Source organism: Dermacentor silvarum, chromosome 2 (assembly GCF_013339745.2).
Source record: "Dermacentor silvarum isolate Dsil-2018 chromosome 2, BIME_Dsil_1.4, whole genome shotgun sequence".
In the NCBI taxonomy this organism is placed as follows: Eukaryota; Metazoa; Arthropoda; class Arachnida; order Ixodida; family Ixodidae; genus Dermacentor; species Dermacentor silvarum.
Window position 1 is genome coordinate 247,377,122 of NC_051155.1, and position 112,463 is coordinate 247,489,584.

Here is a 112,463-nt window from a genome sequence, read left to right on the forward strand (position 1 = left end):
GGTCTCGCTAATTTCAACTAGTTTTGAACTAGCCTAAAACTATGCGAAACCTAAGGTCAGACCGCACGCATGCTTGCCAGCATGCCTTCACTCCTGGTTTGACGCCGTGGCAGACATTGCTTCATATTGACCTATTGATCGCGCTTCAAAATGTGCAAGTTGGATGTGGCTGCTATCCGTCGGTGAAGCTGCTGGAGGACAAAGCCAGTCCATACCACGTAGCACATCCAGACAGGAGCATGAGTGCGAGCTCTAGCCCTGTCGCGCACAAAGCGCTGCATTTGCATGTAACTGCGGTCTGCTACGTAGTGTAGATACCGCGGCCGCCGCGGGGTGCCACGACGAGTCCACTGGCTGAGCGCACTGCAGCTTGCCAAGGACAACCCTGTTTGGTGTCTCATAGGTGCCAAAATTGGAAATAGTGGCGTCTACATGAACATCCAAAATAAAATTTGAATTGTGCACCACAGTGACGTTAATTAGGCAGAGCGATGTGGGCACACCCCGCTCCACCGTAGCCTTCGCAGTGTAAATCATTAAAGGGGCTGAAGCACCGCGAACGGTATGTTTGATTGCCAATAACTTTGCTTCTGCTGAACGCATTGAATTTCTTGCAGCAACGTACTTCTGAAAGTCTAATTTAAGTTCAAATGCATTTCTTGACTTCGATAAAAAGTGCTTCAGGGCCCCTTGAAGCATTGCATCGCCCACACACATTATTTCCCTAGGCTATCATCACCTATTAAAGAAATCACATTGCCGCCACAGAGGCTGTGCTGATATGTCTATTGCGTATAGCCAGAGTTCATCAGGACATTTTACATACATCTTGGTGTGCCAGGAAAAAATTTTAATTCGTAGATAGTTTAAGCCAAGACCCTTGAATAGTGTGCAAACTGCACGGTCGCAATAGTTTAGCAAAAGACAAAACGGCATACGACAGGCATTAGGACATTTTCTACTTGCCCCAGAAGAACATAAGCTTATGGTGCTGCAATGTACTTGAGGTCAAACGCTTGCATTATCACATTTCATTTGTTGAGGATTACAGATGCCCACAAAAGTCTTTAGAGTATGGGGGGAAAAGTACATGTAAGCATTAACACTTAAGCAGCAGTCTGGAGTTAAATGCACGGACAAGCGCAGTCAAAGGGCACTCAGAAGTAGGCAAGTTCTTGCCATTTTTGTGTCGTGAAGACTCGGGGGCAGGTGTGCACCTACTGTGGCATAATGTCAAACTTTTTGGACTGTTTATGCAGCACATAAATAATCGCGAGTCGTACTGACATTCACGTTGCACCATCTGCTGCTCCTATACATTTCTCTGAAGTAAAATGGTCAAGTAATGGCAAAAAGATTACTAGCTCATCAGCCAACCACATTGCATGTGTTGACTATCACTTCAAATATAGTTACAAGGGAGAATTGGCCACAGCCAGTATGCAAGAGGAATCATCCTAACACTGTGTCGCATGTAAAGGCATGCAAGCCAGTGCAGACTGGCTGTATTCCCACTCTTAGGGCAATTTTGCAACACATATGGCATAATGCAAGCGTTGTGATGCATGACATCATTCGTGCCGCGCATGGTGCTATACTACCCACTACGGCGCCAACTGCTACAAGCGTGTTGGACGATGCCATCTCTCATGTTTCAGGGATAAAATGGCAATGCTGAGGCTGCAGTTGGGAACTCCATACAACATCAGTTGCTCCAAGAACTATGCAGCTTCACTACAGTGCATCGAATCTCGACCCTCCTGCCTCTCGTTGTCATCTTTCGTCACACACTTTTACAGAGAAGCTGTTTCTGTGGACCCTGTGCCATCGTCAGTTCGCTAAAACCCACGCGACCTAGCGGGAGAGGTGAGGAAAAGAAAAGCTCAACCCTGTGAGAATGCTGTGAGAGGGTGCAGATTAAAAGGAGAACGGGGAGGGGGTGACGCTTTCCCCCTCGTGTTGGAGGGGAGAGCGTGAGGCTCTCCAACCAATGGCAGTGTATGAAAAAAGGTCAATGGAGATGTGGGGTGCGAGAGGAGCTCACGTTAGCGTTGGTTGTATATACCCAACTTGGGTCAAGGACTCTTGCCTAGAAAAGTCGTAAAAAAGTGTGAGGAACGCGCTAGGAATGCCGTCGCCTGAAGACGCCGACGCGTCTCATCCCCCGCAAGTAGCGCTGTTCACAGTTCGCTGTTCGACCATCTTCATGGAGTGGAAGGGGCGCGGTGATTTTTTACAGCGAAGCTGTATACCTCTACCAGCCAAGGAAATTTTCGTGTCGCTGGCGTAAGCAAAAAACGCCAGGCTAAAAATTTCATACAAACAGCATATCTCCTGTGAAATCAGGCATACAGCTCCCAGCACTCGTTTTCAAAAGAAAAACCACAAAAAAAGCATCATAACCACATGATGAATGATAAGGCACGTGTGAACAATGGGAACACCCTCCGACGTGTAAAGATTAGAGGTTTGCAGCTGCTCCGAAAGGGGTTGACGTCATTCGAAACCCTCGGGTGAAGTGCAAACCATATAATGTATGATAATGACGTCTGCGAATGATGCAAAGCACGTTCCTTCTCCTGCATGTGTTTCCCGGTGAAGATTACGGTTGCGTAAGCTACTCCGAGTGAAAAAGTACCCAACAGCATAGAAATCATGTAGTGACGTCATCACGGTCTAGCAACTCATTCAGTTCATTGATGATGTGTGGTGTTTTATGGCGCAAGGGCCAGTTATGGCCAAAGAGCGCCATGCCAGTGTTTGTGAGTGTGCAGTGGAGCGATGAATTCTGAGAAGTTGATGAAGTGTGGCTGTAAAGGGGCCTAAAAATAATCGCTGTAAAGTGCGTAAAATATACAGGTACTAAGATCATGCAAATGACTAATGAGGTGTACTATGAAATGAAGAATGCATTTAGAAAGAGTGACACGATATTTAAAATATTTAAAATGTAGTAATTGGACAGAAGCACTACTGCCTAAACAGAGCCCTTGAACCACAAGGGCATGGAGGCATGTGCTTATACAAAACTACTATCACAGCAGCATCCTCTGGAGGGAGGATGTGCTATGAATTTATTGGGCTTATAACATGCAGTACCACGTCGTTTAAGAAAGCGAGGACTGCTTTGGTGCTAAACAGCGGTTCCTCACCAAGAAACATACTGGGATGCAGAGGGACATGATAGCGGTAAGCTAAAGGGAAATGTTTTTTTTCTATCTGCTTCGGCATCCCGACACTCCAGGAGAACATGGAGGACGGTTAGCCTCTCACCACATCTACCACAGGTTGGTGGTTCATCCCCGGTCAACAAAAAACTATGGGTGCCAAATGTATGACCTATTCTGAGACGACAGAACAGGACATCAGTTCGCCGTGTTCTCGTTGCGGAGGGCCACAAACCTAACTGTGGCTTAATCAAGTGAAGCTTATTATTTGTTTCTTCATCCCACAGGCGTTGCCAATGGCTTCGCAATTTCTTACGCAAGAAATGTTTCAAATCTGTTGCAGAAACAGTAGCTGTAGGATTGGTAGCGTGCGATGTTATTGACGTAGCCATTCGGTCAGCTAGCACATTACCCTCAATGCTTCTATGGCCAGGCACCCAGCATATAATGATATGCTGGTTAGATACATACGCTCTACACAGTACAGAATAGAGCTCAATGAGTATAGGATTTTTCTGTTTACAGGGTGACTTTAAAGCGTTTACGACACTTAGAGAGTCTGTAAATATGATTGATTTTTGAAGTTTAGATTTCCTTATATGCCTCACAGCTGACAATAGTGCATAAGCCTCAGCCGTAAAGATACTTGCTTCCGGGTGGAGTACACCGGATTCCGAGAAGGATGGGCTGACGGCTGCATACGACACCCCGTCACGTGACTTAGAAGCGTCTGTATAAAACTCTGTGCATGTGTACTTGGACTGGAGTTCAAGGAAATACATTTTGATATGTGCCCCCGGTGCGTGCTTAGTGACCTCTACGAATGATGTGTCACACTCTATGAGCTGCCACTGCCACGGCGGCAACAGCTTCGCTGGAGCCATAAGACAGTGTTCAAGCAACGGAACACCCATTTCCTCACTAAGATTCCTCACACGCAAAGAGAACGGTTTTCTCGATGCCGGTCGATTTTCGAAGAGTGTGGCAGTGGTCATGTCGTTTATGGTTGAATAAGAGGGATGTTCAATGTTCGCGTGTACTCTAAAAAAATATGTAAAACTACTATATGAACGCTGCAGATGAAGTGACCACTGATTCGACTCCACGTAGAGGCTCTGGATCGGACTTGTTCGGAAAGCACCGGTCGCGAGGCGGATGCCCAGATGGTGAACGGGGTCTAGAATTTTTAATGCACTTGACGTTGCAGAATTATAAATTATAGCTCCGTAATCAAGGCGTGAGCGGACAAGACTGTTGTACAAGTTAAGGAGGAATTTTCGGTCACTACCCCATGTTGTGCGCGACATTTTTAAAAGGTTCATCGTCTTCAGACACCTTGCCTTCAAATATTTAAGATGGGGGATAAAGGAAAGCTTCGAGTCTAGAATTAGTCCCAGGAATTTATGCTCACTGCTCACGGATAGTTCCTCTTGATTAATCGTGAGATTTGGCACTGGTGTCATGCCTCTTTTGTTTGAGAAAAGTATGCACGTACTTTTCTTTGCATTTATTTTAAATCCATTTACATCAGCCCATTTAGACAGTTTGTTTAATCCAAGCTGTACCTGTCGTTCGCAGATAGCAATGTTGCATGATTTGAAACCTATCTGTACATCATCAACATACACAGAATAAAACATGCTGCGTGGAATAACTGTATACAGGGAGTTCATTTTTACAATAAAGAGTGTGCAACTAAGCACGCCCCCTTGTGGCACACCAGCCTCCTGGGTGAATGTTCTAGATAAAACATTGCCCACTCTTACGCGAAACGTGCGGTTAGACAAGTAGCTTTCGACTGTGTTTAACATATTACCGCGGACCCCCATCGCACAAAGATCTCGCAGAATTCCGAAGCGCCATGCCGTATCGTACGCTTTCTCTAAATCTATAAATACAGAAAGTAAAAACTGTTTATGAATAAACGCATCTCTGATGTTTGCCTCGATGCGAACGAGGTGGTCTATTGTTGACCTACCTTCTCGGAAGCCACACTGGAAGGGGTCTAGTGTTTCGTTATTTTCTAGGAAACTGATTAAACGCCGGTTTATCATTTTCTCATACAGCTTGCACAGGCAGCTTGTTAGAGCTATTGGCCTGTAGCTGCTGGCTAAGGACGGGTCTTTGCCTTGTTTAAGTATCGGGATGACTATGGCTTCTTTCCATGAGGACGGGATACACCCAGCCGCCCACATGGCATTAAAAAGAGACAGGAGTGTTTTCAGTGTTTCAGGGTGTAGGTATCTAACCATTTCATACATAATACGATCGCCACCTGGCGCCGAATTGTTGCAACATGTGAGAGATGCTTTAAGTTCGGCTAAGGTAAATGGTCGATTGTAAGCCTCACTCGAAGAACCTTTGCGGTTAAGGGGCTGCCGTTCTTCGCGTTCTTTGAACTTCAGGAAAGTTTCTGTATAGTGCGATTCACTTGATACATATTCAAAGTGTTCACCTAGACAATCCGCCTGGTCTTCCAGGCTATCACCTTGGCTACTTACTAAGGGTAGGGGATGTGACTCCCGGCCTATTAGTTTATTTACCCTATTCCAGACTTTCGTTTCATCGGTGTACGAATTTATGCTGGAGATGTACTTTTCCCAACTCTCTCTTTTAGCATGTCTGCGCGTTCTCCTGCCCTGCGACTTTGCTTGCTTAAAATTTATCAGGTTTTCAGCTGTTGGGGAGTTGCGAAGCAATCCCCTGACTTTGTTTTGCTTTTTACGTGCTTTTTGGCATTCCTCGTTCCACCATGGCAGGCGACGCTTATTAGCCAGTCCATTAGATTGTTGTATGCACCTTTCAGCAGCGTCAATGATAAAACCTGTTATATACGCCACAGCATCGTCTATGTTAAAAGAGGCAATGTCATCCCGGCCTAAATATGTTATTTGTCAAAAAAGTTCCCAGTTAGCCGAGTCAAGCTTCCATCGGGGAACGTGTGGCGAGCATCTATCTTGTTCTGTTAAGCCTAGCATAATTGGGAAGTGGTCACTCCCAAAGGGGTTCTTGAGAACGGACCACTCCAGGTATGGCATTAGTGTACTCGATGCTATACTTAGGTCAATGGATGAATATGTGTTATGTGTAACGCTGTAATACGTAGGCTCTTTCTTGTTAAGTAATGATGCGCCTGAAGAGAACAAAAAATTTTCAATTAGGCGACCTCTCGCATCGCAACGTGAGTCTCCCCACAAAGTGTTATGTGCGTTGAAATCTCCGACAACTATATATGGCTCCGGAAGTTCATTAATGTAGTTTTGGAATTCAGTTTTATGTAGCTGATAATTGGGAGGGATGTATATAGAGCTGATAGTGATCAGCTTGTCAAACAACACCCCTCGGACAGCAACTGCCTCTAGGGGCGTATGAAGTTTTAATTCCCGGCAGGCAATACCTCTATCGACTACAATAGCCACACCACCGGAAGACACGACTGTGTCATTGCGGTCTTTACGAAAAATGGCGTATTGCCGGAGAAAGTTTGATTGTGTAGGTTTAAGGTGTGTCTCTTGTACACACAGCACCTTAGGATTAAACCTGTGTAGGATTTCTTTGACGTCATCGAGGTTGTGTAGGAGTCCTCTGACGTTCCATTGTATTATTTGTGTATTCATGTTGGAAGTGTTTTTTTGTGCTGTGTGTTTAAAAAAGAGACTAATTTAACTTACAGAGCCCTTGTCGGGCCCTGTGATGCGGGCTTTTTCTTTTTTGGAGCGATCGCGAGATTCTCGCGGCTCCTTTGGCGCTTGCGGCGCTGTCTGGCAGATTGTTGTGTCCATCGCCTCTTGCGAGGCGCTGGACACGCGCTCTTGCGAGCGGTTGTTTTGACGGGAAGGCCTCGTTTCGAGGGACGAGGCCCTTGAGGCCACCAGCCCGGAGGTTGATGGCCCCTTCTTGTGAGTTGGCGGAGCAGCGTTAGCTGCAGCCGCCGGGGGGGCGGATGGCGTCACTGCCGGCTCACTGTGTGCGGGCCGGACAGCCGCCGGAAGCCGTTGCGACGCTGCCCCCTGACGCGCCACTTCGGCAAAGGTGTTCTTTGGCAGGTAGGATACCCGCCTGCGTGCCTCCTTGAACGTTAGATTTTCCTTCACTTTAATCGTTACAATTTCTTTTTCTTTTTTCCAGGACGGGCACGACCGCGAGTATGCGGCGTGCTCGCCATCACAGTTCACACAGTGGAGAGAGTTTTCGCATGTTTCAGGGGCATGGTCACCGGAACTACATTTAGCACATGTCTGTCGGCCTCGGCAGTTCTGGGAACTGTGGCCGAAACGCTGGCACTTGAAGCAACGAAGAGGATTTGGTACATAGGGTCTGACCCGTAGCTTTACATAGCCTGCCTCGATTGTCTCGGGCAGGATGCTTGAGCCAAAAGTAAGTACTATATGTTTGGTTTTGATCTCTTTGCCGTCCCGTCTTAGCATGATTCGTTTAACAGTGATCACGTTTTGCTCGCTCCAGCCTTCCAACAGTTCAGCTTCTGTCAGTTCCATGAGGTCATCGTCGGAGACAACACCACGGCTGGTGTTCATAGTTCGGTGCGGGGATATTGTCACTGGGATCTCCCCGAATGACACTAGGTTAGGAAGCTTTTCGTGCTGTTTCGCATCGCGGAGCTCCAAAAGGAGGTCGCCGCTAGCCATTTTCGATGCTTTGTAGCCTGCTCCAAGAGCTTTCGTCAGACTTTTCGAAACAAGAAAGGGTGAGATCATTCTCACCGTCTTTTCGGGTTTATCAGAATGGATCACATGAAATCGGGGGAAGATTTGCAATCTGTTGCCATGGAATTCAAAAATATCTTCGGTGCGCCCTCGTTTGTGAGAGCGATCAGGGAGTCGGGGGAATGAAGAAAAAGCCATAAGCTAACAATGATTTCGGTAACTATGCCAGCCGCCCACCACCGAGCCCAACAAGGGGACGCTACAAGACCCGAAGGAGATGCAGACGCCAGCTGTACATAGTCACTATAACCTAATATAATAGACCCAAGGATGGATAAACTACACCAGGTTAACCCTTGCTGCCTGGAAAATAGGAAGTAAAACGAAGTGAAGAGAAGACAGGAGAGATGGAAAGTAAGAGAGAAAGACGAAGGTTGGAGGGAGAGAGAGAGAGACAGGAAAAGGCAACTACCGATTTCCCCCGGGTGGGTCAGCCCAGGGGTGCCGTCTACGTGAAGCAGAGGCCAAAGAGGTGTGTTGCCTCCGCCGAGGGGCCATAAAGGTCCAAACACCCGGCATCGGCTCAACCCCCAGGATCCCCTTTTCCCCGGACACGGCTAAGCCACGCACGGCCACACGCGGGAGAGTCCAACCCTCGTGTGCTCGGGTACGTGGTGGCGCAACTCACCAAACGCCTGCTGACGCAGACGCCCCTGCGGGGCATTCAGTTCATTCCAGGCTACCATGGGTAGACCACGGAAAGTAAAGACGCTATAAGAACAGCTTGAATATAATGTCGTTGTGAAGTAATAAAGCGTGTGGTTAAGTACATTTCACTTGTCTCTGGTTTCACTCTTTGTAGAGCCACGTTTGTGAATTCAAGTGACGTCACAATGGGTAATCGTTGTGAGTGTCGTTTACAGCTTCGCTGTCCAGCCACCTTCACAGCATGGATTGGAGCCAGTTTTTTTCGCTTAGCTCGCTGGCTCCTTTAATGAGACATTGTTTCTATCTGAAGCTCGCTTACCTTCCAGTCATCCTACTGCTATTGCCATTGTGCTCTGTGAACGTAGACAGCTTCTATTATCTGGCTGCCTTCTGGGTCTTATACTCAAAGTGATGAAATTCAATGCTAAAATTGTTTTTGTTATGCACGTCCTCTACCTCAATGCCCAGTGCCGACAACTGGCTTCTGTGCCTCAGTTAACCCTGCTGCCACTGGCAAACAATACTTCCTTCGGTACACATTCATTCGCTAGCGACACTAAAAAATTCAAGGGTTTTACGTGACAAAACCACAATCTAATTATGAGGCACGCCATAGTGGGGGCTAAGCGTGGACAGCTGGGCTAGTTGGTTGTGATTAGCATTATGAAACATCGTTCCAGCGCACAAATAAACACGGATGAGAAGAGATAAACAACAAGAACGCCGGACTCTGGATTAATTTTGACCACTTGGGGATGTTTAACATGCACCCAATGCATGGCACACAGACGTTATCGCATTTTGCCCTTATCGAAATGCAGCTGCGGTGGCAAGGATTTCATCTCGCGACATTGTGCTTAGCAGCGAAATGCCATAGCCGCTAAGCCATTATGGCGGGTTAGAAAAACTTCCCTGTTACAGTATTTGTACTACACTGTAACTATGGGCTTCTACATCATAGTTTATATGGGTTCTGCATGCATTTGAATGGAACCTTTGGCATGGTTCCGATACGACGTATGAATGCAGTAGTGGTAACAGGTGCGCAATGCAAGCCGGAGCGCAGAGCATGTGCTCCAATGATGCGGCCTAGTAAACAATGTTGTCAATGTTGTTCACACAATACAGAAAGAACTGAGACAGTTGCTAGCTTTGTACAGCAGGTACTCTTTTCACTGCACTTTTTTGAAATTGCTTTTGTCTGTATTGCCACAACCAACTAGCCCAGGATCAAGCACGAACATGTCAACTAAACATAGCTTGGCATCAGTATTAGAAACATCTAGTGAATCCCAAATTTATGTACATCTACCAACACAGTCACTTGCACTATGCTCTCCAGGCAATATACTTTTAAGCTCCCAATGCAAGATTAGCGGACATAACATAACATACATGGGACTACTATGAGCAAGTGTGCTAAAGCTCACCTTTCAGGAAGTTGCATAACTGCGCTGGCCTACACGTAATATCCAGATGGTAAAAATGACAAGACGAGATTGGCATAATGTCAATAAATTTTTTTTAAACAATTGGTACTCTCTTACAAACATTCCTTTGAAGTAAGGCTCATTTTCTTGCTTAAACAAGGCACACATCATCGATGGTCTGAAAGATGTCATCAGCGTCATCTGAAAGTACATCAAACAAACAAAAAAAACAGGAAATATGCATTAGTCATCATGCACTGTATCACTCCCTGATTGCCTGAAAAGGTTGACTGAGAAGTAACTTTAATTGTAACCACCTTAAGCCATAAAATTTAACTTTTACTCAACCTTTTTTTATTTTCATACTTGCTCGGCAAAAGTGCTGTCTGCCTTTTCACAATGTATTAGATCTTCCATTCCAAGGGAATAGAGTCGCCGCCAAATTTTTTGGACCTCCTTGACTATTTGGACTTTGCCGTGGAATTGCGACCTAGTCTGTGGATCCACAACGGCGACTAAAGTTTCAAACGCAACATGAACCTTTCAGACCAGATCTCTCAATCTCGGTGCTTAAGCAACGACAAAAATTAAGATAAAAAGTTGACTAGCCATGCTTTGTCCGAGCTTATCTGAAATGAACCTACTGTAAAAATGACAAGTTACAACACAGGATGCTGTCACAGATTCTCCTCAGATTCATCCGGTTTAATGCTGTAGCAGTTGCACATTCAGCAAAGTGGCGCTATAGTTAAGAAAATATTACAAAGTGGCAGAAAATGAGGAAGGCAACTTGTCAAGTAGCCAGTCCAGTGTTTTTATCTTTTCATGACTGGTAACATAACTACTGTAGACGCCCTTTGGGCCAACCTTTTATAGATATACTTGAGTTTACATCGCCGCCGGAGCCGGGCGCGACTTGCTCCTACGGAGTGTGAGGGCGCTGCGGTCGATGCTTGCGCGTTGCCGCCGGTTCCTGTGAGCGTCCTTAGAGTGTCTCTGTGTTGGCAGTGGCCACGTTTTCCTTGATCGCACTGTGGTTTTGCTTTGTTTTCTTCACCCTTTGTGTTTGTGAACTGCGTTTGCGCTTCGTGACTTTTTTTAAGAGTCGATATTCCCTTCAGTGACTGACTGCTGATATATTTGTACGCTACAACGAACAGGCAACAAGTCGTCGGCTTTCACGGCTGACTGCTACGGCCAGCCGCTCTCCGCCACGAAGTGCTGCATTCCTCGGCATGTTTTGGGTTTCACATGCAAAATGCGTTGATATTCAGCCAATATGCCGACATGTTTCGTGCTTGGCTGTACGAGAGGGTACAGAAGCAACCCAGAGAAGCAGCACTTTTTTGCGCCACCATCGAACCCCAAGTTTCTTGAAAGGTGGGCAAGAGCTATTCCCCGCGCCGAAATGTTGCTCGGCAAGACATGCAAAGTGTGCAACATTCACTTCCAGTCGTAAGACATAATCGAAACATACAAGCATGTTATCAATGACGAGGTTGTAGAGGTTAAACGGGGTACATGAATGCTGAGATGTGGTGGCATTCCGACGCAATTCCCAAACTTGCCCAGTTATCTGTCTTCTGCATCTAAAAGGCGGCGGTCACCGAAAAAGAGAGCAAGTGCTTATAGGCTTGCAGAGCCTGTTGCTTGCCAGCCACCTTACGAAGAGCCCCAAGAGCTTCCGAGTGATTGCGAGAGCATTGACCTCGCGAACCTAATCGAGAACAGTGCTTCACTGTGGGTCCCTCGAAATTGGCAATTGTCAGTTGTGGAAGAGGAGCCAGAGGACAGTCGGCAAGCCGTTTTCTATGAAGCAGGGATGAATGCAGGTATTTTCTCTATTCTGAAGAGCGTTGAACTCGAATGCATTTCTTTGCACGAAAAAAAGTGTCAAGAGAATGAATGTGCAGTAAAAGCACGAAGAGAAAGAAAGAAAGCAAAACTTGTTTAAAGTTGCCCAATATAGTTGCTTCCGGAAGTATGTAAATAAAGTTCATTACATTTGCAATTTTATTACCCAATTGTCTCGTGTCCTTTATCCTAGTTTCGTGCGTGCATTATATTATTGTTGTCTAATGTAGAAAACTCCCAGTAAGAATACCAGCGATGAATATATACAAAGCATGGGAATAAATGCTAGTGAGGACCGTGAAACAGAAGTGGGTTTCGGCCAGAACATCTGATTGGCGGCGAAAACATTCCACTTCCTCCTATCAAGGTCACGCGGGCACTTGCTGTCAACCCAAACGAGGACTATGTATGCAGGATGCACAATGTTAGCATCAGATTATTGGCGCACGTTTTCAAGTAAAGTATAACATAATACAGCAGCGCGTTGCGACTAGTATTTTAATCATCAGCCACAAACAAAGAGCGGAACACTGAAGACATAGAAGCTGCATCGGGCATGGTGAACTCCGTCGGTTTACTAAGCATCACGCAAATTAAGACCTCAGGAGAGGAAAATGCACATCGCAGCACACACATATATAAATGCGCACCAGTAATGAACACTGCCTTGTCAAATGCACCAAACTCAACCTTCTACTTTGATGCTGGTACGCGTGAACATACTAACTCCTTCCAACGAAGTCAACAACAATGTTCAAACTTTAACTTGCATGATAAACTCACAGCGAATTTTGAAAAACGAAAGGTAGCTGCTGAAGAACAGGTATTTTAGGAGATCGCTACGCAAGTGCAATATTGGAGCTAGCAGACGACGTTTGCATCGATAGCTCAACCCTTGACTGCAGCGCCGCGGTGGCAGAAACCGCAGTGGGCCGGCTGCTCTCAATGGGCGCGGCGGATAGTTGCGAAACTAAAGTATATCTATAAACGTTGCTTTGGGCGAATCATCATCCTCATCAAACAAATAAACAGAAATAAATAGAAAAATAAATGAAGAAATGAAAGAAAGTAAGCTTTCACTGACACCCCAATTTGACAGCTTCTGGAAGCAGGATCCAACAAGCTGTTTTAAGGGTTTGCATGCCAAACATGAGACTAATATGACAAAATGGCAGGCATTTGCAGGTCAAAGAAAAGTGTCAAGCTGTGCAAACCATTATGCTAAAAAATAAAGGAAAGAGAAAAAAAGAAGGAAACAAGAAATGCCTGCATTATGATCACACATACCTTCCAGCCACTGAAGTTCTTCCATACTTGTGTCATTATCATTTGGGAGCAACAAATTTGAGGCACCAGCTGTGGCATTCACTGATGTACTAGTTCCATTATTTACTACACACTTGGTTGGAGTTGTATTGTTCAAAGCAGACTGTGATGTAACCTGTGACTTGCTTGCAGCGGAAGACTTCAGCAAGCTGATAACAGATGACATGTCACATGATGGTTTGGGACCAGAGCTTGCTGCTGAGGGCCTTACTGGTGGCTTGTATGCTGGAACTTTTGGGGGGCACGGTGAGGTCAGTGGACCATCAAGGTTGCTTACATCCTCCTTTAACCATACATTGGGCCTCTTTGTTCCTCCTCCCTGAGCTACCACAAGTCTTGCACTTGTTGTGGGGCTGTGTGACGTGCGAGCTGCACCTCTCGCTGCAATCCATGTTCGCCCCGAACCTGCACCAACATTCCTGGGTTGCAATGGAGCACCAGCATTTCCTTTGTTAGAAAAGAGACCCGGACTTGCGCTGTCCCTGCCCTGAGTCCACTGTGCTCTCCCATTCTTTGCACCATGAGGTACCGGTGAAAAATTCTTGGCACGGGAGTCTAGGTATGGGGATCCACAACCCCGACTCTCATGTTTGGCAGCATCTTCGAGAGCTTCACGTTCCAGCTGAGCACAGATGCCTTCCAAGTCTTGCAATGTCATGGGATTGACATCGATTCTAATGACATCAGAGGCGCCATCTTCAGCACAGCTGTAGATTTGTACAATGTTCTGCTTTGTGAGGACAAGGCAGTGCTGGCCGTGGTCGTTGACATAAACACTTGCCTAGGGAAAAGAAGGAATGAGCTGCATTAGAATTTTGAACTGTTTTGCTGCACTAGAATACTGAACTGTTGTGGTATGCAGAATTTGGGTATGACCAGTGCTAATGTTAATTTAAGTCTTGGGGTACAAATAAAATTCACATGCAATGCTTTCTGTGACATCCACATGAAAAAAAGCAGTTCATGCATAAAGGTCTACTAGTTTGGACTATGCTTTCTTGAAATAATAAGACACAAAGTGTGCTTTGTGGCGTTGCTACAAGACTGAAAGTGAAAGAAAAAAAAGAAAGGAGAAAGAGAAGGGGTAGCCTGGTATCAAATTAATTTCATAGGTCTGTGGCTGCACCATTATAACTTCCTTCACATTTTTTTTATACTTCTTAAGCACTGTTTACAATTAGGCAAACCCCTAAAGAACAAACCAAAGATATTTATTTCATTGCTTGGCTGTTTTAGTATAGCACTTGCATGCTTGGCGACTACCATATCAGGCGACAAAACAGATGCATGGTCTCACCTTCACAAGAATAAAGGCTGCACCTGCTTTCAGGCAGGGTTTGTAATCTTGACAGCTTTTGTCAATAGTTGCCAGAATCTCACCTAGTGATAAAGGATTTCACAAAAATAAGTTGAAAATGGCAAGAACAGTAGGTGAAACTAGAATGTAGTCATGGACTTACTTTTAAGAAAGAAAAGTATAAAGGCTACTTACAATAACAATAAAGTGGTTTTTTTGCACGTTTTACCATTTTTACAAGTTTCTCTAAAAATTTAACTTTGCTTTGTATTCAATTATGCCTTTGTTACATTAAAAAGATACGAAAATAGACTAGCACATAATAGCAGCAGTAATATTAACTGCTGTTTTATAATTGACAAGCCATTTCAGTTTTTCTCTGCAATGTTAGGATTTTAGCCTTGGAGGGTCAGCTTACTGGTTAAAGTAGTATTTTTTGATGAAAATCCTGTCAAATGTTTTCTACAATTTCACAGATGAACGATTTCTCAGCTGCAGTGCCAGTGTAATAAGTGGCTTTTGATATAACACTGGACTGTTGTGGCTTTACCTCCAATCAATTATGCATTCTACATTTATGTGCTTTTTCCTTTGCCTGAAGTGTTCATTGCCAGCACCACTTCAGGTGTGTCTTCTAGTTATTATTCAAATAGTAATTCACCTAACATGGAAACTGTGGCATTTAAAATAAAATAAATAAATTTGTCATTGTCTGTGTATGCAGAACACCTATACGACTAATGCAAGCATCAATTGCTGTACCTCTATAACAAAACATAGCAACAAGCTGTGCATTTAGTTCAGCACTCTGTCATTTTTCATGGACTAAACACACCACTGAGGATTAAAGCATAGCTGATTCTCCTCAGCACAGAAACATGACACAGCACCACGCCACCACTGACCACAAGATCTAAACTTTCGTACACAAAAAGCTGTCGCGTGAAAACATGTCCAAAAGAGCTAGTAGGCGTTGGCAGGAGAAAAGTATGCATGCGATTGAGGCCAAATACTCCACTGATCAGGAAATCGGGAGAAAGTCAAATAAATATTTTCGGTTTACTATAGAAATGATGCACTTGAAGGCGCACTTTATTTGCAGTGAAGATAATTAGGCAGCGCTTGTTTCATTGCCTAATTTCGTAGAGAACTGACCCGGTGAGCGGCACATCAGTACGGCAGTATAGATAGCTATATGTATATGCTGACTTGTTATATGTGTGCTGTGTTGAGCTATTCAACAAGTAAGCAGCAGCCACGGTCAGCTAAGTCTGGGAGGGCTTGCAAAGAAAGGTTTCATAAAAAACAAACAACCCCCCCCCCCCCAAAAAAAAAAAAAAAAAAAAAAAACATACTGCAACTTAACATGTGTCATCTAGGTTTCCAAGGAGGAAAACAAAACGAGACTGCTGTGCTACCGCTTGACAAGGGGATCTAGCTTAGTCTTGACTACCCGGGAACGACTCTCTGTGCTATCATGAACAAAAACCTAAAGAACAGCACAAAAGGCAATAGGTGGTATTAATATGTTTATTCTTTCTTTTAAGGATACGATTACCTCTTCACTGAAGTCATATGGGAAAAAGGGAAAGAGGCGCTGGATAAAGTAAAAAAATTTCGGCAGAACCCATCTCACAATGAATGTCTATGTTAATGCCATTGTGATCGGGATTGAAGGCGAAAACAGACTCGGCTGATGGTGTGACGGATCATCTCGTGGTATTCGAGGGCTCAGTGAATTCGGCTACGTGTTTGACGTTGTCGATCACGAGCTCTTCGACTTTGGCGTTGATTTCAGCGAGGCCATGGTCTAAGTCATCGAGTTTGTACATGAGCACTTGCAAGTCGGTATGCGTCGGTTCAGTTTCTTGCAAGGCTTCGGCTGTGGCGGCGATGACATGGGTAGCGGCGCTTCGAATGACGTCACGCTGACGGCATAGTCTGTCCATGGTCAATTGTGTGAACGGCAGTCTCCTCAGGTTTCGCGGCACCATATTGTGAGCAATCAAGCGACTGCATGTCCGCTGGTTACGTTTGTTCGGTGCGACTGCTGTAATGAGCCCCGTTTCCCTGGCCCGTGCGTGCGGTTATAGCGCGATTCTTCTTCCTCTGTTCACAATAATGCAATTAGCATTGAAGCAATGATGCGACACATGGTATTGCCACTACCAAAACGTGTTGTGTAGGAGGCTTGTATGCAGCTGGGTTACTTTCTTGTGCTTCCCGCTAGACATACTGTGCCATCTAGGCAGCCACCATGAAGTTTGTGCATGGTGCCAGTGCCAATATACATTGACAAGATTGCCTCAATATATATGTCATGGGATCGATTAGGCTTAGCCCCGAAGAAATTTGAACGGATTTTTTTTTTTAATTGAAAAGCGAGACACACCAAGTGGCACATACCCAGTGAACCAAGTTGGTTTCGAACCCTGTTCTATCAGTACAGCAGCTCGATGCTGTAACTATTAGACCACTGACTACCCAGTGACCCAAGTTGGCAGGAAAATGTTTAGAGACCCAGACAAACAGATAGGCAGAAAGATATTCCCCCAGAAGTGTGTGGAATTTCCAAAGAATGCTGATCACATTAATAAAGAGTGCAAGGTTGCTCTCGTGGATGTAAAACGAGAGGCTCTATAAGTGCATGCCATCGGAGCCCTGCTTTGGGAGTAACTACCAAATCTTAGCAAGACCGTGAATATGCTCTCCTGATCTGGTCTGCATTGCTATAGTTGGGACACATTTTAGTCCTGGCTAGACCCTGACCTATATATTCCATGTCAGTGCCAATGTTAGCATGCACAACTATCCACCATCTTGCCAGCAAAGGGTTGAAATGTTTCAACTTTTCAGAAATGGGTCAACACCCCCCTCAGTCAATGATCATACAGTTGAAAGCTCACTGTCACCACCTACTTGTGAAAGTGCAGTTGTGTACGACTGTACAAGTGTCACAAGTATTTCACATGCTGCACAGGGCACCATGCAATGCAATTGCAAAGAGAGAGGAAAGGCAAAGAACCAAATGTGCTGGTAAGGTGTAAAAGGTGTTGTGGGTCCTTTTAAATGATGTGGTGTTTCCAGACAATGAAGTTTATTTTAATCCAATGTTAATACCAGTGTCAAAGAGGAAAGAAAGAGAAAAATTTTAATATAGGTTTTTCAGCAGCCAACACAGTCAACATACCTGTAAACACTTGATTTTCTTACCTGTTCCATCACGAAGTGTGAGAATATTCTTTGCAACATTTTTGATAGATGTGCAGAGAACTGGCACTTTACCACGAGGAAGCTGCTGTAGTCGTTTCTGTAATAAAGAAATGCATAAATGTTTGGCTCAAAGGAGGCACATGAAAGAATCACACAATTTTTTCGAGAAAGATAATGAGGTTTGCAAGTACTACTATTCACAGCTATGGTTGTGTCTTACAGATGGCTAGAGAGTTGGGGTAGTGCAATGAGAAGCAAGCACTTGAGCCTTATGCATATTGAAATGCAAAGACAAGATAGCAGTTTGCGGCTTCTAGCTGTACCTTTATGTACTTTGATGGCATAATAGTTGTTAAGAATAATAGCTAAGTTCATAAACCAACAGCTCTCATCATGTCTTTATGGAACCAGGAATGTGGCTATTTAGGAGCTAAATTTGCTAACTTTTCACACCCTTCATATGGAATATGTGAGCAGATTACTAATATGGTTACCATACCATCTTAAGGACCCAGGCAATGGAGTACTCATTGAGGTTACTATCTTTCAAATCTTCGATTCCCAGGTCCTGTCTTAAATGTTGCCAAGGAGAGAGTGGATTGTCTGCTTCAGCACTCCATGGAGTGCAGAGTAAATCCTGCAAGAGTACAACAAATAATGGGCAAAGGGGCATGATAAGCAAGACTCGCAGACTGCAACCCAAAATATGTGACCTATATTGTACAGTAGCAGCTCTTCTTTTTTTTCAACATAATCAGTGTTCATTTACATACACATCATTGTCTAGTTGAAAATATAACCACATTGTGACTGAAATTATATGTTAGTGTTGCATACCTGAACAAATGAAGTAACTTTAACCATATTACTGCTTGCACAGAACATGTACTAACTTGCATAAGGCGTATAAAAACAAGCAAAGTTAGAACTGTCCATATAGTCTATAAAACTAACATTTTCACCTTGTCCAACAGGACTGCACTGCAGTCGCACAACAGTGAAGTGTATAGCATGCACGTTCGAAAAAGGTCATTGAGTGCACGGCTAAAACGTGCACTACTGCAGCTCTACTATAGATGGCTTGAAATGACGGCATTGTAGCCGTCATGTTGGCGCACCGACACGATGATAAGTTGGGTCCGTAACGTCACATGAAAGCTTTCAATAAGACGGCTTGCACTGAAGTGCTCGTAGTCACCATGTTAGTGCACCGACACGGTGATAAGGTGGGTGCGTGATGTCACATGAAAGCTATCAATAACTATGTGAAAGATTTCACATATCTACTGAAGATCACATGCTATAGCGTTACCTACAAAGCATAATACTATTTATTTATTGATATACTGGCAGGATTACAGTTATGTCCAATGTTTTTTGGTTGCTTAGGCAATATGGGAAATTACAAAAGCTCTTATACATTTTTTTTTTCAAACGAAACTTACATCAGGTGGTTCTGGCTTCCTGGAGTTTGCTTCACCGGTGGTCATTCCAGAACCAGAAAACGACAATGAAGAGCGCTACAACCAGGGCAAAAACAAATCATTAGACAACTACAAAAAGGCACATTGTAAGGTGCTGCTACGTTACTCATTTATCGCTTAGCATAGTAGTTTCCAAGGAAGAGGACATTTTCCAAAGCCACACATCAACTGTGCATGAAACAAACGTGCGAGCATGACTTACTACAAAGTCGCACGGCATACTCACAGACTTGGGAAGTATACCAGCGGGACCTGGGAACTTCCGCTTTCTTGGCACAACCTCAGGTTCTTCTGCGAGCCAACCAACTGAATCATCATCAAACATATCCGATGGAATCTCCGGTAGTATGTTGGCGCCAGGGTCGGAACACGAGCGCCGATTTCTTTCCTCTTTTTTGGGCTCACTTTGGTTGGCACACTCATCAAAATCGTCGTCGAAGCAGTTCTGAAGGTCCTCAGCGCACAGGCCCGTGGCAACAAACAAGTTATCGTCGGTTCTGTTTTCGGACCCTGCAGTCGTCTTCTTACTATCATCGGCGGTTGCTTTGTTGTACTTTGTATGCGTCTCGGGTATTGCAAGAGCGCCGCCCCTGTTCGAGGTGCTGCTGGCTCCATTCGTGTCACTAAATGTTGTGCTGTCGTCGTTGAACTCATCCCAAAAGTTCTGCAAAATTCGAGACCATGCAAGTAATGAAACATGAAGCCAGCTGTTGGCAGCGAAAACTAAGGTCGCAAGGATCGAATGTTGTTCAGTGTACTTACGTCGTCAATTATATTAAATTCATTAGCATCCTTAGGAAGTGACATGACGACTGCCTTCAGTGACAGTGAAAAGTATCACACGAAAGTTGTGAAAATACTTTGCGTACTCTACGATTCTGCGCTCTTCGCGCGCTTAAACACTGCGCCATACAGCGCCATCGGGCAACTGCCTGTAAGATGCGAGCACATGTATTCGTATTTTGAGGTATTTTCGAAAAAAAAAACTGCTTATTTAAAATGTTTCTATAAGTAGTTCGTAAATGCAGTCCAACTTATTATTTCATTTTTAAAGAGTACTAACTACTCTCTAAAAAAATCACTACGGACACTATCGCAACTTTCGCATCTGTCATGGCGGGAATGTTGCATTTCAAAGTTTAATTTTGCTCAACCTTTTCCGCGACATTTCACCGTAATGTGCTCCCTGTCGTCGTTCCCTCGACCGCCAACGGGAGGTTTAATCACCCTCTACGAGAAGGATGGTGACTTGCACGAAGGAAACGAAAGTGAATGGAGAGAACTCGCAGAAAGAGTGAGTGGTCCGAGCACTGATGCTACTTGGTTTCATACCAGAGTCAGTTATGGATGTGCTTTCAATCGCCACGTGCTAGTCAAATACTTGGCCAAGCTGAGAGGAGAAAGCGCAAACTTTTCTTTTGCAGACATCAAGAAGTCGTGTGTTTTTTGTTTTATTTTAGCGAAGCAGTTTACATTATTAGTGAGTCAGTAAGATGACAGAAATGCGGTTGCAATCTTGCGGTACAAAACTGGTATTTTTATGGGTGAATTTAGGATCTCAACGATTTAGTGCTGCAGCCACCGTTTGTCGTGTTATGGTACCAAACGAAGATTGTTCTAGTGTATCGGATTCGGCTCGCATGGTATTTCATACAGTTGGCTTTCCAACGTATTTAATTCATGCTCGCTGTGCAAAGAACCCTAAGTCCCACTTAACCTTGTGACACGACAGGAACGTTTTCTTGATGCAATCAGCAGTATGATACCTGGTGGCGTTCTTGGCGAAGTTGCCTAAATTAATCTACTTTCTTCTTAATGTGAGTTTAGGTTATACTGGAAAGCATAACCCAAAACCAAGTTTTCAATTGTGTACAAATACCATCACGACGCTGTAATGGACACAATAAAGAACTAAGTTGCCACTTCATGGCGAGCTATCAAGGCAAACACGAACAAGACCACACGAAAAAGAAAAAAAAAAAAAGAAAACCAGGCGTGATTGTCTCATAGAAAGCAGTAAATAACGTTAACAACAAACATGTGATAGCTAGAGCGTTTTGTTCAATAACAAAGAGGTCTAATAAGGATACAAAGGAAGACCATTCACCAATACAACTACCCTTAAAATTCAACTGTCCATACACGGCCCCTATTAATAACCACCGGTGTTGCTTAATTGATTAACAACCTCAAGATATTGACTTGTTCTGGCATTAATGGCATAATATCAAAAATGTTAACATATAAAGCAATGCCCTCTAGTACAGCACTTTGTACTAAGTGCTGTACTAGAAATGTACTAGAGGTTTCCAAGTGATTAGCTACATTTGAAAAGGTTATGTGCTCTAGCAGCTTACTGGAAACACTTGTTATTGATATTGGGTGTTAACTGTTAACAGCATTCTTACCAGAGAAGGTAGTTGGTATTGAGTAAATACCAACTACCTTCTCTCGTCCTTTATAAATGACACTAACCATTTTCTGACGTCAGTACACCCTAAATGCTTTTTTTTAACCCTTGATGTTCATTCTCGATACACAAATATCCCTCACGCTGATGGGATAAGAGCGGTGCTGTCAGCATATGAAGACTCACCATTCGATAAGCCTGTTGACTGCTACACGATATAGGTACTTATTGAGTTGATTATTGAACTGAACAATTTTGAGTATAATGGGGTCCATTATGTGCAAGCAAGCAGAATGTCAATGGGAACAAGAATCGGTCCTAGCTACACCAATATTTTTATGGCCGTACTAGAAGATGTATTTTTAGCTTCTCACAGCTTAAAGCAACTCTGCTGTGAAAATTTTATTGATGACAACTTCAAGATTTGGCCTCATGGCAAAACAGATCTCTTAAAATTTATAGCTGATTTCAATTGTGCTCATCCCACTGTTTCCCTTTCTCACCACTCCTCGCCGGGCAGTGTTAACTTTATGGATGTAACCATCTCATTGTCTAGGAGCTGATTAATTACGAAACTTTACAGGAATCCAACGGACACCCACCAGTATTTACATATCTATCGTAATCATGTCAGGCACTGTAAGGTGGCATTGTGTACAGCCAAGCAAACCACTTTGAGCGTATATGTTCCAACTAAGAACTTTTCAATGCTAATTGTGCTGAAATGAAAGACGTCCTTCTTAGGCAAAAAATACCTAGGAGCAGATAATTGATGATGCTGTAACTCGAACTGGCAAGCTTAATCGGGGAAATATACAAAGGTAAATCACCTATTAGTGAACAATACGCGAATCTCATCCTTACTCATTCTGCTTTAGTGCCAAAGGCTTCAGACATTCTTTGAAAGCACCATAAGAGCTTTGCTCAATTTGATCGCCTTAGGTGCATATTTGTAGAATCGCCCCATGTCATGTATAGGAAAAATAAAAATTTGTGGGATATTTTGATCAGGTCAACCCTAAACCCTAGCCGCGGCACTGGCACTGGCTGTATGCCTTGCAGAAGATCACGTTGCCAAGTCTGTCCTCGAATGAGAATTACACAGAAAGCATTCAGCACTGCATCCAAGTTCTCCATCCAAATTGAACAAAACTTTACCTGTGACACTGGCAATGTGGTCTACCATCTTGAATGTACTGCCTGTAATCAACAGTATATTGGTCAGACAGAGACACCTTTCAGGATACACTTTATTAACTACAGGTCACACGCAAGAATTCTTTTGAACTTTCCCCTATCCAAACATGTCAACCTTCCTGGTCACTCTTTCAATGACTTAAAAGTGACAATATTGGAATCAGGCTTTCACTCACACCACAACCAAGAAGTTCGTGAGTCCTACCTTATTTATAAGTTCAATACTGCCACCTTGGGTAGTAATAAAAGCACCAGGAAACTCATGTACCTGCCTTCTGATTAGAACAATGTTGTTATAAGTCGAAAGGAAATCCCTTGTAATTTGACTACGACACTTCTGTCCTTGCTTTGTGTTGACACACCCTCTTTTTCCTTTTTCACTGCTTTGAGCCACTATTATGTCACATGCCCTTCACATGGCAAGTTTGTAGCAGAGTGGCTTCTCCTTAGCTTAAACGATGACAATCCCTCATGACTAGGGAGAGCGCTGCCTTAGGCATGGCTCACCGCAGCCACCCACGTTTTTCCCCTTCTGTCACCGTAGAAAGGACATTTTCCCTTTTTCTTTGTACTTTTTTCCCCTATTTTTTTTCGCCCGCTTCTTCGACAGTGAGAACAATACTGCCTTGTCTGCGACTCGCTGCAGCCACCCATATGCTGTGTTCTGTCCACATTTTAGTTCCCCATATTGAAAAATCTTTTCTTTCAATTATTTAGTTTTTTTTTTTTTGCTAACACTTTGTTTGGAGCCACATGTCCTTCCCACATGTTTCTTCCCTTTCTGGTGTTTTGTAAATAAACTTGTTTTGTTGTCCCGTTCACTCTGATGAAGGTCGGGCCACCGGCCAAAATGTTTGTAAAATATTAGTATTTTTTGTTGTTAAACATGCGAATATATATATAAGAAAGCTTTGAACTGAGGTCTTCTCAACAAAAGTTGGTCTGTTTAGTTTTCAGCATATCCTCGTGTATCCATAGTTCGTGAGACCACAAGACACCCTGCTTTTCCAGAAAGTGCTGCTGGTGCTTTTCTTCAGCAACCGGAATCCATTTGGAAACAAGCATTTGTGTCATGGTAAGGCTCAGTGCCACTTCTTGCTTCGATGACATGTCTGTTGCAGTGTATTATCCCTGTTATGTGTATTTCAGGCAAGAGAAGGGATTCGTTGGCTTCTTGGAACAATTATCAACATACAATGAGTCATCCATTGGTGAGTCTACAGCAAATGAATTCATTACTTGCTTCTGCAATGTGAAACTTTATTCTCCTACAGCAGAGGTCACCTCTGGTAATAGAAGTTGCATTTCATTAAATTTAATACTTGCTCTATTTTCCAGTTCTGTCTATAGCACGATTCGCTGCAAAAAGTATTCTCTTAGGCACAAGGTGGTTCTACAAGCAGGGGCTGTTCTTCCCACATCTGTTGGTGAGTGCCTGTTTTACCTGTAGTCATTATTAATTAATTATTTTTTGTTTCCTTCAAGTGTGAAGTATGTCACTTCTACTGTGGATAGCATGGTCACATTGTATAGTTTTACTTTTGCATGTATCAGTGTTGCACTTCTACTGCAGAATTGCACATCTCCGCAGCTTAGGAATGGACAACATATGAGATTATGAAAATGCTTGCTTACATCTAATCTGCAAACCAAAATGGCTAAGCTGCAAATTATGTTCCAAGAGTATGAAAGGCAGGTTTGTGGCTGCCCACATGCATCTTGGTTATGATGTGATGAATGCCCTGGTCAATTGGGGCACTTTCAATGGCGATTGAGCCTGATGACGATCAAATTTCTCAATTGCAATTGGCTCCCTTCCACAGCTTGCACAAAGGAACCAATTGGGATCAAATAATTCCATCCCATTTGCACTCAATTGAGATGAAAAGTTCCCATGTGACACTAGTATAAGCTAAACTTTATTATAAATTTCACTTTTGTAGTGTAAAAACAGCCCCTTTTATTTTTAGGGAAGGTTTGATTTGGCTGCTTCCAGCACAAGTGGTGTCACCGCCCCAATTCTTTTCAGTCCGTAATTTGGGCTGTTATTCAACTCAAACTGGCCCATTTTCACAGCCTGAATATAACTTGTTTCAGCTGTCCAGTGAAGATATGTGCAAGGAGTTTTCGTTGGCCTTGGACTGGTGAGCATTTTGTTCTTTTTCACAGCCATTTATAGCAATGAAACTTTATTTGAATTGCAGATTTGGCACTAAGCTTTGCTGTAGTCATGCTTGTTTGTTGGATGGTGTGCAGGACCCTGTTAATGACTTACAATCATGCCATAGGCCTTGTATTAAATGTATGTGATAGTATTTTTACCAATATTTGCTGCTGTGGCTGCCTGGTTGCACAGGCAGCATCATACATGTGTGAAAAGCATACAAAAGCATTGCTGTGCATCCGTCAGTTAAAGGCCCTTGCGAAAGCCTGCGACACTTCGTTTTTCTTTCATTATTTTTTTCTCGCACAATTCTGTAGTACCTCTTCTATCGCTTCACATTATATTTTTCAACCATCCCTTCTCTTATTGCAAGGTAACAAATTGCTAGATTTGCACCAGGCTTCTTCATTTCTCTATGTGCACAACTATACAGTTATCTGAATCTACCACTAGGCATAGGCTGGAATTTGGACACACAAGTGCAGCATTCTGAATTGCACTGAACTCGATATGCCACTAGGCCTGACAAATCACAGATGCACCTACAATTTGCACGTTCTGTCACAGGTCGAGGGGCCATGTAAGAGCCTTTGCCTGGCACCCCCAGTGCCCCAAGTTTGCTGTGGCGTCACATGGTGACATGGTTCGTGTGTATGCCCCCAACATGAGCATTACGCCCATGCTGAAGCACAGGTCCCAGCGGAACATCACTGACATGGCTTGGAAGTACGGTTTTCTTCTGTTTCTCGTGTGCATCTCAGTTGTCTTTGCAGTGTGATATAACTGAGGTGTGTGGTTTTGCTTACTGACAATGTTTTGTGATGCTTGAGATTGTTGTGGCTACAGCAAGAGCGAATTATAAAGTGTGTATTGCACTTGACAGAGGTAGTGAACAAAGCCCTTTAGAGGAAAAAGAGAGTAATAGCAAATGGGGAGAAAGAGAAGCTGGGAAGACCTCAGTAGCAGATGGCACAGTATGTGAAGCTTATCGATGTATTATTTGGAAATATGCAGCACATTGTGTCTTTCTCAGGTGCCTGTAATCCACACCTGACCACTTGAATTTCTTTGGTGTGCATGTAATCCGCTCTGTGGCTATGCACCCATGACACTTTTATTGACTGAAAAACAGGATTTTAGTTCTCACCATTGCAGCTGCACTCCCATGGAGAAGGAACACTAAAATGCCTGTGTGCTGAAATTTCAATCAGTTTTTAAGAAACCCAGGTGGTTTAAGCAATTTTCATCCTCTTGAATGATTCTCACAGTCCGTGCGTATCCTTCGGAGGTAAAATGCCATCCAGTTTGTTATTGTTACTCTTGCCATTCCTGCTTATTCATATTTTTATTTGTGCATACTGCAGCCCTAGAAAGGGGGTTATTGCAGGAGTGTTGTAAAAACAAACATTGCAAAATACTCATTCGACATAAAGACATTGTCAGCAGTTGTCAATAGCAGCTACAAATTCCTTCAGTTACAAGGACCTGACATCACCCGAGCAACATATTCTAATATTCAATTTCACTATGACTTTTATTAAAATAATAAAGCATGGTAGCAAAATTGAACATGGTTCTACTTCCAGCTTGCTTCCTTGCTGTCCTATAAGAAATGTTTTCAGCACCTACAGTTCCGCTCTAAGGAGCTTCCGGTTACAGCTTCAGTAACTTGGCAGCTTATTCTAGCTAGTAAAACTGATTGCAGTAAGTCTAGAATTACATTTCTAGATTTATGCTGTATTGTGTGGTCCCCCTGACATCAAATACATGTACAGCTTGATTCACTTTTAAAGGGGTCAGAGAGAAAGAAAAATACATATATATATTTTTTAAATGTCAGTAGCAATAGCACATCACGAAAATGAAAGTGTGTCAGTAGGAACCTTTTTTTTTTTCTTCTTTTTTTTAAAGTTCTGCAAGAGTACACCATAATTTCTGCACAATAAGGCCTGTGATGGCTTGTTAATATGTTTATAAAGGGAGATGCCGAAGATGCTATTCAGTTTCCAGGATTGTACCACTATTTCCAGGCCCTACAGCTCTGCTGTTCTGGCTGTTGCTTGCCAGGAGGGAGTCCTTCTTTGGCAAGTGGAACCAACATCTCTTATTGCCAGGTAAGTCCCTTCTTCATCATACTGTGATGCGTCATATATTAATCAACCCTGAATGCTGAGGTTTTACTCTGAGGTGTGGGTAGGTTGTTCTAGAACAGTAAAAAAGATACACAGAGCGTTGCTGCAGGTACGGTCAACTCTTGTTAAATATACTTTTCGCTTAATTTGAATATACTGGAAGGTCTAGGTGAGAAACCATACATTGCTCTGAAATAAAAACTTGTTTAGCTTTAATGCAAAAGCATACCTCTTAGGTTAATTCAACCCTCGCCGGCATTCCTTCATTTGCGCAGCGATTACTAAAGCCTGAAAACACAAGAAATACAGCAGACGGTGCTACTGTTTCCCTAGGCATGAAGCTGCATTATTTTACTTATTCTGCCAGTCCGACTTTGATGCAGCGTTTAAACATGTTGGCGCTCATCATCACATGCCGGTTGAGTCGGGCTTCAAGAGCAAGAAGCAGAAAGACATAATAGGCTACTTCAAGCAGTAAAAAAAATATTTGAATTGGCTCATTTTCCAGCCATTTGTTAATTTGACCAAATCTTGTGGTCCCTCAAGGGTTGAATTAATGGGTGTCGACTCTATTCATACCCTATGTTTCTCATAAACGTGTTGACATTATTGATCCGTTTCATTTTACATTCTTTTTCTATCATCTGGTGTGCCTGCCAAGTGGCAAATCAAAGTAATGTTGTTGGCAGAGCAGTGCCCAAGCCAATGATAAAGGTTGGAAAGAACGGAAAAATGAGATGAACTGGTAGAAAGTACATCCCCAGGGTCACATATTCAGAAAGGTTATTCCAGTGTGTGCTTGTTCTGGAACGTAAAGGTTAAAATTAAATTGATGTTACGAAGTGCTACAGCCCTGAATAAATTAATTTTGCAGGTTGAAGTATAAGTAAACTGGCATCCTGATGGGAGCAGAATATGCTTGTTTACCAAGCTTTAGGTGCATGTTAAAAAATGTCATGTTATCAAAATAAACACGGAGCTCATCACTACAGTGTTCCTCGTAACCCTTGGGTCGTTTTGGGACATTATACCTTATCAGTTGGTTTGTTGATCAGGGTGTGTTGGGTTGTTTCAGGCTGGGTTCAAAGATGCCCTGTTATAAAGGCACAAGTGATATGACAAGATAAAAGGCTGATGATAGATTGGTGCAAATAATGTACCTAGGTATATTGCTTTTCTTTGTTCTTTGCTGACAGGCCATCCTCAGCATATGCATCACTTCTTTCTCACGAGGGGCACAATCCAGTCAGCAGCATTGCATGGCATCCTAAGGGAACACTCTTGGCTTCTGCTTCTGCAGCTGACTGCTCACTTCTTGTGAGTACTCAGTTCTTGTAACTTTTTCATGATTCCTAGTTTCTGTGGATGTTCAGTGCGTTAGGTAGCATATTGTCAAGCGCGACATCATTTGGTTGCCTTCCTAGCTTGTAGCAGCTGCGTCCAGCTGACCTGATCCATCTGCATTCAGATGGAGACAGTGCAACAATTCTCGTGTAGTTAGATTAAGTGCATGATAACGCCCTGATGGGGTTAAAGCTAACTTGTGGCCCTTCACTGTAGTGTCACTCATAAGCAATGTGTAGCTTTTAGGTATTGCACTCATATAATATTGTTATTACCATTTAGTTGCCTTCAGGCTATATAAGTTCTGTTAGAGCCTACATAAAAGATGAAAATGACAAGCTCAGACTCTTTGCTTCCTTAAAGGGGTATTGACATGATATTTTAGAGTGTTATTTTGCTTTAATTGAAGGCCTAGCACTTCTAAATCTCAGAAAAATATAGTGTAAAGTCCCTCAGCATCTTGAATAATATAATAGCCTTTCTACAGCCAGTCGTGGCTGCTTTGTTTCTTCTCTGTTGTGACGTCATGACGCAGTATGTGGTCACATGGGAGCAGGACATTGCGACGTTTTGACAGTTGCTCTAGCTCGCTCAGTCATCCGCTAGGCTGCTACAACGAGCCTCACAACAAGCAGCAGCACACGAGGTTACCAAGCGAGCTGAAGCGATTGTCAAAGTGTTGCAGTGTCCTGCTCCTACGTGAGCACATACTGTGTCTGGCAAATGAAACTGAAACTGGCTGTAGAAAATATATGTTACATTATTTACTGTGCTCTCGTGCTTGTCACAATTTTTTCTATGGTTTAGAAGTCTAGCACCTTCATTTAAAGCAATAAGATGATTAGTCAAAAGTGTATTGTCAGTACCCCTTCAAGTCATTTACGACAAGTGGTTAACTTGAAGATACTTTTCGTGGCTCCACTTCTCATACTGCTTCTTCATGGGCTTCATTTTCATCCTGGCGTTTGTTGAACAGTCTGACTAGGTCCCCTATCGATTCTCGTGTAACTTCTGTATGAGCTTTGTCTTCACTCAACCTTCAGTTATACTTCATCTTGGGCAATTACAGTCGAATCTCGTTAATTCGAACTTGAAGTGGCCCATAAATTTGTTTGAATTAAACGGAGTTGAAATTAAAGGAAGCTCATGGAATGAAGCTTATTCAACTTGAGGCCAGACCACACATACGCTTGTCAACGCGTGCAAGCTCGCATCTGCGCGCCCGTGCATGCACAGGTGGTGCGGCACAGCTCGTGCGCATCGAAAACGGCGCAAGTGCAAAGACCCGCTCCTCTCTGATATCGGCTCCTCTCTGATATCGGCTCCTCTCTGATATCGGCTCCTCTCTGATATCGGCACTTGGGCTGCTTCGCGTCTCCACGCTCCTGGTTACACAGCTATGGCGTGGTACTCTATTCTCTATGAAGCTGATTTATGCCATGCGAGAATGTGCTTTTTTTTTTTCCTTTTTGCACTGACTTAACAACTCTAAAAATAAAACAAATACATGTGAAAAATTTAAGTATCTTTAATTTTTAAATAATTAATTAATTTATTGTAGCCATATGGTTTACACATTAAAAAGGGGAGTTCCAAAAAACAAAAATATGTGAAGGAAAAATCACCGCCTGAGCACTCCGTACAGATGGTTAACCAGCGAAGCTGAAACGTGCGGCCCCGGTGTTTAGCAGTGTGGATAATCCCAACGCTGTATTGAAGCGTTTCTCAATTACTGGTTACATGTTTGTGTTTCTAGTGGAACGCAAGCGCCAATGGCAGGCGGATGCTGCTAACCACTACGCCGAGCTAACTCCAGATATTGAACACATGTGACAATGGCGAGCCGAGGAGGCGGCATTGCGGGCAGAGCAGCGTCAACGTGGCAATGGCAGGAATGCGTTCGCCGGGGCGTTGAGCGTGCTTGGGTGCGATGCAGAGAACGACGTCACTAACGGCGCTGCCAATGGCGCGCGTGCTTGGGTGTGACGTAGAGAACGACGTAACTGACGGCGCAGCCAATGGAGACCTTTATCGAAACATGTGGGGAACGGTTTTTCGTTTCGCCTAGCCGTATACAGCGAAAGCTGTGAAAAGTAAACAATATGTAAAACTTACAGAAGAGCATAAGTTAGTAAGGCAATACATGTTATGCAATACAAAATCACCAAGCAGTCAAGCACTGTCGTACATACCGAATAAAAAAGATTTGAAGAGGAATTTATCCGCAAAGGGAAGTGACTGTCTGTGGGATGTCATTCCATGTTATGTAGGTTTTCGGGTAGAAAGTACATGAGTATGCCACTTTATTCTAGTGGTAAGCACTCTCAAAAACCTTGATGAAACAGTGTCTGCCGAGGTGTCTATGAGTGAGCCAAGTGAGTGTGTGTGCTGGCACGCATCACTTCTAGATGCAAACCACCATTCTTTTCGAGGCGCGGCAGCTGCAAGCGCGTCAATGCAAGCTCATGCGCATTGGCAAGCATACATGTGGTCTGGCCTTGAGGTGGCGCAGGTATACTGAGCTAACATGAGTGAGGTCTTCCAGAAGTGTGTCCTCACGGACAGTGCAGCATGTGCTGCCGTGAAGCTACACTTCTAGGCAAAATTTACATATAACCCCCACCTTGGCTTTACTGTTTTAGTTTTTTTTAACTTTAGGTGTGGGTTATACACGCCAAAATATGGTGCTTGCAACAAGAGACGGGTGCTGCAGGCAGCGCATGGCCAGTTGGAGGTGCCACCGCTGAGTTGGTGCGCTTCTGTGGGCATGGTTGGAGGCATGGCATGTTAGACTTAATCGTCGCAAATGTTTCACGTTCGAATTACTGGACATTTTCACACATTCGTATAGCACATAATTTTGACAGGACCACTGTGTCATTTGTGGAATAAAGCAGAAATTTGAATTAAGTGGTTTCAATTAATGAGATTCCACCGTATTACACCAATTAAGATTGTCTTGCATCCTTGAACAATTGCTATTCTTATCTTCAGATCTTTACCTCTCTTCATTCCATATCTTACATGCTTGTCTCTTCCTGTTTGTGCATGATGGCCACTCAGTGTTGGCAAAATTAGCTGGATGATGTGTTACATGTGTTACTTACAAAGATGGTTTCCTAGGACTGCTTACCACATAATAATAGCTGCCGGTGATTTATTGTCACTGCCAGCTGCAAGAACCATACCATCTTTGTTGATAAATTCAAGTGCAGCATTTTCATGTCAGTCTCCCACATGAAAATGCCTGTGATGCTGGTAGAGCTCAGCCTCATTGATTCTTCACTTGATAAAGTTGATTTTTGCACACTAATGTCATTACCATAAGTATGAAAACTAGCCTCTGCTGGATGATCTCACTTGACGCATATAGCTGTCATTATTTAACTTCTGCCCATCAAGTTCACTTGTGCAGTCTGCATTTGCAAATACTGTGTCATTTCTTTCCTGTCCAGATCTGGAATGTCGCTATGGAAGAGTGCTTTCCACTGACACGTCTAGCTGGCGGAGGAGTCTCCCTTATTCGATGGTCACCTGACGGTTCTAGACTTTTTGCAGCATCACCACAGAGTCTTTTCAGGTGAGAGTTTTGTTCCTTGCATAGACAAGCAAATGACTCAAGCTTTTTTTTTTTTTAGTCATTTTATTTATGTGCTGCAAATCAAAACAGGATTTCAGTCGAGTTTGTCTGGTACAGTTGTGATACGCCACCCACAGTGGCTCAGTGGCTTTGGCATTGTGCTGCTGGCCACAAGTTTGAGGGTTTTATTCCTGTCTGTCGCAGCTGCATTCCATTGGGGGTGGAATGCAAAAATACGTTGGTGCATTGAGCATTGGATGCTCTCTAAAAAACCCGAAGTGGTCGAAATCAGTGATGTTTGCCTCATGATTCCTGTGTTGCTTTGGAACTTCAAACCTCACGAATCAGTCAGTTTATTTATTTCACGTACTTTCAACGCCTTGAATGTATTACGGAAAAGGATGGCAAACAAAAAAAAAGTGCAGTAAGCACATTAACAAACTGCATAGTGTACAGCGGTTCTGAAGTGACGGAAAGGCTATTCCAGTCCATACTTTTCCCTGGGATTAAGGTATCAATGAAGGAATAAATCAACTTCCTTGAGATGTACAAATGAAATGTCACTTTCGTTTGCTACGCTTTGGTTCACTCTCGTGTTAGCAGTGTCGTGTGGCACGACACTGATGTGGCATTCGGAAGTCAACGCAGTGGCAGCTCTTCATGAAAGAGCTCTTGAAATGTTCACATACTGTTTCGATCATCAGCAAAAAAATGACTGTTTCATAAATGAAAACAGCCTTTTGAAACTTCCTGCACCTTTTTGTCGTTTTGCAGTTTTCTTGCACAAGTTGTAACCATTCAAGATCATGACCAGTTTATGAAATGCTTAACTAACATACTTTTTTGTTTAATAAGATGCCTTTTTATTTGTATTGTTTATAACCGACTTCCGTCTGTAATGTCTATTTCAAATAACTCTGAGGGTACTTGTAATTAAATAAAGAAGAGCAGCATTAAATCAGGCTGTAATGAAGGATATAAATAGCTAAGTAAGTAAGCATTGGTAGTCATTACCACTATTTTAGGAATAGTTATGACTTGCTGTTGTCTAATAATGTCAAGGAGAAAAAGGTGGGAGGAGCGGCTAGATTTATGTGATGTTAGGTGTAGGAGGTCAATTTAATAGGCGACACACGTGTTTTTTTTTACTGCCACTAATCTTAATGAAACTTGTATGTTCTTCTGGGCACTTTTGACATCTGTGAGAAAGCTGAAAGTTGTCTTGTTTTCCTGCCGATTAATTTTAAAGACTGAATGTGCACTCCCAATTAGGGCCCTCAAATGGGTGGTTTCTACTGACTGCCTTGTGGCTGCTCACAGATGATGGTTGAAAACATAGCTGCCAGATGCTCGAGTAGTCAATAAATGATGATAGCATTTGTCACAGTATAAAATCAATAAAGCAAAGAAATGGGAAAACCGTTACGGTAGCCCAGTGGGTATGGAATTGCGCTGCTGAACTTGAGCCCGAAGTTATGGTATCGAATCCCGGCCGTGGCGGCCATATTTCAATGGGGGTGGAATGCAAAAACACTCATGTACCGTGCATTGGGTGTACGTTAAAGAACCCCAGGTGGTCACAATTAATCCGGAGCCCTCCACTACAGTGGGCCTCATAATCAGTTGTGGTTTTGGCATGTGAAACCCCAGATTTTAATTTGTTTTAAGAAATGAGGAATGGAACTGTTGGTATCACTGTTTTGCTTCACTGTCTTGCTTCACTTTCTTTATTCAGTGTTGTTTGCGAGGACTTGTTTTCTTTGTTCACTTTGTATGCGTTCCGTGTGAGCTTCCGTGTAGAGCCTTTGTTGGCTGGTGACCATGTTCTCGCAGAAGTTCATGCTGCTTCAGTAATACTGCATTGCTTCGTGATGCTGCAGGGTATGGGATACAAAGCAGTGGCAGTTTGACCGGTGGTCAACTCAGCAGGGCCGCTGCCAGACAGCCTGCTGGAGCCCCGATGGCCGGTGGCTGCTGTGCAGCTTTGCTGGTAGACCCGCCCTCTATGCGCTGAGCTTTCCACCTCCGCCAGCAGCCTCTGTGGATGAGGATGAAGGCGAGACAACAGCTTGGTCCCCGCACCCGGATACTGCCTTTGGGACGGGCTTACCTGTGGCTGACCTCAGTGAGGTGGACCTACCGCTGCACTCCGATGCTGGTGATGGAATCAGGTGCACAGTTTATGCTGCAATCGCTCTACCTTGGCAGCACTTCAGAAAAATTCTAATGGTCGAGCAAGTTGAACATTGCATCTCTGATGTCTGTTGTCTTTAAGGTTGTGCATTTTTCTCTTTTGATATACTACAATGGTTTGGCTTAGTTAACTCACTTTAAAGCATTTCAAAACGCTGTACTGACTGGAATAATTAGGTTTGTAAAAATTGGTGCTATGCCTCATTTGCCATTGCATTAGATATTTTAGTCATGTCATAACTTTCTTTCATAAATGTGAGTGCTATCAACAGAGCAGTGCCAGGATTTTTGTGTTGTAGGGGCAAAGCATCATTTCCAATTTTTGTTAGGGATTCAGGAGGGCACTCAATCACTTGGCACTCCATTTTGCTAAGAGCGATGGTTGGGCAGGAGGAAATATTAAGGAGTTGACCACCTACGTCGTCCCCCTTCAGAGCTGTATTCAAAGTGTTATTGCCCTAGGTATTTCATGTATTTTAGGTATTTCAGTATTTTTCATGTTTTAAGTCCATATGTAAAGCTTATCAGTTATTATAGCACAACCTACCAGAGATAACATTTTTTTTACAAAGCAGAAATCATTGGATTTCAAGAGTGTCTGATGAGTCTAGTGGTTTTTGTTTACCGAAAGTGATCACTAAAATGAAGTGCCTCTTCGTGTACTTGCACATTTGCCGTGCAAATTCAACTTTTATTTTAATGGAGGTTTTGTGCTCTCACCAGGCCTGTAGCCAGGGGGGGGGCTAGAAATTTTGACCTTTCCGTGCTTTGCCGACAATAATTACTGAAAAATAGGTGCTTTCCCCAAATAGTCAAGGCCTTCAGCAAGTGCCCCCCCCCCCCCCAAAAAAAATATATTCCTGCATACGGGCCTGGCTCTGACCGTAACATTTGCTTGAACTTGCTTTCCACAGGGTCGGAGGTCTTGTGCAGAACATGGCCTGGGACAAGCATGGAGAGCGCTTGGCCATTTCTTTCAGAGGTAAAGTTTTTTTGTCCTTTGATATGTCTATTTCTGCTTAGCAGCAAGTTTAATGATTAGAGTAGAACCCCAATGATAAGTTTTTTTCAAGAACTGCAGCAAAAGAAACAAAACTAACAGCCGGGAAAACGCAACAGTGAGGAAGGCCCCAAATTGCCTCAGCAACATCACAAACAGCTCTCCATGCTGCCAGTACAGTCATTGGACGTCTCGGCGCTTGTACTGCGACATGCATGCATGCATGTACTTAATTATTAAGGTACACAAACTATGTTCTGTAACAATATTTTGTTTGTGTTTCACTGCATAACAAGCGTGTATTGCGGCAGAGGTGACCTTAAGGGACCGACAAGTACAACAACCGCGTCGAGACTCGCTAATTGGGACTGACAATCTCGTACTTATGGCATTTCGAAGCTGGTCCATGGCAACAGGCTTAACCACGTGTATACATTTATCGTCTTCGCAGCAACGTGCAAGAGCGAATTTGCATCTGTACCTCTAAATTTATGTGACTGTCACATTCAAATGCAACGTAAGATGCGGGAACTTACAGAATGGCAATGTATCAAATGGGAGCATAATACATAGGAGTCAATGAGTAGATTGCGACTGTGAAAACGCAACGTTGTAGTCGAGACAACGCAACAGCGAGGAACATATAAACAAGGTTCCACACTATTAGTGCTTGTAAAGGGGTCATTGATGCTTTTTCACTGTGGGAAACACACCTCAACTGGGACTCACAGAAACTCCTCGGGTATCAACACTACAGTGTAGCTGAAGAAATTTATAATTTACTGTAATAGTACATTCTGAAAAAGGATGATTGCATGTCAGACGCAAAATGGTGGCTGTTAAAAGCTAGCAGTTATTTAAGCTAGCTGTCATTTAAGAACAGACACAGTTAGGGTCATATATTTGTGTAAAAATGCTACTATAACTCAGTTTTTTGCTGTCCTTGTTTGATTTTCCACTTGTTGTAATTGAGGCTGTACAGGTCAAGGAAGCTGGACAAAGGGAAGCAAGTTTGCCGAACGCATTCACCATTGAGTGCACTCTGCAACAAGTTGTCACTCCACTTTTTCGTGTGACAATCTGCAAATGACAATAAGGCGAAGCGACATTGCCCAAATTGATACAATGGTACCTTTGACTGGTCACTTTAGAGCACTTTATAGTGCTCTGGTGGCGTGCTTTACATTTGGCTTTTCAAAATCTAGTGCTTGGAACACATTTGGCATATTCAGAGCATTGTGCTCCAACTCAAAGTGTTCTGAGGCTCACAATTAGAAGATAAGGACCTTCGACCTGGAAGTGCAACCAAAATATAGCAGAATTTGGTCATGTGGCTCCTCCAATTTGCTCTGGGAGCAGCGGAGCAATCGGCTCAGCCTTTTTCTGGTTTCAGTTCTGAGGGTGCTCTGTATCGCTGCAAACTGAGTCAGAGCACAATCGGAACCAGTCAACTGCACCATAAATATGCCCATCTGACAGAGTGGTGAATTAGGTTAAAAATAAAAGAAATACCTCAACTTGTATAAGGCAACTCCAAACAACATGGCCACAGTTTTACCCAAACAGACTGCACTTGTTGTACTAGCACTTCAGCCCTAGCACTTCACTACAAGAATCACTACACCACAGTAATCATTGACGAATGAGGTTTTATATCTCCACATTGGCCTTGAAGCAGACACGATTGCAATGCAGACCATTAAGTGCCCGACCGTCTCAATGTGTATTCATACTTTGTTTCAGTAGTTCTGTGCAGCAGAGCCAAGGCTACGCAACCTGCGAGCTCAGATTCTTGCACAGCAAGACGTAGTGCCACAGTTCGGAACCCGTTGGAGGACTAAATGGCATTGGCGAGTGGTCTTGTAGGCAGGTGTTCACTTGAAAGCTTCTCTACAAGTCGCTAGGTTGTTTATTGCGCAATTTTGCTTTGTTCTTTAATAAAATATTTAATGATGCTCAATTATACTGAAGTTCTCCACTTGTTTGAATGAAAACGTGTAGAAAAAAAATTAATTCAATGCTGCTGTACAGACGTTAATTTGCATTTAAAATGTACAAACAAATAGTTGATTTGACAATGGCTAAATTCATACGTGTTGTCGGCACAGCCACAACACTGCGGAGGACTCTCTCCTGGGTAGTGCTTTGTCCTTTACAAAAATGGTGTCCGCAGACTTGCTTGTGTGGTATCGTTCCAAGCTGCTCTTTTACGTGAAGGGAACGAATAAGTTGGCGTTGAACATGCTTGGAACAGTATGGAAGGAGTGCGGTAAGTGTGCGAAAAGTACAACTGCACTTATAAATTTCAGCGAGTACACTGTGTGCAAGTGGATGTTACAAGAGGGGATCAAGAGATGGCGCCACCATCTCGTGTGACACGCTAAATGTGGGCTCCTTCTGACCCCTCCACTTCCGCCGTCTCTGCAGCCCTCCTTCCCCTCTGTGTCTCGAACAGTGTGATCTCTGCCGCCTGCGCTGCAGAGCTCACCGCTAGCAGACGACAGAGTGGGGAAGGGCACCTTTAAGATGTGTATGCCCCCCCCCTCCCCTGATTAGTTAAAGCATGTAGCTTCCACAGTGCTGCACGGAATTTCTGCAACAAAGTTTAGCTGTAATTTACTTTATGTGTGGACTTTTGACATTTGCTGGATAGTAACCCCTGTTTCTGTGACTTCTTGTTCTGCAGATCACAGCGAGTATGTTGCTCTCTTTAGGACCAAGACCTCGCCTGTCTTTCAAATGTTTCCATGGTGAGTCGAGACTACAATCTTCTTGTGTAATGTTCCAGTAAAATTGTTAACTATGCAAGTTGTTACACGTGTTCAATGCTACATAATGGGAAAAATAATCATTTGTCAATGTATGCTTGTCTTACGGAGGTACCGAACTTCCATGTTGGATTCTGCCTTAAATCAACTTTTCTCATTTTCCAGTATATTGGACTGCATCTACCTGTATGGCAATTTCAAAGTGCATATACAGGATAAATGTCAATTGTTCTGAAAGCTTACTCTTCCTTAATTGAAAAATGCGGCTAAAGTTACCCTAGCAATAGATATTATTAAAGACAGTCCTGGGTTGCTTTGTCATCTTAATTGAATGCAACAGTATTTCTGTTCCACCTTTTTAGGCAGCATTGAATAAGGTAAACTATTAGGGCTGAAGCAATGTGTATGAAAATAGAAGAGCTTTTGTCAACATAGTTCATTATTCCAAGTAACATAAAAAAAGAAGTAGATGGTAAACAGATTGCCAAGGAATGCAGGGTGCTTTCGTTTGTAACAGTGAGCAGCCAAGGCTCAGGTAATGCTTCTGTTTTTCACACAGTGGCTTTATATCTGGTCCCCCTGGTGAGTCAGCTCAGCTGATAAGCTTCTGTAATAGCTTCGAAGGTGGCTCACTGCTTACTGTGGTAAGTGCTGTATTTGCACGGTTATTATATTCGTATGTGTAAACATATGCAGCTCTCTTTGTTACTGTACTGAATGCTCGTGGATAGTTTGCAACATTTTTACTGGTGTTCATTGTCGGATAGGGTTTCTTCTGAGCAAGTAAAGTGAAACTGAGATTTGGTTACGTGGTCATGCACTATCGAGAGAAAACAGAAGCTGAGATGAAAGGGTGTTTGTCCCCCTATGTTGGCTGATGTGAACCATGTGCCTTATTCACCCGATTCTAACACGCAATCACTTTTCAGGGGTTTAAAGTAAGAAAGTAAAAGTGCACCTGAATGTAACGCGCCCCCTATTTACAAAAGAAAAATATAGCATACCTCCCATGCTTGTGATCAGAAAAACGAGACGTGCAGAATTTACCTTCACAGAGTGAAAATTTCTTTTAATAAGCTTTCATAATGAAAACGGTGCGTTGTCGTCATCATTTGTGCTTCATTGGCCACAGATACCAAGCACACAGGGGTGGTATTCTTGAGCGATCACTTTTAGAGATGCTGCTATCACTTTTGCAAGATTTTACATGACTCTGCACCGCGCTTGTCAAAGTATGCGGCCGACAGCGTTCCTGGCACTGTGCGCAGATTTCGAGCTTGGCACAGCAGCAGAAATGCTGGCGGCTGCGTCCAGGTCGTGCGCAATCTGGTGAAAGTGATAGTATCTTCGAAAAAGAATGACCGAGAATAGCACTCCAGGTTGTAGTCGAGCAGAAAAGGAACCTAAAGAGTTGGTTGTAGGTGTTCTGTGCCCACAGCAACCTTCACGAAAACATGCTTTGTCACTATCTTGTGATGGCGATGACGCTGCCTCTAATGCTAGGCTGTTGCCAACGCCGCACATGCGGTTTCTTTTTTGTATTTGTATTCGCACAGGAAAATTTCAAACCAATTTTCACGAAAAAAATGTATGCGTTAGGTTCCGGCAAATATGGCAAATATTCCTTTATTAAGCTAGTCAGTTTAGAGCCAATGCCTTGTTTTGCGTCATGGTTTTTGTGTGACTTGTTTCAAGCTGCGAGTTTCAGTCAGAATTCATAACAACTGACTTAGCTTGACCTTGTGTAGGTGGTGTAAATATTCCTGCATGAGGTCACGGGTTTAATTCTTGGCTGCGGTGACCACATTCAGATTGGGGTTCAATACAAAAATGCTCGTGTGAATGTTAAAAAAAAAAAAAAAAAAAAACCCCGGGCCATCAAAATTAATCTGGAGCCCTCCATTACGGTGTCCCTCATAATCCATTGTACAGTTTTTGCGCATCATACCCTATACAATAATTTTTTTTTCTTGCACGTATACACCATGTCACACATGTGTACAGTACATTTCTGTTAATTCGACCCCGGTAGATTTGATCCCGACTGGAGGTCCCAGCCGGCGGCCATGCATTTCTATGGGCCCAAACTTTTGTTAATTCGATCTTAGAATTGGCCTTTGCTACATAATTCGAACTTGACGAGTCAGCTCGCACACATCTGACCCCTATGGTGACCTCAGTAGCAACCCTTCTAGTACCAGCATCTGTCTCGGCGGAGCTTGGGGGACAGTGAATGCGTTGAACACGCATCACCTCCCATCGAAAATGCCTTTTTTCGGCCTGCCCTAGGAACATTTTCAAGCAATAACCGTAGCTCACAATGTCTGATTACGGTACTTACTCGATTCTAACACGTGCCTTTTCTTTTTCAAGAAAATTGGCTACGCAGTGCAATCAGATACACAAGCAAAACCACCATCGTGGTGTTTGTGTGCTTTACCGCATAACACAAAATGTATTGCTGCAAAGCTAACATTAAAACCCTCTGGCGAAGCTGAGATTGGGAAGCCGGCCTCCATTGTACAACGCGTATTAGGCCCTTGCCCATTTTTCTTTTACTAAAATGTCGAGTCCGCTGTGAGGTTTCCGCTTTGTTCTACATTAGTTTTATACTTTGGTCATATAGAAAGTGGGAGTGTATTTGACTCGGGGGCATGTTAAGATCGGGCAAATACTGTGAAATGAAACAGCGGTGTGTTATGGCATTTTTTCTGCATCGTGTATTATTCGCCCCACTGGATAATTTGATCAATTTAGTCAGTCCCGTCAGGGTCAAATTACCTTAACGGTGGTCGACTGTATACATGTGCCATTGGGTAACTTGCTATTGCAGAGTGTTTCAGTTGAAGTTGTATGCAAAGAGCCATTAGTTTTTAGTGGCACGAGCATCGAGTGACACTCTTGTTTCTTGCGCAGCACTTCTGGTTCACTTCCTGAGATGACCGGGGACGAAATTTAAAATAAATAAGAAAAAATGAAAAAAAAAAATGGTACAGTACAAAATTAATGGGTTTCATTATATATATATATGATATCAGAGCATAAGTTTAGTTACAAGTTGAACTACTGAAGTGTCTGGAATAATTGGAATTAATTAGAAATCGCTGATTACCACACACCAAAGCACAGAATCGTGAGCTAAGAGACACCAAATAAAGATTAGGGTCACCGGGCCAAGCACAGCCTACCCACAAGAAGAAGGCCTACAGACGATGGTTCTCTGTGTCTGTCGTTCTTTCAAAACATACACACACAAAGTTAACCTAAAGAACACCAACGCTGAGGTGCGAGTGCCACTAACAGGCACCCAAGTCAAAGATTAGGGTTGCCTACTGTTTTTTGTTCTTGCTCATCAATTGTCACTTTAGATGAATATTGACTAGCTTGCGCTAGCATAGTGAAGCATCTGTCTGCTGCTGTGCTATATCGTGGCATTATTTAACATGTGCTTGGTAAATGGCAATTGGCGCCTCCGAGATTTGAGTGTGCACCTTAGCATTTGTTTAATGTGCTTAAACATGACATACAGAAGCCTAAGACGAGATGATGATGTGTACAGATTTTGCATGTAAAGCCCCATAATTTAATATGAATTTCATTAGTGCAAGGAGGTTGATGGAGCAGTTTAACAGGCAGAATCAAAGCAAAGCACCAGCGCCAAAGTCAGCACCCATGTTTGTTTTCCACTGATTTTTTCCCCCATGTTCGTATAATTTTCTGGCCTTTCTTTGTTGTCCTCTCAACTATGAAGCAATCAGCCCGAGATAGAACTAATTGACAAGTTGTGCTCATTATTTTTATTGCCGTCGGATGTTTGCTAATTTCAGTGCTGGAGCAATGGACTTGTGAGTCATGTGCCACTCTCTTACTGCCCCATCTCGCCTTGCGACTCGTCGGAAACGGCAGCCGACCTTTCCTTTACACCACTCAGACCACCACATTTGTACAGCTCATGAGAAGGGAGGAGGTGAGCAGCATTACCCCTACCGTGTAGCTTTACATTCCTGTCGCATCTGTCAGCCTGCCGCATCTGTCACAGGGCCACAAGTGAGGCCTTGTGAAAAATAATGTATATCAAAGCAGGCAGGCTTACATGGCATTTTGCAATGTCAAAACAGGCCTATACTTTCAACAGTGGCTCCATTCATTGCCTGAGAGCTTCACTCCAGCACCACTGAGGGGTGCCCTTTCTGCTGCTGAGCAGGAGATCATGGGTTTGATTTCCAGCTTTCTGATGAGAGCAAAATGCAAGGACGCCTATGTGCTGCATTTTGGGTGCATTGTAAAAAACACTGGGTGGCCAAAATTAATCCTGAGGCCTCCTCTACGGCTTCTGCATTAGCCCTTATGTTGCTTTATGATTTTAAACCCTGTCAATACATCAGCCCCGCCGAAAGTGGACTGATGGTTGACCCACCATGGGTCATTATCAGAAACTTGGGGAGAAAGTCGCTAAATTGACTTAAATAGCCAGTGAGTTGCCCTGGTAAAATTCCTCTAAACACTTTGGCTAAGTTCAGTACCTCGCTGGCCACTTTATCTCAAGGTGGATAGTTGTGATTTGTCAGCACTTCTAAGACATACCAAAGAGCTTATTAGTGAGCCATCTAATGCATCAAAGCCACATTTCTAGGCAAAGAACAATCTTGAGATTTGATACTGTCTTAGAGCATTGGGAGTTGTTTTCCCTTTTCACACTCAGATTGTTGACTATCCACTGCAAGAAGTAATTTAAAGACATATAGTTTACAAAACAAGGAAGATTCTCGAAACCATGAACACACAAATACAAATTTCCTAGCAAGTCATTATCATCATCATCACTTCGCGACTTTTTGCTAAGACTCAAGTGTTTTGTGGTGAGACCTGCTACTTTCTCCAAAAACATTACTAATGCTGCTGTATGCAGACTGGCAGCTGAGCCACAGTGATTTGCGTCCTGCTGCCACCACTTTCAGGCAAGGAAGCCACAATGGCACTGCGAACACCTGAGCTTTTACAAGATGAAAAGAACAGTTATCAAGAGCAAGAATACTGGCACAAAACTTGTACTGTTGGTTTTTGCCTCAAGAAAATCAACAAATGCTGTACTGAGTTCCCCAGCAGGTCTGCTGGACCACATTAGCAGAGTGGCTGCTTGAAGTCACCTTCTCACTTTCAAGCATCAAAAAAAAATTTTTTTTTTTTTTGCCTTACGTGGCCTTTTGACAATTGCATAAGTCTGTATCACTTGAAATTTTCAGAATTTGCTGGTATGACTTCTAGCCAGTCAATACCACCATATGCCAGCCCCCTTCTGGTGGTGAGCTGTGAAATGGTCCCTGCTGTAATTTACGACAGTTTATGCTTTTCAAGGCATATCATGCCTGGTAAATAATAAGGTTTTGGCCTGAGCTTTTAACTTTGATCCACATTTACTCCTTTCTGTTGAAAATTAAGAAAGTTTCCAAATGACTAACTACAGTTGGGATGCTGTGCTACATGAGTAATCAATGCAAATACTACATAGGGTGAATGAGTAGGCTTTGTTTTGGTGACATCTTTCATTGTGTGCTATGTGCATATGTGCTCACGCTACCTTTAGAATAGTGGATTGCTCATTATCCTTCTGTTTTTGCAGGTGGTGCCGGTGGCCTAATGATGAATACAATATGCTTTATTCATTCTGGGCTAACTATTCTTTCATTGAAAAATTGCTTAGGTTTTGTATATTTTAATGTAATAAGTAATTTCTGCATTTTGAAGAAATAATCTCATTTTACTATTGTTGCATTAATGATAGAATATGCTTTTACGTAATAAGAAAAAAATTTATTACAAGGAGAACAATACCTGAGCAAAAAATAAAAATAAACAGGCCTTTTGTGTATAAATAAATCTCGAAGGAGAGCAGTGTCAAGAAAAACATTATGAAAAGAGTCAATAAAATAATTTCATAGGATTCATTTCAATGGTTTTTGTAGATCATGGGAATGGCAGTGTTGTGATGACACACATATGTTATGCAGTAGTAGTTCATGCTTTTCTTGGCGATCCAGTTACAGCCATGAAGGCAGCCAATAGAAAAGCGAGCCTTATAGTGCACAAAGAATTGCAGATGTGTATCAAGACATGTGTCTTGTCATGGTGTCATAATCTGGTGCGCATGTTTGTGGCAGCAAAGGGCTACAACAATAAAAAGTGATACAATTTTCTTGAGAAGAGGGTGGCGCAGGCTAGTTTGTCAATATTTCCTTTGCCAGGAAAAGCCACTCAGCGCCGACAAACATAGGACAGACTCTTCTTGACACTTGGGAAGCATCTGTTCTGTGCCATTGCCCATCGTCTGCTCTTCTATTCTCGAACTTGATTTTCTCTTGAAGATGATCATTTGGCTAGTGTAAGTACTTCAATGAGTTCTCTTTTTAAAGTTATTCACTGCTGCCTTCGCCTCACCAGCTTTGTTGTTGGTTAAATATCAATCTTACGACGTTAGGTCACCATATATTAGTTTTTTTCAGGGAGATGTTTTGTTTTACATGTTAGAATCCATGAGATTTCGGCCCCTAGTCTGCGTTTCATCACACAAGAAGCCATGGTGTTTGCAGAGAAAAGTACATTGGTTTGTTGTGTCAGCACTCAAGACAATATTTATGCAAGAAGTATCAGTTGGTGCAGTTTCATATCTTACAAGCAAAATAATACAGTTAAACCTCGACAAAGGAAACTCCAATATAACTAAATTCTTGATATGACAAAATGTTTAACATTTTATAACTTCTTGTCCATAGAGCGTAACACCATGTATTTTGAACCTTGAACTCTTTCTGTACCGTGCCCATTGGGCATCATTAGCGCTCTATCGATGGTTTGAAACGCCGCTTTCAAGACCTTCCGCGCCTCTCACGGACACACTGCGCCATCGGACGTGAAAGAGGAGAAACTATATTTTTGTTTCCTAAGTAGTTCGCTTTTTTCCCGCCAGGCGGTGATTTTTAAACGCGCTCCGAAGTTTCGCGATCGTCAAAACAGAATGCAAAATGTCCGATTCTGGAAACAGCGCGTGTGCTTTGGGAAATCCTAGATATCCCGATTATGCTGCCTCTGTGGCTGATCTTATCGATACATCGAATGGCAACGAGTCAGAGGACGCTGACTTTTCTTCGGCCTTTGAGTCTGAAAGTAACGACGCCACAAACCAGCCCGGAACATCGGCGGCCGCAGCCCAACTGTAGTGCTTACAGTTAAATTTTTGTAGCAGTTTGAATGAAAAATTTTGAGATAGTGCCTAATAGACGGCAATATTTTGTATTTCTCATAATTTTCGTAACATTTTTTTCTTAGTAGATACCAAGCGTGTCTTTACAAACTTTGTTCAATTTCATCGCACAATCTTGATTTCAACAATTTATATCTTTTTTATGACTTGCATCTTGTTAATAAAACATTTATGCATGAAAAGTGCATTCATTTTGTTTTCTGTTTATGTATTCCATTAAATATTGTGTGCAGTAGTTCCTTCAGAAAAAAAAAAATCTGCCGTAACATACAAAAAACACCTATTTGCCCCATGGTAGGGAAAGAGTTAATATGTATAACGAAGTCTGTTTATAGACAATTTCGATGCAACGAAATTTCACTGCCGCGCAAAGCAATACTGAGACAATGAAAACTACTGCTGAAAACTACACTGACAATGAAAACTACACTGTTGAATTTCGGGCTCACCGCATGCCTGGTCGCCGCCGTGAAGCATGTCTCGTGCGGCACTCCACTTTCCTCCTCATGCTTCCGCTGCACCCTCCTCCTCCGCTAATATGTACCAACTCGCCCAACAACAAGTTCTTCTAATCCGCTTTCCTCCTCGCGCTGTCTTCGCTATCGCTGTGTTTCATTCCCCGCTGCGCTCTGCATTCGCTCTTTGATCCTTCGCTGTGCTCGTTTGCTCAGTTACGCTGAGAGACGCGGACGCTCAACACAGGAACGGGCTCCTAAGAGCTGCTCTCTTAAAGAAAATGTTTGAGGGTGAGCAGAAAAGGATGGTGGCAAGGTCCACGCGGAGCAATAGGGGGGTGGGGGGAGTGTGTGGCAGGGGAGAGCCCAGCTGAGACTGTGAATGACTGTCAGCACGTCTGAGCGCATACACGGCCCGCGCACCCTATCTTGGAGGTAACCTGCGGTGGGAGAAAATGCTGGGCGATCCGAGATGGCCTCGGCTTCATGTCCACTGCCTTCCCACATGTTTAGTGCTGAAAGTCATGTAATCTCGAGTTTTGGAGATGCGTTGAAGCGAGAGGCAGACGAAGCCTGCACTTTTCATGATAGCGTCGTCTCACTGCAGGCGACACTATCAGCCGTGGGGGCAGAGTGGACGCGAAAGCATCGCATGCTTTGTATCAGGCCGCAGATGTGAAGGTATCGTCGAAATGGCATGAAACCATATATTTGGTTGCCGGCTCTCAAATTGAACAAAATTTTAATTTCTTTCTCGTTGAAATTAGCTTTTCTTTTTTTTTTCAGTTGCCGAATATCTTGGAAACATTTGCGGCTCCTGATGTGTATGAAAAATTCGACAGTGACTGTAGTTAATTGCATAAAAGGTTGAAATTTTTATTTAACGAAGTGGCAATATTACCTATTTCGTTATACCTTGGTTTAACTGTATTTTTCTTTTATATATGTATGAAGAGAGTACGGCATACATTGCATTTGTACTGTATATTTTGCTAACGTTTCGGCTGGTGGACCAGCCTTCGAAGGTCAAATATATACATATGCACATTCTGCATTGTTTATAAAGAAGCCAGGGACTTGGCTGGATGATTGACTGGTTTCATGGGTGTCTACAAAATACACATTGTGTTTATAAGCATGAATTCACATATTTTGCAGTATGGGTACCTTGTTGAATTTTCTGTGCTAAGACATGCCTGCTATTGGCTCTTGCCATAAGGTCTCTCAGTTTCTGCATGTGAAGTTGTACACAGTGTACATGAACAACTGCCAGCTTTGCACAAAGTTCAAGGAATCTTTTAGAATCCTGGTACCAGCACCTTTAAATCTGTTGTCTGTTGTGGATAAAATATTTTCATATACTTGCCACACAGTTAATTAAATGCCATTCTGAAGTTCTGGTTGGCTGGCCAGGCTTCCAGCAGTGCTGGCTCTTTTCACCTTACTGGGACTGATGTTGAATTTAAAGGAAGCTGCTTTAGCGAGCATTGAAATAGCAGTGCATTCACTGAATTGTGTGTTTCTTGCCGTGATAGTATTGTCGAAATGTTGATAAGTGTGGCAGTCATCAAGGTTTTTGTTTTTATAATTTCTGAATTATTGACAAAAACACCTTTCTCAAACCTTCAGCAATGACACCAGAAGTAGAAAGTGTAGAAAGCAACACTGTAATGCTATTGAATATATGTGCCATGCAGTCAGGAATGACGGAGTATATACCACACACTTTGAAATTTTCTTTAATGTACTATGAATGGTTACACACACTGAAAGGCATGCACAGTAACATAAATCTAGATTTTTATAAACATAGCACATTGTAAGGTCAAAAAAGAGGTGTATAGAGCCTACTTGTCTCACAGCAATTTTATGTAAGAGGTATGAATGGTGTCAGCACTTAGCAACTGCACTTCATAAAATATATATGCTCTGAAAGCTGGCTAACTTTGGTATGGGGAAAAATTGTACCAAGCATTCAGAAAATGTTGGCGTAATTTGAATAATATGGAATTCACTCTAATACACAGCGAGCTTGTATGTTAAAAAGCAAATCCTGCATCATACCACAGTTTCCTCCAGTTGCTGTGCATACAGCTTGAAGTTCACTTTGGCTCGAGAAAATTGGCACAAGAAAGAAAAAGCACCTGAGCTAAGAACCTTGTTCATCAGTTCAAGCTACAGTAGCTGTACAAATCACAGCTGTAATTCATGACTGAGGTGCAAGGCAGTGCCACATAATTTGCGTCACAGGGTTTTGGTTTCCACTAATATATCTGTTCCAGAGTTATTGTGTTTCACATAAAAGGTGCGAATAAATACAGGAAAAGTGATGCATCATCAGGTAATAAGTTACTAACGAAAGTTGACTAACAGTGGTTGTACAAGAGAAGCCACAGCCTGGAGTCCACATTTAATGTTTCAACTTTCAACAGAAACAAGTCCCCTTGTCAAAACGTTGACTCTGGTCTGAGTCTTACCTTGTTCACCAACTGTTATTCATGTCTCCCTGTGACCTCTTTTTAAAGAAAGCCATGTATGATGAAGCAAGAATGCCTCACTGTTGCTTGGAAGATGCTGAGAACATGTTTCTCATTTTGTACTTTAATCTGTGCTCATGACAGCATCGCCAGACCCCTTGGGGACTGATCATTGCAACAAACATGTTTAGTTTGACTAAGCCTTGTAATGCACAGACAGACTGCTGAAAGGAAAGATATTGCTGTCAAAGGTGTTCTTCGGGGTCATCTGTCATCATGTAGCCTGATTCATTCTTCATCATAGACGTACAGTCCTAAAGAATGGTTCACTTGAGATTCCATATTACATCTCGCCAATCTCATATAGTGATTGGTTTTATTATTTCATAACTGGTGCTCAAGCTGTGCCGTGCCACTTGATGGTTGTTGCACGATTGCATGACCTGCCATTTGTTTAACCATGCGCTAATAATTTGGGCCTGTAAGAAATCGCTGTTTCATCACTTCTTTTTCTTAATCTGAACAAGAGTATCGGCTATACCCACATTTGACCCCTAATCTATAATGCCAGCAGGGGCTCAGCCAGGGCAGTGGGGGCACACCGGGCACATGCACTCTCACTGTGAAAATTGTGTGTGCCAGTGGTAGCTGGTATCAAGTGACATGCAACAACACCCGCCTGCCCTGCCCAAATTAAGTGCCCCCCCCTCCTCTCAAAAATAAAGGAACAGAAACATGGCTACGCCATTGACTGCCATTTTTCTGTCTCTTATCGTTATGCCTTTCCTTTTCCATTCTGTCACTCATGTGCCATCCTTAGCTTCATAAGTTTCCTTGTTATCTTCCAAGCTTTAGTCCTGTAGGATACAGTTGGTAGAATGCATTGATTGCGTACTTTTCAAGAATGTTGATAAGCTTGCCATTCATGACATGAATGTGTACCATGTATTTTAGCAAGAAAATTATTGGACTAGAAAGGAAGTGGTTGAATGCTATATCTAAACATGGCCGTATTGCATAGCTAGGACACCTGAGTGAATAAGGAGCGACATTCTCTTTGATGGCTCAAACTTCAGGCGTTTGGAACTTAATTTGGTGGGGTGACCAGCTTATATAAAAATATGTGCATATGTTGGCAGAGCTTATTTGTGTTCATGGTAAAGGTAAACTGTATTCATTTTGTGCATGATTTTAGTCTTTTTGCTGTTCACTTATTCAATGTCTATGAAAAAAATCGCGGGGCATTTGCGGGGGACATCCCTATCACTTAACAATGACCATATTCAGACCGAATCAGATATTGTACAGCCGCCATGATAGCCTAGTGGCTATGACGTTGCACTGCTGAGCTCGTGGTTGCAGTTTCGATTCTGGTCGTGGCTGGCTCATTTTGATGGGGAGGTGCACGTTAAAGAACCACAGGTGGTCATAAACCGGAATCCCCCACTACAGCATGCCTCATGGTCAGATTGTCATTATGGCATCCATCAGCCCAGTATGTAAGTTAATCGGGTATAGTATATTGCGGTTTTAGAAATGTTATATGGACATGTGAAAAACGGTGCTCTGTCAGTCTTGGTTGTGTGGGTCCACATGTGAAGCTATAGGCTCGAACTATCTAGCTTAAACAAAGTAAAGGTCTCTCTTTGCACTAACTGTGGCATGGCAGCGTGTACATCACGTACAAAAATCTTTGTTTGCCTTTTGTCATGTTCACAGTTCCAAATGGTTTCCACGATGACAAAATGAAAATACGAGACAATATACTACATGTTGGGCAGTGTGATGAGTGGCGAAAAGTCGGTTGTGCTCACTAGGGTAGGTGACGCAGTCTAGGCGTATTTCTCCTTGATGGCGTACTCTAGCCGGATGTCGAGGTAACGCCCAATGAAGCCGCCGATGAGGGCTCCCGCCCAGTAGACTGTGAAGTGCTCGGTAGTCGTGCTTCCGGCACAGCCGAGCATTAGCGCCGACGCCATGATGGGATTGAAGTAGCCGCCCGTTGTTGTCAGGGCTGCATGGATAGGTGACACCACGTTAGATATTTACAAACGTTGCCGTGACCTGCGTTTTGCTAACAACATTGATGGAATATTTTACACTTGTTGCTGCCTTGTTATCGCTCGGTTTCTCAACGAGATCTTTTTCTTATTTTGTTGCATAGTTTAGTAATACACCTGTCCTCCTTGTGTGCTCGGTTTACCTTGGAAAAGAAAATACTGGGGTAATCGCATCTTGCCTTCGGAGAAGCGAATTGCATGGTCTTAAAGGTGACAGAAAAGGGCTCACTGGCTCACAGTAATTAATCCGTGGGTCACGTGGTGCATTTTCAATTGAGGTCGAATTTGTCGATTGCGATTGACTTAGTGCAAGCTGCAGAAGGGAGCCAATCCTGTCGAGAAATTCGATCTCAATCGTGCCTGATCGTGATTGACAATGTACTATGTGACCCCTGTATAGGAAATGAACAAGTGATCACACATCTGGTATGGGTAAGGTCACAAATGCACCCCTCATCCGACACTTTCTATACCAGGGACTTGGGAAATAACTCCAGATTTGAATTCTAATGTGCTTGCGGATCGGATACATCACCATTTCTACTGATTGCAGCGAAGGAATGGTGCTGCCATAAAGCACATAGACAAGCTTCAAACAACACTTATACCCCTCTACTGCAAAAACTTTCAGAGCACAGTATTCGCGAAGGGAAAAAAAAAAATATCCTTCTGCAGATAACCTATCCTCCCTGGAAGTGAAAAGGACAATGCCCTATGCAGTCGTCAAACTGCACCACCTACTTGCAGGTTCACTGCGAAAAATGTGACAAGATTTGGCTTTCTCTCAAGTTTCATGAGTGAGACAACTTTAATGAATATCCTGCAAATTGATGGCCTGGATCAAGGCCGCGCCGGTGGCAGCAGAGAGACCCTGTCTCTCGGTAGTTTCCCAGGCTTGCTGGATGGCCCAAGGTTGGTCCTGGAGATCTGAGCTAGTCAGTGCGGCTCTCCACCACGCCCTTAGTTCATCCGGGGGGACTGCAATTCTCCTCTGAACTATTTCACAATCCCAGAGTATATGCTCTAGGGTGGCTCCTCTATCATCACATAATTTACATTTGTCCTCAGGGTAAGTCCGGAAACATTTAAGATGTACCGGGTTCGTGTAAGTTCTGGTTTGTAGTTGCCTCCAGTCAACCGCCTGAGACCTGTCCAATTTTGTGCTAGGAGGTGGATATATACACCTCGACTTTCTATAGTATTGGGTAATGTCACTGAATGAGAAAAGTCTAGCCCTTTCCATTCGTTCCATCTTCTCCTCGGCCAGAGCCCCCCCTAATCGGGTGCAGTTAATGAGTCCTCGTGCAACACGATGGGCAGACTCGTTAAGGTTACGGGTGGTGGTGGTGGCACTCTGTATGGGCTGGGAACCAGATGATTTCCTTGTAACATTTCTCCGATGATATGAGTTTGGTTTTACTGCTTAGGATTCTTGCAGCTTCAACTGATATCCGTCCTCTGGCATAATTTTGTATTGCTGATTGAGAGTCTCTAATAATGTATCTATATTTGGGAGAAGCGATAGCCAGAGTGATGGCAACCTCCTCCGCAACCTCAGAGACACTGGTTTTGATTGAGCACGTGCGTACGCTTTCTTGCTTTGTATTAATTTCTACTGCTGTAAACGCTTGGTGATTTGAATATTCTGTGGCGTCCACGAATAGCGCTTCCTCATCATTGACATAGGCTTTGAGTAGAGTTTTAGCTCTGTTTGTTCTCCTGCCCTGATTGAATTCCGGGTGCATATTTTGGATAAATTGGGGATTTCAATCCTTCTCTTGATCTCTCTGGCCAATGTAACTCTGTATGGGCTGGGAACCAGATTTCAGCAAGGCAATGGTCCTTACTGGTTATGTTGATTTATTTGTAATTTATCGAGTATGCTTCTGCCAGTCCGGGTGCTGGTGAGTCTTTCCAGCTGAGCTGTCTGCTGAGCTTTAATCAGTTCTTCTAAGGTGTTATGCATGCCCAGCTGCATTAATCTCTCTGTAGTGGTGCTGTCGGGCAAGCCTAGGGCCAGCTTAAAAGCTTTCCTTATCAGCATATTGATTTTGTCCTTTTCTGCCTTGTACCAGCTAAGGTATGCAGCTACATAAATGATGTGGCTTATAGCAAAAGATTGAATGAGCCTAACAATGCAAGCCTCCTTCATTCCCTGATACTTGTTTGTGACTCTCCTGATCAGCGTTAGTGACCTTAGTCACGAGCTTTCTAAGAGGTTCACCATTAGTTCCCTTCGACTCAGTGTTGAGTCCCAGGACCCTAATTTGTTCAACAAGTGGGGATGGCCCCCCCCCCCATTCGTACGAATCGTGTATCTTCTCATAATCTCTCTCCTTGATGTACCCCTTGGGCAGCCTGCCCTTAAGGGTGGGTCTGTAAAGGAGAAGCTCTAATTTCTCTGGGGAGTATTTAAGCCTCGTGCCTGTAAGGTACTCCTCCACGTTACCTACCGCTTCCTGTATTTTCTGTTCTATCTCTCCATTACTGCCTTGCGAGATGCATATGGTGATGTCATCCGCGTACAAGGAGTAATTGATTCCTTTGATGTCTTTGAGCTTTTCCTGCAATCTTATCATAATGAGGTTAAAGAGCATAGGCGATGTCACGGAGCCCTGAGACGTACCCGAACTGCCCATGTCCCTCACCTCAGACTTGAGTTCCCCCATGGTGAGGGTAGCCTCCCTATTCGTTAGGAAGTATGGGATATAATTTTACGCCCTTTCTCCTATGTTTAGGTTGCTGACCCGACTGAGTATCACTGAATGTGCTGCTTTGTCGAATGCTTTCTTGAGATTCAACCTTAATATAGCTCTGGTGGACCTCGTTTTACTGTCTAGTACTTGCTGCTTGATTTGCAGCATAACGTCCTGAGTAGAGAGTCTCATGCTCCAAAAACTTTTGCGGCTGGCTGTAAAGTGCGCTTTCTCCTTCGGTATACGTTTATGTGCACAGTGTACAAAGTGTATATGCAACTACACATGCACGCAGAGCGCACCGTTTTTTTCACGCAGCCTGAAATTACGGTAACGCACACGAGGGCACTACAACCCACCTTGTTGGTCTCTCCTAGTTGGCAGCACATGCTATCTGCATAGCCGCTCGGAATCTTCTATGGTAAACAATCTCGTATTAAGCTCTGAACTCTACTTTACTGGTCGCCATTTACGGTGTGCATTGTTCAGCTCAAGGAAGGAGACATCCTAACTTACACAATCCAGCCGGTGTTATTGAGATTTCCAAGTTTGGGAACTGCTGTACCAGAAATGCTTAGTGTCAGTAACGACTTTTCTTATTGGCGCGCATGAGGTGGCTTGAGCCTGTCAGGACGGGAGGCTCAAGCGCCTGTAGGCATGAGATAAACAGAGGACAGACAGAAGCAAAGGATAGTTTACCATTCAATAAGAACTTTTTTGTCAGGCGCGATAACTTCAGAGCAATTCTCAGAGGCATGGCATCAGAGCGACGTGCACACCACATGAAACGCATAAGCTGCCGCGCATAGACGCGATGCCATGTGCCAGAGATGTTCGCGCACATATTTTGCGTCTGTCCCACATACACTCGGGAGTGACAGGCTTTGGCAATCGGTCAACCATCAACATTGAACCATATTCGGAGGACTTTATTTTATGTCCTTAGCCCTGGAATATATTTGTGCTGCAAGATGCACTATGGGCGGCCATGATATCATTAATGCACTACGCAGGGACCAGACTCGAGACTAAGTGTGCTGCTCTGTCGACTACCGCCATCATTGCAACATATCCCTCTTTAGTTCTTCTGGTGCAGTGTAAAGTCGAACGCTTCAACGCCTGCTACTGAGGGGACTATCTGGAAGTACTCGCGATGGCCTTTTTGCAGTGTGTCCGCACCTAAATATATATAGGATATCGTACGCCATGATCAAGATGGTGCTTGCATCCTGTCTCATAAAAACCATTATTGTTGCTAAAGTTTGTACATTTAAAAATTGTTAGAGGACTTGCAAGAGGCTTGGATATTCAGATTATTTTCTTTTGGAAAATATCATTTAACTTAATTTTGTTAATAAGAAAACGTAAGCTACTAGAGATTCCATTCCCTACATCACCGCGCAATATTTAATATTGTTCGAAATTTGTGCGAACGCACGGACACAGTCAGTCCATTCTGTAGCTCATAACTGATAGCACTAAATGAACGCTCGCAATCGACACGGAAAGAAAATTTACTGGATAGGCACGTGGCAGAACAATAACATTAAGGCCCCTTTTTTTTTGGTTGTTGATTACATGGAGATTTAAACAGCGAATACAACAACATAGTGAAATAAGACTCCGAGCAGCCATTACAGGTGTTATATTTGACTAACGATAGCCCACTATCTGCTTGATTATTCTGGCACGACTGTTGTTAGAGTTCATTTTATCTGCATTGTCTTGATGGAATTTTTATTCAGAGTATGTCAAAACACAGAGCAGTTCTTTTATGAACACATCATGAAATACATATGTTAACGAAACAATGCAATATCACATGGCCGTCTACTTCATCCCTATATATAAAAACTAGTTCATTGGACAATGAGCTCCAGGTGGTGGCTCAAGTGCATTAGACAGCTATCGCTGCACTCAAATGCTCATAGGATCATTTTAGATGGGCATACTTATGGTTCTACTTGGTGAAATTGTTTATTAAATCATTTGCGTTGCATTTAAGTGGCATCATCTAGATTTGATCTAGATTCCACAAGAGTTCGTTAGAACTTAGTTGAAGCAGCACAAATATATAATGCTAGAAATCTTGACATCCTAAACTCATAAACTTATTCCATAGTTTATTCTTGCATGTAGTTGGGAACGGTTAGGACCAATTGGGGGGAGAAAGAAGGAATGAAAGAATGAGAAAGGGATACAGCGTTAGCTCAGACAAACCGAAATTCGTTTTGGTTCGAGTCGCATGCGTGTCAACTATGTTTCTCTACGACTCCCATTTTCTTTTTTCTTTTAAGCTTTATAAAAAGATAGACTTACCAGCCAGCACTAGAATGACCGTAGTGATGGAGTTGATAGCAATGGCCACGTTGTCCGTCCAGTAGATGGATCGCATTGCCACGAATCGACTGACGCACGTGATCGCGCCTTCGATAAGTGCGCCCTTGGTTGGGCTGACCTGCGCCGATGGAAGTTGGATATGTACATTTTACATTCTGGCTCGCTTAATGTGCACATTTGACCTGCACCATCGTAGCAACACAGTACTATACTGCTGTTCTTGCGAAGACTGCCAAACATTCACGAAAATAGAGTGCTCAAGATACAAATTTGATTCTTCAGAAATTGGATTGTCGGCAACGGCGGACGTAAGAAAACAGGCTATGTGTGCCAATTTTGTTGCTAATTAGTTAATTACAATAAATAATCAGTTTAAGTTAGCACTGCGACGCGACTACTGCCAATGTAAAGTTTGTAGCAACTGACGATGTGATCTCATATCAGTTTTCAAATCGCGCGAGAAGTCCTCATATAGGCCCTGCAGCATGGGAAGGTTTCCCACTTTTTCTCTGGAAAAAGAAGTGAGCGCTTGAGGAGTCCAAGAAACCACGTGCACAAGAAACGTCAGCTGTTCACGTTTTCTGACGTCACCCGGTCTACGCCCACCCAAGCCGAACCATCTTTAATTCATGTAAATATATTCACTGATGTATTTAACTAATTAGCGAGGAAACTAGAACACCTAACTAGTTTCCTGGTCAGTCCGCCGTTCCCGATGATTCGGATTCTGAAAAGAATGTCGCAGTTTCGCCCGAATGGCATAGCATCTATTACGATAGGGAATTAGTACACAGCTATACGAAGTAAGGATAGTAGTTTTATCGCCCGTTTAAACTCGTAAACATTTGCTTACTAAGTTAACAAGCATGGTGTCGAGCGCACAGGCAAACAAACACGTCTCACTCGATCAGCGCGGACACTCGCTGTCAAAACGCGGGCGTGCTGGAAGAGCGGCGACAGCAGGGAGCGGATTGACCTTCGTGCTGCCTCTCGCTTCAACGTGAACTAAGCGGCGAGAACACAGCCTCGGCGCACGTTTTCACGAGGGCGCATCCGACGGTCTGGTGTGGAGAGTATGTGTCAGTGTTGCCTGTTCGGTCTGGACTGTGAGGTTGCCTTGCGTTGCGGAGTGGTAGCTTTCCTTTTATGTTTCCGTTTATTATTGCGATAGCAATTATATGGACACTTCAACCTGATTTCTGCCGTCGCCGTGAGGTTCCATATAAAGTCCAAGGGCGATAACATCGTCGCTGCGCACCGTATGCGCGAGCGAAAGCGCGCGGGGGACGCGCGCTATCACGGAAAGCGAATGCACGGCGGAAAGCAAACGCGACCGTCGCGCGAAAGACCGTGGGAGTATGGGAGGGAGGCGGGGCGACGCTGTGCTCCGGCACCAAAGGCGTATCTTGCAACCGGGCGTAAGGGGAACTTACCACTATATCTCCCACGCTAAAGCAAGAAAGCGGGAAGTCAGCGCGGGGAGGGAGGGAGGGGAGGGGGCAGCTTCTACTCTGCCAACAACAGCGCTTGTATTTTGCCCGGCAGTGGCGGTCGCCCGCACCGTCTCTTATCTCCACACGGCTCTGACCTTTGTATGCGCTCTGCATTCGTCACTCAGTTTCTGTTGAAGCGATAGACCGCACGAACCTTCGCCCGCTGCGGCGGGTGCGCTTACTGCCAGCGTTTTGACAGTCTGCGGTCATTCAGTGTGATCTATTCATGTTTGCTTGTGCGCGCTGACACCACGCTTGTTAATTCAGTTAGTAAGCGAATGTGTCCAAGTTTATGCAGCCGATACAACTACTATCCCTACTCCGAATAGCTCTCTACTAATTTGCTATCGCAATTGATGCTTCGCCTTTCGGGCGAAACTGCGACATTTTTTTTGTCATGAATCACTTACGCTCGTAAATAATGGTATATATATATATATATATATATATATATATATACATCAAAAGCTACAGGCCAACACTGAGCAGTTTATGGGTGCATAAACAACCAGCGGAAAATAAAGATTTTGGGGATTATAGTTTGTCCACAACACAGCACTCCGCAAGACTACTGCCTATGTGGTATGTTCACGCTTCACCGGTTTCCTGCATCACCTGAGGACTTAGCATTTCAGTCTATACGAACCATTGCCAGTTAAATAACCAGTTAAATAACGCATTTTGGTAAACCCTTTTCGGCACATTTCCAATAGGTTGCGAAAATTGTCAGCCCTTCACTGCAATATTTTCTTGTATGTAGTGGCAGAGGCTACATTTGTTATCCTTTCAAACACGACTTCATTCCAGTGCCTAATACGGGGTTCACACGGCGCACTTTTGATCGTGTTCGAGCCAATCTGGATCAAATTTCTCGGGTCGCGATTGGCGTCTTTGCTAAATCTGCGGTCGAACATTCCGTGGTCGAACATTCGTGGTCGAACATTCCGATCCAGGTCGGGCTCGATCACGATGAAAAGTGGCAGTGCAACACCGGTATGAGACAAACTGAAGCATTCTGCAAGAGAACTAGTCGGTAAATACACTTCGCAATGATCTGAAAAAATCGTGTCCTATGGAAGATGTATGCAGCCCCTGTGTCTGCCAAAACATTGTCTGTGCGTTCACAAGCGCCCTGCGCGGCCCTGCACATTAAGGTAACTTCGAAATCTAGCACCTGGACTGTATCAATTCAGCGCAGGTACTGCGCGATGCTCGAGCGCCACGCTTCTGCTTTGACATTTGGTTATAAGCACCCTGCGCTGCACCAGATTCAATAAAGTTAGCACGACTCAGCTGTTGCGTCGGAAGCGTATCATATGGAGTAATCATCGCATATCTACCAACCGCTGACACGCATCGGCGGGTCCCTGCCGGCGCCTGGTTCTAAGCATAGCGCGACAGCTACATACGCGCCCGCCAGGCCCGTAACTAAGGCGGGTCCCTAGGGGCCCGGCTTCCCCCCCCCCCCCCCCCCCCCTGAAATTTTGATCTGTTATGATCGTCATGCTGTTGCCGTTACACCTCCTCTGTCGTTCGATCGATATCATTCCTTCTTCGTCATTCCATCGCCACTACGTCGGAGTCATACAGTCGTCGTCATGCCGCCATGCTCATGGGCGACCTTGGCAAGCGAGCGCCATAGCAAAGTGGCACGACGTTGGAGTATATGTGGCATATAGCTGAGGCAACAGAACTCTCACAATTATACCACTACGTGTGTTAAATAAACGCGAGTTCAAAAAAAAATAAAATATGGAGTCTTACGTGCCAAAACCACGATCTGCAATTCTGCACGCCGTGCAATGGGGGACTCCGGAATACTTTGGACAACCTGGGGTTCGATACCGTGCACCTAAATCGAAGTACACACGTGTTCTCGCGTTGCGCCCCCATCGAAATGCGGCCGCCGTGGCCGGGATTTGATCCCGCGACATCGTGCTTAGCAGCCCAACACCATGCCGCCACTAAGCAACCCCGTGAGTTCAGGAATAAGGTTTGTCGTTGCTCGAACGCTATTCGCATTACGGTCGACTGTCATCTCGAGATAAGCTCTGTAGTATATTCTTTTCTCTGGAATATTGCTACACTATTAAAATATCTACTTTGTTTGCACCTTTTTGGTCTAAAGCGGCGTAATTCCATTTTCAAACGCGTAGGTGTCGGCGACCCTGGCACTGGCAGTAACCCAGTGAACCCCAAATATCCATTGGATGTACCACAAAAGACCAAATATCCAAGACATTTAACGACGTCCAGTTTACATCTATAGTACGTTCGACTGGTACGTGGCAGTCAAAGGTCATCCAGAGGACGTCGAATGTCCTTATGATTTGGACATCTCTTGCACATTCAAAGCTCTCGTGCATTGATCGTACATAGTGCGTTATGAGTAGATGCACGCACTATGCCACAGAAATACAAGCAAATTGTCTCTAATGCCTAACAATGGGAAGCTAGGACAGCAAAAGCATTTAATTAATTATTTTGCAATTTAGTACGACCTTTGCTCGCACTGTTGGAGGTCTAGTAACGTTGCTGCCGGACACCGCGCGCAAAAGCCCAATACTTTTGCCATTTTTTCGCTATGCTTTCGGTCTCGATTACGTCATTTTCTTTCTCATACAAAGATGCTTTATTTTTCAGTTATATCTATTAGTACACTGTTGAAAATACGTAACCTTTAACTTGCTGATGTATTACGACAATTTATAAAGAAAAAAAGAAGCTTGAACCAGCTTGAACTCGCAATAGCTCTGACTTCGCATCGCCACTGATATCAATTCAGCAACACCCGCCTCGACGTTCTTTATTCTATGGCCTCGATGCAAGTGCTACGGTGGCTAGAAGTGCGCAGCAATGTTCCGGGCGTGAGCAGCGTGTGCTTTATTTGTGTCTTTTCGACTTTTGTGCGGTTGACCATGGCCCAAGTACGTGTATACTAGGCAGAACTGTACAGTTGCGTGCTGAAATTTCGAGCTGTGCTTCTGACTGCTATTTGTGGTACGTTTGTTCGCCTTGCGGAGCGCTTACGGGAATACTCGGGAGGCAATGTTTTGATGGTTAATTTTCGCACATGTTTGTATCGCTTGGTTTCCTGCGTTCCTCTTCAAGTGTCAGGGATATTTCTCATTTGCAATGCATATCTCTAAGTCTCTGGCAGCATTATGTTATTGACACTTTTGTGATCTGAGAAGCTGCCTGACCAAGTTGCCTATCAAGATGAACATTCCATCTCTGGATTCTGCTTGCGTGGAATTTATTTCACCATATATTTTTCAATGCAGCTAAAAAGTACTGGCTTTCTATCTTGAATCCGGTGGCCCCAGAAGCAAGTGCTGGCAAGCAGGCCATGCGCTTTTGGTCATTAATTAGTATGTTATACTACCTCTTACTAATCAGTTTTATTCTTTTTAATTATAATTGTGGCACTGTGCCTACTAGTCATTTTGTGCCTACTCGTTACTTGTGTTTTAATGAAGTTTAATTTTCAAGAATATGTTTTTGATTACGTGTTTTTTTTTTTTTTTAAGATCCGCGTTTAACCTGTTTGTATACAGCGAGAACATGTAATGAATAATTTCATACATGTGCGTGACTGGGGGCCGATCATTTTTGTAATAAAGCTTTATCAGTTGTATAAATAAAAAAGTTACATTGGTATGACATTGTGAGTTTCACTGGTGTGCTTTACCTAGTGCTTACTGAACTCACTATTTTTCAATTATCCATTCCAGGATTTGTAATGATGCATAATGATCAAAATGCGGATTTACGGTTTTGTTAGCACAGTTTTCGCATTTTGATGAGCGCTAGAACTATATATAAAAGTTGACAGTCAGTTTAGCGAAGGCAGAAGCCTGCGCACTCACGAAGCATTAATTAAATTATTTGTCATTCTCATTCGCATGCGTTGTTACTTCTATTGTTTTCTCCTACCAAAGTTGTGGGCTCGAGTGCCTTAATTAACTTCGTCATAAGTAACACCAATGGTTGCGGGCTCTACTCCCACCAAAGGTCGAGGGTTTGAGTGCCTTAATTGTATCTTAATTAACTTTGCCTTAATTAACACCAAAAGTCGTGGGTTTGACTTCCACCAAAGGTCGAGTGTTCGAGTGCCTTAATTAACTCTGCCCTAATTATCTTGCCTTAAGTAACTTCGCTCTAATGAACACCCAAGGTAGTGGGTTCGACTCTACCTTCACCATGTCAATTGGAATCCAACTTGGAGATAATTTGGAGATGTGGCCGATTCACCCATCTCTCCAAGTGGTTTTGACTCCCAACAAAGGCCGTGGGTTAGAGTGCCTCAATTAACTCTATCTTAATGAACTATGCCTTAATTCGCTTCGACCTAATTAACACCAGAGGTCGAAGGTTCAATCCCCAATTTTGGTGCCTTTAAATTTTGGTGCTGCAACGCTGGACATCGGATTTTTCGACCATTGAGCCATCTAAGGATTTCACCTTAATAAGTGTTGCAATTTATATTTTCACATTCACACGTTTACACGTTAACAAAACATTTCAAGCAAAGTCACCAGTTACATGCCGACAATGGGGGTAACTGTGCCATTAGTGTGCCTCAGCAGATGTACCATCGAGGACAAATTAAATGCGAACAGCGGAGTGTGTGGCCGAAGCATAACTAAAGGTATACTGTGCATGTCGTCGGCCAGTCGTTGCGCACGTGCGTGGGGATGTAGTTCTCGAGGAAGAGTGCAGCGCATCCTCGCCCTATTGCGATAAACGTCACCTGTATTTTGTCCGAAAGTTGTTTTCTCATCTCTCCTCGACAGTGCCATACCCACCTGGCAGTACAGTGTTATGGTGACTAGCACCATCGCTACATCTGTAGTGTGGCATGCTACCCAGCTTGCTAACGTGCATTGCTTTGCTTTTGTTACCACCATCAAAGCTGCCAGTGTCTAATCGTAATTTGAATAGCACGAAAAATGTATTGCATTGGATGCACAACAACAGTGCTAGCCACCGATAGGAATCACAGATAATCACAGATAGGAATGGCACTGCAATGGCGGGGTGAGAATACAAGCTTCCAACAAAATACAGGTGACGTAATACGCACTAGGACAAGCAGCCCCGCACTCCGCATCGAAACCACATGCATGTGTACAATCATCGCTGGCCGATGCCACACACTGTGCTTTTAGTTACGTTTTGGCCACACACTCTGCTGTTCGCATTTCATTTGTATCAATAGTACATCTACTGTGGCACTCGCAGGTATACAGCTCATTATAGCGTCAGCAGGAAAAATCCACTAGATGTGCTATGGACCTCCTGCGTCCCCAAAAAGAACATCTATTAGAGGTTACTTATGTCCAGCTGTGACATCCTTTCAACGTTAGAGCAACGTGATCTGGATGGGACTTAGATTATCCATGGTACGTATTTGTAACGTTGTTTGGAGAAATATAGATATCTATAGGATGTGTGCAATGTCTCAAACATGATGTTCTATGGACATCTATGGTACATTAATGGTTCACTGGGAAGTGACGCTGGCAAAATAGTGAGAGCGCTGGAGGCGCAACTCGAAGCAGCAAGCTTTATGTTACGTGCGCCCGACCAACACAGGCCAACCACTGACGACAAAGAACTGCCGTTTCGTTATTACGGACTCTTTATCGGCCATCGGCTGCTGTGGTTTCGTGTGGACGGAATTTGAAGCGGTGCAACGAAGGGCAAATTGAGTCGTCCTTTGTTGTAGTACCTAGGCAACGCCAGATTTTGAAGCGTCGGGCAAACACGAGAAAGAAGCTCTCGTGTGGCTGAGTCGCCATGGCGGTCTTCTGCTGAGCCCTATGTCGGGGGCTCGATTCCCAGCCGCGGCAGCCTCATTCAGATGGGGGCGCAATGAAAAAAAAAAAGAAAAAAAAAAAACCGCTCATTGTACTGCACTGGTCGAAATGAATCCGTAGCCGATCCACTGTATACGGCGTCTATAATATATCCTACTGGTTTCTTTTGGACGTTGACGATCAATCAATCTTCACTATCGCGTTAATCGTCCCTCAGAATGTTCTGGATCGCGCGTCTACAGTTGGGCTGCGTAGCTGTCTGTGTGATTGTGCTTCTGTATATGGTGCGCATGCGTATACTACCATGAGCGAGGTCTGGCATTCCGCTGTCGCCATGGTCTTGTGCTCTGGAATCAGATGCCAGGACCAGATGAACATTATGTACCTGTTTAAACAAACAAGCCCGGTGAATACGCATAAATTAAACGGTATTTTCTGCGTTTCTCGAAACAAAAGTCGCACAGCAATCAGGACAGTTGTCAAGGTGGAATGGTTCAGTGATGGAAAAGGGTTATGTCAGCTAGCCATTCGCTACTTTATGAAAACGTGCGCGTAGCAATCGATAAGGTTCTCTGCCGTAGCAATTTCCATAAGGTTCTCCCTACCGTCGTCGTATAACGATTATGTGTCACAATTAGTAGTTCCTGACTTAGCTCGTTATATCGCTCGCTTAAGCGTGTTTATGAAACCTTAAGTGTAATATCCAATTTAGGTTCGACAGTCGTTATAATAAGTTTTTTGTTATTAAGGCGAATAAAATTTTACTGAAGATATTTAATTTGTTGCGATTAATAAGTTAAAGGTAAACATTCGCCTGGTTGCGAACAACTGAATTAAAGAACAAATAAACATCAATCGTTTGTCAGGAACACTCCCTGCCGTTTACTCTCAAGGACTGCGAAAAGTGTCTGCGCACCTGTCAAAGCGTTGAAAAAAGAAACATATCTAGCATTGCTACGCCTAACGCCATCTCACCTCTGAAGAAGGAGCCTGTCGGGCTCCGAAACGTCGGGTTTTAAGAGGGAAGCTTTTCTTTACGAACATCGCCTGTTTTAGTGACCGTGGGAGCTGCGGCGTGCCGAATAGGCCAACCAATCACAGTGGAGCACGCGCGCTGCTGGATTCCCTGCAGCACCACCAGATGGTGCTCATCTCAGCGCATCCGCGGCAGCGGCGGCGCCGACCGTGCGGGGAAAGAAAAAAAAACAGAAAGCTCGCTTTCGGGCATCCGCGGCTGCACGGTAATGAGAAAGTAAACGCTCCTTGCAGATAGGATGAATTCGAATTGCGCTACTTACGTATCTGCATGCTGCTTCTGAAACCATGATGCGTTCACTCCGTCGTACTCGGTAGTAGTCAGCAACTCTGCTTTACAAAAGGCTCGGTATAATTTGTGTGCGCCCGTGCTTGTGTGTGTGTGTGTGCGTGCGTACGTGCGTGCGTTCGTTCGTGTACTCGTGTTTCGACTCTTTATGCAGTCACACGAAGCTTCGCTGTATATATATATTCGAACTCGTTGGATCTGCTGCATTTTATAAAATTAAAATAAATTTTCGTTGGAGTTCCTTTGTACTGCAATTCGATTAAGAAGTTTGTTAGGAATGATGAATCCTTTTCGAGTAGTGTGCTCTTTGGCGTTTGAGGTGCTTAGACCTTTTGAGGGGTGTCCAGCCTCAAATGTGTGTAACCGTCTCGACTGAGGCACCGCATGGTCAGCGTTGTAGGAACAGGCATTTAGACTCACTGAGCGGTGAGCAGTCCGCCCAGTGCTTGGCCCAACAACCGGGCGCGGTAGTCTCCGGGTCCGATGGCGAACAGCATGTCCTCGATGGGACCGCACGGGCACGCCTCGGCGTCACCGAACGCCCGGCACCACCACACGCAGCAGGCGAGCAGAGCCAGCGCGTACACCCACACGCCGTGCCGCTCATACACGATGCCTGCATGCGGAGCACACCCTTTTACTATACTCCCTATACAAACACTAGCCTTCTTCGTGTAACAACGCCCGAACGGGTGACCTTTATTATTCGTGGCACTTTTGCATGGTTGCGTTCACAGCGCGTTCAATGTGAGGTGTCTGGGTGATCACGATTACGCACTTTCTTTCTACAGCCCTCTGGTAACACTCGGGAACTGCAATGCGGTTGGCACGCGGTACACCGTCTCTTTACACGTTGGTGTAGGTATATGTAGTGTGTTACAGTAAGGACGTAGCGTGTTTGTCGGCTTCATGTTTATACAGTCGAACGCATTTATAACGAAGTGCTTGGGACTTCCAAGATCGTTCGTTATAGGTCACTTCGTTGTTAAGATCGCGCACTGTACCGCTCACAAGAGCTCCGGCGAAGCATGTCCAGCAAAAGAAAATCCTTATTTATCACGAATTCAAGCGATGTTTGTGAAAGGAGTTGCTGATAATCTTTCCCACACTTGGACCGACAGTATACCATGTGTCCCAGCTGACGTTAGCCAAGTTGTTCAAACAAAAGAATAACAAAAAAAGAAAGAAACAGTGCAAGATGCGATTTTAAGACCTATGGTGCCCGGTCGTCAGAGGCCTGAAAGGCCGAACACCGTAGGTCTTCAAATCGTATCTGGAGTGTTATCTAATTTTAATGTTATCCAATCTAACAGATTGGCTAACATTAGCTGCAGGACACCTACACATACAGAGTGCTCAGCGAACCCTTTCAAAAAATTTTAAAGGTTGCCTCTCGCACATTTCTAAACCATGAGCTGGTCTTCTCGAAGAGGCGGCCATTACTTACACACACACACAAAAAAAAAAAAAAATGAAATGCATAATCGACCAATTCACAAAAATTTACTAATGAGGTTTTCAACTAATTACCTTATGGCCCATATTGCAATTTACAAATTCTATCCGTGGAGTTCGCAAGGCGGAGCCACTTGGAACGAATTCTCGGGATGATGCCGATTTCGAGATATTAATTCCCGAACTTTGTGGATAAATGCATTGGCGTTCCAGTTACTTTCTTAAAGGGGCCCTGAACCAATCTTTATCGAAGTGGAGAAAGACATTTGAAGTGAAAATAGGCAATTTCCGAAATACTTGGCCGCAAAAAGTACTTCAGTGCGTTCAGCAGAAGCGGAGTTCAGTTATTGGCAATCAAACACGGCATCCACTCTGTTCCCATTCCTTCCTAAATGTCTTGCACTGCGAAGGCTACGGCAGAGTGGGGTGGGACCACAACGCTTCGCCTTCGAAATGTAACCGTGTCGCGCAGTTAAAATTTCATCTTGGCTGTTAACGTAGACGCCACGACTTCGGATTTTGATGCCTACGACGCGCTAAACGTAAGCCAAACGCGATTGTTTTCTTTTTTTCGGGGCGGGGGGAGAGAGGTGGCTGCCACACATAACGCGAAGTGCAGTGGTGGCGCCGGTCGCTACGAGCTTTCGTTGTAAAGCAACAAAACAACCGTCGGGAACACCTGAACTCCTTCGTTGTACAACAAGCAAATTCGTTGTACTTGTCTTCTTAGAGGCTTTCACAATACAAATGAAATATAGGAATTCGGCCGGGAAATGCGAAACACACAAAATACACAGGTAATTTTGTTGTAGTGACGTTCGTTGTAAAGGCGTTCGGCTGTAGACCGCGCACGTGCCATTGCCACGGTAATCGTAGTAACCGTGCCTATAGAGGTAACTGCGCATTGTCCAAATAGCGATACCAACCTTTTGTCTCCCCCGAGTATATAAGCACGTATAGCTACCGTTGGCGTAGCCAGAAATATTATCGGGTGGACACGCACTTCACCGGTGACTGGGAGGGTCAGTGAGGAAAAGGGGGGGGGGGGGGGGGACGTGCTCCCCTCGCTTCCCCCACCTCGGCTACGCCACTGATAGGTATGTGCAGTCTTCGGCGAAAGCACGCACGTGCGTGATCGGTTTGGTGGTACCGCACTACCGACTGACGCGGGTCGTTTGCATATTTGTAGGAATGACATCAACGCGTGCATTTTGTGCATCCATACATGCACGATGAATAGCAAGATATCCGGCGGGTGCTCCATAATACAGATGAGTCGCTTAATTTATGACATATCTCTACCGTTATCACCATTGCTACCTTGGGCTCAGCAGTCTTGTGAGCTTCCCTGACACTCTTGGGAATTACATCGTATATATACGAAAGCGACGAAACCTAGTTCTGCGACGTCGCTGCACAGTTCCCATGTGCCGATGACCTCGGAGATGGCCAGGCGCCACTTGAGTGGAGACAGCCTGGCCGCCAGCCGGCGAGACAGGGCGAAAAGCAGCGTGTTCCCCAGTAGCACCAAGTACGGAACGAGTTCGTCCAGGTACGACGAAGCCGCTGCCGCCTGCACCACTGCCTCCGGCTCCGTCTCGTCCATGCCTCCTCGTGCTTCTGCAAACTAGAGTTTGTCGCGGGGTCATCAATGTATGTGAAAGTCTCAACACAACCTGGAACATGTTCCCAAGAAGTCCGGGACGTCCCGAAGAGGACGAGCACGTCTAGAGATATCGGCCTCGTGCTCTAGCATAAGTCTATGCTCATTAATCAGAAGGTCCAAAAATAAAAACAAAAATATCCCCTACCAGCTTTAACGATGAGAAAACTGTACATATTTGAATTGATAATCCCTTTTCCTAGATGCTATCTCGAAAAACGCGGCAGCGACGGTGAGTTGAAGTTTCTTTTATTCGGCTGTCAGACGTGTTAAGGGTGCTTATGACGTGTAGCATCGCCATGACATCTATAGCGAGCGACGCGTAACTCTCACCGAAGCAGACAATAGATCACCCGTGTGGCACGATGCACCTTGCCAGAGATGTCGACATCATTACGGGAAAGCTCTGTCACTTACTCAATGCGACGGACAGTACTCGTGGGCGTACTGGCAGAAGCTCGTCCTCGCATTTACAGGGATGGGGCTCAACAGTCCAGAAAAGCATGGCGACATGGTATCCTTAGACTGCATTGCCACTCGGCCTGCACCCGGTGCGTCTCTCCGGTGTGTTGGCACCCCCCTTTATCTTTCCATTCCCTCCTATTTCTTAACGCTAGAGACAGGCTCTCCAGGCACACCTCTCCTCCTTTCTCGCCATTAAAGTCTTCTGCTATCCTCTTGTATAGCGAATGTGAAGTAATTTTAAAGGGCGCTGCTCCTATTTTCGCCTGTAATTCTTCATTTATTTCTCTAAAAAATACCAAGAAGAAACAATATCGTGGCAGTTTGGCACGTCACATTTTGTAAGCGTTCTAGAAATTCTGCCGGCGCTAGACACTGCAAACTCTGAGCGCACAGTCAGGGGTGTACAACAACGCACGGGAAATCACAGAGGCCCACCTGGTAAGCCAGAAGGAAAGACTACTACGCACAATAGCGGGACGCTGCGTCTTTTAACGTCTTGGATATTCCGTATGGAAGACCAGCGCACTGACCAAAATCCCAACACGAATACAAGAAACTATGTATGTCTCACCGATTCCCAGGAACATGCACCCAAACTTCCACATCGGACGGAGACAAGCCCGAGCGCAGGCGCTCGCGAGAAAGTATGGAAACCACCCCAATGTCTTGTACGTAGACGCAGGCGCAGCCAGCACCGCAAGAAGCACCGCATTCGTCACCAGCGTAGTCGACAATCACGGGACAGAAATAAATGCATCGTCGGTTTCCAGAGTGAGCGCTGCGGAGGCAGAGGAACTAGCGATAGCGTTAGCCATCACGACGAGACCGCAGTGGGATTGCGTCATAGTTCTGACGGACTCTCAGACGGCATGCAGAAATTACTCCAGGGCCAAAATTTCCAGGGCTGCACATCGCATTCTGAACGGAGCGCACCAGCTGCCACCATACATACAAATCGTGTGGACTCCGGGGCATGAGTCCTTACGCGGCAATCAGCAGGCACACGCCTACGGCCGAGCGCATGCACACCGGGAGCCGCGAGATGACCGCGCCGAGCAGTTCCAACCAGAGCCCATACCATTAACCTACACTCACATCCTACAACACTATCGCCTTTCACGAAGAACATTACCCTCACCTCATAATTCTCTGACGTGAGAGGAGGCCGTAATATGGCGAAAACTCCAAACAAACACATATCCACATTTGAGTCTTTACCACGCCATACACCCTGCGCTGTATTCCTATAAATGTCCACACTGTGATCAACGTGCAACACTTTACCACATGGTATGGGCTTGCGCAAACACACCACAGCTAACACCCATAACACACCCCACCACACGGCAATGGGAGGCAGCGCTGTCCAGCTCCGACTCGACGGACCAGCTCAACCTGGTCAACCGAGCGAGAAGGGCAGCTAAGGCCGCTGGACTCCTGGACTGAGGGGACCACCCACTGCAGAGCGGGGGAGCTACCTACGCTCGCGTGCTCTTTTTATTAAAGTTTATTCTCTCTCTCTCTCTTAGCAGCTAAGATATGATACATTAAAATGGCAAAGTAAACAATGCCCTGCACGATACAAACAATGCTTATAGAACCAAAATACGTATAATTACTCTTATAACCGGAAACAATTTTCATAAATGATCAGGGAAATAAGAGAGAGAGAGAGAAAATGATTTAATGAAAGGCAGGGAGGTTAACCAGGACTGAGGAGTTCGCCCTGACTGTCGAAGAGAGAGGTTGTGTTGCGTCTCGCTCCGACGACCTCGCCTCGCCAGTCGCGCCTAGCTCTTCTCCCGTGCGGTCGTGCCTGCACATCGCCCCGGCGTGTGCTGCACGAGCCGCGCGGCTCACCATCGTCGGCGACGTCACCTGCAGCCGCGCACGATTTGCGCGTCCCAACGCGCAACCCTGTGTGTTCCCTGCGGGCTTGCATCGTGCGACGAGTGGATTTGCTTCAGTGTTGTGCTCCGCGAGTGGCGTTCCCAACCCGACATCTGTGCCGCGTCCCCGGCTGTGCCGCCTCGTGCGCGCATCGCGTGGTCGGTGCTGTGCGCGCGACGTGCGTGTAGTGTGTTTGCCCCCCTGTGACGCGCGGTTCGCGTGTTGGCTGCGGAGCCGAACGGCATGGAGGGCTTCCGCAGGCCAGGAGAGCGCCCGCCGCGCGCGGGCCATCGTCGAAGTGCGAGCGCGTCTCTCGCGACCTTTGTGCCCGTGACGCTACAAGCGTCGCGTGAGCGAGGCGAACTAGAGGTGCGCGCCGCCGAGATCGTGGACGCGTGGATAAAGAAACAGGCCACCACCACCCAAGCAGCTGCCGCCGCGGCCGCGCCCGCCGTCACCGAGACACACGTGGCGCCGGCTATACCTTCCCCGCAAGCGAGCCTTCCCCCCTCGGAGCAGGACGCCGCCATTGCTGCCATGGCGAGCACCCCGCTGCCCCCATCCGACGACGATGAGGCCATGGACTCCTCCTCCTCGCGCAAACGCATGCGCGAAGCAGAGAGCGAGGAGGAGGAGCAAACCGGTCGCCGCAGGCTGCCGCCGCCGACCGCCCCACCTTGCCCGGAGAGCAGGGACGACGGCGACGCCATCTCCCGGCGCCCGGGGGACTTAGCCGCCTCCTCGTCATCGCCCGCGGCACGAGATGGCGCCCCCGCCGATCCGCCGGCTGCGCCGGCTCTCCTGCTCCTCTCGACCACCAGCGCCGCCCCTCGGACGCCCGGCGAGTCGTCCGCTGCCTCCTTCGCGCTCTCCCCGAGGGAGGGCGCGCGCATCAACACGGTCGCTCCTCCGGCTGCCGGTGAGGCTGGCGCGAGCTCTCCTGCGTCGTCTGCTACGGCGGATGCTCGTGACGCGCCCGAGTCTGTGCCGTTGGGGCTCGCGCACGATCCCCGAGCAGACAGAGCCCCAGCCGGTCCGACGCAGCACGGCCTCGCCCACCCAGCGGCGAGGTTCCTGAAGGATCCCCCCCACCACACTCTACCGAGGCAGGAGGGGAAAAACAAGAAGCAGAAGAAGGCGGGGAAAAGCTCTGCACCCAAACAGGCTTCCCCCCCTGCTGCCCCTCCGGCCCCGAGGCCCACTCTGGCGGGCTCCGGCACACCCACAGCAAAGGCTGCTGCACAGGAGGCCCCAACCACCCATGCACCACCAGCTGAGGGCTTCCAGCTGGTGCTGTCCAAGGCCGATCGCCGCCGCACAAGGGCACCAGTGAGTGCTGCCATCCCGGTGAACCCCGCGGTCATTGGCACGGCCCTCTTCCGCCCATCTGTGGTGGGTGGCACTTTCAGAGGAGCACCACGCCTCTCTCTTGCGGCGGTGCTCTCAGCGCGGCCAGGTGTTGCCGCTGTGAGAGTCAATCACAGGCGCAACATCGTGGCCGCCGACGCCACCACCCAGAGGTGCTTGGAGGAGCTGCTGGCCACCACGGAGCTCCGGGGAATACCGGTGACTGCCCGGCAGCCTGCCGAGCGAGGCAGGAGCACTGGTTTTGTCCACGGCGCCGACGGCATCCCCGCAGACGCGGACCTGCTGGGGGCCATCGAGTCGGGAGTCCCAGTGCTGGCTGCTACCAGGGAGGCCAACACCATCACCATCCGGTTCGCGGGGCCGGTCCCCCCTGAGCATGTGAGCCTCTACAAGCTCCGGTTCAGGGTGCGACCGTCCAGACCGCGTCCTTTGCAGTGCCAGCAGTGTGGCCGCTTTGGGCACGTGGCTGCCTCCTGCGACTCGCCATCCAGCTGCCGTCATTGTGGGAGGTCTCACGAGCAGGGTGACAGCTGCCCCAACGCGGCCCACTGCCGCAACTGCGGTGGCCACCACCCCGCAAATACTCCTGCCTGCCCCAGGTGGCAGGAGGAACGCAGGGTGGCCACCATCTTGGCGACAGCGCCTGCTCCCCTCTCCCGCCGGGCAGTCCGCGCTGGTGTCCGGGAGGAGAACCTGCAGGCCAAGGCCACCTCAACGCCTGTGCAGGGCCTGTCTTATGCACAGGCACTGGCCGGCCTCCCACAGGCGCCCCAGCAGAAGGCAGCCCCCCCCCGGACGGCCACCCACACCGGCCCCACGGAAGCAGCGACGCCAGCCGCCAGCCACCCCTGGGAGCGAGCCCACCACAGCCCCAGCATCACTGGCAATGCCTGGCCCGGACCCTCGGGACCAGATCATTGCCAGCCTGCAGCTCGCCCTGAAGGCCATCGGGGAGATGCTGCCTGCCGAGAGCCCCCTCCGAGCCATCTGCCTGCAGGCAGTGGCAGTCCCGACCACAGTCAACCAGCATGGCTGATCCCTCACCAGCCACAGCTGGGAAATGCCGTCGCCACCCGAGTGTTCTCCAATGGAACACCAACTCACTGCGGCGGCGGCATGCAGAGCTGTGCGCGCACCTCCTGCGGTGCGATTTCGACGTCCTCGCACTGCAGGAGGTGTACACTGTGGCCGAGGACCTGCGGCTGCCGGGATACACGGGCTACTCTGGCGCCACCACCTGCTCGACGCAGAGCTGCACGGACGCTCCCTGCCTGCAGGGTGCCCACAAGAAGGGGAAGCCGAGGACTGCCATCTACGTCCGCAGCAGCCTGGCCCACTCGGTGACCCCAGTCTCGGACGTCGTAGGCGGCGCCATGGAGTGCTGTGCTGTCACGGTACGCCTTGACAGACAGGACACGACTGTGGCGAGCGTCTACGTTCGTCCTGGACAACAGTGGGACCCCTCCAGCCTGGTGCGGCTTGCAACACGCCTCGGCGGACATGCAGTCCTGTGCGGTGACTTCAACGCCCACCACACCGACTGGGGCAGCCGCAGGTGCACCCGCCGAGGCAGGGACCTCTGCAACGCCATCAGCCGAGCAGGCCTGGTGGTACTCAACAAAGGAGGACCCACGTACGTCCGCCGTGGGGTGAGCACAGCCATCGACCTCTCTCTCACCACCGAGCAGCGCTCCTATGACTGGGCTACAACTCCCGACACTTGGGGATCTGATCACTTCCCCATCTTGATCACCCCCGGGTGTGGGAGAAGGCCGAGGTCACGAACATACCACGTCACAGACTGGTCCCTGTTCAGGAAGCGCTGCAGTGAGTTGGAAGATGGCTGTGACCTCCTGAGTGCCATCATGGAGTGCGCCCAGGCAGCCACAGTCCAGTGCTCTGCTCTGCCCGATACTCCTGCCCCGGATCTGCTCCTGCTCAACCTCCGTGCGTCCAGGCGACGCGTGGAGCGCCGAGCAATCCGGACGGGCAATGCAGAGCACTGGACCGAATACAGGAGAGCGGATGCCCGCTGCAGACGACAGGCCAGGCGCAGAAGGAGCCAGAGCTGGGGGAGCCTCTGCGCCACCATCGAGAACCGCTCCAAGGGCCCCCTGGCCTGGCGCCTCCTAAAGTCCCTAACCGGCAGGAAGGTCAACCGCCACCCCGTCCTCGCGGTGGCTATCTCGCTGGGCATCAGCGAGGCGGCCCTGGCGGAGTTGCTAGCGGACCACTTCGCCCCCCCGGCTGCCCTCGCTGCGGCCATCCTGCCGGTCGGACTTCCCCCTGCCAACCCGCCTACCTGCCTGCTGGAGCTGCATCCGGAGTGGGCGACCAGCCAGATCGCGGCCATCTGCCAGGACCCACTGACTCTCCACGAGCTGCAGATGGCCCTGAGGAGGGGCAAGCGTCGCAGTGCACCGGGAGCAGACGGAGTGACACTCCAGATGCTCCGCAACCTGGCCACCAGTGAGCAACGACGCCTGCTCGACTGCTACAACAACATCTGGTGGTCAGGACAGGTGCCGGAGGCCTGGCGCACAGCCATCGTGGCCCCCATTCTGAAGAGCAATAAGCCGGCTAACGAGCTGTCCTCATACCGACCGGTCTCTCTCACCTCCGCTGCCTGCAAGGTGATGGAGGCCATTGCTCTGGCACGGCTCGAATGGGTGGCCCGCGCCTGCGGGTTCCTCGCGGACCAGCAGACAGGCTTCCGGCGCTGAAGGTGCACTGCGGACTCCATCGCAGACGTCGTCTCCACCCTGGAGGACGCCAGGGCCAGCGGAGACCTCGCCATGCTCCTCCTCATCGACGTCAAGGGGGCGTTCGATGGCCTCCCACATGCGGTCGTCCAGCAGGCTCTGGACCTCCTGGGCATTGGCGGCAACCTGCGGCGGTTCCTGTCATCGTTCCTGAACGACCGCACCCTCAGGGTCCGCGTGGGCCATGCAAGGAGCACTCCCCGTCCGGTCGCAGCAGGCGTACCACAAGGGTCAGTGGTGAGCCCGTTTCTCTTCAACCTCGCCCTGGCCCGGTTGCCTGCTGCACTGCCGACCGACCCTCACTACAAGGTGGAGTGCTCCATCTACGCGGATGACATCGCCCTGTGGGTGCGGGGCCCGCCACAGTCAAGCCGCCACGTGTGCCTGGCCCTCCAGAGAGCCCTGGACACCACGGCCGCCTACCTGGGAAGCATCGGACTCTCGGTTTCGACGGGGAAGACGGTGGCCCTCCTCGTCCACCCGAGAGCAGCGGCACGGCGCTCAGCTCCCCGGCTGCAGCTGGAAGGCGTGCGCATCCCATGGAGTACGACTGTGTCGTACCTTGGGCTGCGCATCGACCACCGGCTAACCTGGCGACCGGCAGTCGGGGCCATGCAGACCCAGACCATCAGGGTCCGCAAGGCCGTATCGCAGCTCCTTGCTCATGGAGAGGGCTGCTCGGTGAAGTGGGCCCTGCGGCTCTACGAGGCGGCGGCCACATCACGCCTGCGGTACGCCCTCCCGCTGGTGGCGCTGCCGCCACGCCGCCTCGAAAAGTTGGAGCTGCAGCACCGGGCGGCCATCCGACTCTGCCTGGGCGTCCCCCGGAGCTCCCAGATTGCCGCTACCCTTGCGGAGGCTGGAGCATGGCCCCTGTCGCTCCTCTTCCTGCAGCAGGGGCTGAGGCACGTCGACCGCCTCCACCATGCTCCTGATGGCAGAGGCCTGCTGCGTCGCCTCCAGTCCCGGCCTTCCTCAAGGATGGGTCAGCTGTGCCGCCTCTACGAGGAGGTGGTTGGCAACCCACCGCCGAATGCGGTACAGCTGCCCCCACCGCAGAGGCCTCCTGTCCCCATCGCCACGGAGCTGCCCGGGATTTCGAAGAGGCGCTCACCCGCTTGCGCCCTGCAGCAGACGGCCGCCTGCCTCCTGGACGAGACCCTCGGAGACCACCTCCTGGTGTACGTCGACGGTTCGGTGGTACCGGACACCGGCTCTGCCACGGCGGCCTGCACGGCACCAGCCCTGCAGAAGAGCAGGCAGTGTCGACTGCCCAGACACGCCAGCTCGACTGCAGCGGAGGTGGCAGGCCTCCACCTGGCCGTCGACCTACTCTCTGAGGAGCTTCCTGGGGTACCAGCGGCCATCCTCTGCGACTCCAGGGCAGCCCTCCTCGGCCTGCAGAGGCCAGAAAGCGCCAGCCTTGGAGTCGCACTGCTGTCTACCCGGCTGACAGCGCTGCAGGACGCAGGCCACCCGGTGTCCCTGCACTGGATCCCCGCCCACGTAGGGATCCCGGGCAACGAGGCAGCCGACACCCTGGCGAAGGACGCCCACCACTCCACTGTGCCCCTCAGTCGGGCCGTGACGGAGGGCGACTTCACAGGACTGAGGCTGCGGCGACACCTGGCGACCCACCACCCAGACAAACGGGTGGCACTGGGATGCCCCCCACGACCACTCCCCCAGCGAGGCCTGGCTCGCAGGGAGACCTCGCTCCTTCTCCGGCTCCGCATCGGCTGCAGCTGGACGGCAGCACGCAGCTACCGACTGGGACGAGCGACGTCCCCGGCCTGCAGCTCCTGCGGGAGCCGGAGACGATCGAACATCTCCTGCTGGCCTGCCCGGCGTACCTCCAGCAGCGGGGCCCACTCCTGCAGGAGTTCCGCCGCCTGGGCCTCCCCTGTGGCAAGGAGGAAGATCTCCTCTTCCCCGGCCGACACCACCTTTCTGCACTTCGAGGCGTCGTGGAGTTCCTTGACTCGTCAGGGCTCTCCGCACGCCTCTAAGGACATTTCTACAAGCGGGAAGGCCTCACGGCCTCCCACTCCACCCCGGGCCTGACCGGCCTGGCACAACACCCCTGCAGACTCTGCAGCACACCAAGGCCTTCCATCTCGGCCTGATACGTGCCGCCTATGCCTGCCGGTTTTGCTTCGCCCAGCCATGGCGTCTCCACTCTATCCCTTCTTTCGCTCCCACTTACCCCTCCCCGTTGGCGCTGAGCCGTGCTCCCTCAAGGGCTGCAGAAGATAGCGCCAACCTTTCCCTTTCCCTCAAGAACCACTTACCACCAGGACTGAGCCCGGTTGGCTACCCTAGAATGGGCGGGAGGAAAAGGGGAGAGAGAGATTAAGAGAAGAATAGAAAGTCCGCTGTTGATATCGCCGACGTAGCAACAGATCTCTGTTCTATCACTGATGATCAATCAGTCCGGATCATGGACGGTCACTCAGTCCTGTAGTTTTCAAAAATTGCAGCAGCGCTTTTGTGGCCTTTTGCAGCTGTGATATTCGAGGCCATGGTCCCAAGGCCTTGCTCAAGGTTAACGGTCTTCTATCTAGCCTATTGAGAACGTTGCAGAGGTCATGTCTTTCGTTTTGAAAAGATGGGCAGTAGCATAGTAGATGCTCTATAGTCTCATCGACACCGCAGGCATTACACTCGGCGCTATCAGCTATTCCAATCAAGCGCTTGTAAGCATTGGTGAATGCAACACCCAAGCGTAAGCGGCACAGCATTGTTTCCTAAATTCGCGGAAAACCAGGCAACAGCCGCAGCTGCATAGATGGGTCGACAGAATGCAACCTATGCTATGTGAATTCAGTTGTATGCCACTTCTCCAATGTCATACTGTGCGCTAGCTTGCTTAGGTGTTGGGCTGCGTCAGTCCTCGACAAAGGCACAGAAACAAGATTTGCTCCTTCGTGTGCTTTCCTAGCAGCTTCGTCGGTGATGTCGTTGCCGGAGATACCGCAATGCCCCGGCAGCCACTGAAACACGACGTCGTGTCCTTTTGCGATCGTATGGTGGTGCATTTCTCGTATCTCCGAGACGAGTTGTTCGCAGGACCCGCGACGAAGAGCTGACAAAAGACATTGTAGGGCCTCCTTTGAATCACATAATATTGTCCACCGATTAGCCGGTTGGTTGCTAATATAATCAATGGAACCTCGGAGGGCAACAAGCTCCGAAGCGGTCGATGATGTCACTTGAGAAGTCTTGTATGTGATGCTCATTGATCGTGATGGTATAACCACTGCGCCGGTGGAGGTGGTCTGAGTGGAAGAGCCATCCGTATATATGTGGATTTGGTCAGAGTAGAAAGTGTGCAAGCAATCGAGAGCTGCTTGCTTCAACGCAAAGGTAGGCAGGTCCGTCTTTTTTCTTATTCCTGTAAACACCACAACGCTGATGGTGAGCGTGTCGAGGGTGTGAACCCCGATGGTAGGGAGAAACGATGAATGCTGACCATGTTGGAGAATGACGCCTGTGGTCGTCGTTCTGGCAGGGAGGCAAGAGAGCTTGATTGCATCCGTGAAACGTGGCGAATATGGGCCCTAAGCGTGTCGATGGTCATGTAAGTCGTGATCGGATGGTCTTGAGCCGTGATAACTGTTCCTGCTGTTGAGGCGAGGACAAAAGTAATGTAATATACTTGGCTCTCAAATACACCGCTAAAATGGGAGTAGGAGTTTTGCAAAACTCTCGTAAACATAACAAATTCGCGTAAAATATCAATTGATATATCAAAATTGCCCACTTTAGACGTTCGAACTGATACAATTTACAGAACTGCCATATCTGTTTTTGGTGCAGAGTAACGGATTTGTAAACTTCGCGCTTCTAGTTTTGTAAGCTTACCGATGGCCGCGAATTTTTCTTTAAAAATGCCGGGCCCTAAATTAAAATTTCACTTACAACAGTCACTACAATTCGATTTTCTCTCTCAAATGCAAAGGAGGACAATGAGGGAGAAAACAGAGTCATGTTTCTGCCTTTCTTCGGCGCTGCACTTTCGGGTAGTTTTATCGTTTATGCACTACAAACAATTAAATTTGCTGTTCCCATTGCGAATTTATTGCTGAATTTAGCGTTTGCTACAGTTTCAGGCATATTGAATGCAGTACTGATTAGCACTGCTGCAGGAACACCTTGCTTCGTATTTCGGTAGGAGTGAAATGATTGGGAGCCCGTGCTTCAATGGCCTATCCCATTCCAGTACTTATTGCGCTTATTGTGTGAAACAACTGATAAATTATATTCAGTCGTCGATCACGCAGGCGTAGCCAAATATGTTGAACATCTTTCGTTATACAATCTATAGCATTCATTAAATGGCGCGCCATTCATACCTTTGTGAATGGAGTAGCCGATTTCCTTGAGATTTAGTAACGAACACAACCTTCGAGCTTTCTGGCCTTCAAGCCATCTCTGCACACGGAAGCACAGCGTTGAGCATGTGTGCAATATTTAGCGACACAGTCAGCAATTAGAAAGAGACGCTCAACCTCGCTTTTTTACGGAAGTGGGAGACGAGCTAGCGTTGGATTTGTAATCTCTGTTCCCCCCAATCCTATTGCTTATCATAAGCTGCCCAGCGAAGTTTTGTTAAAACGATCACATATAAAGATCAGCAACTCTTAAGCCACGCGTGCGGGTCCCTTGTGATACAGGACGCTGCTGGCGTAATTACGTCTTGCGACGCGTATACAAGTGCCTGAAAACGCGCTGTTCCGTCGGCGCTTCTCTGCTTCAGCCCATTCACTTCATCGGCCCATTCAGCTGGCCCGGGCGCAGACGTTTACCGCATTCTGCTGCTAGCCGTGGAATAAATAGGCTCGAGTGGCGACCCCAGCACAGCCGCCGCTCAGCGGGCTGTTAACTGTGGACTTTCTGGCAGTCACCTCATTGATGAAATTTGTCGTTTACGTGTGTAGACAAGTAAATGTATACACGATGAATGAAACCAGATTCGCATATTGCGCTCCTCAGAAAGTTCATAGGTCGTTTTTAACCAGATCGGAAGTTTCCACTATAGATCAAAGGTTTGACTATAGATTACGACGAAGAACAACGCAAAAAGGAAGGAGTGCTAATTTGAAATTCCTGCAACTGCGGCCCTACGACATAAGGGGTGTGATGCTGGCAATTATGGAACTTAGCTAGCAAACTGTTTCTTATAGAAAATGAATAACTATGTACCGTGCTTTGGATGCACCGTTAAATAACCTCAGGTGGTCAAAATTAGTCTGAATAAGCTCCTCATTGCGTTGTCCTTCATAGCCCACTATGCCACTTCTGTACGCTAAACCCCATAACATAACGCAATTATAATAAATAATAACTTTCTCATCTAAGGCGAAATAAAAATTTATCTGGCAGCTTCCAGCTTCTGTATGCTGAGGAAGGGACCAGAAGCATGAAAGGAAAGCGATACCTGTGACGTCGCCACACTGCCTTCACAATTTCGCGGTTTTCTCGCTATAGAAAATGTTTTTTTTTTTTTTGTTCATCGATGCAAAAAGAGCCCGCACCATACCTCTTTGCGAGAGGCACACGAATGCTTTATGTGGAGGACGCGTGACCTTTCTGCGAGACACTGAACTGATGGGCTCGCTGTGACACATTCTCATGACGCGGAAAGAGACGCTCAGACGGAACAATTGCCGGCAAATATTACCAGCAAGAACGCACCGGTAGCCACACCATCCTTGAGTTATGTAAACGGGCTGCTAATTTCTTCTTAACGCTGTTATAAAGTGTGCAGCTTCTGTCCGCGCGAGTTGCGAGACCCCAAAAAAGCCACAAGAACGGCGGGGTTGATGGATGCCGAGGTGACAGCTGGTACACGCTTGCCAATTCGTTCTAGGAACGGCGATACTTACGTAATCGTCTTGTTCGCCGTGCTATGTTTAGCCACGTGTTCAGTTCTCTTTGCTTCCATTAGACTACAGGCACATCTGTTGCGCCTTTAGCATGGCGTGAGGCGTGCGTCAATTCAAGACACGTAAACACTATAAAAGCAAGCACGTCAGCAGAACGTGACTTAATCGCACCACAGCCGGCAAGTAATCGATTGCTGTCAAAGTAGACTATCGTGTTCACGTCTTTATCAACTCTGATGCATGAAGGTGCTTGGATTCCACCTTATGTCGAAGAGAAACTACCGCGTTTGTTGGCAGGTGTCCCTTATTGATGAGAATGAACGCGTTTCCTGCCGCGAAAGCATGTCGACGTGGAAAATGCCGCGGCTGCTCTAGTTTGCTGCGCGAAACACGCAAGAAAGAACGAACTTCGAACGTAGTTCGTTGTTCTATTACCATGGGGTGAACAGGAACCTCATTTTTTTTCCCCTTTTCCATTTAAGAGGTAAACAGGCTCACCTCTTTTTAAAGAATTCCTGCCTTGCTAACTCGAGAAACACGAAGTAAACTATGAAGTTATTGTGTCTTAAGATAGTTCTAACGTGATTTTTTCTTGTTTTTCATAACAAACACAGTATCTTGCACTCCGTGAAAAGCGTGTAATGTGTGCTGTAACTTATGGAGTACTCAAACCAGGTGCAATACCAACCCAGGTATTGCAAGCGGCTTGCACTTGTACATTTCTATTACTGCTTTAAAAAGAAAAAAAAAAAAGGCGCACCGTGTCACTATTGCTTAAAAAATAACACTATTAGGTATTATCACTATCTGCTTTCCAGCTGAGTTAAGTAGCTGGCCAGTTAAAAAAGTTCAACTGAGTTCACCATTATGTCTTAAGCGTAAGCTTCCCTGAGAGCGTTAGAGACGTGCTCTGTCATTGCCGGCGCCTTACCGCCGGGTGATTAGCTGCATATGTTGTACTTGATATACCCGTGAACGGATTGACGCAGATTATCTGCAATAAGTTTCGAACAAAATTTTGAGCGCAATCAGAGTCACGAAAGTCCGGCTGCTCTACTTAGGACACTCGGGATTTATCGACACTGCTTGACTTTCGTACATCACTTTATTTGTTTCTGTTTTATTGAATATTTAGTTTGTGTTCTCTTCATAATTGATCTCCACCAGCGCCATCTCAAGTAGTGAACGTTGCATGTAGCAGGGCTAACATCTTCAGCTTTCATTAACACGCACTCTCTCATTTTAAACTAGAATGTTGGGCAGAGAAGCCGTTACTATAGTGTCAAAAGGTCACCTGCAGGAACCTGTGCTTTATATTCCCACAAGATGCCACTGTTTGCTTTGCTCATCCTCTGTGTATAGCACAGCTAGAGCGATTGATGCCTTTTGCGTCTTTTCTGCATTAGAAGTTATCAGCGGGCCGCTTCCAAGAACATTCATCAGGTCAGTATTACAGCAGCGTACGAATTATGTCTCGCTATACCGTGCATAATTATACATCGCGGCACAGTAAACTCTTCCTCAACGATGCAGCAAGGTATACCTTCCCACATTCGTTGTTGTGTGTGCTTTTCTTCTTTAACTTTCTGTCTCCCCTTCCCCAGCGCAGGGTAGCGAACTGGATATCTATCTTACGGTTAACCTCCCTGCCTTTCGCATCTCATTTATCTCTCTCACTTTGCTGTGTGCATATTTCGCGGCATCAAGGTTTCATAACAATGCTTTTTTTTTTTTGCTCCATACATTTTAGTAGGATTAGCATATGACGCTTAAATTTGCAACGTCGTGCGGTTGGCGCGGTGAATGTGAAATGCGTTTCGCGGATTGATTATGCGTGCAGTTGTCATACTATACTCGCAATTTTGACTTCTTCCAGAATTGGTCTTGTTGAGAAAAAGTTGGCTGACTGTCTTTCAACCCAGCAATCCTGAGTGAAACGCTGAGGAGTTGTTCACTGATTGAATTTTTAGCAAGTACCTTACTTCGCGCAGCTCTGTTTCTAAATTTCTACCGTATTCAATGGTCACTCTTCTGGATGTCTGGAACATTGAAAAAAAAAAAAAAGAAAAGAAAAGCCAGAGACGGTAGAGCTTCTCTACATGTGGATGTCCTTACGGACAACGAGAATAGTTGAAAATAAATTTGACAGAAAAGTATAGTCAAGTTCGGTAAATGTTATTGCTACAGTATCATGCCAATTGATAGAAGCCATTTGGCGAACATTCTATCATGATGTCGAAGACATCACCTATACGCGGCAGAAAAAATTAAAAGTAAAAACATGTGCCCCCTAAACGGTGGCATTATGCAGGGACGATCACTTTCGGGGATATCATCTTTAGTGCGCATTCGTTGGATAAACCACGCGGACAGGATACCCGTTGCTTTATTGCATGTTCTCTACGTCCCGCAAAAGTGAAGGTACGTGTATCCTCGAAAGTGATCGAACGAGGGCACGGGAATGGTTCGCTCTATACTCGAGACACTCTGGGTGGGAAACGTCTGCACGTGTGTTGCTGTTCATCCATCGTTTTGTTCCTCTAATCGAGCGCGTGGGGCCATTATTAGCGCTATTACAGGTTGCAATGACTTTGAGGCCAAATTTCTCTCTGTCGCTTGATCTTACTATGATTTCAAATGCAGGAGGTGATAAAGACACAAGTCGTGCTGTGAAACATCAACTGTGCAGAGATATACAAGCTTAATTGGCCCACCATCGTAACCCGCCGTAATGGCCCAAAACTATCTCAACGCTGCAACCAATTGCTTGTACCGAGAACCAAGAAGGGCACGAAAGGAAATAAACAAACACAAAAATGTTAAGGCAAAGAGGAGAACACGCACACACTCACCTCTTAGCTGGAGGCCCTCAACGTCGACCCGGAGCCAGGAGTGGAAGGTGGGCGGGAGGTGATGCCGGGCCGGCATCACCGGGACGAGCGCCGACCAAGGCTGCCACCGACGGTGACGCTATTCTCGGCATCCCTGCTTGTCAGGTGTCCAAGGGTGCGGGGACGCCGGCGCACACACACGCACTCGCGCGCTGGCACTGCTCGGGGGCCGAGGCTGCGGACCTGGGCCCTGGGTCTCCACTTCCTCTGCTCTTCATGCATCGACTCCCCACTCATTATGCAAGCGTCAAGTTGGACACGGAGGTGTCCACGCTCGATTATGAACGCCCGATCCTTCGTCCGCGTACGTGTGTGCCTGTGCGTCATTTGCCTCTGCCTGCGTTCGTGTTGTCGGGCTCGCTTGCACTCATCTCCTGCTGCTACCGTTTGTGTGCGCCCGCGTGTAGCCGCGCGCGTTTCACGGCCGCTGCGAGAAGCAGTCGAGTGCGAAAGCAACCGACTGCGTGGTGTAGGCGTACGAGTTTAAGGCAGCGCTACATTTCACGTTCGAGGACGATTCTCTGTTCCCTGCTAACTCGTTATTACGAGTCAAGTTTCTTGGGACACAGCCCCAGGTTTAAGGAACGTGCAAGCGAGTTCCTTGCCAACAGAGAGAACGAGCCTGTCTCAGCTGAAGCGCGCATCTTTTGCGTACTTTGAGTGTTTATGTGTGTAATTCATTCGCTCACTCACTGGCGCTTCCTTCCCCTGACTGCTCGTTCAGTTCATTACACACGTACATACTCATTTTCGTTCACTATCTCTCGCTAAATTACTGATTCGAGTGCACGCCCATAAAGCGCGCAAGCATGGATCAAATCAGATAATATATTTAATTGATGGATCGAGACATATTTAGGGAAGCGGGCAAGGAAGATCGGGCTAAGTATACGATTCATTATTTATGGAAGCTTCCTTTCATTACATTACCTTAAAGACCCCTAATAAAGGGGTCTTTAAGTACGTAAGGGGTGGGCATTATTATTATTATTATTATTATTATTATTATTATTATTATTATTATTATTATTATTATTATTATTTGATTTGAAAACAGATACACAGAATAGGGAAAGCGAGGAGCAAGGCTGGCAACTGCCACCGGAAGGGGCACAGCGCCTGCCTACTCTTCAGAAAGGAGGAGACAGAAACATAGAAATGGAAGACAGGAAGAAGGGGAGGAAAGAGGAAAGAAAGCGCCAGATAACAAATCTCAAAGAATAAAGTAGAACACACTGTATAGGTCACACATGGTGGGTACATACGAACGTTATACAAACACGTTAGTAAAAGACAGAAACGAAGAGGGAAAGGTAAGGAGGTTAACGAAGGACGTGCCCGGTAGGCTACCCTAAACTTGGGAAGGGGGAAAGGGGAAGAATAGGTAAGAAGGAAAGATAAAAATGATAGTCATTCGCAGAGTCAGCCGCAGAGGAATGTCCGCTGTCATAAGCGTTCGTTCAGTCCAGTAGCCATCAAAAAGTGCGGAAGAGCTTTTGTGGCCTTTTGCATGCAAGTATACATAGGCCATAGTTCAAGGATCTTTTCTTCCGTGAGCGCTCTTTTATCTAACAGGCTGAGTTTAGCTTGCAGAGTACGTCGTTGAGCGTCAAAGGATGGACAGCGACATAGAAGGTGCTGTAAAGTCTCATCGCACCCACAAAAATTGCACGCCACACTGTTGGTCATTCCTATTAGGAATGAACAGTCATTTATAAGAGCGACGCCCAGCCACATGGGCCACAGAAAAGTGATTTCACGACGGGAGAGTCCAGGTAGCAGGCGATGTCGCAAGTTAGGGTCGAGAGATTGCAAGCGTGAGTTTGTGAAACCCGGTGAATTCCATCGTAGAAGTTTGATGTGGCGAGCAAGTGATTGAAGTTACCGCAAAGCATCCCTCTTGAGAGTGGTATAGGCACCCGCTGAAGTTTTTGATGAGCCGAGCGGGCAGCGTCATCTGAGCTGCTGTGGCCGACAATGCCGCAGGGGGCCCGGTAACCATTGAAATACAATCTGTCCTTTCTCGAATGCGTGGTGATGAGCGTACCTTATTCCGTACACTAGCTGCTGGTGTAAAGCATTACGTAGGGTGAACTGCAGAGCTTGTAGGGCTGCTTTCAAATCGCTGGAAATGGCACAACGATTTAGTCGCTGCAGGCGCACGTAATTGAGTGCACCTTGAAGAGCCGCAAGTTCTGCTGCTGTTGACGTGGTATTGTGAGAGCATTTAAACTGCAAAGAGACGGCGTACGATGGAAAAACCACGGCTCCGGCAGAGCTGTTGGAATTGGTGGAATCGTCCGTGTAAATGTATATGCGGTCAAAATAAGACTTGATTAGGAGAAGCGGAGACAACTGATTCAGGGCTAGTGGTGACAAGTCTGCCTTCTTAACTATCCTAGTAACTGAGAGGTACTATCTACCAAAAACAGTTTACGGACCAAGGGATCTGACAAAAGGCTGAATATCTCCGCAGCCTGAAAACGCAGCCTGGTATTCCCATTTCCAGCCTCTACTAGCATATGCGAACAACATTGTGATGTACGGTTTTACTGGCTACGTTTAAATGCTGCTCGGGTATTTAGCGTTTTCTGAGATCCCGTGGTCCGTAAACTTTTTTGGTCGATAGTACATGTGAAATTGCGGAAGACACCACAATGCGGAAGTTGTGCGTTTCGCAAGCTTGAAGCCAGATGGTACCGAGTCATGGTATCTCGTCAAAATACCACAGAATGTAGCCTGTTATTTTCACGCTGGCAAACCGGCTAAATGGTGGGATGGTAGCCTTGAAAAGTGTCAAATTTGCGCTCTTATACCGTCTAAACGACCATATGAGTGGTGATCGGGTGTTCCTGCGCAATGACAATCGTTGCAACTGTCGAAGAACATCTCGGGAGGCCAAGACATGTCCGAAGTGCTTGGGCTTGTACGCTCTGTAATGCAAGGAGGTTAGTCTTGCATGTGTTGGACCAGACAGGAAGCCTGCATCGCAGAAATCCGGGCAAAAGGGCCGTGTATAGCTGTAACATGTAGCGCACGGACGGTCACCACTCCTTTCCAGCTACGAATTTAAATATATATTCTCAATACAAATGAGTTTTTATTAATGTAGGAGGACTCCAGGTGAGGTCACGATCCAGAATAACACCTAAGAACGTGTGAATTTTCTTATACACAATTAGCTGGCCCTCGATGCACACCGGGTAGAAAGGCATCGTCTTCAGGCTACATGACGGAAGAGACAAGCAAGCCTGTATCTTTTTTTTTTTTCGTTTTTCTTGAATATATGTTTATTCCTCCTCCTTTTCCTCCTCGTGTAAACGCCACTAGTGCACATTTTCTGTAGACATTGTCAGACCTTGTCGGCGAAGGTATGCTGCTGTCAGAGTTTCTGTATTCTGGCGCGCACTTGTGGCCATGTCACGCTGGACGTCCAGATGTAAAAATATCGGCGTAGAACGAGACATTAGCCATCTGTGGTAGCGTTTTGGCAAGCCCCACTAGAATGAAGTTGAAAAGAGTCAGGCTCAACGCTCCGCCTTGTGGGTCACCACGACTGGAGAATGAATGAATAAACTTTATTGTACGAAGAGACTCCGTGTGGTTAATCTTGGGTAGAGCCCCACTGACCGCGGCGGCTCACCGCGCCTGGTCCAGGGTCGCCAGTTGGCTTCCCAGTGCCAGCTCGGAAAGCCGTGACTCCCAAAACCACGTTGTGAGTGTGACTAGAGACACAGTCGGGCCATCTTCTGTAAGAACAAACACAGATCACCTTGATAGATATAGCTCCTGCTCTATCTTAAGACGTTGCCTCCAAGTTCTGCAGCCACAAGAACATGGAGAATGGCTTTGAGGGTTACATTGTCGTAGGCACTTTTTACGTCTAAGAGTGCCACAGAAGGATTCATATATTTTTGTTGCTGCACGGCAGTCACAAGATCACTGACGCTGTCAATTTAAGACCGTCCACGTGGAAAACATTCCACAGCATCAGGGTGGATGTTATAGTATTCTAGGTAAGATTCCATACGTCTCAGCAACATTCTCTCCATGACCTTACCGATGCAACTCACAAGTGCAGTCGGCCGCTACTATGCAAGGTGAAGCGGAGACTTCTCAGGCTTCAATAGAGACACCAGTCGGCTATACTTCCATTCGTCGGGGACTACGCCTTAATGCCCAGTTTGATTGAGGATATCCAGAAGACAGCATTGCGCTGTTGAACCTAGGTGCCTTAAGGCAGCGTAGGTCACCCCATCGGCACTGGGGGACGTCGACCGCCTGTACGTAGCCAAAGCCGCTTGCAGTTCTTTCATAGAGAAAGGCACTTCCATAATTTGATCTCTTCCGACAGGAACGCCATGTAGCGAAAGGTCAGCCAGTAGAACGAAGTCGCCAGTAACCTTCGTACAGAAATCACCAGCGACCTCAAGCTCTGGACGACTTTGATGTAGAGCCAGCGCTGTGAATTGGGACGACGTTGTGGAAGTGAGCGAAGACCCTGAAGAGTTCTCCACATGGGGGGTACGGCTTGCGAGGGTCCAGCGATTCACAGAAGCTCTTCTATCGTTAGTCCTGAAGGGTCCTGAAGTTTGTTCATCTGACACTGACTTTTTTCTGAATGCGTCGGGCTTCCCTCAGTTCATAAACGGACTCGGTACGCCTATATTGTCTCTCTACCCACCGACAGATCGTCCGAAGCCTCTAAAATTCTTGGTCAAAATCTGTGCGTCGTGTAGATGTTGCATGCGTCCGTGTAGAAGCCGGCAACGCTTGTACGATCATGTCTTCAAGGGGCTCGGGATGTTCATGTCTGCACTTGCCTTCGATCGAAATTCGGTACGCTTGCCAGTCAATCTTATAGTCACGTACGTAGGAATATGGTCGCTGCCGTGAGTTAAGTCGGGCTGCCATCGTTCAAAACTCCCAGTCCATGCTCGGCATCGAGATCAACGAGTCGCGTGCCTCGTTGATTTGCCGTGAAGCTTCCCCAGAGTGGATGACGTGCGTTAAAGTCACCCATGATCCAAGGACCTGGAATTTTTGTGAGTAAGTCGTTTAGTCTCTGTCGATCAAGTCGACATGATAGGGATATGTAGGCGCCTATCAGTGTGAATGAAACCTTCTTTTTAGCACGGAGACACACGTAATGATTGTAATCGTGAGGCTACGCTATTTTGTGAACTTACGTGAGCTCCTTGCGGATATACCCAACTGGACTACGTTCAATGTGTGAAGATGACAGTCGAATTTTCTTTGAAGAATGTGGTTCCCAAATGATGATAATAGGGAACTTGTTCTCAAATACGAAGTGCCGAAATTCTGACATCCGTGACTGCAGACCTCTTGCGTTCCATTGAAGTATGGAAGCGCACTTCACTCGCTCTCGGAAAGGTCGCAGTGGTTGTGGACGGCAAGCCATCTTGTTACTGTAGACCCGCAAGTATTGGTTCAAGGGAGTCAAAGCACTTGCAGTGCGCATTTAGCAGATGGTGTTTGCATATTATTCAGGAATGCGCGGATAACACTCACCAGTGACCTCAGTACACCAACTACCTGGACATTTTGAGCAGCTTGATTACCCGTTGTCGAAGTAGTGCTTAGCGGTAGTCGATGCTGTCGCTCCGCAGGTAAGTGTGCCTGTGGCACTGTGCTAGTGCAGGCCAAGTAGTGTCAGATTATCTTTTCTGAGCCTCAGTATTTTTTTGACCATGTAGGTGTAGCTGCTTGGCGGTGGCGGCGGCGTAAATGAATGCTCTGGAGACAAAACAGCACTTTTTTTCTTTTTTGGAGGCGCGCCGTCGATGGGTACGTCGTCTTTTAACAGTCGTTATCGCTTCCTTCCGTGACGAGCCATTCTTCACCATTTGTCTCAAGGTTCTATTCTCCTTCTTGATTAGCAGGCAGTTTTTTGATCAGGCATCATGTTTTCCACTGCAGTTTCTGCATTTCAGGGTAGTCACATTGCAAGACTCTGCTGAGTGGGGTTCGGCGCAGCGGGGGCAAGCTGCCTGGTTGTTATACACGCCACTTACGTGGCTAATTCTCAGACGCTTGTGGCATTGAGGAGGTTTCTAATATAGGCGAAAAAGACCAACCTTCACATGTGAAGGAAGTAGTAAAATATACACAAGCGATAATGAATTCGTACTATGAATGTAAGTAGTGAAAAGGCCATATATACGTATACCCGGCAATAGAACATGTTCAAGAAGGCGGGTGATTACTTAACACATCAAAATATGCTATTAGGCAACTGATAGTAGCAATGTTCCCGGAGAGACCGTTCCAGTCGGTGGCTTATCTGTAAAAAATTATGCTGACAACGTCGTCGTATGGGCGCGTGGACGGAAACCTTGAAAGGGATGACCAATGCGATTAGGTATGCTTGAAGGGGGTGAGATGTTAGGCGAGTGATTAAGGGATCAATAATTGTTGTTTATTGAAGTGAGACAAAATACGAAGTTGAGCTGTCTGATGAGCCCGCTAATCCAAAATCCACATATATTAAAATCTAGACGAGAAAACAGTAAATCGAAAAAAATAAAAAAAAATAATCTAAAGGTTTCGCAATCGCACAAAGTGAAACTCCCTGAATACAATCTATAAATATGCAGAAGTCTTGATATAAACTGTAAAATTATATATGCATAATTCAGAGTCAGCGTATGACCTGTGATGAATAGTAGAACTTGTGGAATAGTGCCAGACTATAGTAATGCGGCGGTGATGGGAAAGAAGTGGGAGGTCAGACGGTGCTTTGAGTGACGTAACACTTATATGAATAAAAGCAGTGGATGAATCTTGCGGTGAGATTCTTAACTGAGTCAAGTGCATTTATTAAGTATGTTTGGTGTGGGTCCCAAATGGCAGATGTGTACTCTAGCGTTGTTCTTGCGACCGGTGTGTACGCGAGCAGTTTTATGTCTGGTGGTGCATGTCGTAAGTGACGCTTTGGGAATCAAGGCATTTGGTTAGCTGATTTAACGACGCTGTTAACGTATGGGCACCAAGACATTAGAGAAGGTAACGCCGAGATGTATATTTAAACGGGATTACAAGTTCCACGTTGACGTCTGTAATGTAATTGTATAAGGAAAAGGTAAGGTCACTGTGACATTGAGTAAAAGAAACGGCTTTATATTTAATAAGGTTAAACATCATTAGCCAAGGTTCACTCCAATTCCTGCGCATGATTAAGATCTGTCTGAAAGGCGAATTGATCAAAAACATTAGAGAGAGAATGGTAAATTGTACAATCATCGGCGAACATACGAATAGAACACGAAACGTGCAGAGCCAAGTAGTTAATATAAATTAGGAAAAGAAGAGGACCAAGAACAAAACCTTGTGGGACACCTGATGTTACCAGAAGGGAGTTAGATGCTTGATCACCTATAACGACAGACTGGGAGCGGCTGGTTAGAAATTATCTTATTCAATTTAGCACATTAGGGTGTAGCTGCAAATGAGAAAGCTTTAACATTAGACACTTGTTTTGTTAGTTTATCGAGGAATTTTGGGGGCCATCCACAAAGATGGCTTTGAAGTTTGCAATCAAGATTGGAATGTATCTCACGTGGAAAGATGGCGAGTGGCGTTTCGCAAGGCAGACCCTTGCAAAAGGCCATGCTACGAAAGATGAAAAAAAATTTGTTTAATCTAAGAAGTTTGTGAGTGGAAAATCGATTACATGTTCCAATTCTCTTGAAGGTCATGCTTGTTAACGAAATAGGGCGGTAGTTTGACGGTCTGTTTTTTTTACCCGATTTCAAAACTGGCACAACCTTCCCTGTTTTCTATTTAAATGGAATAACGCCTGAGGAAAGTGACTGAGAAAACAGTAGTGCCATGCGGAACAAATCGAGAGTTTAAAGTTGTCTATAATTGTAACTCAAGATGTAATATTAGGCATGGTAGATGATGAAGCTGAGGGTGAGAAATGGCCGGGGATATCTGATTCTTGAGTAAATACGAAAGGAAACGCGGAGTTAGAAAGATTAGCACATTCATTGTCGGATACACCTTCCCCAGACTTGGTGATAGTTACAATAAGGCACGCTTCTTATGGGTTTATGGTTTTCCAAGGTGGCCTTGTGTTATTTCTGAGCATGTTTGATAAGTCGGTGGGATGAAATGAATGCCTACTTCAGTGGCTTAATACTTACCTCATGCGCAAAGGATGTCGCGCAGCTTAGCAGTGCGATAGAGGCGTTTTTTTCTCTCTGTCTCTCTCTTTTTCCCCCGCCTCTCATTTTCAAGTCGCTCCAGTGATTTAGCGAAACAGGGCTTTTCGGCGTTAGTTTGGAAGGTATAATTTTTGGTATATGTGCTTGCGTCAACTCCGTTATGTTTGGTTTTAAAATAGACCAATTTTCGTGGATGGAGTGATGAAACACTCCGACGTTCGAAACAAATTATTATTATTATTATTATTATTATTATTATTATTATTATTATTATTATTATTATTATTATTATTATTATTATTATTGTTGTTGTTGTTGTTGTTGTTGTTGTTGTTGTTGTTGTTGTTGTTGTTGTTGTTGTTTTAATGTTATTATTATTATTATTTGATTTGTACACATATACACACAAGGACACAAAGGGATTAAGGAGGGAGCAAGCTGACAACTGCCACCGAGAGGGACACAACGCCTGCCCACTCCTATAGGAGGAGGGAATAGAGGAAATTAAAATATGAGAAAAGAAAAGAGGAAATAAGGAAATGACGGAGACACAGGCAGAACAAAACAAAAATACAAATAATGTCTATAAACGGGAGGCCAAGTCAGTGTCCTTCAGAAAAGTTAGCAGAGCTCGATGGGCCTAGTCACGTCGAGCAGCACTCCCCCTTGGAAATAGGCAATCGTCAAGGGTCGCACATTGTAGTCCCATAAGTCTATACTCCTTAATTAGTAATGTGCGCTGCGCAACGAATGCGGGATACTCTAAAACGAGATGTTCAAGTGTTTCACAGGAGCCACAAAACGTACACGACGGGCTGTCCACACGTCCTTGTCGGTATAGGCGTTCGCGCACCAACACAGACCCAACCCTTAACTTGTATAACAGTGCTCTAGAACGACGGGGCAAGCCTCGACCACGAACACGGAGAGGGAACGATCCGTCTGCAACACGCCGGTCTGGGTGCTGCTTTAGGAGGTGACGGCGTATCAGGAGACGAGCGTTTTCAAACATGCACGAAATGTCATGGCAGTCACATTCATGGTGGGCACAGCTTGAAGCGAGGCGATCAGCCTCTTCATTTCCAGCGATGCCCACGTGCGAGGGTACCCACTGGGCAATGAGGGACACTCCACAGGAAGTAATTTTGCCGGAAGTTTCTTGGATACTGCACAACAATGGGCTATCGGCATCTTGTCTAAGTCTGCTGAGGGCAGCACGGGAGTCTGTAAGAATGACGAAATTTGTTTCACCACTACATGCACGAAAATGGGCCTATTTTTAAGCCAAACATAAATATTGTAACAGATGGGATGGATTTATTTACAAGAATGATGGATGGCTTAGCGTAGCGCAAGGGACAGGACGGTCATTCAAGTTCAACAGGCAGCGGCCAGCTCCTCGCGCACCCTTCTACTTTCTCTTCCTGCGGCTGTGCCGTGCAGCGTGACAATTTTTCCGGGGACAGACGAAGCTCTCCGAGCGAGTTGCACAGCAGCGTGACAATTTCTTTGTCGACTAGGAAACCCAAAACAAGCGTTTGACGCTCGCCAAAGTGGCACTTTATGGAGTTTATAATCAATCCAGCTCGTCGTATTCAGTCTAGCACAACTTCGATTCGTTGGTTGTGCTCGTGAATTGTCTTACCGTAAATGACAACGTCGTCCAGGTAACACATACAGATTTCCCATCGAAGTCCCCGCAGGATGATGTTCATGAATAGTTCGAGTGTCACCGGAGCATTACACAAACCGAAAGGCGTTACGAAGGCAGTGTTCTCCTTGTCTGGCGGGTGCATCGGTATTTTCCAGTAGCCTGAGCGCAGATCGACAGAGGAGAAGCACGAGGCAGAATGTAAACAGTCAATGGCGTCATCTATACATGGCAGAGGATACACATCCTTCTTCGTTACTGCGTTTAGGCGTCTGTAGTCGTCGCAGAATCGCCACGAATCATCTTTCTTCTTGACCAATATGACTGGAGCCGCCCAGGGACTATTGGACTCTTGGATGACACCTTTCTGTAGCATGTCTCTAACTTGTTCGGCGATCACTTTGCGCTCGGCAGGAGAGACGCGGTACGGTTTCTGTCGTATTGGCGACGCTGTTCCAGTATTGATGCGGTGGTGTACGTGGGAATGCGGTGGTGACTGTAGACACTCTTGAGCAAAGTCAAACACTGACACATAGCGGGCAAGGAGCTCTTGGAGCGCTTGTTTATGAGACGAGGGGAGCGATTTATTAATAATGCTCCTAAATTTTGAAGAGTGGTCACTGAGTGGTGAGCTAGCGTCCATAGAAGTAGCAACCGCACAAATGCTCGCGACACTATCTTCTTCAAAGCGTGCTACCTTCAGTCCGGCAGGCAAAAAAAAAAAAAAAAAAAAAAAAAAAAAAACTGACTCGGAGGACACATTCACCGTCCAAACGTGAGCACAATCTTCTACGACTTCGATCAGTGACTGAGGGACAAGTACATTCTTCTTTATAGAGTGTTGACATATTCGGCTTCAATTAATCCACAGCAGGAACCAGCACGGACGCGCGACGAGGTCACAGGGATGACCATTGCCGTCTGCGCAGGCAAAAGTACATCTGTGGACACGGAAAATACTTCTTGACGATCGGATGGAATGTCGTCTAGCGCGGGTGCTCTGGTATCGCTGCTGAGTGAAATTTCACCAGCCCTGCAGTCTAATGTTGCTCCACACGCCCGTAAAAAGTCAATACCAAGAATTATGTCATGCATGGCGCGCGCAAGTACAAGAAATTCCGTTCGAAATGCCTTTCCACCAGCGGTTATCACGACGGACATACTCCCACAGGACGTAACAGTTCACCGCCAACTCCGCGAAACGTGGTATTTCCATCCCAAGCAAACATCACTTTAGGTCCGAGGCGATTCTTGAACGCAAGACACATCACATGCAGACACAGAAGCACCAGTATCTACTAAAGCCACAGTATTAACACCATCGACACAAACACACACTTTGTTCTTTACCATGACGACGGACGGAGGCATTTGAAAAAAATGACCGTCCCGCGACCTCACCTCCATCGGTCGCACCAGCTAGTTTCCCAGCTGGGGCGTCGTAGGCGAGCGGCGACGTGGAGATGGCGATCGACGTGTTCGAGTCGGCGGTGGAGTCAGGCTGCGATCGGACACGGGGGAGTCATTCCTTGGCATGTACATGTAGTCTCGATGTGGCTGGCGGAAAGGGACAAATGGTTGCCAGGATGTAGCTTCTTGCCTGCGAGGCGCCTACGCGCGATCTCGCGGAGCACGCTGTGGGCGACGGCGGCAATACCTCGTGATGTGTCCCTGTGCCCCGCTGCTGTAGGGCACAGGTGGGCTGCGATTTTCATTTATGTTGGGTGCAAACCTACAAGACGTAGTGTAGACGGGAGACGACCGACGTCGAGGCTGTCATGTCGACGTTCAAAACGCATTGCTTGTGGCTGGATCACGGTGCTCTGGGCATGGGCGTTGGTGGAAACAGGGCGGTCACCGCAGGCAGGTCGCGGCCAGGCCGCCGGCGCCTTCAAGTAGCGCTCATCAACGGAGCATTGGTGGCACACGCGGTTGGCATCTGGGCCTTGAAAATGAGCCAGTTCATCTCTAATAACTCGCCGTACCAAAACAGCCAGGTAGTTAGAGGCAGATACGTCCACACTTGCTATGTTGGTCACGTTGTCCAGCCGACCGAAATTCGGAAGAATGCGGCGTGTTTTCTGAGCCTCGAACGTACGACAGTGACGCCGGGGTAGTGAGATCTTCCTTAGAGATAAAAAAATTGTACACATCTTCGGTAATTCCCTTGAGTAGGTGTCCGACCTTGTCCTCATCCGACATGTTTGCGTTCATAGTTCCGCAAAGCTTCAGAATTTCTTCAATATAGGTGGTACACGTATCTCCCGGTGCGCCGACAGGCGGACTACTTGAGACCCAGAAAAAAATACCTTTATTGTTGCAGCGTCTTGGCTTTGATAGGTAATGCCGGCCTCATTGTTGCTAGACCGGCTACACAATTCCGATACACCTCCGTTCCTGTGGAGGAACACATAAAGAGGAAAGGAACGCCAAAATAAACCTTCGCCACCACAACTCGCTTTATAATTTTTCCATGCAAGATATCACAAACGTAAGCCTAAGAAAAAGGAAAACAAAATGAACTACGCTGTACTTGCTATGAAAAGCAGTCTCGAAGGCCTGCCTTTAATGACAGCCGTAGATCAGGAGTGAAAATGTCACGTGCGATGTCGACCGCACCTGTACAGTTATCGTTCATGCTGCTTGTTGGTGCTTTCGCTGAACGACCGCTACATGTTCGCATAGCCTTCATTAAAATAAGCATAGCGGCGCGTTACCTGCGATCTCTCTCAAGGTATTGACGTACTTAGATTCACTTCGTGCGCGCCCACATTTCAGGAAAGAAAGAAAGAAGAAAAAAAAAAGGGGGGGGGGGTACGTATACTGATGCTTTGATATGCGACAACAGGTGCACCTAGGAACAGACTTGCGCAACATGAATATACCGTCGGTATTAAGAGGAGATATTGAAGTCAGATTGGAGAAGATTAAAAAAAAAGAAGAGAGAGAGAGAGAGAGAGAGACCTGCTGTGAACGCTAGTCCGCACATATACCCGTAAATCTCCCAGCATTTATGACGAGTCTGGATCCTTCATTAACGTTTTTTTTTTCTTGTAGGCACACTGGCAATCGAAAGCAGACGCAAATTAAATTATACAAAAGCACGAATAAGTTTTGGACAGCGGCCGTGTTTACGTAATTGAACACTTTAGTAGTAGGAACCTGGGGGAAATGAGAATACCTGACGAAACATCACTTTGCATTTGCTGCCAGAGTCATTTGCCACGCTTTCTGACTCCGAAACGCATAACCAGGGCGAGCAAAATCGATGTCCCGCACGTGGCCAACTTGTCTTCATCCACCTGGCGCCATGGCATCGCCGGTGCAGTTGCAGGCAGAGCGGTGATAGCCTACCCCTCTGGCCATGCTGACCCACATGTATGTGACTGTACACATCAAACCCATAATGTGGATGGAAGAGTGGCCAAGTTGGTTCCTTCAATAAAATGTTCAGTTGATACTCAACGCTTAATTTGTGGTGTGTCTACGCCTTCCATCGTCTTCGTTTTTAGTACGCTGTTTTTATTGCCCATGAACTCATGAAGTGGCCACAGACATATTGCCCAGAGGTGTCAGAGCCGTACATCGAAAACAACTACACTTTCTGGGCCCGTTGTGCGCTCAAACGTGACCCCACACTGAAAGACCGCACTCCCCTTACTATTAATCACATGTGTCGTTTATTAGAATTCTGCCTTTCGAACACTTCTCTTTCTTTTACAACCAGTTCTACAAACAGACTACAGCTCCGATATGGGTGCCGCAATCTCGGTCACAGTCACCGCACTCGCCATGGAGGACATCGAAAAGCGGGCGCTTTACACTTTCACCACCAAGCCAAAAATGTTTGTGTGCTACGTGGACTATATATTGTTGTTGCGTGGTGAAATCATCCGAGGTATAGAAAATTTGCTTGCGCACTTGAACTCCATAGAGCCAGCTATACAGTTTACGCTGGAACGCGAAAATCCTGGTTCTCTCCCTTTCTTAGATGTCCTCGTGAAAAGAGAGCAACCGAGCCTTTCTTTTTCCGTATTCAGAAAACCGACACATACAGGCCTCTCTCTGCGGTCGGTAGTCTCCTCCTTCGTGCAAAAGACCGCATTCCTGTCGAAAAGGCGTTGGACATTGTGTAAAAGATTACCTACACCGAATGCCCCGCGTCGTATATTGGCGAGACTGAAAGCATCCCGCAAAGAATTCGTCAGCACAGGAATGACCTTCGCCATCTAAACAGAGAACACAGTGCTGTGAAAGAACTCTGCGAGCTTTTTGATCACCGGATTAGCCCCGATGGCGCTGCCTTCTTGGAGAGAGAAAACAACCACTGGTGGCGGCTCCTTTTGGAATCCTGGTGCATCCAGAAGACGCCGGGTAACATTCGATAGTTCGTCAGTAACACTTCCCGCGGCTTACACCCACAGTCTACAAAAAGTGTGCTGCGCGCCTGTCAAAGCGTCAAAAACGCATATAAGCGCCTCACTCCTGTCTCACACCTGAAGAAGAATGCGGTCGGGATTCGAAACGTCGAGTGTTGAAATAAAATTTGGTTGGGATTTTCCTTCTCGTCAATAGATAGAACATGTTCTGTTCCTACGCAGGTCAGGCCAACGTTACTAGACTAGCTAGTCTTGTAACGTTGGGTCAGGCTGACTGCGCCAGACGCTAGACTATACAGGGTGTTTCACTTTAGCTGCACCAAATTTTTAAAGATTGCCTGCGGCAGATAGCACAATTATAAGCCTTGATCTAAGCTACTCGATGCGGCGTCCATTACGTCCACGAGAAATAGAAACGTCTAACTGAATAATTAACATAATTACGCTGAATAACTTTTATTATTTATTTTACGGCATATCTTTCAATCTACGAATTATAGCCACTGAGTTCGCAAGGCGTATTCCACTTGGAACGAATTCTCAGGACTGAACAGTTTCGAGATAATAATTTTCAACCGACGAAATGCATGGGCGCTCCAGTTAACCTTTTGAGGAAAACGCTGTTTTACGCATTGCAACACAAACGTTAACTGGAACGCCCATGCATTTCGTCGAAGACATATTAATATTTCCAAACTGGTTCAGTCCTGAGAATTCGTTCCAAGTGGATACGCCTTGCGGACTCAGCGGCTATAATTCGTAGATTGAAAGATGTGCCGTAAAATAATTAATAAGGAAGGTAATTAGTGTAATTATGTTCATAATTAAATTATCGTTTTGATTCCTCGTGCCTCCCTGCCTTTCTATGCATACTTTCTCTTCTCTCTCTCTCTCTCTTGATTTCTCGTGGAAGTAATGGCCGCCTTATTGAGTAGTTTAGATCAAGGATTATAATTGTGCTATCTGCCACAGGCAATCTTTAAAAATTTGGTGCAGCTAAAATGAAACACCCTGTATAAGCGTCCACTTTCCGGCGGCGTAGCAGAACTGTGCCGCGCGTGGTGCGCTACGCTGGACTATAACTTCATCTTATTTATTATAAATACTTTATTTATAACTCATCGCGTGTAAAGTATTATAAATACTTTACACGCGATGAGATATAGCGCGTCGCGTTAGGACTTCAAGGCCGGCCACTGAGTAGAGATCGCTGAGGCCGGCACGCCGCTTTCGCCTCAGCTCTCATTCAAAGAAGACAGCGCGCATGCGCATTCAGACGAGCATTCCGATGCGCGTGCATCCAAGCACCCTATCGATGGTGATGATGATTTATCGGCATCCCCTTTGAAATGGGGCGGTGACAAGTAGTCACCTAGCCTGCTTGACTTAATCACGTTACATGCTTTTCATTCTAGCATTGTTGCATACATCTCCTTAATCTTTTTTTCAAGTGAAGCTTGTATACGCTAGCCTGCGCCGGCTATGTAACGCTATGAACCATTCATTGTCTTACGTAAAGGACACATTTAATTTTGAAGAAATTTCATGGAAATCCATCCAGAATGAACGTGCTCGGGAAAGGGCTTGTCGTCGACATGCTGATTCTAGCGTGAGGGTTTCCGAAGCCCAGGCGTAACGTCAGCGAAGAGCCGCGGACCCCGAGTTGAGGGAGCGCGATGTTGACGCCAAACGTCAGCGAAGAGCCGTTGACCCCGAGTTGCAGGAGCGCGATGTTGAGGACAAACGTCAGCGTCGTCTAGCCCTCCAGGAACCCGACAACGGTGGTGCACGCCTCGGCAACGCTAGCGCCAACATTCTCGGTGTGACGGCCAGGTTTCAACGCGAGTTTCTCAACCGCAACTTCGGAGCCAGCTGCAGTGCGTGTGACCGGTTGTGGTTCGAGCACAACGTGGTACTCGTCAGTGCAATTTCGTTCGGAGGAACAATGAAGAAACACACAAGCTTCGCTTACCCCACTCTCCTCGACAGGGCAGGGGCTACTGATTTTTCTATTCCTCAAAACTTCTATATCTACCTCGCACCGCTACCTATGCCTGTAACTGGATTCGGTTGTATCAATCTCTTCCCTGCATTTTTTCCACCAATAATCTAAACGTGCCTTACTTCCCGACTGATGACCGCTTGATGCTTCCACCCACTTTAAATCCAAGCGCTACTGGAAGGTGTGCGTTACCTACAGGTCTCACTGGGTGAATACTTACGCATTCCATTAAAATGTGCTGAGTGGTCTCCGGATTTTTGCTACAGCAGACACATGCCTCATCGTGTTGCGAATATTTGCTGCAGTATGTATTTGTCCTTATGCGACGAGCTCGAGCAGTGCCCTTTGTGTTATCATACACTTTCTAATTTCTTCCCATTCTTGTAAATCTCCATGGTCCTTTAGTTTTCATTACATTGCATCGAATTTACTGCCTCTATTTCTCTCACTTTCGTTTTGATGACTCCTGTTTGTCTATTTACACTTTCAGTTACCCTGCACTTGGACGAGAACATCAAAATTGGATTTAACCGCTCTTGCTGCGCATGCGTGAGGAGCAGTGGTTACGAGAGACAAATGTGGGTACTTTTGGTCCTTGAGATGTCTTCGCCTAGGTACTACGGAGGAGAACGTTTGCTCCGTTCATCCCTAGCCGAGCTGGCAATACAGAATGCGAGACTGGCGCAGCAGAGAAGTCACGCCCGAGGTGAGTTTGTTGCATTTTAGTGCGACGGTAGCATATCAAAATCTGATACAGAGAAATACGATAGGAACTGAGGTGTTGTCTTGGACGACATTAATGGCAAACACTACGTCGTGTCAATGTATTGTTTATTAGTACAGTTGAGCATGCCGTACCCTTCAGGAGATTCGCAGGAACGGAAATAGTTTATGGATTGAACTGTTTGTATATTTAATTTGAAAGTAAGAAAACTGAACGCCACCATGCAATTTAACAGCCGTAGCTCATTCCAGCATATCAGAAATGCTACTGTCGGCTTTCCTTTCCGTTAATTGTGCTTGAATTGGCATTTACAACTGTCTAACTCCGTGCATCAAAAATTAGTCACCCTGTCCCTGTATATGCTATGAGTTTTTGTGCCCACTGTGTTGCTCGCTGCTTTCGAGTGTCACACATTACGGCCATCGCTATTTAAAGTATGCCCACCATTGTGTCTTTCCTACCCAGTATCTTGCTCCTATATCCCAGCATTGTACAGTACAACCCATCATCCTTCACACTATACCCATCTATTGCCCATTCTTCTCCAGCATGCCCAAAATGATGGGCACAGCCTCCCAGCATTGTAGAACGTTACCCACCATTGTTTACACTACGGCCACCATACTGCCCGCTGCTTCCCAGCACTGCCCACCATAGTGGGCACAGCCCTCCCAGCACTGCCCACTATTCTCACCATGATTTCCATCATGCCGACACGATTTCCATTATACCCAGTATTATTTCCAGCACCCACCATGCTGTTTTTTCCGATAGGGGTAAGAATCAACTGTAACGCAACACAGGCTAAGCTTTACGCCGTACCGATGTATACAAAAATGCTTCGATGAATTGAAACATATTTTGTACCTTCTCTGTAAAGTAAGAAAAGTGGATGTCGTCATGCAATTTCCTAGCCATAGACCCTCGTGAAAGCTGTACGACTACGTGGTACAGATTCGTAGTGATAATTGAACGCGTACTGAATCCCCGTAACGATCTTGTATATACGGGGCGCGCCAGGTGGGTGAGACAAGGGCTCAAGTTGCTGCAGCCACATCCCCCCCAAAAGGCACTGAAAAGCCTGCCAGAATTTTATTCGGCGTCTCCCAGCTTTTACTGTGAGAGGATACGTGACGGCGGGTGCGCGCGAGTGTCACTTGATATCCCGTGACAGTGGCTCCTTTCCACTCTTCGTATGCTTCACTGCAATACATTGCAATACGTGTGCTTGCCTGCATAACATTAGTGCATTGCGGCACTAGTGCCTTGCGGCGAAGCTGAACATAGGAAACCGGCATTATGCGACGCGATAGAAAACACATACACGTTCAAGAACTGCTAGTCGGTATTTACCCCTATTTATTGAATTAGAAAGATAATGTACGCCTGTGTCCGTGATTTAAACATTCATAAAAAGTCTGGGAACCGACGTGCAGTGCGTAAAAAATAGAAATCTTTATATGCAGGCGTCCATGCTGCAACTCGTTTCTGCAACTGTTTGCAAAGGCTTTGACACCGTACAGCACGTGCAAAGAAATGCTTCATAAGCGGGCGGTTCAATCACTTCGCAAGTTCTAGCCTTGTGAGTAGCAAGACCTAAGTGCTCATAAAAAAAAAAAAAAAAAATCACCGCCCCCCCCCCCCCCCCCCCCCCCCCTCCTGTCGAGAAAATGGGGGTAAGCGAAGCTTGTCGTGTTTGTATCTGACCTTCGTGAGGGTAACGTAAAATTCACGGAATGTCACGGTAATGAAACATAAACGTTTATTAAATGTATGCATCGAGGGAAAGAAACGTACAACGCAACGGAAGGAAGAGTTGCACGAAAGAAAAACAAAAGTAGAAGGAAAGGGTACGAAAAGTAGTAGGAAAGGGAAGGGAAAGTAGTAGGGCAAGTAAACACACGAAAACCTTCACTTACCCCCATTTTTTTCGACAGAGAAAGGGCTGGTGATTTTCTTTCTCTCTCTTTCTTTCTCTCTCTCTTTCGTGCTCTCTCTCTTTCTTTTTCTCCCTGGTATGTGCCATCGAGCTTGGACCCTTTCTGCACTATCACCAGGATCGGCCCACTTTTCAGCGTGGCACCACCACCACCGCCGAAACATGTGAGCCTATAAAGCTTCGCTTAATAATTGATTTAGCAGTGCCCGCCCAGGCCGGTATTTTGCAGCCATGTGTTATACTTTATTCTATACTAGTCTTATCATCCACCGCTCACGGCCGGTTGATCCCGTTGATGACGTGACCGGGCCGTCGCTCTGACCACTGCCAAAGCGCGAAAAGCGCGAAAAGGCATTAGCATCGGAAAGGCATCGCTACAAAATACCGGCCCTGCACTGAACCCCGTGTAGTATCCTGTGGTTCTGGAAGTATGCAAGCTATCGCGAGGTGTAATGCACCATTAAATCTGGTGGATTAATTTTGACCACCTTTAACGGGACTGGGACTCTTTAACGTGCACTACAACGCACGCCCGTGTGCTTGCGCTGTAGTGCAAGTTAATGAACCCCAGTTAGTCAAAATTAATCGGGAGCCCTCCACTACGGCGTACCTCATAATCAGAACTGGTTTTGGCACGTAAAACCCCAGAAAAGAAGGAGGACAAACTCTGACACACTATGCATTCAGCCAGTTCTTCCAGATTCAGAAAAAAAAAAAGAAAAGGAAAACGACTAACGACCAGAGAAATATTTGTAAAACAGCAAATTGGCAACTTTATTTCATAAATCAAAAGTTGTTTCCAGTAAAGAAGCACTTGCACCGACAGACGCTGTAAGTTGTAGTGAAAGTTAAACTTGGGAAAGTGACTGCCACTGACGTTATACAGCAATAATCATTAAACACGATTTCACTACACGGATGAAAGAACTCCTGCTTCGTCTCAAAACATCGTTCTCTCCTTTTGCTCTCCTGTTCGCCAAATAAGCGTAGCGGATTCAGACGGAGTCTCATTGTATAGTGCAATGCCTTTGTCACTGGCTGAGCCAGCACCTAAACTAGGGTAGCTAGACCCTACCTAATGGCACTATGTAGACTGTAGAGCAAGCACACGAAGTCAGGAAACACGTTTCTTGACCACCAGCCAAGAAGAGTCGTGGGAAATGCGCTGAGTAGAATGAGCATCGGTTGGCGCAGGCGAGGATGGCGTAGAGGGTGGGTACGTGCCCCATCCCCGACAAACAAAATTCTGTGTTAGTATGCGGTCTGCCCAGTGTTGCGTATATAATGTGCATATCGAACATTGCACGCAATATTGACACTCATTGCATTGTTATTTGGCATCGTCACATCTCTATGCAGGCTGCATAAATTACGAAAGTATATAAGGTGCCTGCCACGGGCTTCTGTGCACACATGTGCGCATGCACTGGCTATACATATGGTTCGTATCGTATACAATGGACCCGTCGATAACCATCGTTGTGCGATGAGTCGCCTCTTATCCTCCTCTGCGTTCCCTTGTATCTCCCTCATCTCCATACTCCAGCGTGAACCAGACCCGCCGACCTCTCCGATCCCCGTTCTTAGCATTAAAAAAAAATTAAAAATAAAAAATCTTTCTTTGTGCTGCACTGAACTGCGTCGAAAACGAACGCTGCCGCCCGCATGTTGCTCGTTTCTGTCTTCTGGGCGCGCGACGAATTTCATTACGCGTTCGCTCTCGAACTGGGCGACTTCAACATTTCCAGAGGAACTCGCGCCTGTTGGGCCGTGACGACGCAAGCACGCGCGCATTTGAGGCCATTGCCGCATGCGCTAAGGGGCGAAGCGCGCCCGGGTCGGAGGCGGCCGTCCCTCCTTATCTCGTATGCGGCGTAGGAGCCCCGCGGCATGATTCGATGGTTCGACCTGCGGCTCGAAAAAAAGGACACGGAGCTGCGCCAGAGAGCCGAGCTTGCTCGCTCTTCGTTCTCGCGTGCACTGCTTGCGCAGTTCCCGTCGCTTTTTAGTCGTTTTACGCGGCCCGAACCGTTTCAACATGTCGTAAAATCGAATCAAGCGTCTGCATAATGCATGCGGGAAAATGCGTGACTCCTCCGGGCGCGTTGTCTTCTTCGGCGGCGGCGCAGGCAATGGGTTCTTGCACCATATATTTGAAATCCTCGCGTGCGCCTCTAATGACTGTCGCTCGCATAATTTATACGGTCCTCCTTATTTTTTTTTTTTTCGTCCCGCGCAGCTAGTACCCGCCAGTGCGCTCTGTAATTTACGTTGTCCTGGTGAATAGAAGTTTGAATAAGCCATCATGCTTTACTCGCCATGTGTAAACTCACTGCGAGTTCGCGTAAACAAACTCTAATGGTGTATCGCAGCATATGCGAGTTCCTAATAATTCACGATGCACTTTCGCTGAAGCTCGAGCCGCGGACGCGTCCGGTGAGTCGCTTTCATCGGGAATCATGGTCTGACGCGCTCTGCGCTGCATAGGCGTATATATCAAATGACTTTTTTGTGAGTCGGTCAATATGACGAGTTTCTTCAATACATGACGATGTTCTGAAACATTAACTCTGTGGTTGTACATTTCTCGGCACGCGTGTTATCAAAGCTTAAACAAGCACTGGACGAATGCTATCTGTAGCATCTTTAATTGTGCTTTGGAAGTGCTGGTCTGAAAAGAGGATTTACCATGATTATACTCCACACATTGATTTCGCACTTCTATTCCGAGATGCGATTTCATAGAGCTAGCGAAATTGTCTTATTCCATACTATAGATGAGGATCACTACTACAGGGCATGTAAACATGCGATTTCGGGATGATGTAACGATTCCACTCTAATGCTATTCGTTTCCGCGATTGGTCAGTGGTCCGAGTGGCGCTCCGCCAACCTTTTCAGCGGGATCGGCCGGTCGTGACCGCTGGGCGATAAGAAAGGACATCGAACCGATCGAAAGGGATCGTTATACCGGCCATGATCCCGTCCTTGACTGTGTAAACAGATATGTATGCCGACTCTTGCAAGCTTTAGGAGGCAGGTCACAAAAGGATATATATATATATATATATAACTATAAGGACAACATAGGGGAAATTACTTGTACTTACTAATTGAATTAAATAAATTATAAATTAATGTAAATGAAAACGGGGAAACTAAGGACAACATAGGGGAAATTACTTGTACTTACTAATTGAATTAAATAAATTATAAATTAATGGAAATGAAAACGGAGTTGTTTATTCATCCGTTTTCATTTCCATTAATTTGTAATTTCTTTAATTCAATTAGTAAGTACAAGTAATTTCCCCTATGTTGTCCTTGGTGTCTGTGTTGGCTTCTTTATGATCTTCTTATAACATCGAGCCCCTCGGTTCCCTTTCTTATATATATATATATATATATATATATATATATATATATATATATATATATATATATACTCGGTGAGTCTCTGTCAAAATGTCCTACACGTTGCTCCATATTTAAAAAATTGAAAATTCAGGAGCACTCACTGCAACTCGAAATTTATCAGATGTGTGTGTCAGTCATGTGCGTGGTGTACGTTCGTGTACAGCCGAGGTGCGTTAGGAGACACACGATAGTTGGGTAGTGCTTGCTCTGTATTGGACGTGTCTTCAACAAGAAGTTCGCGCCTTGAATAGTAAAATAGTACCTCTTTTCCCTTTCTTTATTCGATGCAGTCCCTTAAACATCTCGCAAGTGAGGTATATGAAGATGAACTGAAAGAGAGTGGAGAGCTGGCCTAGATGCCAAAGGAGCGCGAACAGACACAGAAAACCTACACACAAAAAGCACTTGTTGTGTCTAGGGTTTTGTTGTCTATTTGTTCGCGCTCCTTTACCACGAATAAAGATGAAATGCTGACATACAGGCTGAAAGAGCAGAGTTGCACATTCACCTCCGTCGCCACGGGATTCCTTGGCCAGAGTGTTTTCCTCTTTGTGGCCTATTAGTTCAGCGTATACGGACTGGAATATTCTCCGGTAATGAGTGTGGTCAACTGATTCCAGGATGCCACAAGCTATGCTCTCTTTCATAATCAGTGAATTCACCGTTTTTGTATTGGCTTGTGCACGCATGAAAACTTCCAGCGCAGATTAAATGTCTGTGCACGTGACCCACTCTTGTCGGCATTTTGCTAGCGCTCCAAATATAGCATATACGGCGCGATGTCGTAGCATACGGTGAATGCTACATTTGATATATCAAAGCAGCGCAAGGACCGTAAATACATACTTCCATTAGGCCTTGGCGTACGTTGCACAGATGTCCCAAATTGAGTCGGTCAGCATAAATGGCCATTCTACTAGCTTTTTTTCCTGATGCCGTCGATTTCCACTCTGAAGGCTGTCAGACTTAAGCCGCAAGCGCCTTAAGGCTGGACAATCGTCGACGCGTTAAAACGAACCGAAATCTGCCTACACAATTAATTTATATTTGCGTGTGTTCAATCGCCGAACTTTCCGGTTTGCGACCTGTGAGGCAGAAAGCAGGACACGATACAGATCGCATTTTTGCTTCCGCAATGGTTGGTTTATACTTAGACGTGAAGGCATATTGGGGTTGTCTGTTAGACTGCCCTGAAGCTGCTGGATATCACAGAGCTGTCTTCGACGGTCTGAAGCACACAGAGTTGCACCGCACGTTTGGATGGACGTCATATGGATTTTGATTCATCCGCAGCATACTTTAATACCAAGTTAAACATCGACGAAATACCAGCCACATTAAACATTTGAATGACTTACGGCTGACATGCGTTAACCCAAGAAAAGCGTAAGTTCATGACACGTCGTTGAATAACTCATTAGCACTCTCTTTTCGTTGCTTTACACGAGTCCTTGTGACCTATCATCCTATTCTTTCTTTCCTCTTCACTTCCATTCTTCCTATAGCTTCAGCTTCTGTTGCTATTAACTTAATCCTTCCTAAACCACAGGCAGTCGTTTTGCCCCTCTCTGTAGTAGTTGCCACCCCCCCTCCCCTCCTCATTTCCCTCTCAGCCCATTCTATATATGTGAGTCAATTTTCATATCGAATAATAATAATAATAATAATAATAATAATAATAATAATAATAATAATAATAATAATAATAATAATAATAATAATAATAATAATAATAATAATAATAATAATAATAATAATAATAATTCTATTGCATATTACCTCTTTCCAGCCGCACAACACTTCCCGAGGCAGCAGTGTCTCAGACCCTCCGAATTTTCTCGTTGATGCATAGTTGGTGAATGTTTACATTCGTCGTCATTTTTTGAGGGCGCTGCGTAGGAAGCGCGGGCAGACCAGCGGGTGCGCGGAGCTCAAGCTTTTGGCCTGCGTTCTGTGCCGGTCCTGTCTGTCCCCTGCGCGTCTTGGCAGAATTCATCTGGAATCCCAAGCCTCCTTTCTACGCTTAATCTTCGAGATATTCCTGTAGCTTTTGTATCTAAATGCCGGCGTTCATGGCGAAGAAGTTCTTGTTAAATTCCTTCTTCTTGGTCTTTCATATCGTAACACTAGCGCCGATATCTAAAGGGCAGGGTCGACCTTATAGCCCATATGGCCTGCGATCCGATGGACGGACAGACAGGAAGACGGAGACAGACAACGGCGACACTGTGAGCCTTTTCCGTCTTTCCGTGTACATCCCTTGGCTGCTTGATCTGCGTTTACCAGGCGTTATTTTTTTAGCTTCACCAATTAAAAAAAAAATCGCCTGTGGCAGGCAGCACAATTCTAACCGATAAACTGAATTGCTCGGTGAGGCGGACATTACTTCTATGGTAAATAAAAATGTTTCAATGAATAATTAACATAATTACACTAATTAAAAGGTTTATCATTTACTTTTACGGCACATATTGCAATTTACGAATTGTAGCCGGTGAGCTCGCAAGATATATGCACTTGGAACGAATTCAGGATGGTGTCGAGATATTAATTTCCAAATTTTCCGACGAAATACATTGGCGTTCCAGTTACTTCTGTGCTTCAACGCATAGAACAGCGTTTTCCTAAAAAAGTAAGTGAAACAACCGTGCACATTTACCACAAGTTTGACAGCGCATATCTCGAAACCTGTGCCATCCTCAGAATTCGTTGCAAGTCGATAAGACTTGCAAACTCACTAGTTACAATTCGTATATTGCAAAACGGTCTGTATATTAATTAATGACAAACTAATTAGTGAAATTTTGTTAATTCGTCAATTGATTTCTTGTGGAGGTAATGTGCGTCTGAACGAGTAATTTAGTTCAAGGGATAGAAAATGGGCTGTCTGCCTGACAAGGAGACAGGCAGAAATAAATAAATAAATAAATAAATAAATAAATAAATAAATAAATAAATAAATAAATAAATAAATAAATAAATAAATAAATAAATAAATAAATAAATAAATAAATAAATAAATAAATAAATAAATAAGAACTCTTTAGTAGTATATATGCAGGAATTTGATTGATGTTTTGATTTATTGGCGGATTGATTGAGTGATCCGAGTAAGGAACATTTCTGAACAAGCGAATTTGTTAATTCTTTTACCGCATAGTTAATGTGGAAAGCATAGTTGATGACGAGGAAGTTTGCATCCATCTTGTGTAGCCCGTAGCTTAGAGCTATACGAAAGCAAGCCCGCATCAGGACCAACGATCTCCCGGCACAGCGCGAATTCTCCTTCAACTTCGAAGCTCTCCTTGCCAGGCTTTCTTTCATTTGTATCTTCATGCTGCGTATACAGGATCGATGTGCATGCCTCTCCCTCCACTTTGCGGGTTTTCGCGTAAGTCACTTCGATGACGAAAATACATTTACAAAGACAAGGGAATATTGAGAAGCGAGTTCTGTACTTGGCGTTTAAACTCTGAAAGTCGTCGAATCAGTTGTATGGTGTAGCTGCTTTGTGTTCAGTTGGTGCATGCACGAACGAAATGCAGATATTCAGGGAGAAAATAATAGAGGGGAAGATCGGTCGGAATAAAATTTTCTTCTTCTTTTTTTATTGTTTTCGTTAGCTGCATCATTTCGAGGTGCACGGGATATCGTAATATCTATGTGATTTCGCGTGGGAAAGACGTGTTGGCTCTCGTAGTAACCTGACATGACCAGCAGTACCAGCATTACCAGCGCTGAAGTCGCCATGCATTTTTCATTTGCTGTTTCCTTACAAATGGTGCTAGATACGTCGTTGCTAGAGACATAAAAAGAATATCCTGAGACGTATATAAAGGCACGCTTTCGTCGAGTGACATGGCTCGATGGTTGGCTGGTACGTACGTTATGGCTGTAGTTCTCGTAATTTTAGCTCTACACTACTGTCACATATTGTACCGCTCTGCAATGCGCAGCATAATTTTGCAGCGTGTTATGAATTATGTTACGTAATGACAAAACATGACAAATCGTTGCGAAAGTTGGAAAGTTGCAGTTGCAGTTGGAATGTGCATTGATGTCACATTCCGACAGGGGGACTAGTCTTCGCCATTATGGCAACGCGGTCATGACGAAGGCAAGTTTTCTTCTTCAAACGTTGGCTCCAGCCAGAGGCTTTCCTTGTTCGTCAACTGTTGGTCATTACGTAATAAGTTCATAAAGTATCATGCTGCGCCAAAACAAACAGAAACGTTGCCATATCACGTTATACTCTAAATTAAATAAATTGTGGGTTCTTACGTGGCGGGGGAACTCTGGATTAGTTTTTATCACCTGGGGTTCTTCCATGTGCACCCAATACAGGAGCACACAGGCGTTTCTGCATTTCGCCCCCACCGCAATGCGACCGCCGCGGCCGGGCATCGAGCCCGCGACCTCGTGCTCAGCAGCGCAACGGCGTAGCCGCTAAGTTACCGCGGTACGGCGGTAGGTGTGTTATACTGTAATGTATTAAGCTACAGCACCTACGGTACATACTGTATATCACGCCATACAAACCCGTTCATACCATACCATGCCATGCCAAGGCGTTGTGTGTGAAGGTGCTCAAGCGATAGAGATTACAAGTAATGAGGATTTTGCGGACGAACCGCCTCCTTCGCATCTGAACAGGCGTGAATGCATTAGCGAGAAGTCTCGCCTGGTTTCGCCCGAGCCGGCCATCTATTACGCCAGATCGTCTTCCTGGCTCTTGCGCACGCTCGCCGCTAACGCGTACACGCCGTCCGCGTAACCAGCGCGCATCGTTATATATACGATCGGAGGCTCGCGGCAGCAGCAGGAGAAGACGACGCAGCGCCCAAGTGGCGGCGTGCTGTGATTTTTTCTCTTGCCTCGCCTGCGCGCTCGTGTAGCGTTATACCGTGCAGCGTTTTGGAAGCTGCGGGCTGGAGCAGTCAGCAAGCGCTGAGAGCCAGCGGCAACTTTTGGTTGCGGTGCGGCAGCGCAATATAGCGCCCGTGTTGAAGGCACAAACTCGACGAAACATTCCGCGTGCATTGAAGCCACTTCCTTTACTCTGAAGCAGAAGACGACGTACCCGCGAGCAGACGTGCAAGCCACGGGTCTACCACCACGACCACCCGCGCCCCCCGATTTGGCGACGGGAGCTTTCTCCGTATACTGCACGTTTTCAGTGAGGCAGAGTGCGTGCGTGCATTATACACAGTGCTCTCCGGCGCACGTGGCCGCCGCCGCCGGGCCGTGCTTCCTGATTCGATGTGGGTTAATGCGCCAGCGCCAGTCACTTTCGAACCAGGTCCCAGGTCAATGACATCCGAGAAGTACACAGCCGCCGCCGCCAGGCATCCCGTCGAGCAGACCGGGTGGCGGAGGCAAACAAGCCGCCCTCCTCGTGAAGAAAAAACAGGGACCGTATTTTTAGAGTTTCTTTGCCAGATAGATTTCGGCGCTCTCCGGTCTCCTCGTGTGCGTGGTCCATGCGCGTGTGTCCCTTCGACGGCCAAGACAGGCGTCGTTCGGCCGCTGCTCCTTGACGTCGTCGTTGTAGCCGAGTGCTGTTTGCGCGAAACCCGATCGGGGCTTGAGGCTGTCGCTGCGAGTATAGTTGACAGAGGCGTTTCTCGGCTAGCCTTCGAGCGTTTAACGTTGTTTGCGAACGACGCACAAGGACATGTTAAGCGCTCGGTTCGGACGGCGCCGCGAGAGAAATTTTCGCTGAACGGATAGTCTTCTTTCTTTTTTTTCCTGCTGGCAGGCTGTATAACAAGTAACTTATTGACTTTCTTCTCGAGTTGGTCCTACGGACCAGTGTCAACGGCCCTTTAATGCTAGCAGGCGGGAGCAAGGGCCGGCAGCAGCGCAACGTTTGTATCGTGCGACTCTTCGAAGGCAGACAGGTCTGCATGCAGTCAAGCGTCCGCATCGATGACAGCCCCGCGGTATGTCTTTCACAGCTCCCTTCTGTATGACTTGTCGTTCACGTTTCTGTGAATCAAATATGCATACGATTATATTGCAGCAGTGGCACGTTTCCATCCCATATGGCCTGCTTCGCGCTGTCAGGATTTCTTCTTTCGAGTTGAAGACACACACCAACTACAGGCCGTCCAGAGGGCCCGCGACGTCGCCGAGTCACCACCTCCCCGTCCCGTCGTGGGCGGAGCCACCAACTTGGCTCCCCCCAATCATTTTCCTCAGGACACTTCAATAAAGTTCTTGTTAATTGTCATTATTATATTTAACTTGTGTCGAATTTACAAAGCTTTTCGTTTGTAAGGGCTTTTTTTTTTCAATTGGCCATTCGATGTCCGGCATCACAAGTGCCTGGGATTTTTTTACGAACAGTTATAGTGTAAGAACTTCATCGTGTAATACCTGCAGCCCTGCACTTCGCCACTAGAAGACAGTAATAGTGTACATGAAGAGTCAGAAAAAAAAAATCATGAGCCATTCCACTCTGTGAAGGTGGATGACCAGCGAAGCTGTTTGGCACACGACGGAAAGCACACTACTTGCGTCGTCTTCCATCCTCTCGGGAACGATTTTCATCGGTGTTTGCCGCCCGCCGCCGCCGATTGCATTCTCGCATCTGTTCTCGCCGTCGCTATTCGTAGGCGCGCAGCTCCTGGGAGTGCGCACTATACGCGTCCTCCCCATTACGGTGAGAGAAGTTAAATTCAAAATGGAGAACGGCAGCTTGTTTTCCTTCCTCCAGGCCGACAACGAACGACGGTGCCGCCGTCCCGGGAGAGCAGAAGGAAACTAAACACGCACGAGCTTGGAACGACGAAAAGAGAGGGCGGTGTGAACGTAGACATGGCCGACGCAGTCCGCACAGCCGTAAATCTTTGAGAAACTCATTGTCTTTCTACCAGTGAGCCTACTGATCTTGAAAATGGTGCCTATTGATAACTAATTTAATCAAAATGCATATCCAAGTGATGAGGCGTATGTATAAGATTTTGCTTAAAATGAAGCAATTTTGCATCAAATTTGGGAGTTGAGTTCTTGCGCACGCAGATCTGTTGACGGACACGAAATATGCATTGAACCCTATAGCCATAGACAGCTTCTAAGCGAAACCATTAACCTAATCTAGGCACCTCACCGGGAAAACCACTGGGGTTGCCTTTTAATACATGTACATTTTTAATTTAATAAACGTCTTTCTCTCTCGCTGTAAAAATATTTTACTAGCTATACTACTACAAACATTACTACTACTATACTGCTGAGAAACTACTTGAGGACCACTATTTTCCGCGCGGGTAGTAGGGACCGAATTCACAATAATTCACAATATACATTTCGTTCGTTAGCGCTGCTTGCAAGTGGCCGGGCGCCTTCGCAAATAAGTCTGACATCACGTCGTCTGCAGCATCCGCTCTCACGAACAGTTTCAGCTTAGGAAAGTTTTTTGCGAATATGCGAATACTGGCCCAGCTCCGCAAAATACAGAAAAATGTCCGGCGTAGAATTGGCTGGCTGTCCATCACCCCCTCCCCCACCCCGTCAATTCTCTCTCCCAGTCGGCTTCGTCAATCCACTCTGGGATTCAAGAGTCTTTCGCTTGTGCTAAAACAGCTGAAAGTAGGCAGTGGTGCGTGAACGGAATGAACATTTTATTTATTTTGAGAAATACCATGTCCAGTGATGAAGGAGCATCAAATAAAGCGCAAAAAAAGATTCGCACTTAATTTCTGTCTTTTTTCCCCTGATGGCAGACAACGCCTAATCAAGTAGGAAACGCAAATAAATAAACACAGCGCTAATCAGATGCTAGAATAAAAAAAAACGCAGTGTTTGAGTCTGTACCTTACGACGGTAGCAGCTGCAGAACTGAAGTTCAGTAGCACTCGCAGTTCTTTTAGCTGGTCCTTCCTAAAAAATGGTTGTGCAATGTTATTCTTCCAACCATAGT

The 112,463-nt window shown here is 46.1% G+C and overlaps 3 protein-coding genes across 5 annotated transcripts; 1 reads left to right on the top strand and 2 right to left on the bottom strand.

Moving 5' to 3' along the window:
• Positions 1–10,038: 10,038 nt before the first annotated feature.
• Positions 10,039–20,060, bottom strand: LOC119443064 (uncharacterized). Its single transcript, XM_037708207.2, has 8 exons — positions 19,906–20,060; positions 19,370–19,807; positions 19,105–19,179; positions 18,159–18,296; positions 17,660–17,756; positions 14,447–14,529; positions 13,111–13,930; positions 10,039–10,170 (listed from the first exon to the last, which is right to left on the bottom strand). The coding sequence occupies exons 1-8, from the start codon at positions 19,948–19,950 to the stop codon at positions 10,121–10,123; spliced, it is 1,746 nt and encodes a 581-aa protein (XP_037564135.1). The 5' UTR covers positions 19,951–20,060; the 3' UTR covers positions 10,039–10,120.
• Positions 20,061–20,242: 182 nt separating this feature from the next.
• On the top strand, positions 20,243–43,874 carry LOC119443065 (aladin). 3 transcript variants are annotated; one of them, XM_037708208.2, is made up of 15 exons: positions 20,243–20,437; positions 23,701–23,825; positions 23,900–23,961; positions 24,089–24,177; positions 24,848–24,894; positions 25,482–25,640; positions 26,945–27,028; positions 28,243–28,363; positions 31,846–31,970; positions 33,851–34,141; positions 35,078–35,145; positions 37,850–37,913; positions 38,491–38,575; positions 41,759–41,898; positions 43,552–43,874. In XM_037708208.2, exons 1-14 carry the CDS (start codon positions 20,321–20,323, stop codon positions 41,885–41,887), a joined length of 1,566 nt encoding a protein of 521 aa, XP_037564136.1. In that variant the 5' UTR covers positions 20,243–20,320; the 3' UTR covers positions 41,888–41,898; positions 43,552–43,874. The 3 variants fall into 3 exon arrangements, with proteins under 3 accessions (XP_037564136.1, XP_049518521.1, XP_049518522.1); XM_049662564.1 differs by having other exon boundaries at positions 24,131–24,177; XM_049662565.1 differs by having other exon boundaries at positions 20,282–20,437; positions 23,762–23,825.
• Positions 43,875–46,659: 2,785 nt separating this feature from the next.
• Positions 46,660–82,636, bottom strand: LOC119443067 (aquaporin-11-like). The gene is made up of 6 exons (XM_037708209.2): positions 82,200–82,636; positions 66,707–66,938; positions 64,277–64,472; positions 62,836–62,917; positions 55,197–55,335; positions 46,660–50,135 (listed from the first exon to the last, which is right to left on the bottom strand). Exons 2-6 carry the CDS (start codon positions 66,915–66,917, stop codon positions 49,954–49,956), a joined length of 810 nt encoding a protein of 269 aa, XP_037564137.1. The 5' UTR covers positions 66,918–66,938; positions 82,200–82,636; the 3' UTR covers positions 46,660–49,953.
• Between the last annotated feature and the right edge of the window lie 29,827 nt (positions 82,637–112,463).

Excerpts from the sequence above, each read along its gene's own strand:
- LOC119443064 (XM_037708207.2), bottom strand. The coding sequence starts at position 19,950 with ATGTCACTTCCTAAGGATGCTAATGAATTTAATATAATTGACGAC. Across the intron at positions 19,808-19,905 it reads AATTTAATATAATTGACGAC|AACTTTTGGGATGAGTTCAA; the intron begins GTAAGTACACTG and ends CGAATTTTGCAG. Across the intron at positions 17,757-18,158 it reads TTGCCTGGGTCCTTAAGATG|AAACGACTACAGCAGCTTCC; the intron begins GTATGGTAACCA and ends TCTTTATTACAG.
- LOC119443067 (XM_037708209.2), bottom strand. The coding sequence starts at position 66,917 with ATGGACGAGACGGAGCCGGAGGCAGTGGTGCAGGCGGCAGCGGCTTCG. Across the intron at positions 64,473-66,706 it reads CAGCGACGTCGCAGAACTAG|GCATCGTGTATGAGCGGCAC; the intron begins GTTTCGTCGCTT and ends CTCCGCATGCAG. Across the intron at positions 62,918-64,276 it reads GGCGGACTGCTCACCGCTCA|GTACATAATGTTCATCTGGT; the intron begins GTGAGTCTAAAT and ends TTGTTTAAACAG.
- LOC119443065 (XM_037708208.2), top strand. The coding sequence starts at position 20,321 with ATGTGCTCCCTGTCGTCGTTCCCTCGACCGCCAACGGGAGGTTTAATC. Across the intron at positions 20,438-23,700 it reads GGAGAGAACTCGCAGAAAGA|TTTTCAGCATATCCTCGTGT; the intron begins GTGAGTGGTCCG and ends TGGTCTGTTTAG. Across the intron at positions 23,826-23,899 it reads AAACAAGCATTTGTGTCATG|GCAAGAGAAGGGATTCGTTG; the intron begins GTAAGGCTCAGT and ends TGTGTATTTCAG.